General features: G+C 44.2%; 2 protein-coding genes and 1 long non-coding RNA gene across 5 annotated transcripts, besides 1 other annotated feature; 2 read left to right on the plus strand and 1 right to left on the minus strand.

Moving 5' to 3' along the window:
- The first annotated feature begins 37,375 nt into the window (after positions 1 to 37,375).
- On the plus strand, positions 37,376 to 46,531 carry Gm39725. Its single transcript, XR_865814.1, has 3 exons — positions 37,376 to 37,495; positions 37,679 to 37,795; positions 46,506 to 46,531. It is a non-coding gene; the product is annotated as a predicted gene, 39725 (long non-coding RNA).
- A 10,561-nt stretch (positions 46,532 to 57,092) lies between these two features.
- On the minus strand, positions 57,093 to 58,059 carry 1700056E22Rik (RIKEN cDNA 1700056E22 gene). The gene has a single exon (NM_028516.1). It carries the CDS (start codon positions 57,919 to 57,921, stop codon positions 57,217 to 57,219), a length of 705 nt encoding a protein of 234 aa, NP_082792.1. The 5' UTR covers positions 57,922 to 58,059; the 3' UTR covers positions 57,093 to 57,216.
- Positions 58,060 to 58,441: 382 nt separating this feature from the next.
- Positions 58,442 to 99,697, plus strand: Dusp10 (dual specificity phosphatase 10). Of its 3 annotated transcripts, none has more exons than NM_022019.6 (4): positions 58,442 to 58,630; positions 60,862 to 61,713; positions 92,913 to 93,284; positions 98,319 to 99,697. In NM_022019.6, exons 2-4 carry the CDS (start codon positions 60,900 to 60,902, stop codon positions 98,582 to 98,584), a joined length of 1,452 nt encoding a protein of 483 aa, NP_071302.2. In that variant the 5' UTR covers positions 58,442 to 58,630; positions 60,862 to 60,899; the 3' UTR covers positions 98,585 to 99,697. The 3 variants fall into 3 exon arrangements, with proteins under 3 accessions (NP_071302.2, XP_006497252.1, XP_006497251.1); XM_006497189.2 differs by lacking the exon at positions 58,442 to 58,630 and adding an exon at positions 58,686 to 58,826 and having other exon boundaries at positions 98,319 to 99,682; XM_006497188.2 differs by lacking the exon at positions 58,442 to 58,630 and adding an exon at positions 59,432 to 59,475 and having other exon boundaries at positions 98,319 to 99,682.
- Positions 65,331 to 66,823: an enhancer, noted in NCBI's record as "VISTA enhancer mm134". NCBI's record gives its function as "enhancer in: eye[5/10] | heart[8/10]" and the evidence as "EXISTENCE:transgenic organism evidence [ECO:0001131][PMID:17130149]".
- Positions 99,698 to 144,179: the final 44,482 nt, after the last annotated feature.

Raw genomic sequence — 144,179 nt, forward strand, 5'->3', positions numbered from 1 at the left:
GGAATGGATACAGAAAATGTGGTACATTTACACAATGAAGTAGTACTCAGCTATTAAAAAGAATGAATTTATGAAATTCCTAGGCAAATGGATGGACCTGGAGGGCATCATCCTGAGTGAGGTAACCCAATCACAAAGGAACTCGCACAATATGTACTCACTGATAAGTGGATATTAGCCCAGAAACTTAGGATACCCAAGATATAAGATACAATTTGCAAAACACATGAAACTCAAGAAGAACGAAGACCAAAGTGTGGACACTTTGCCCCTTCTTAGAAATGGGAACAAAACACCCATGGAAGGAGTTACAGAGACAAAATTTGGAGCTGTGATGAAAGGATGGACCATCTAGTGATTGCCATATCCAGAGATCCATCCCATAATCAGCTTCCAAACGCTGACACCATTGCATACACTAGCAAGATTTTGCTGAAAGGACCCAGATATAGCTGTCTCTTGTGAGACTATGCCGGGGCCTAGCAAACACAGAAGTGGATGCTCACAGTCAGTTATTGGATGGATCACAGGGCCCCCAATGGAGGAGCTAGAGAAAGTACCCAAGGAGCTAAAGGGATCTGCAACTCTATACGTGGAACAACAATATGATCTAACCAGTACCCCCTGGAGCTCGTGTCTCTAGCTGCATATGAATCAGAAGATGACCTAGTCGGCCATCAGTGGAAAGAGAGGCCCATTGGTCGTGCAAACTTTATATGCCTCAGTACAGGGGAATGACAGGGCCAAGAAGTGGGAGTGGGTGGGTGGGGGAGTGGGTGCGTGGGGGAGTGGGTGACTTTTGGGATAGCATTGGAAATGTAAATGAAATAAATACCCAATAAAATAAATTAAAAAAACGAAAATGTTTTTCTAAGGCCTAATTTTTAGTGATAGTTTGCTTTATAATGGAATTTACTCAATATTTTCTACTATAAATAATTCTGAAATCAATGTCTTATGTGTAGGCACACACATATATAAAACACATGTATACATATGATGTATTTCCCCCTTCATTACTGAAGTAAGATGCTGGATTGAAGGAGGAAATGGTATGAAGATTTTAGATACATTTTCCTAAATTGCTTTCCAGAGAATTGTACTGATTACTGCTCCCAGCAAAGCAGGAGGGGACTGAGCCTTTGATCTCTGTCTCTCTCAGGATGTGAAATTGAGGGTGGGAAACACTTGCTGATCTGAACATATCTTGGTAGAGAAGTTGTGGGATGAGGTGAAGGGGTGTCCAGCCCCTTCAGGGAGGTCACTGCACCCAGCTGGAAGACAGAAAGACAGAGGTACAGATGACAGTACTGCCTTTCATTTCTGACTCAACTTTCCTTCTCTGAGCCAATGAGGAATTGAATTTCCAATAGGAAATCAGTCAGGACAAAAGCCCAAGTCTCTACCGAGTGGGCTATACTGGGAGCAGGAAGCCAGAGGGTATGTGTGCTACATCTGGGTGCAGCAGTGAGCACAAGGTAGCCTTTGCCCAGGGAAGACGGTAGCCAGCAAACCCACACTCCATGAGGGACTGCTTTTGATTCTTTCTCCTCCAGTTAACATGAGCTGAGCACATGATGTATGTCTGGCACTGGAAAGGGGTAGGACCTTGTACTGGCTGGTTTTGTGTGTCAACTTGACACAAGCTGGAGTTATCACAGAAAGGAGCCTCCCTTGAGGAAAAGCCTCCATGAGATCCAGCTGTAAGGCATTTTCTCAATTAGTGATCAAGTGGGAGGGCCCATTATGGTTGGTGCCATTCCTGGGCTGGTAGTCCTGGGTCCTATTAAAAAAAGCAAGCTGAGCAAGCCAAGAGAAACAAACCAGTAGGTAACATCCCTCCATGGCCTCTGCATCAGCTCCTGCTTCCTGACCTGCTTGAGTTCCAGTCCTGACTTCCTTTAGTGATGAACAGCAATGTGGATGTGTAAGCTGAATCAACCCTTTCCTCCCCAACTTGCTTCTTGGTCATGATGTTTGTGCAGGAATAGAAACCCTGACTAAGACAGACATACCTAACCAAGGGTTTCCAGCATGGGATACTATCTTAGTCAGTGTTCTATTCCTCTGCAGGGATGTCATGACCATAGCAACATTTATAAAGCAAAGCAATCAATTGTGGCTTGCTTATAATTCAGAGGTTTAGTCCATTATCATCATGATGGAAAGCATGGTGGCACACAGGCAGATATGGTGCTAGAGAAGGCACCAAGAATTCTACATCTAGATTGGCAGGCAATAGGAAGAGAGAGACACTCGGTCTGGCTTGAGCATCTGAGACCTCAAACCCCACCCCCATGACACTTCCTCCAATAAGGGTACATCTCCTAATTGTGCTACTACCTATGAGCCTATGGAGATCATTTTCATTAAAATCCCACAGATGCCTTAAGTATATCAAGAGGACAGGAATCAATCCTGGATGTGTGGTTGGTTCTAACATGAGACTGTATCATTAGAGAGTACAGATTCTCCCAGCAGAAATTTAGGAAAGACTTCCCAACATTGTGGAGAATCTTGGTCCAAAGCATGTGCAGGTAATGAGTGCCTGTGCTCTGTAGCTGTAGTCATAGAGAACCTGCTAGTGGTAGGCACTATGTCACTGATTGGGGTAGGACCACAGTTCTGGGAAATAAGGCTATGTACGGGCTGCTTTTGTGTGTCAACTTGACACATGCTAGTGTTATCAGAGAGGAAGGAGCCTCAGTTGAGGAAATGCATCCATGAGATCCGGGTGAAAGGCATTTTCCCAATTAGTGATCAAGGAGGGAGGTGCCATCCCTGTGCTGGAGGTCCTGGGTTCTATAAGAGAGTAGGTTGAGCAAGCTATGACGAGCAAGTCATCATGACCCTCTCCATGGCCTCTGCATCACCTCCTACCTCCGCATTCCAGCCCTGTGTGAGTTCATGACCCGACTTCCTTTGGTGATGAACAGCAAAGTGGAAGTGGAAGTCAAATTAACCCTTTCCTCTCCAGATTGTTTTTTTGGTCATGGTGTTTCATCACAGCCATAAAAGCTCCAATGAGGACAGGCTGCAAAGTGAATCTAAGTTTGTATTTTGAAGTCTTAGTTTTCTACCTGAAAGGCTTTAGCCTTTGGTCTTGCGGCAGAAGGAAACCAGAGGCTATCTTAAGGCTTGGCTTGCTTGTGGCACTGCTTGTGTTATGGAAAGACTAAGGGTAAATGAGAAGGAGAAAGTCTGAGAGCGGAAGCAACTAAAGTCATGACATGAAGACACCTCTGTACATACACACTGTGATTACACACATTTTAAAACAGCCGGGGAGAAAGAATGGCTATGGTAGAAATATCCTGAGACTGGAGGTGAGCTCTGGGGAGTCATGAGAAAGCTTGAAGCTGAGATAGCTGTCACCACCAAGAAGGAAACACGGCCCCAAATGTCCCAAATATTAGTATAATGTCATTATTGTTCCCTTACCTGTGACAGCTGATGGGCCAGTATGATCTATGATCTTTCTGGGCCTTTTATTAAGTTTTCATCGTTGGGTTGTCTGTGCAGTCTACTGCCTCAGGGAATATTGGAGATTTGAATTTGAAAATGAGTTTCGCAAAATTAGATATTCTTCCTATTTTTTCCCCTTTCTCTAGCTCCAAAAATGACTTCAAACAAAGGGTTAGGAAGGGCAGAATCTTCGAGCTTTAGTCATAAAATAGCTCATTCTTGGTCCCCAAGCTTCTGCCTCCTCTGCTATCTCCCCACGTTTACCCTTGCTTTGAACCTCCTCCATCTCCATGGAAGGAGAAGCCTAAACCCGGGTTCTCATAAAGCTAAAAGAAGGAAGGAAAGCTCTGAGAGGCGTCCTCAGGCAGAGAAAGCAGCACAGTGAAATAACACAGGGAGCCGGTGCTATAGCAAGTTCAGCTAAGTAAGGAGCGCAGTCGCCTGGAGGAAGTTCCGTTGTTGGTTTGACAATGTGAAACCCAGAAGTGGCTTTCAGTTCACTAAATCTTGACTAGGAGTGGTCAGAAAGGAGACCCCAGGGAGAGGACAGCCGACTCAAGTCATCCTGAAAACGAGAAGTTCTAGTACTTTCTTTCCTATCACATGGTCTCTCTCGGGCTATTTCTCTGCCTCACTGGATAGCAGGAGGGAGAATAGCTTAATTAATGACTTCAACATCTTCTTTGGGTGGAGGTGTGGGGCAGTGTGAAGATGGTGTCCGCTTACCCAGACCGTGCTTCCCCTCAGTGTAGTTCCCTGTGGGGTCACGTGGTTTGGGTGCATGCTGCCTCTGTAACTCACTTGGTTCCCTGTTGTCTGATTTTGGCCAGCAATTGAAGGCATCGTGTCTTCCCTATCAATCACCCTGGCATCCAACCAGAAGCCAGACTAGTTCTCTCGTACCTCCATCCTCCCGGCTCCCGACAAGGCTAGGTCCCTGGTCATTTGCTGATCCAGAATAAGGTCTTTGCACACAACCCAACCCAGGCGCCACACTGCCCAGCAGGCATCTCGCTATGACCTCACTGGCTTGTGGGAGCCTGACACCAAGGTGGGGACATTTCTGACCCTCAGGACACCATGCAGGCTCCTATATTGACCCTTTTAAGCTATGAACATTTTAGGTCATTACATAACACATGTCCTCAGCTCAAGAAGAGAATCACACTGCTCCCAGATTTTTCATGGATAAATTGTGATGGGAAATGAAGAATATTCTGGAGACTTGGAGGGTCACAGAACAAGAGTTTCCCTACCAGCAGGACCACAGGGGTGAAGTTCAGTTGCCTTCCATCCAATACCCTACAGTCTCTTCTCAGCTGACAAGCCAACAGGAACACAGAGGGAACCTCCTGAAGAACCCAGGCATGAGGTAGCTTCTCAAAGCCAAAGAAAGTCATTTAATTTTGTCTCTGACACACTGTTTAAGTGATGGTGTGACAGCAGCAGGCTTTAAGAGATGTACACAAAGCATGTTCCACTTTGTTTCATTTGGATACCTCTGCTTCTTCTTCACCAGATCCTGGAGAACGTCAGAGCCCATACCCCAGGCATATAACCGATTCTTCCTAGGAAACACGACAGCAACCTTAAGGTTCCAAACAGTTCAGGCATTAGGATGCCTCCTGAGACATCTATCTGTTTATGCATACATAGGTTTCTGAGTGTGTGTGTGAGTGTGTGAGTGTGTGAGTGTGTGTGTGTGTGTGTGTGTGTGTGTGTGTGTGTGTGTGTGTGTGTAGAGGCATGAGGACAACCTCTGAAATGCTATCTGCATCCTTTGAGACACAGTCTTCCACATTGAGTAGACCAGGCTGGCTAGCCAGTGAGCCCCAGCAAGCCTACTGCCTCTGCCCCCCAAGCAGTAGGCATTCAAACTTGCATCACCACGCCTCACATTTTTTAAATACAGTCTGAGGATCAAACTCAGATTCTTCTTCCAAGGCAAGAGTCTTACTGATTGAGTTATTCCCTCTGCCATTCCCAGGCTTTATTTTCATGTGATCAGTTTTGTAGCTTTAAGCGGTTACCGTGGTCTGTTTCCAGAACTTTCTGTCTTCCCAAACTGAAACTTGGAATCCCTTATACAAGCTCACTGTTCCCTTTCTCTCCTCCCCAGCTCTGGACACCAGCATTTTATTCCTGTCCTGCTATGGGTCCCTCGGGTATGTGGAATCATAGTCTGTGCTTCTTCTATAGTCTACTATAGTCTGGGGCTTCTTAGCCAAGGTCCTTCAGATTTTGTCACATAGACTCAGAGTTGTTCTTGGTGGGGTGAGGGTTAGGAATTCCTTTTTGATAAGTTAGTTCACCATTAAGCTAGTAAGTTTTTATGAACGTTTTTACTGTACATTTAGAAGGGAGATAGGAAGGTGACGCAGAAAACAGAAAAATTTTAAAACAACATCATTGTCCCCAATGTTAAACTTCTAATTTTGAAGATCTGGAAACAAAATGAACACATCCAAAATAGTAAATATCATGCACACACATGTCAACACACACACACAAATACACGCAGACCTCTGACCTTATTGCTTTCTGCAGTCAGTGCGAAAAACTTTGGAACAGGTGGTACAAAATCAATCCTGAAAAATCTAATTCATCTGAGGCAAATCCGAGTGCATTTGGGGACACAGTATTTAGGGAATTGACTTTTGAGGAGTGGCTTAGGAGACATTTTCCTTTTTAAAAACATCTAAATAAATGTTAATTATCCGGGGAATTTTTTCCTGCATGGAAGCAGGAACTAGTTTACACATCTCCTCTCTTTCCACGTGCCTCCTCACTTGCCACAGTTCATTGAATCCTGCTAGATGCAGTCAGCTATTCGCCATCTGTACCGAACAGCTGCAGTTTCCTTCCTATGCAAGCAGAACATTCTATTATCGAGAAATTGGCATATTGTGCCCGACGCTTGCTCTCTTCGCATCTTCCTGCACAGTGAGGCTAATCAGGGGAGAGGGAGCAGTCACGTGTCCCAGCTCCTGGCTAGGTCAGGTAAACACAAGCGACATCATGGCCGTCTCCCTCGCCAAGTTAACTTCTCCAAGTGCTCAAAGCCCTTCGATGAGACATCTGTGCCCAATGATACTGATGAATAGAGAAAGATATATAAATAGCCACAGGACTTCCTGTTAAATGTATTGCATTCAGTGTAAATATTTATGTCCCTTCCTTCTGAAATATTCTGAAAATGAGGGTAGAAAATTGTAAATCAATAAGGAGATGAGGACGTGAAGGGTGACTTCACTAACAGGAAATGTTGACAGAGTCGGAATCTTGAAAGGGAAGGATAAGTGGGAATGAATTCTTCAGAGCCCAGAGAGGCTGCTGGGGAGACAGCTACAAGCAAGAAGTCAATAAGGACTGCAGAGCTCTGGAATGATGCTGGGAGTGGAGTCAGTAGGTATCCTGAGACTAAAGGAAGGAAGGAAGGGTTAGGTGAAAATCTGCTCAGTCAGTAAACGCTTGCTTCAAAATCGTAAGCACTGGAGTTCAAGGAAAGACCTTGCAGAAGAAAAGCAAAGGAGAAAGTAGTTAAGGAATACACTTGACCTCTACCTTTGGTGTCATGTATACACACACATGTACACACACATACACACAGAAAGGAACCTGTATACATGGAGACACACAAACACATGCACACACAAAGGAACATATACACATGCCCACATGTAAAAGACCATACACACATGTGTATATACAAAGGAACACATACACACACAGGCACTCACCCTCCAAAAGCATCTGTGTTAGCAGCAGGAAGAATTCTAATTTACTCCTCCTTTACCAGCTGATAAACTCTTCTCTACCTGGTCAGGAGACTGGAGTCTTTCTGTGAAGAATTTTACCCCATCTGACTCCCACCCATGGCAGTACCTAGGCACAGCCGAGGGTGGGGTGACAATGTCAGGCTTGAAACACGACCGACAAGTATGTGTTTAATCCTGGAGAGCCACTCAGACCAACAAGCTGCCCTTCGTATAAAGAAAGCTGGTAAACACTGGCCTGTGGGTTCCTGTGGAGTGGCAGATATCATCTGACCAGACTCTAAGAACGCTTATGGAGAGACAAGCAATACAAACATCCAATCCCTCGTCTCCAGTCCTGAATCCTATCCACTAGCTCCCCTTCTGTGATATCCCTAAGATTATTCCCTGGACTATAAAATCTATGATGGAAAAAGAAACTAAGTCCCCATATTTCTATCTTCTCTGAGTAATCTTGCTTATTTACATCATCTGGGCTTGTCCTGTTCTCCCGGATATCATAAATATTGTTCTAAATGGATGTCTGTTTTGAAAACATCCTTCTGTTTTACTGTTTTGAGTTGACAGTGGATCGTAACACCTTTCCCTGTCAGTGTCTAAATTGCAGTGACCTCATTTCTTATAGCTGATAGCATTCTCCATGTGGGTGTAACACGTTCTTCCGTTAGCACTTAACTCGGGGCATTCCATTGCATCCAATTTGTCTGAGTCTAAACAATTCCAGAATGAGGACCATTTCCTTAAAATTGCTGACTCAAAGTGAACATTCTTTTCAAAGTATTAATGCCTGTAGGTAATTTATGCTTTGGAAAATAAACAATTTATAATCCTATCTATCGGTAGCCTATGAGAGTAGCCTTTCTCTTCCTGGCAAATGCTTAGAATTATTCCTAAAGGAGCCAAGAACAGCAACATTCTGGCTTGATATTGGGACAGCATCTTAGTGTCGTTTGCATTGATATTTGGTTACAAGTTCAGCATGTGGAATATTGTTAGATGCTTATATTTTTTTAATTGGATATCTAACATAATCTTTATTATAATATTTGTCTTCTTGACCAGTTTGTGCCTTTTAGATGTATAAACATTGGCCCTTATCCTGTTACATGCAGCAAATATTTCGTCTGCCTTAGAATTTTCCCTTTAACTTGTTTCCATTTCTAATTTGGGTTTTAGTATTCTATTTTTAAACATGGAGAGGAAAAGGAGTCATCAGACACATTGAAAAATTATTCAGTTTTGAAGAGTTATCAAAATGAAACAAACATGGCTGAAAAAAAAGGAAGAAGGAAGAAACTAGAGGTTGAACAAACTGAAATGTGCATCTTCCTAATATTCATATAATGAAATCCCAGACCAACAGGGTGATGGTTTTATAAGGTGGGGCCTCTGGGGTGATTAGATCATTAACAGGGTCCAGAGTCCTCTGAGCAAGATGAGCAGTTCTAGAACAGAAACTCCAGAGAACTCTCTGGCCTTCCATCTGCCAGGTAAAGATAGAGAAAACTGGACTGTTTAGAGCCCAGAAAAGCATCACCAGCAGACAGTGGCCATGATGACAGTTGACTTAAGACTTCCAGCCTCCATAACTGTGAAAAGTAAACTTCAATTGTTCATAAGGCACAAAGTCTATGTTATGTTACAAAACAATAGCACCCTGAACTAAAAGAAAGCTAAGAAAATGAGGGAGAAAAATATTAGGGTAAGAAATTATGAGTCTCAGATAAGATAGTATATTTATGAAAAAGACATATTATAGAAAAAATACAGAGAGACTAGGAAGATGGCTTAGTTGGTAAAGTGCTTGCTTTAAACATATGACAACCTGAGTTTGTATTCTCAGCACCCATGTAAGAAGCCAGGCACATGGTGTAGGTCTGAAATCCCAGTACAAAGAAGGCTGTAATGTAAGGAGCCCTAGGCCTCAGTGACCAACTGATCTATCCAGTTGGTTTACTCTAAGTACAGTAAAAAACCTTGTCCTAAAAATAATACAGAAAAGTGATTGGGGAGGACAGTTGTAGTGGTTTGAATAAGAATAGCACCTTTTAGGCTAAAATATTTAAATGCTTAGTCACCAGGGAGTGGCACTATTTGGGAAGGATGAGGAGGTGTGGCCTGTTAAAGGAAATTGTCACTGGGGCTGAGTTTAAAGAAATCGAATGTCAGAAAGAGGCCAGAGAAAAATAACAGGAATAAATTATTAAAGAAAAAAAAAACACCCAGATTATGTGACATTGAAAGGTGCTGACAAGAACTCAGAGAAAAGAGTACCTTTCCGTGTGCCTCTGCTCCTCTTAAGTGGTTAACCTGAAGAGGACATGAATGTTCCTCAAGCCGAATGTGAAACTCTATGTCCGGGAACTGTGCATCTCAGGGTTGAAGAGAAGCCATTGTTCTTTATCCAATGACCTAGTCTATGTCACATCCTCCCTGTCTTCTCTCTCACTGGGCCTCACATTTGGGTACCTACTCTCACTCTAATGGATCCAGTCACCTCTGATGAACCAGTCAGTACAAAAGCTACATCCCACTCCATACCAGGTAAAGACAGTACAATTAAACAGAGAACATGGACTTACTCCTTTCCTTCACATTTGTGTGGTTTTATTGGTCTCTAGTAATGTAGAAAATGGCTATATTTTGAACTTCCAGACAAGCAATGTTCATGTAGTTTTTACCCTAATTATATAGAAAAGTAGGAAAGGAAGGGAATTGGCCAAGAGAAGGCAATCTCAGGCTAAATGGAATGCCCCTCAGCTATGCAGTATCCTCAAACTATGTCAAACTCTATTTCTGTAATGTAACTTTAATACAAAGCAAACAGCTTAACACAAAAATTATAAGGAGCCATCAGGACCACACGACATATTACTTTCTTGTCTACTGGCGATGATGCTTTGAGTTTTGCTGTAAGTTTTAAGCCTGCAAATGGGTTTGTTCAGGGGGATCTTATCTCCATGTCATTTCCTCTGCAGACACCCAGACTGAGACATATGAAGTCACCCCATCATTGTACAGTGCCTAATGATAGACGGACTCTAATTTGAAAGAAAGTCAATTCAATTATGGCAATTTTTCTAGAGCAAGAAGTAGAAAATCGATCACATAATGACATCTTACATGTCTAACAAGCAATAAAACATAGTCAATATTACAGACCTGTTTCCTTGGACCCAAAGTACTGGATGGTGTCATTGTTGCCTCTTTTGAATACACTGGTAGATCATAAAAACTTGTTGTGTGAACACTTGTTCTTTATAGTTTGAGATCAATAAATCTATCCCTTAAAAAGTTCTTTTCTCTTTCTCTATTTTTCTTTTTCTTTCTCTTTCATCTAAATTATAATTGAGCTTTTCATAAACCTTTTATGGAATACTTCACCTCAACACTAGAGGTTTCCAAGATGAGCAGACCCAGCCAATCACCATCCTCCTCACTACAGTGAGTGCTGGTTCTCATCCCTTATGCGTTCCCCTCTCCCAAGCCAGGATCTATAATATTTGAAAGATAAGTGGAAAATGCAGGAAAGTATCCACCAAAAAGGAGTGGGGAAGAAATATCTATGCACCTTGTGACCATGAATACAAATTACCCTAGTTAGTCATGGCTTCTGAGTCTTCCTTCTCTTCCTAGGAAGAGGCCCTTCCAGTACCAGGCCCTAGAACCTGAGTACGATTTTATAGCCAAACAGTTACTAACTGAGGTGGTGTTGGAACCTGTCACCTTAATTACAGGTGATTAAAAGTTGAAGTGCGCCCACCTGGAGAGATTAAGAGGCGCGTATGTTCACTGACTGATACATCTACTTTGATGCTTGACTGTTACCACTCAGGAACAATAGATTATAAAGGGAAATGGGTCTCATTCGCTTTCTGCCTGTCAACAGTTTCCCTCCTACGAGCATCTGCTGACCTCTGTCCTCAGTTCTTGCCCTCTGTGGGACCTGGTTTAAGAAGCTTAGATCACTGGACCTTGCGAGAATTCCTCAAAAGAACCAAGTCCCTAAACCAACTAAGAAAGAAAGAGAATGCCTGTTTTCTTCAGGTATTTGGATGGAGAAAAAGAGACCTTTCAGTTGCTTCAAATGTTCAAATATTTGGTCCTTGTGCAACTAGATGTCTCACTTTTATAGTATATTTAAACAAAGCAGCAACACTACACAACATGGTTGGAAATACAGGAAAAGAACAACTAAGCAACTACGTGATGCTATAGTTTGCATCTTCGATGTCTTCCAGCAGGCTCGTGGATTAAGTGATTGGTCCCAAATGAGCTACTGGAAGGTGATGGAAACTTGGAAAGATGGCCCTGTGAGAAGGTTTTCAAGTCGTCAGCGTGCCTCCAAAGGGGATAATACAACCTTGGTCTCTTTCTCTACAAGCCAATATAAGTTATCTCAGGTATTTATTATATTAAGGGAAACGGAATAATACAATGACTAGGAAACTTATTAATCTGAGTCTGCCTCACTGAAAAGTTGGCACACACAACACCAAACTTGGAGGCTTTGTAAATAACATGGCTTATGGGAGTCATAAAGACAAATTGCATGGATGTTCCCACGCATCACACCCAGAGAGTGAGGTGATGCGCCAGGAAGGCCGTATAACTGTGAGGTACTTTGCAGATGTTATTGCTGTTATCATGGCTATATCTGTTGCAGCTTAGCTGGGGTGGAGCTGCACACATGACATAGACATAAAAGAATTACCCAGTCCCCGGTTCAGCCCAGCTTACGTCACAAGGCAGCAAGACGCACTCCTGCACACAACACAGTGTCTTGATGATAACTGATCTTTGTGTAAACCGCAGAATATGTATTCCTTCTGCTTCTCAAATCTTGATTTTCACCCAACCTCCACTTTGGTCTCTCAGCTGTAGAAAGTCATCATGGCTCTGAGTCATGGCCCAGAAAGGTCAGCTGTAGAGCTATATGCCTTATGAAGAGTTTTCTTGAAGGTTTACATGTTTAATATATAACTCATGTTAAAAATCATTTGGAAGAACTAAATTATTATAATTTAAATATATTGTAAATTTATCTTGATAGGTAGGTAGGTAAGTAGATAGACAGATGATAGATAATAGAAAAGATAGTTGGAAATATGAGTAACAGCTGTCGTGAACTGAAGGAGGGAGTGGTGATTGGGAGAAGAATGAAATACTTTCATGGTTTACATTTCTGCTTTGTTTGAGTCATGTGCATCATGCATAAGTGATTTTTATTTGTGTAATAAGTGGCAGCAGTGAATTTTTAAATAAAAAATTTACTAGCTATCTAAAACCAAAAGAGCTGGATGCTATGCTATGTGCCTTTAATTCCAGAACCTGTGAGGCAGAAGCAGACAGTTCACTATGAGTTCAAAGCTAGCCTGGTCTACATAGCAAAATACCATATTATCCCAGGCTATATAATGAGACTCTACCTCAGCTATAAATTAATTAATTAATTAATTAATTCAAATACTACATAAAAAGTGCCATTTTTATTGTTAGGACAGGTAAAAAGTTTTCAGATGGACTGGGAGAAGTCATCAGAATGTAATATTTTTAAATATATGCGTATGAACTTCTCTCTAAACCAAAAAGGTCCACCAATGCCTACCTAACTGAATAAGCAAATAAATAGAAACTGTTGGCTCTCTGTCAGTGTGAGAAAACAAGCTCAGAAGGAAGGAAGAAAGGTCTATCCTGCTCATCAGTTCAGAGCCAAAGTTTCTACAGCCTCTCTAAACGACTGGAGACCACTGTTCAAAGCAGTTCCATGAACTGTGGAAGGTGTTTTACATTCAAGCAAGACAATGACAGGAAAAGCATGGAATTTGATTCTATAATTCTCTAATCCTCAGCCTTCTCTGTTTTCAACTCCTTAAATCTCTTCCTTGTGGCCTCTTGAAGAATATCAGACAATAGTTATGAGGCATTGCGAAAGATGTGCATTTTTGCCTTGTTGAGCACCCCTGTCTTACAGAAATATATACTTTGGGTATCATTTCCAGCCAATCACATCAAGCAAGGTGTGCTCAGCAGACCCTGCTGGGCTGTGACATTGGTACTGTGTGTTGTGGACATCCCCAACTTGTTCAAAGAAGTTCAGTCAGGCAAGTTTTCATTGTGTTTTGCTTTGTTGTTTAAATAACCAACTGTTTGTTTGTTTGTTTGTTTGTTTGTTTGTTTGTTTTTCGAGACAGGCTTTCTCTGTGTAGCCCTGGCTGTCCTGGAACTCACTCTGTAGACCAGGCTGGCCTCGAACTCAGAGATCCGCCTGCCTCTGCCTCCCAAGTGCTGGGATTAAAGGCATGTGCCACCACTGCCCGACTAATAATCAACTTTTAAAAATAAGTATTATTTATAAAAATTATTTCCTTTTTATTTACTAAAATATTTTACAGTTTAGATGTTTTCCATGTAGCTTATTTTGGTGAGATACTGTGTTAGCTTTCTATCACTGTGACCAACTCTCTGAGATTATCATTTTCCTAGGAAGAAAGGTTCATTTTGGGTGCTTCAAAGTTGTTAGTCTGTGGTCTTTCGGCCATGTTACTTTGAGTCTATGGCAGCACAGTACACTTTGTGGGGATTGTGTGGTAAAGGAGGTCTGCTCATCTCATGGTATCCTGGAAGAAGAAATGGGGGAAGAAGAGAAGGAAGAGGAACACAGAGAGATGAAGGGAAAGCCATACCCCAACCATGACCTAACTTCCTTCCTGCCATCTCTGAAAGGTTTTATTGTATTGTCATAGCACCAAAGAAAAACAACTAACCCTGTAGTAATTGAACCTTTGGGTGAAATTTAGGATGGATCCCGCAAAGGGTAAATATCAGGTTTTCATTTTGGAAACTGCTTTGGGTTTGGAAAAGAACATAAAACCATCAGACCGATGGGAAGGCATTTGACTTAGCCAATGGTTGAAAGGACCGTGAACAATGTACCACACTGAGGAGTTGTGTATGAATTAAAGCCAACTCACCCTGCTCTGCCGAGACACCAGCTGTAATGCTACATGTGTAAGAATAAAGGCATTATATCAGAGGAACTGAGTGTATACATGGCATGGCCTGCAATGGACTGGGGATAAGGAGCATGATCAGTGGCAAGGAATAGAGCAGTGAGAAGAAGAAGAGTCTAGGCCACCCTAATAAAACATTGAGAAGTCAGAGATGAGTTGATGAAAGAGAGAGAGAGAGAGAGAGAGAGAGAGAGTGTGTGTGTGTGTGTGTGTGTGTGTGTGTGTTATATCTGTGCACTCGTGTGTTCATGACATAGATGGGTGTTTGTGTGTATTTCAAGGACAGAGACCTGTGGCATGATGTGTGTCATTTGGTTTGAATATAGATTGCTTCCTCACTTCTCATAGTCAGAAGTGAGGTGTTCATACTATAGACATCTTGAATATATAAAAGACTGCCAGTGGAGGATTGTAGCATATGGGCCTGGGAATCCAGAGGCCTGGATGTGGTCCCAGAGTCGTACAGATCTGAGCATGAAATTGCCTATTTTCCTTTCCACAGAATCAGATTTTTTTTAAAAAAAAGAATTATTTATTTATGTATATGAATACACTGATGCTGACTTCAGGCACATCAGAAGAGGGCATTGGATCCCATTACAGATGGTTGTAAGCCACCATTTGGTTACTGGGAATTGAACTCAGGACCTCTGGAAGAGCAGTCAGTGAGTGTTCTTAACTGCTGAGCCATCTCTCCAGCCCCAGACCTTTTGTTTTAATCAGAGTATTTTTTTGTTTTGTTTTGTTTGCTTATTTGATATGCTTTGCTTTGCTTTGCTAGTTTGTTTCTAAGACTGAGTCTCATGTAGCCAAGGCTGACCTTGACATCACCACATGGCCAAGGCTGACCTTGAAGTCACCATGTGGTCAAGAATGCCCTTGAACCTCCTGCCATTACTTCCCAAGTCCTGAGATTATAGGTGTCCATCATCATGTGTCATTATAATGCAGGGATCAAATTTAGAGTTTCACAAACACTGACTGCTCACTGAGCTAGGTCCCCAGCCTCTCTCCCTTTGGTTTTAACCCTTCACCCACTATCTCTTCACCTTTTTACTTTTACTCATCAGCTTCTAGCAACTTCCTAGTGCAGTGTTACTGGAATAGGATCTTAGATCTGGTAGCACACATGAGTCTGGTCCTGTGCTGTAGCTCCGTGCTCTCCAGTTAAGGGCGTAAGCTCCAGAGGGTACTGTTTGCTTCTCTGTAATCTTTCAACCCTTTATGGAGTCAGGATTGACTCTGCATCAGGTACTGTGAGAAGTAAAAGCTGAATAGAATAGACATCAACCCTACCTTAGGTAAACTTTAATTGAGAAGTATGTATAACTTCCCTGTAAGGACAGAGTCTTTGTAAGTGCTGTAGTTATTCAGAGTATAGGGGCATCCTCTCTAACATGTTAGCCACAAAAGGTCTCAGGAGTAAGGTCAAAGATGAATGGGTCTGGAAGATTCAATAGGCAATAATATTCTGCCTTGCCATTGGATTACTATTTTTTTAAGTCACAGTGATAATTACAAGTAGTTACAGGGGCTATAGAGATGACTTGGCAGCTAAGAGTACTTGCTGCTCTTGTAGAGGACCCAAGTTGAGCTCCTAGCACATGGTGGCTTGTAAACATCTGTGCCTCTAGTCTCAAAGCATCTTATGCCATTTCTTGGCCTCTCCAGAGACCAGACACTCAACATACTGTACATAAATACATGCAGAAAACCACTTATATGTATAAAATAAATACATCTTGTTTAGAAAAGGAAAAATGCATGTGTGAGCACCTATGGCTTCCTCAACAAGTTTAAGCTGGTCAAAATTCCAGAATGAACGAGGGTCACAAAGGCCCATTGGCATAGGAGCCATCAGCTATGACCGTTGAGGAAGGAAGAGTCACTTGAATTTGGGGAAATGGTTGCTGGTGGCTTACCCTTGCCCCAGTGGATATCTCTATATCTGTGTGTGTACAAGTGGCACTAGCTGGATCTAGGGGATTATTAATAACAAATCAGGAGGACATGAAGATGGGAGGGTGGAGGTATTGGGAGGAGCTTGAGGGAGGTAATGGTGGATGTGTATTGTGTTAGCTAAGGTTTTGTTGTTGTTTGTATGTTTGTTTTTGACAAGTTGACACAAGCTATCAGAGAAGAGGGAACTGCAATAGAGAAGATGCCTTTATAAGATATGGTATAGGCGAGCGTGTAGGACGTTTCTTTGATCGATGATTGATATGGGAGGGCCTAGCTTATTGTGAGGAGTACCACCCTGGGTGTGTGGTACTGGAGTGTGTAGAAAACAAACTGAACTAGTCATGAGGAGCACACTAGTAAGCAACACCCCTCCACGACCTCTGCTTTAGTACCTGCCTCCAGGTTCCTGCCTTGTGTTCATGCCCTGACTCCCTCAATAACTGAATATGATCTGGGAATTATACACTGATACAAACCCTTTCCTTTTCAAGTTGCTTTCAGTGGTGCTATATCATCACAATAATACAAATCTTAATTAAAACAAACATAGCCAAATATATATATATTTTAAATGTATATATTTTAAAGAGTAAACAAAAATATCATTAATTTAAAATAATAAACAGAACAGTGTAGATGATGAATAGCTGATAGCCAGACAGACGTTCTGAAGATTAGCTCTCCTTGGGAGCATAATGGAACTTCTGACTACAAGGGGCCTGGGTTAAGACTGCCAAGAGCTATGAATGCCAGCAGCAAGATAAGCTGCCTCCTGTAGGTGCACTGGAAGGATATGTGATGATTTTCTTCCATAGCGCAATCAACCTATGCTTAGCAGGCAATTGGGGTTGGAAAGGGCACCCAGGAGAGGTGGAAAGTCTTTGGGAAGCTATGGTAACAGTCCAAGGTTGAAGTCATGGAAGCTGAATTGAGTGAAATAGAAAGAAAGCAGAGGGATCATTTCAAACGTCGCTGAGGATGAACCAACCGAATTTGCCAACCCGTTCACTTTGTTGAGGATAAGTTTGCATCATCCCTGCGAGGGCATCCATTAACTTCCCCAGCAAAAGTCCCTTCTCGCCTAGCCTGTTATTACAGACGGGGCCTCCAGTCCAGTCATCTTCTTCTCAGTGTAATTACATGCAATAAAAACTTGATGTCACCGGGTTAGCCCGCAGCGTATGGGTTATTCCCCTCCACCAGCATGGCGTCATAAGTCTCTGGATTTGCTTATGATAGCCTGAAACTTCCCATCGAGGAGATTCCATTAAACAACCTGAATCTTAACATTGTTCCATGGATCCTGGAGCCTACAGATCAATGTGGGTTGTCCAGGGACTTTAACATGTGGTATGTGTTCTTTCTCTAGCTGTCTGTGTCTAAGAGTATAAATGTCTTCCCCAAAGAAAGAAAGACTACCTTCCCTAGGGTAAGGGGTGTGTGTGTGTGTGTGTGTGTGTGTGTGTGTGTGCATGTTAATGATCATGTTGCAGATCCTGTTGTTTTCTTGCAGTTTCCACAATGATTCACACTAGGAAACAGCCTCTCAGTGCTTCTGAGCCTCTTGCCAGATCTTTTGTGGATTAACACTGAGCAAGTGATATTGAAAAGGAGGCCACAAAGACAGGAAGAAAAAAAGGAAAAGAGTCAGGACTAAGGAAGACGAGAATAAGGATAAATGGAGGTAAAGGAAGAAAGGAGGGGACATGGGGGCCCAAGCAGGAGCTGACTCTTGGCTGTGGTAGAGAGAAACTGATCCTTACCTGTTCAATCTTGGAATCTTCCTTCATCCACATGACTCCTCTCCCCAGCTGTGGGCTTCCTCAAGGGTCCACAGGATGCTGAGTCATGGCTGGTATAGCCTCAGTGTGAGTATAAGGCAGGGTGACAGGGAACCTGCATAGCAGGTCTCAAGCTCTGTTTCTGTGTTTCTCAAGGCTGGGACATGATATCCAGAAGCCCAGCACAGTTAAACTTTCCATTGCTCTTCTCACAGGGAGAAGTGCTTAACTGGAATTGCCAGAGTTCCTTTTGCCCTAGTTCCTTGACCTGGCACAAAGTAGGTGAATGTGTATTCCTAAAACAAAACAACAACAGCAGCAACAACAACAACAACAAAATGGTGTCTTTGGCAGACTGTCTGATGCTCTATGCTCGGAACATCCCCAGTTGACACTCCCCGGTCGAGTGTCAGCTCTGAATTGCTTTGCGTGTTTATCTCAAGGGCCTCTGAGCTATCTGTACCCATGTGATGACTTACTAGGAAACAAAGATATGCCTAAAGGGATTTTAACATAAAATTGTGTTTTGAAATCAATAGCTAACATCTCCTGAGCGCTTCTTCTTACGTTTAACCAGCTGACTAGGGCTGAATAACAAGCAAACCATGCCAACAGCCCTCCCTCTTCCTACAGCCCCTTTAGTTTCTAATCAAACAGCCTGGACAGAACTCAAATGCCTAAAGATGGCTGGAGACCCTAAAGAGGTGCCCCTAGAGATGTGCTTCTTCATAGCAAGAGAGATGTGACGCACGGAGTAAAATGTGGGCCCTAAAACAGTGAACTCTAAAGTTTCACTTTTCCCTAGGAATCTCACTCTTGGGAAAAGAAAGGCTATGGCCCTGGGATCACCAGAAAGGGACTTGTCAAGCAGAAACATGTCACATGGTTCTGACAGCCTATCAAATTAACTAAGTTGGCATATCTATATTTCCTGGTTTTTATTTTATCTTTTCTACACAATTTTAACACTGCTGCAGGAAGAGGGGAGAGAAACTAGGATCCCGTCTCTCCTTGGTTTCATCAAACTGTAAATACATTCATTTTCTTTAACCATTTTTTGTTTGTTTGTTTGTTTGCTTCCTAACTTCTTTTGAAGCACACAGAAGCTGAACTGATGAGTTTACAGACCTAAGTGCCTGGTGGCAAAGCACATTTAGAATCACTGGAGGCAGTGGATGCCTAAATCCCAGTCTACAGCCAGAGCATCCTGCAGTTGCTGCTTTAAGGTATTCCTGCAGTCTGCGATATACAGGTGTGTCTATGTGGATGAGACAGCCAGGAAGCCACGCTAAACTACCCCTGGCGTGAGAGTATCCAATTCACAGAGGGTCTTCAACAATCACTAGTGGAATCCAAAGATTCTCTTGCACAACTGGATAGGTGGAGATGTGAGCTTTCTGAAAAGATTTATGATACTCTATAGAGACACTGGTACCCTTCCATTGTTGAAACAATAGGTCTTAGGAAACTGGGATTTTCCCAGAAGTCTATGCTAGAAGAAGAAAAAGGTTAAACATCCCTATTGCCAGCCAGAGGGAGTTTGTTGCCTGGAAAGGGATTTCACACAGTTCTGACCACCTCTCAGGCCCCCAACAGGAGAGATCAGACCTAAGACTATGATGAAGGCAGGTGATCAGGACTGCTTAGCTAAGCAGGTTTTCTGTTCTCTGTTCAAATGTGGATCTCATGTCAGGACTTCAAAGATGGGCTTGCCAGGCTGTCAGCAGGTCAGTGTCACTCTTCCACATGCGACCGATTGAATAAGTCTTTTACAACTTTTCGATATTACCCGTTTCCTTGATTGTTCTATAGAGTTGGCCAAACCTTACTTGTTTGGGCTGCCAGGGTCTGGCTTCTAACCTTAACAACTCTGTATCAGGGACAGCACAAAGAAAGTCAGAAGGTTTTGTTAGTGTAGTTTTTTAGGAGAGAGTGTTGTGAGATGGGCTGAGCAGCAGGAGCTGGAAAGAGCAACCAGGGGGTGGAAGTTCAAGTGCACATTTGGGCCTGGGGAGACTTTTCACTTTCTCGACATGTAAATAATGCTTACATAGCTTATTTCACCACGACTGGTTGGGTTTTGACTTGTCAAATTTCTGGAGCTTTTTGCACAGAAAAGATTCCAAGTTTTAGACCCCATTCGTTAACAACAACAGAGAAGGGACCATTGCTGCTGTCCCCTTGGAGTGTGTGTCGCTTCCTGTAAATAAGCCTCAATTAACCATGGCTCCCAGTGACCTGAAGGAAGGCCTGGCTGATCTGAGTTCTGTTAATAAAGCCCTTGCTTGTGCTGGAAGTAATTAAATGGGCTGAATGCAATTGTCAGAGCTCCAAGGGCCAAAATACTATCTCTTGTCAGGCCAAGAGTAATGGCTGAGCCTTTCTATTGGAACATAATGAAAGAGACAGGTGGGGAGGAGGCCTATTGTCAGCAGCCCAGATAACTACTCTACCTGGGGATTGTTATAAATGTATTTTGATGGCTCATTATGTCCAGAAGAAGGCTTCCTTATCTGTAGGAGTACTCAGCAGAAGAGAGGAAATAATCCCAGTGTGACCTGTTATTTATCTAGATGTGGCTCCTTAACAGAGACCTGGGGGCAGGGAGGACTCATGCAGACCAGGAAGTTGAGCTTACAGTGTTCTTTATTAATCTTCTACTCTTACCTGAACAGCCTCTGTAGGTAGGGAGATGAGAACCGCTGACAGTGGACATCATACAGAAAGGAACATCTCAGGATAGTCACTAGAGATGCATCCTTTACAGCAGCCATTCTCAACTTGTGGGTCATGATCCTTTTGAGGTTTGAATGACCCTTTCCCAGGACTCACATATCAGATGCCCTGTGTATCAGACATTTACATTATGATTCATAACAGTAGCAAAATTACAGTTATGAAGTGGCAATGTAAATAATTTTATGGTTGGGGGTCACCATGCCAGGAGGAACTGTCTTAAGGAGGCACAGCATTAGGAAGGTTGGGAAGTACTGTATTCCAGGATCAGAAACGTTTATGTGGTATTGCACTCAAAATAGAACATGTTTGATTTGGGTTTGAGAAGAAATGGTAGGTAATGGAAGAGGAATCCTCACGATAAACAAGTCTGGGGAAGTCTGAGTGGGGGAAGGCTAAAAAGGGGGTGCTTGTTCCACACCAGCTCAGAGGCTCTGCTATGCTAGAATACGCCATAGCTCCACAATCTGCTGAGACGTGACCATCACACTTGCCTGACTACAGGTCTGTTGTAAGAGGGAACTGCCTGAAGAATTAATGTTCTAAGGAATACATTACAATAAATGATGTTCCTAAAGAAATTTATTTTACACACACACACACACACACACACACACACACACACACACACACCTGGCCTAGCAGTGAGCCAGAAAGATGGCTCAGCAGATAAAGGTGCTTGCTGACAAGACTTCACATAGTGAGATGAGAACCACAGGCCAAAGGTCTATTAGCTCAGTGACAGAGCATTTGCCTGGCGTGCAGAAAGCACCCCAGCTGGTCTGTAACCACTGCACCCTAGCTTGCCTGAAAGCAATGCACCCCGTCTGGCCAAGTTCTGTTCTATTCCAGAAGGGTAGGGGTTAACAGTTCTGAAACAGTTACCTATATATAGTGGAGCATCACATTCAACTAAAGAGAAGGTGAATGGAGGAAGCCAGGCTCTGCACTGTTAGACAAGGTTATAGATACGCAAGGGGAAAGGAGAGGGTGTCCCATGAGGTAATGAGTTACACTTGGAGACATTGGTATGGATTATATTTAGCTTAAAATGGAAATAGATGGCCAGAATAAAATACAAATATGTATGTTTATATTAGACATATATACTTATATTTCTATGTTAAATAAATTATGTACACACACAGGTTAGTATACACACCCATAATTCTTTTTTTATTCAGCTAAGACCTTATACATACATATGTGTATGTATTATATGTATATGTCTATGTATACAGAATTAATACATGCCTAGTTTTGTTACCAGCTAAGATTAAACAGACACACATGCAAACACACACATAGACACTCAGACACACACACACACACAGAGGGTGGGGGGATTGTTTGGTTTTTCAAAATGAGCTTATATGTGTGTAATAGAAATTAATATATGTCTAGCTTTTGGTTGCCAGCTAAGATTATATACATGCAATCACACACATGTATATCCACACACATAGGTTAATACACACACGTATAATTTTGTTTGTTATCTATGAATCTGCACGCATGTACACAGAAGTTGGTATAAATACTGATAATCCTTGCCTTTTTTCATCTGAGATCACCTAGAAACAATAACACCATAATAGCAATGACCATGCCAAGTATTCAGATATGGGTTTCTAAATCCACTCTCCATCAGGCCTCCTGGTTCAGGGCTGTAATTTCAGTTTCTCCAGAGGCAGAGATAGATGATAGCAAATTCAAGGCTGGCCTGGACTACAGAGTGAATTTAAAGTCAGTCGTAGTAACACAGCATTATCATGTCTCAAAATAAAATATATATAAAAAAAAAAGGAGTGGGGTACCTTGGGCTATAGTTCAGTGATAGAATGCTTGCCTTGAAAATGTGAGGCCCTGCCTTTAAAAAGCCACTTCTAGTAAACAGAACCAAAACTTCGAGGATAAACGATCGATGTAAAGGCTAGAGAATACGAAATGGACCTGGAGTATCTTGATATATTCAGGGTATGTTGTTTTTAATGTTACAGAGTTACGCCCAGGGGATGCAGGGGGAAATGACACTAGCTATTAGCTGAGATAACTTCAAGTCCTTCTCAGTTGGCCTCTCTTCTTCCAGTTGTCTAGACTAAGTTTCTTTTCTTTTTATTTAGTGGATGGGCGGTCTGTCTTTATATCCTGACTGTCCTGAAACTTACTTGGTATATCAGGCTGGCCTTGAATTCCCAGAGATCCCTGCCTCTGCTGCCTGAGTACTGAAGTTGAAGGAGTGCTCCACCACACCCAGCTAGAAAAAGTATCTCAAAGCAGGAAGGACCAATTCAAAAAACAGTCAGATTTGAACTCTTTCTGTCACATTTTATTTGTCAATCAAGTTAAAGGTCAACCCTGATTCCAAGGGAGCAGAAGTAGAGAGGACAATATGGTCAAAGATGAGATGTGATGCACATATTTAGAGTCTCGAATAAGCCAGAGACTAGCACAGCTAATTCACATTTACCTACATCTCCAAGTTTGCAAAAGCTACAATAAATAAATAAATAAATAAATAAATAAATAAATAAATACTTCAGAGGTTAGACACATAATGTGTCCTGGCCTTGGAGTATCTCCAAATGAAAAATGTGTTTGTGTGTATATGTGTGCATGTGTGTGTGTGTGTGTGTGTGTGTGTGTGTATGTACGTGTGCACAGTCATTCCTCTCCTTCCATTGTAGGTTCCATAAGTTGGACTCAGGCCATCTATCAGGCTTAGCCACCAAGTTTACCACTGAGTCATCACAGTGCCTTATTTCCCTTGTCTTACAGAATGAAAACTCAGCTCCCTGTTATTTAGGATAATTCCATAGTATCATATCCCAAAGCTTTGTTTTGCCAACAGAGAAAACAGCATCAAGAGTGGTGCTCAATATCATATTGCTATTTGACAGAATTACCCAAATACTCCACAGATGTTTGGAGTGGTACTACCCCCAGCTCAGGTTGGCTCTTGTGAGAAGACTAGGGGTGCTCTTAAATATGTCCTGGATTCTGAGGAGAATAAATATTACTAATATTACAAAGAGAAGTTTATTTTGTAAGGGCTGAGGACTATCCTTATTTGTGGGTCTGGGGACAAATATTTAGAAAGTAGTTGGGAATTATGCAGGTCTAGTGAAGTTTGTGGTTGAGAGTTCTCTGCTAATATTCATGACTTCACCAGTTCTAAGTAGTTGTCTAGGTTTCTAGTACCAGACATGGTATTCTCCTATTTGTTATGCATATTAGTTAGAGAGCTGTTGGTTACTTCCAGGGTATGTGTGCCACTACTGTATCCTCAGGGTTATCATGAAATGCTGGCCATTGTTGTGGTTCATAGTCATCATAGTTCTGTAGGACTTTGGTTGCTTTCCTCCTTTGGAAGCATCCATGGCACCATCTAGTACTATGAAAGCCAGTCCACAGGGATGGGGCTTTCAAGTCAGCCACTAGTCCTTACATCTGAAGTGCATGTTGTCTTCTACAATGCGGACTTACCTTCCATATCTGACTGAGGTGTGGAGAAACATTACAGAAAACAACAACCAAAATGTAGGGTTGTGGAACCCACTCCCAACAGGTATATCTATAAAATGATTTCTACACTTAAGGCTCAGTGATTATTGCAGAAGAGGGCTCAGAAAGACTGAAAGAGCCAGATGACCAAGGAGAGTGTGATGATATTGTGTCTCCTATTAGTGTTAGAAGCTACACCCATAAAGTCTTATCAACATGACTGCTTAAGTATGAGACATGCTAAAGTAGGCATAGGAAAGCCCAAGAGGCCTCAATCCTACATAAAGAACTACAAACAACTAAGAAATGGTGAGAAGTGGGGAAAGAGTCTTCCTTAGGGAAGGGCACACTAATTGGTTATCCAAACTGAGTGGCCACCTTGAAAACAAACAGATATATAAGCAACATTATATTGTCTGAGCAGATTGTATTTATGTATTTAGGAATACGTGTGTGTGTGTGTGTGTGTGTGTGTGTGTGTGTGTGTGTGTGTGTAAAATAATTATTGAAAAAAGAGGCCATTGAAGGAGAGAAAAGTGAGGTGTTTGGAAGGGATTGCAGGAGGAAAGAGAAGGGAAAGATGACATAATTATATTATGATTTCAACATTTAAAATGAATGATATTAAAAAGCTAAGAGTTTTTAAACCTGCTGCTTTAGTTACTTTTCTTTTGCTGTGATAAAACAACAGGAGCGAAGAACTTAGAAAGCAGTTGTTTGGGCTTATAGTTCCAAGGGCTAGACCCGGTGATGGCAGAGCAAAGGCAAGGCAGCAGGAACAGCTGAAAGCTCACATCTTAATTTACCACCGGGAGGTAGAGAGAAAACCAGGAACCTTTGAAACCTCCATGACCCACCCCTCCACCCAGTGACACACCTCCTCCATCAAGGCCACACCTCCTAATCCTTCTTAAACAATTCTACCAGCTGGGTACCAAGCAGTCTATCATAAGCTTTAGGAGCCATTATCCTTCAAACCACTGTACATGTTGTCCCCTCACTAGCTCAGATTCTGTTCCTAGAGCACTGAAAACTGGAAAGTGACAATCTGAGTAAAAGTATATTTTCTAATGTCAGCACAGCCCCCATTCCTTCAGTAAATCAAATTGCTCACAGTCAACCAACGCAGAAAGTCAGAGGTGTATCTAAGCATTCAGAAATCAAATCAGAATTCAGAAAGGACTCCATTCTGTTCTCCTTTGTACTGTGTACCAAGAAAAGTCACCCTGGTTATTGAAAAGGACATTCTGAGACGACACTGGGAAGAAAGCCACAGCTCTTAACTTGGGCCAGCTTGGGCTGGAGAGATGACTCAGTGCTCTTGCAGAGGACCTAGGTTTGATTCCTGCACCTGTGTGGTGGCTCACAACCATCTTCAACTCCAGTACTGGGGGCATCTATCCGATTCCCTCTTCCGGTCTTCTCAGACACCAGGTTTGCATATGGTACTCAGGCAGGCATACATTCAGGGAAAAAATGCATAGACATAAAAATAAATATATTTTTAATTTGAAAACAAAACCTTGGGCTAGAGGTTCAAGCACTAGTTGGCCTATTTCCTAAAGCTTTTAGGATAAATTAGGTGACAGCTGCTAAACTATTGGTTGATGGCCCAGAAGAAGTTCATGAGGAAGGGGACAGTAGTTAGTGACATTTTTTTTTTTTTTTTTTTTTTTTTTTTGGTTTTTTCGAGACAGGGTTTCTCTATATAGCTCTGGCTGTCCTGGAACTCACTTTGTAGACCAGGCTGGCCTCGAACTCAGAAATTCGCCTGCCTCTGTCTCCCAAGTGCTGGGATTAAAGGCGTGCGCCACCACGCCCAGCTGTGACTTTTTAAAATCACAGTTTAAACTCTGGAATTGTGCCTGTTCATGATGGTAATTTGTTTCCTTCCCATTGTATTCATATTCACTACTCTGAGACTTACAAAGATATCTGTGTTTAAATGTCTTTCTCTTTGAGTTTAGATATGAGTGAGCTCAAGAGAAGTTGCCAAGTGGAGGTGAAGTTGGGAGGAGAGACAGGTCACTCTGTCCAGGTGTTCATCTTCCCAAGTGTTTTCACTGAGGCAAGCTTGTACCTGGGCAAGAGCACGAAAGGTGAATGAGAATTATTATTTAGAAAAGAGAGAGAGACATGAAAGGGGTGACGAAGGCTAGAGATGGCTCTGTCCTTAGAGTGACTTACATTGTAACTGTGAGAACTTGACTTTGGTCCCCAGGACACATGTAAAGACATGTTGAGTATAGTGGCATATCCTTAGATTCCCAGTTTCCGGGGGGTAAAGACAGGAAGAATACACAAGCAGCTCTGTGGGTGGCCAGCCAACCTAGCTGAGCTGGTGAATTTTAAGCTAACATTGTGGACAGGAATAGAGGCATTCTGAACTTCTGAATGCTAAGCTCATGGATTGCCAAAGCTCCCTCGCAAATCAGAGTTTGGCTTCCACTTTTTCTGGCCAATTTAATCCAAACAGCTCCACTCATTTCTGCTTAATGACTTGGCTTGCAGGTTGCCAACTGTAGGGTTTGAATGCAGCTTTCAAGCTAAGCCCTTTTGCCATGATCAAGTGTTGGCAGAGCCTACAAGGAGGGTTGATTTGAACAGCCTTTGTCTCTGGGCTGAGTATCCATTACTACCTACCTGCTAGTAGACCGTTGAGGTTTGTGTGTTGCTATGCACTGTAATGCTAAATTCTACACCTGAAGGTCTAGGCTTACAAGTGCTTTATCGTGTTTACAAGCTTTTGCTGTGCAAACCTTATTCCTTGATTTAAAACAATTGGTTAAATAAAATTGGCTATGGCTAATGACTGGAGGGATTAGAAGTAGGTGGGTTTGGAGTGAACTGGTTGGGGGAGAGAGATGAGATGAGGGAGAGGGAAAGGAGGAAGCTGCCATGTCGGGGAGTGGACCATGAGCACATGGTCAGGAGAAAGAGCAAGTGTCTGGGGTTCACCTTGGAGGGAGGTAGCCAGGGCCTGCAGTTAGAAGAGGAGATTAGCTGTTACCCCCCAGTAATTGTCAAAGCCAAATAAAATAACCAGAGTCTGAGTCTCACTTGTTGGTGAGTTAGTTGGAAATGAGCTTGAATTGGTTGTACTACAGTGGACATGGGGACTTCTTAGGACTAAGTTTGATTCGGGATCCTGTCTCATGTAAAAATCCAGCTGTTATGTTGGTGATCAGTATAATCCTGTCTCACCTACAGGGAGGTTTTGTTTGGTTTATGTCACCTCACAGCCAAAGGAAAGACAAGTACTTGAACTCCTGGCTAAGAATCCCCAGGGAGCTCTGAGTTTTCACTGTTGATTAAAACAAAACCATTTTCCTTTTAGAATATTCCTAAATCACTTTTCTTTTTCAAAACCTGTGTGGCCAATTATTTTTTTTTATTACATTGACTCTGTTTAAGGTATTTAGTGTGGTTTCCTTTTTCTTGGTTGATCCCAGCTCCTCCAGATATCCTGGAAAGGTCTCTAGACAGCCTGTGGACTGCTGCTTAACTCTCTCCCTTTAGAATAACTCAATGCAGAAAATGCTTGGTAGACTCAGATGGTGACTCTGATCCATCCCAGAAGCCATGCCACCAGCGAAGCCAGGTAGAATTTAGGAAGGCCTAGGAATTATCTATCATGAGTCTATTTTTCATCCCAGATTGGGTCATTCATTCATGGATTCATCACTTCTTAATTCAAAACATTATAGAGACTGTCCATCTATGCAGAAAACATAGAGACGCAGGATATGGTCCATGACAAAGCATGGAAGCCTCTTTGGTGTCTACTCTCAACATGTCCTTTCCTATCTGCATAATGAGATGTGAAGCTTGCAGGGACTGGGTTTCTTAGGCAGTCCTTGAGGTTCCCTGGGCATACTTGACACACACATACTTAAACTCACAGCAGACACAAAAGGGTAACTGCTAGAAATGAGAGAGACATGTGAGCACTCGCCACAGTCTCTGCCATCTCTGCCTCTTCCCCAGGGACATTCACTGCAACCAATTGCTCTTGCTTGGCTCTTATTTAGCTATAGATTCAAGCCAGCTCAAGAAAACATTTTGTCAATGGGGAGAGAAAGAGCCTAGAAGAGAGGATATCAGTATGAAATCCATTATTTTTTTCAGCAATATGTTGGCTTTGGATGAAGCTTGCCTTTCAGGTTGACATTTTCCAGTGAATCTGTGATGGCCAGTCAGAGAGCTAATGATGACGTGGCATTTCTCAAATCCTTTCACCAGATGGCTATGAGGGTGATTAATCATGTTGATTGCCTCCGTCTTGGCAGCTGATGGTGGAGCTTGTGTTAACACTGCTCAATGTGGCACTGGTCTGGAGGCCTTTCTTGATCACTTTGCCCCTCCCACCCCTCCTCCTCCTATCCCTAGGGGCTGAGCTCTGAAACTGTGCAAGTGTGATAGGCAGGGCAGTGTGCAACTGGGCAGTGGCCAGGTGACACCATGCAGCTCCATTTCAGTGTTTCTCCACAGAAAACTGGGGCAAATGCATTGAGGCAAAAAGGCCATGGATGGCTCAATGCTAGGCTGTGCTGTTGAAGTCAGTCATAGACAAGACTGAGACACAATTTGGCTTCACTCAACCACACCCTCAATTTGCCTGTCATTCGTACCTCACTTACCGTTACATGCACAATGAGGGATCAATGAGACCCTCGGGATCTCTTATCCAAAATCCTTTCCAGTCCAAGTTCCTGAGTGAGAGAGTTCACGACCACAGTCGGGTTCCTCAGTTAGAGCTCTGAAGAGGCTGGCAGGTCACCAGGAATATATGTACCACTACAGCCCCTGCAGAGTATTTTCAAGTCACATGATTTGGGAGAAAATGGGGGTCCAGTGTTGTTTACTAAGATGTCTTGCCCACCATTCAGGAAGGGGTGAAAAGGGAGAACCCTCCCAGATCACCTTTTCTACTCATAGATATTGGGCATTGTGGCCTCCTTCTGGTTCAGTTGCCTGTGAAAATCATTTCATAAAGGGAATGTAGGAAGATTTAGCTCCTCAAGAAGCCTACTAGGACAAATGTATTGCCTTTTAGAAGTACTCAGCCACTCATCATGGAGATACAATGGAAAAAGCAAGCCCTCCAGGAGCCAGTCACCCACCCAAGTCCTTCCTACTGGAACTGAGATTTGAACCCAAACTCTGAAGTACACTTTTTCCTCACCACAGTGTTACTGTGCAGAAGGTTTCTAGTCTTCAGATGAGCTTCTCTTGGTAGACATGAAGTTATAGAAAGAAAACACTGTCTAGCCAGGTTTCTGCCAATGCTCAGGGCAGGAGACAGGTGTATGCCCCAGTGGTGTCAGCCATATAACACAAAGGCCCAATGGTTACTTAGGGTAGCAGCACCTTGGGGTGACCTGAGAATCAGTTTCCTGTGCTGTGGGCATGTTCAGAAGGCTAAATGGAAACATCTCTGTGTCTGGCCTCTCAGCCAGACTTAATAATTCGCTTGTATAACCTCTGGGTCTCCTCTTGGTGGCCCAAAGTGGTCAGATTTAAGAGCTTTATGGACGTCCTGCTATGTTTAGTCTCTCCCCGGGACTAACTATTTCTCTAATCCAGATGGTATGTTTACCACACACACATCCTGCAAGGCAGGGCATGGTGTTAGCAAGAACAGCTAGCAAACCACAACACTCGCTCACGTTACCAGAAGAGCCTGGGACAGGAAGCAGGTAGATCCCCTCCTCCCACGAGTCTGGTCTCACCTCCCTTCCTGGGCTTTGTGGTGATAGTGCTCCTTTCTGTCCCCTGGAAGCCAAATTGAGGCACCTCAGGGAACACACAGGCCACATATTCAGTCCCACAGCACTTCTGCTTCCTCCTCCTCCAATGTAGGAGGAATCATGATTTCTCTTCCTCTCTTCTCAGTCTTTCTTTCTACCTTGTTCTCCCTCACTTCCAAGATTTAGTCTTCCCCCAGGTCTCTCTTTCTGGGCTTATTTATGCCAGCCTATTCCAAGGTCCATGCTTAAGAGAACATATCAGGTTCTAGTTTTAAAGGAGTTAGGAAGAAACCCAAGGTGACCACATTGGTTTCCACTGAACTCAGAATCAAATGTCAAGTGCCTTGTGGCCCTGTTCACACTCCAGTGTACACTCCACCACAGCCTGCAACTGCACAGCTCCTGCTGAGCACATCAAAACTGGCAGGGGTGGGGGAGGGAAGGTAGCAGTGTTCCCTCTATTAAAGGGATCTTTATATTCCTCCTCCATTTCTTTGTCCCCCACTATGGCAAATTGCAATGAGCATGCCAACTTACCCTCCAATTGTATCTGTTGTTTTAAAAAAGCATTGCTTCAGAGGGTCCCAGGGGATGTCTTGGGAGGCTCTGGAGTGAGGCCCTCCATGTGGCTCTCCTTCCCAAAGCTTACTGCTCATAAGCTCAGAAGACACTGATAATTTCAAGGCCAACCAAACCATAGTGATATGTTCTCGACACGTGCTCTTGGCCATCATCCTGCTGAGATTTTGTGCAGAATTTTGAAGCAGGAATGATCTCTGAACGCCTCATTCAATGCTGCGAAGTCCCTATGGTAAAAATTCGTGGACATTTTGCAGGGGTGGCTGTGTGATGCTCAGTGGTCCGCCAGCATGTGCACACGGTATGGGTAAAGTGCTTAGACTGCTGCAGGCATCATTCCGCTGAGACTCCTCCCCAGACCCCTGTCTATAGATTTTGCCAATGAACAGCAAAACTCCTGCGCACAGTCCTTAACAGAAACGAAGCCTACCTGTACAGACTTGTTGAGGACATGCGAGGGAGGCAGCAGAGATAGCAGTGAGCCCACGCAGCAAGGAGCCTCTCACCGGTCTTCAGTTTGTGCTAACAATGAGTGACAAGATTTTGATGAGAAGGCGACTGAGCTCTGAACCCCAGGAACACACTGAATGTTGTACAAAAAAAAAAAAAAAAAGGGATACAAATTCCTGTTCTTCCCTGGATCTGGATGGTTGGGACTTACTGCTTTCTAAACCTTCTGAGTGTTTTGTTTTCTTTACCCATAATACAAATAATTACAGCTTCTTCATCAAAGGGATGAAACAGTCAGGAATATACTCAGCTCTTGAGAAGGGCTCCATGAGCTGCTGAGCATGCCTCCTTACCACTGCAGGGAGATACAGCCCATCCTGGCCAGGAACCTGGAGGCCAGCTTGTCACAGTGTATCAGCGGTAAGAAAGCAGAGAGCAGATAGGAAATGATGCCAAACCATGAAGCTGCAAGGCCCTAGCCCCTAGTTACCTACTGCCTCCCGTGAGGCTTCTCCCCCTAAGTGTTCCCCAGTCTTTCCAAAGAGCACTGCCAGTGGAGAACCAAGGGTTCAAACACAAGAGCCTGTTCGGGGGCAGGGAAGCATTTCACATTCAAACCTTAGCAGAGTATCCTATCTGTGCTCTGTAGATTCAATGCCTAAAGTTTGCCTAGGGTTCTTCCCTGAGTATTTAAATCGCAGTCCTGTTTCTTGCTGGCAAACTCAATGAACTGAAACAGGAGGCTAAAAAAATTGAATTAGCCAACCTCCTCTTGGCCTAATCGCTTCTCAACAGAGAAATCTGAACCTGGGGCTAGACTTCCCCCCCTTCCCAGAGGACAGCAACAACTTAACTCCAACTTAGGGGCGTCCCAAATAAATCAGCTGCCTATTTCCTGATCCCTCTGATTCCCATCCAAACAATAAAACACACAGAGCCACAATCTTGGTAGGAAAAATATATATTTTAAATATTTAAGCCGGGCGTGATGGCACACGCCTTTAATCCCAGCACTCGGGAGGCAGAGGCAGGCGGATTTCTGAGTTCGAGGCCAGCCTGGTCTACAAAGTGAGTTCCAGGACAGCCAGGGCTACACAGAGAAACCCTGTCTCAAAAAACTCAAAAAAAGAAAAAAAGATATTTAAAATGTGATTTTAAACATCACTGATAACCTCTGAGCCAGCAGAATCTTCACTGATAAAGGATAGTGATCATGAACGGGCTTTAAAAGAACATAAATAATCCTATCCAAAGCATATATATATATATTTTTTTCCCCAGGAGGTGAGACAAGTATGGCCTTATACAATATGCATGGATACATAGGTGCTAGGGAACTTATTTCCAAGGCTCATTTGGTGGATATAGGGTATAAGTCCACCATTGGGGTGATGTGATATTTAAAATTACTTCTGTGGTATTTGATAGTTGCAAAATGACTTGCAGTTATGTATTAGGTCATGATTCTACACTGAACAGACCTTTCCTGCAATAAAGGAGAGCAAGCAAGGAAGAATGGGCTATGGAAAAGCTCTGGAAAGTCTTTGTCATTGTCCTGGTTAGCTTTAACTGTTAACTTGACATGGCCGAGAGTCACCTGAGAGGAGAGCCTCAACTGAGGAACCGTCTAGATCAGACTGGCGTTATTATTTTGATTGTTAATTGGTATAGGAGGTCCAACCCACTGTGGGCAGCACCATTCCCTGGGCTGGTAGTCTTGGGACGTATAAAGAAACTAGCTGATCCAGCAAGTAGTGTTCCTCTGTGATTTCTGCTTTCTTCCTTGCCTTTAAGTCCTTTGGTCAGAAGTAATACTGTATAGAATAGCAAACAGATATGGCTTCAAGTTTATGCTTGAGCTCCTGTCCTGACTTCCCTCATTACCTGGAGGATATAATGAACCCTTCCTCCACAATGCTGCTTTAGATTATGGTACTTGTCCCAGTAATAGAAAGGAATCTCAGACAGCCATCTTTTGGTGTCTACTCTCAGAGAAGCCTACTCTTCTCTTTTCTGAAACACATCACTGTGTCAAGCCATTCATGCCATTGACATCTTGGGCCAAACACTCATGAGAAAAGGGCAGAGGCACATATATCTGTGAGAGAGGACGAATAAGACTGTATATGATAACATACCTGTGAGAGAGAACAGACAGGGCCACGTGTCCTTGGGGAGGTCAGCTATAGAAATGTTCCCATTGTATGGTTGTAATGGCTGTCTTTTTTTTTTTTTTTTTTTTTGCCATAGGCTGTGACCATTCCTCAAGTCCTTTCTTTCTCGTGTATTTTCTATCACTCTAAAAGTATTCTAAAATAAATGTATCAGTTAAAAGAATATTACATACTAGGGAAATAGTTAAGAAATTCTGGTGACTTATTTTTAGAAGACTAGAACAATGCTTTTGAAGTTATGAAAGGAGAGAGTCAGCTAGCCACCTTCTAATAGTATGGGGACAAACATCTTTCCACAGTGAATGTAAAATATCTTGCTTCTTAAACAAAGCTGAGAACTATATTTAACACACCATAGGAAATCATAAACAATACTTAAATTCTTCAACTAATCCCAAATCAAATTTTATAATTATAAAGTAACAGGGACAGAAATCATAGAAATAAATATGAAAATAAATAGTAAGATTGCAGATAAAACCCAACGCTATAAATAATTTTTAACAATAAATGGATTTAACAGTACAATTAAAAAGTTATCAGACTGAATAAAAAATGTAACACATAATTATATGCTACTTAAATAGGGAACAAATAAGTAGAAAGTAAAAGATGAAAAGAAGTATACAATATAAACAGTACTCTAGTTGTGTGTTTATATTGATATTTAAACAAAGGAAGCAATGATTATTAGCAACAAAGGGAGATACTACTAATAATAAGAGAAAACAATTAAGATGTAAAGGTCTAAATATGAGTGCCACAAATAATAAATGTTACGTGAAAACTAAGAGAAGAAATATAGATAGGACTGGGGCAATGACCACTGGCTGCTCTTGTAGAGGACCTGGGTTTGATTCCTAGCACCAACATGGCACAAGACTGTCTGCAACTCCAGTCCCAAGGGGCCATTTTCCTCTTCTGGTCTCGTGCATGCATAGGGTGCACAGACATATACACAGAGAAAACACCCATAAGCATAATATTTTCAAAAGATGTAAAGAGAAGACATAGGCAAATATATAACAATGAGGATTTTAATACCTACATCAGGCAGAAAAACATGAAACAGAAAATATATTATGCATGGTGTATTTATTTGTTGCATATAGTATATGATCCATATATTATCTATAACTATACTATAAGATTGTCTATATGTATACTTACACACACATACATATGTTTTATAATTATAGATAGATGATAGATAGATAGATAGATAGATAGATAGATAGATAGATAGATAGATGGATGGATGGATGGATGGATGGATGGATAGATAGATAGATAGATAGATAGATAGATAGATAGATAGATAGATAGATGATTCGTGATTTTAAGGACTCTGGCTCATATAACTATGGGGACTGGCAAGTCTGAAATGCATAGAGCAAGCCCATGGGGTAAAGTTTTGCTCTTGAGAACTTCCAACCGACTGGAAAAAGCCCACTCACACTAGAGGGTGAATCTTTTTTATTTATAATCTACCAGTTGTTTAACCATTTCCGAAACACTCCTTCCCAGCTGCACCTAGGTTAGTATTTATTTAAGGTGCTGGCTTCTTCAGCCACGCTGATAATCTCTCTCAGTAATTGCTAGAGCATGCCCATAGGAATTTGAATTTCAGGGCATTAGATCCTTTAATGACTTTGGGCTCTTGCAATAGAGGAAGCTGGGATAGAAGATCCACCAGCAAGCCCCTAAACAAGAGGAAATCGGTACATCTGAAGACTTACAGGGCAGGCAGGTCTCTGAGTTTAGAGGAGTGGATCTAAGGCAATGCTTTAGGACACTAATCCTATAGTTCCATCCACCTTACCTCGGCCAGTACCTGCTGGGAGTTCAGCAGCTTGGAGAAGCTATAGATAGAATGTAGGGCGTGGCCACAGCCCCTCTACAGTGGCAGCCTTTGGCATCTAACAGGCCTGCAGGAGGAAGGTGCTTAGAGGCAGCCCAGGTGGCTTGAGGCTGCCTTTACCTGAGTCTTAGCGATTCCATCTCCTCTCATCCCCATAGTTGTGCAAGCCAGCTCCTCTCAGCCCCGAGCTTTTCTTCCTTTCTATCTGAGACAAAGTCTCACTCACTCTGTAGCCCTGGCTGACCTGGAACTCTCTATGATCAGGCTGTTCTCAAACCCGCAGAGACCCACTTGCTGGGTTTATCATGCAACACCATATTCTAGTATTCTTCTCAATGAGATCCTTCCATGCATCTCTTCTCTGTTATTGTTGTTTTATTTTATTTTAGTATTATATGTGTGTGTGTGTTGCAGGCATGAATGTTTGCACCATCCTCATACTTGTCACCCTTGGAGGCTATTGGATCTACTGGAACACTTACAGCCAGTTGTGAGCCATCATGTGGGTGCTGGGACCCGAAGCCGGTCCTCTGCAAAAGCAACAAGTACCCTTAACTGCTGAGCTCTCTCTCCAGCCCCATGCCCATGCCACGCGTTGCTAATACAGTCAGATGGTTCTGTCACATGCCACAGTTCTTTCTAAATACTCTGGTTTTAAATATGCACATATTAAGCCTTATTCTGTGTTATGCAATACGTAAGACGATGGATCCACAATTACAAATTTTTAAATAAATAGCGATTGAAGGAAGTTTCAGATTTCCCCTCATTTAACAATGCCTGATACATATTAAAGACTATTATCTAAGTTGGGTAAATTCTCCTGAGGTTTTGTAAAGCCCTGTAGGATCGGAAGAACTTGAAACAGTACTATCTGGTACCATACATCTCAAACCTTGTCCCTTCTCCAGAATCCATTCATTTCTGACACTGTAGCCTTACTCCTTTGTGTCACAACAGCAAATGAGTTGTGAGGTCCACAGAGACAGGCAGTATTCCTAGAAACCTGTCTGGCTTTCAACCTATCTATAAGAGCCATGTCAAAGATCTCACTAGTTCTGACCAGTCATAGTTTAAATGTCTTAAAATATTTACACTTTCTTGAAACTCTGTGACAACGTAGAAACGTAGACACATTGCTAGGATTCTTCGCAAGGACTGGTTACAAAATTTAACTTATTGACATTGTGGGTTCTGACTGGGTTCCTCAATCAGATTCTACCTTTGCATTTTCAGTAACTACTCACTGAACTCTAAATAATGCGAAAACAGGTGCTCAGTGAAAAATGAACCACCCATTCCAAAAAAAAAAAAAAAGAGGAAAAAAAGAAAGAAAGAAAGAAAGAAGGAAGGAAGGAAGGAAGGAAGGAAGGAAGGAAGGAAGGAAGGAAGGAAGCCGGGCGTGGCGGCACATGCCTTTAATCCCAGCACTCGGGAGGCAGAGGCAGGTGGATTTCTGAGTTCGAGGCAAGCCTGGTCTACAGAGTGAGTTCCAGGACAGCCAGGGCTGCACAGAGAAACCCTGTCTCAAAAAACCAAAAATAAAAAAAAAAAAGAAAAGAAAAGAAAAGAAAAAAGGAAAACGCAGAGTTTCTACAAACAAGTTATTTCAGAATGCTATTTGTTACAATAAACATGAAATACATAAGATAAGAGAACACTCCTGTTTTTAAAAGGCCCTTAAGAAGGTAACACTAATGCTCACAGTTGCAGGAAGAAAGGAGCTGGCTGGGCAATGAGCTAGAAAACAGCCCTTGTTCTCAGAGGACCCAAGGCAGCTCAAATGAGATGGCACCAGGAGGAGGCTGGTCTCCTCCAGAAAGCGGCAGCTTGAAACTTAGTGAGTGAAGCAGAAAGGAGACAGGAGACTGAGCTAGAGGCCAGGAAGCTGACCCTTTGGGATCTCCCAGGACAGACAGATCTGTAATCAAAGGCAGAGAGATGGCAGTCATGATTCTATAGCAAGGGGGCAACGAATTACTTTTTTAAAACATTGTGTAAAACTTGTATCAGAAAGAAAGAAAGAAAGGAAGGAAGCAAGAAGCCCCACACCTGGGCTCCGTGGCCTTGGGTAAATGATTTGATCTCTTATAGCCTCGCCCTACTCTTACCCCTGATTCCTCTGCCCTGGTTTTAATTTATATAAAATATTTTGTTTGTTTTATTGTTTGCCCTGTATTATTTGAGGCAGGGTTTCACTGTGTAAATCAGCTTGATTGTGAGGTCACGATCCTGCCTCAGCCTTCGATGTTCTGAGTTACAAGAGTGCGTCACTAGGTCTGGCCTGGCAACCAGCGATTCTATACTTCTCAGGCTTACAATGAAGACTGAATGAGGTCATGGAAATGAAGTGTTTAACAACATGGCTGACCACTGAGGATGACAGGAAACCCTGAGCTCTTGCTACTGTTGCTAGTCTTTGTTACCTAATTATGTGCTAAGAGGTAAGGGGCCAGAGCTGCTGGGAAAGGGCAAGCAAGCAGAGGACAGAAGAGTGGAGAGTGAGAACCAGCTCTACTCTGTGAATGGCACAGAAGCATGGGGGGGGGGGGGCATGGACCTATGCTAATTTACTTAGGCTATCTGGTGATGTAACCTCATGATTGCTAACAATATCAATTTGACAGGATTTAAGGTCACCTAGGAGACAGACGTCTGGGCACGTCTGTGAGGAAGTTTCTAGACTGTTTTGACCAACCTTAACTGTGGGCAGCATCACGTCCGTGGCTGAGGTCCTGGAGAAGGTGAGTGGCACACCAGCGTTCATCTCGTTGCTTCTTGACTGAGAATGTAGCATGAGCAGCTGCCTCATGCTGCTGCTCTGACTTCCCCACCATGATGGACTGGACCCCCAAATCATAAAACAAGATAATCCCTTCTTTCATGGAGTTGCCTTTTGGCAGGTGTCTTGTCATAGACATGAGAAAAATATCTAATGTAAATCATTGGGACCATGGGAGCTGGTGAGATGGCTCAGCAGTTAAGAGCACTGACTGCTCTTCAGTAGGTCCTGAGTTCAAATCTCAACAACCACATGGTGGCTCACAACCATCTGTAACAAGATCTGATGCCCTCTTCTGGAGCTGTCTGAAGACAGCTACAGTGTACTTACAGATAATAAATAAATAAATCTTAAAAAAAGAAAAAAAAAGTCATCGGGACCAGCATCTTACTGCTACCAAGTAATCTTGCATGGTGTGTAAAAGACAAACAGCCATGGGAGGAAGGAACTTTCTCATTGTGGGCTGAGTGTTTGGAGTTCATCAGAAGGAGGTGGGCAAACCCCAGCTGCCTTGACCGACTGCCTTTGCCAGTCAAATCAGGAAGAGGTGGTTTGCAGCTATGCAGCTGTGTTCTCTTAGGCAAGAGAAGCATCTCTGTAGCCACCAAGTGTGGCAAAGATGAGCCACGGCCAGGAATTCCCTTCCTGAAATAACAATTAAGAACTTTTGCTTTGTTTTGTTTTGATTTTGTTTTGTTTTGTTTTGTTTTGTTGTGTTTTGTTTTGTTTTGTTTTGTTTTGTTTTTGAGATGGGTCTCACTATGAAGCCCTGGCAAGCTTAGAACTTTCAACGTGGATCAGGCTGGCCTGAAACTCATAGAGAGCTGCTGCCTCTTCCTCCTGAGTGCTGGGGTTAACAGTAGACAATCATGCCTAGCAAAAATCCAGTTTTATAGCCATCAGATACTTATAGTGCACCCCTTTGGTCCCAGACTCTCCCGTAAGTGTTGTATCAGGCCTTTGGGGTTGAAGACAATAGACAAACAGCCTTGCCCTTGTGGAAGTTTAAGGTGTGCAAAGTGAATCACTGAGCAAGCAAAAACAAGCCAGATGGTGCCACTCAGAGGGTAAGCCCAGGCAGAGTTCCCTTAAGAATTACTCATGAGGTCGACTGGAATATGCCTCCTTGCCTCACAGTATGAGATATTCATTCTGGGGTCCTTTAAAATACACACCATGGATCCTTGAGTGCATGCAGCTTGGGACCTCAATAATCAAGTGTCTGGTAGAGAGCAAGGTGTTCTACTGGCCTCGTTCTGTGACTGACAACTTCCACAGGCATTTTGATAGTGAGGTTATTTCAAATAGAAATCACACAGCAAGAAACAAAAGCCAGAAATTGGCATCTCTGGCATTAATGTGTAAATAGCCTTTCTCGTGCCCTTGCAAGGTATCTTACTTCCTTAAGTTTCCTTTGCCTTTCTTGGAAAAAGAGCAGGCCATCACTGTAGGCAATTTCCAAGTTCTCTTTCTCTTGACATAGTCATTCTGTTGGGTCTCAGGGAGAAACTACTAGGAGAGGTTGGGTTAGAGATTGGAAGGGGGTTAAGTGCATGACAGTTGCAGGGACAAAGCTGTTAAATCATTCAGGCTTCTTGGCTCTGCAGGGATAATCTCTATATACTGTGTGGAAGTATAACCTGTCAATAACATGCCTATGGCCTATAGGAGAGAGGAGACTAGAAAGCAGGACATCCAGCAAGGAGCAAAGAACTGTGGGAAAGAGTCTAGCATAGGCGATTCCCCACCCAGAGGAAGTTGGATGTACGAAACTCAGGAGAGGTAGCTAGCCATGCGGCAGGCAAAGAATAGTACAAACAGGTTAGTCGAAGTTAGGAGCTAGTTGGGGAGACAGCCTAGCTTATGCCTAGGAATTTAATAAACAATATAGCCTCCGAGTAGTTATTGGGGAACTGGGTCACGGGAGGAAAAACCTGTAGTTACACATCTCTCTCAGGGAGTCCAGACTCCGGCATCATTTATTTCCTGGAGAGCTCATTTGTCCAGTTGCCGTGATCTAGTGACATTAGTGGCCTCTCAACAAGCTGTGAATGAGGAGAAACCACACATACACACACACACACACACACACACACACACACACACGCGCGCGCGGCCTCTGGAAATTATGGTGCTCTTCACAATGGGATTTTCCCGAAGCCTCAGGTTTACATCTGTGAATATCAGCGTTTCAGTTTTTAACCTGTATTTCACCAGTGTCAACAGACGGGATACCTCTTCCCGTTCCTGTTCCTTTTATGCTGATCTACGGGACCCTATGCTCGCTCCCCTGTATATTCTTTGCTCTGTGACCCGCTCTCTCGTTCAGTAATGCTTTTTTTTTTTTTTTTTTTTTTTTTTTTTTTTTTACTCTGTGTAATCTTACACATCAATTCCTAATAAAAGTCTTGAAGACAACTCTATGACTTTGGCTTATATCACCTAAGCTTTGGGGGAGTTTGTTTCGTTTTTTTTTTTTTTTTTTTTAAATTGAAGTGGTAGGACTGGAAGGGTGAGCTTCATGTAGCTATCAGATTTGAAAACCTGAGTTTAGAATATCAAAAACTTCTAAACTGAGGCGTGGGCAGCTGCAGTTAACCCTCCATTTCCAAAAGGGAGGCCGTGGATAATGAGGGCTAGCTCTGAGGTTGAACTCAGATGTTGACAAACTAGGAGAGGTTCTTGTTCTGTGGAATGTGAAAGATCACCTTTTCCCTTGAACTTCCTGCTTTCTTATCTGCAGAATGCAGCTGGGAGAATACACCCAGGCATTGTTGTGAAGATCTAAAGGGCTTTAGTCAGAGTCATCTGTGAGTCTCTCATCTGCTAAACCCTAAGCCAGCTAAAGGCAGGAAATTCTATACCCTCGGATGATACCATATTATACAACTAGCAAGACATCCACCAATCAGACTGCACCTTGGCCTAATCAAAGTAAACACTCTGAAGAGCCAAAGTGGTCCCAGCAGACTATTCATGCCCACAGGCCTCTTCCAAAGGAACCAGTGGGCCTTCTCTCGCACGCACAGATACCTACAGTGAATTTAAAACACTGTTTGATGAACCAGGGAGATGCCTCACTGGGAAAAGTACAAACGGGAGGACCTAAGAACCTGTCTAAGGCTGGACAAAGCATCTGTAGTCTAGACTTTCCCACAGAGAGGTGGAAGATGGAGACAGGAGAACCTCTGGAAGTTCCTTGGCAAATTAGCTTGGCATGTGCTGATCAATGGTACACAACAAAGAGACTCTGTGTTAAGGTGGACCCCAAAGACTGACACTTGGGGGTTTTTTTGGTTTTTTTTTTGTTTTTGTTTTTGTTTTTTGGTTTTTCAAGACAGGGGGTTTCTCTGTGTAGCTCTGGCTGTCCTGGAACTCACTCTGTAGACCAGGCTGGCCTCGAACTCAGAAATCCGCCTGCCTCTGCCTCCAGAGTGCTGGGATTAAAGGCGTGTGCCACCACGCCCGGCTTTGTTTTGTTTTTTGTTTTCTGATTACACACACACACACACACACACACACACACACACACACTCTCTCTCTCACTCATATATCTGCTTTGTAAAGTTTTACTTCATCCACATTTTCAATTACAGAAGCAGTCCCACTGTAGAGTAAGTGTTATCTCCTTTCCCTAAGTTTTCTTGGGGCCATGTGATCCAACCTTGCCCTACTTGACTCCATAGCCAAATACCTTTTATTTTTCAGAGCTCAGTCCCACGTGCTGGTCCCAGAACACTCACAGCCTCTTTTATTTTATTTATTTATTTTTTTTGCCTGAGTTACAGATTCATTAACCCAGACTTTTTAAAAAATGTTATTATTAGAACTTTAATCACCCATGTCCTCCTTTCAAGTTCTTGCTAAAATTAATTTCTGGCAATAATAATTATGTCAGTCAGGGGCCAGCCAAATATACCCGTGGCCCCTGGGCCAAATCAAGATGGGAGTTTCCAGCCATAATCTATTTTTTGGCTCATAATGGTTGTGCCACTTTGCCCACCTGCTCCCTTCTCTCTGTCCCGCAGCAGGTGAAGTATTAGATGGGCCAACTCATCTGCTGTGGCTAGACTCTGTAAATTATATCTTAGTGAACTCAGAGACAACAATGAGATAGTAAATAAATCAGGTCTAAGTCAAGGGCAGACATCAAAATGGCAATGGTTTGGCAGGCATGAGGGGTGCTAATGGTAAAGCTGGAAGAGAGAGAAACCAGGGAAACTTTACAAGGAGCTGACAAGAGTCTATGGAGAATGGGTAGGACTCTTATTTTGAAAGATGTTCTCAGCCACTATTGTTTTCAATGTACTCTAGGAGAGGATTGGAGAACACACAAAATCTGGTTAAAGAAAGGTGAGTCCTTGACAGTATGGCCTGTCTATCATCTTCCTGGCTCCACAATCTCCCCCTATATTCCTGAAGTATACCTCTGTCTATACATTACAGCACAGAACTTAGGATGTAAGACCACCCTGGTGGTTTGAATATGTTTGGCCTAGGGTGGCACTCTTGGGGGCGGGGGGGTGGCCTTGTTGGAGGAAGTGTGTCACTCTGGAGGTGGGCTTGGAGGCCTTCCTCATAGCCACATGGGAGCCAGTCTTCTGTCTGCTTTCAGAAGAAAACCGAACTCTCAACTCCTCCTGAGCCACACCTGCTTAGATGCTACCATACTCCCACATTGATGATAATGGACTAAACCTCTTAACCTGTAAGCCAGCCCCAGTTAAATGTTTCCCTTTATAAGAGTTGCCTTGGTCATGGTGTCTCTTCACAGCAGTGAGACCCTAACTAAGACTACCTTGACTATAGTCAGGCATGACATCAGACAGACTCACTCTTTCTGCCTTAATGTTGTTTATTCAGCCAACAAAAATAATGGCTGTCTACTTTCAAACCATTGTGCTGGGTTAGGGTTATAACTATCCTAAATTTTTAAAAGACTGATTTATTTTTATTGTTTGTGAATAAGTGAGTTTCTGCATGTATGTAGGTGTGCATGTATGCCTCTTGCCCTCAGAGGCCAGAACAGGGGGCTCAGATCCCCTTACAGGTGGGCTGTAAGCTACTGGGGTGGTGCTGGGAACTGAACCTGGTCTTCTGTAAGAATGGCAAAAATAACTGCTGAGCCATCCCTCCAGCCTCACAGTGTTTAGTCCAAGGAGTAAGGAATCAAGGTGACTCACAACACTGGCAATCACCTGTGAAAGGAGCAACACCCTGAAAACTCAGAGATTAAAGAAAGGGCCAGTGGCTTTATAGATGATAGGCAGGGGCTTATGAGTTGCTCCAGATATTTATGTAGAGTATTAAGTGAACGAAAAATGAAAGAAAGAAAGAAAAAGGAATGGCAAGGCGGAGAAGTATAAAAAGGAGAGCATAAGCAGAGGCAGACACGTCTGGGAGACTTCAGCGTAAACATGACCCTGAGCTATGAGCAGAGAAGGCAAGGAGGTAGGGAGAGAGGAGATACTGACCAAGAGCCACACCCTGGGCCTGGAGACTGACCAAAAGAGGGTCAGTCTTAGCTAAATAGCTGGATTATATAAGGAAGGGTAGCTGGGGGAAGGGCAGCCCAGACCCTGGGCTGGAGAAGTTTAGTGTGGGGGCAGGGTATACCAGCCTTACCCTGTAACAGATAGGGACAGAGAGATGCTGGGAGAACCTGGTGGCCTGGTCTGCTTTGCTTTGATATGTTAAATAGGCACCTCTGGCTATTTGCTCCAGGGTTTGAGATTTAGTGGTGGGAGCCCCCTAAGGGAGCCTGGGGTGGGGGAGGGGGCGGAAATAGAGTGCTGAGATTTGTGTATACAGCCCTCTGGGGCAGAAGTGTTAAGAGGGTGTGTCTGTGGCAGACCCTACAGTGGCCAGACTGAACTGATGACGTTGTGGATGAAAAAAAAAAAAAGTTCACAGTCCCAGGAGCTAAATACAAGAGGTCAGGAGCCTGGCTGAGTGTTCAGGTGAGGTCAAGGAGAAGAGGGCAGACTCTCTCTCTGTATTCCTGCCCTGGTGCCCTGGTGGAAAGGGACAGCAAAGCCACCCACAGAGGATCGAGGAAGGCAGGCAAGTCTGAGGCTGGACTGGCATTGACGTCATATCTCCTGAGTATTGTAGTGCATGTGACAGTAGTTGAATGTGTGGATAGGAGTCCCCCCAAGAGCACACTATGGTAGCGCATACAGAGCCCCCGGCTGGAGGGTGGGGTAATGCTCTGAGTCTGAGAGGGATTGCATTCCTTCCTTCACTTATCTCTGTGACATGAAGGTGCTTGGGGGAGGATGACAGTTTTGTGACAGGCTCCATCGCGGCATGTTTCACAGGTGAGCCATACAGTGAGAACCAAGTATTCAGACACAAGTTCCTCCTCTGTGGTCTCACCCGAGGAAGCCTGGGTCCAGGCTGGGAGACAAGAGAGCCGTCAGTATGGGGCCTCTACCTGCCGCTATCCAGATGATCTTGGCTTCTTTATATTTTAACTGCCATTTTCCCCTTAACATTTGACATTTCCCCACCTTCTCACTAAACACTGTCCCTCCCTTTGAAAGGCTAACCGCCCCCCCCCGCCCCCGGGTCCGATCCACCCACTCTCTCTCTCTCTCTTTTTTTTGGTTTTTCGAGACAGGGTTTCTCTTTTTAGCCCTGGCTGTCCTTGAACTCACTTTGTACACCAGGCTGGCCTCGAACTCAGAAATCCGCCTGCCTCTGCCTCCTGAGTGCTGGGATTAAAGGCGTGCACCACCACGCCTGGCTCCACCCACTCTCTTGTCTCTTGCTTCCGTGTAGTACTTGGTACTGATAATCACCTCCTCCTCGATTCTCTTGAATCTCTCAACAACACACTCCTCATCCCATCCTTCAGCAGACTGAAGTCCTCTGTCTGAAAGAAGACAGAATAAAGGTCCTGCCAGGACTCCTGTGCCTCAGAGGAGCCCTTTAGTGATCTCTCTCTCTCACCAGAGTTTGTTGAATAAGAGTCCTTGCTGCTTTTCCTCTTCATGTAGCTACTTCCCTGCCACTCTCTAGCTGCTCTCTGCAGACTCCCACCCCTTGTACACGCGCTTCTTAGCAGCCCTTTACCAAGGACATCAGTGCCTCCCTCTTCCTGTTTGGGTGTCTGTGCTTATGTGTATGTGGACACATTCATGGAGACCAAAGGCTGGTGACAGGTATCTCTTTAAATCATTCCTCCACTTTATTATTTAAGAATTATTAAGCATAAGTTAAGGATAGACAATATTGGGCTGCATGTATTTTCATATACATACACTGAAGCGCTCTAGTAGGTGTGAGCATGGAAAACATTGCCCTTTCCCCTAAAGCCAGCCACCAAGGTCTATTCCCATATTTGGATACTTTCTAATGTCACATTTATTCCTGAGGCTGATCACCAAGGTACAGCTATCAAAGTATTGAAGTCCAGCAATCAAAAGCCCCCCCCCTTTGACTATCCTAATTCATATACTCAGTCAAGAGTACCACCATATCCTAGCCCATTCCAATACCAACCGTCCCCTTTTTCCCTCTTAAAAATTATACCTGCAAGGTCATTTTCTGCCTGTGTTAGAAATCAGAAATTAACTTTTCTTTCCCACTTAGTAATGGCTCTCTGTGAAAATGGGTGCTTGGTTGGGTACCATTTGTGCCTAATCTGGGGTCCGGGAGGAAGCACACCACTGTGTCTGTTTTTTTGTGACAAGCTCTCTCACTAAACAGTAGCTCACTGTTAGGCCAGGCTGGTTGCCCGGGATTCAAATCCAGGCCCTCATGCTGTATTTACTAGCTGAGCATCTTACTGCCTCCTCCCCATCTTCTTTAAGGTCTCCTTCCCAATTCTCCATACACTTCTTCCTACAGTCTCCCCTTCCACAAATGCCTGGAAGACATGACCAATGTGTTCTTTTCCAGAACTGTTAGTAAAAGTGTGTTGTTCCTGGGTAAGTGATTTCAGTTTCAGTCTCTCTCTCTCTCTCTCTCTCTCTCTCTCTCTCTCTCTCTCTCTCTCTCTCTCTTTTTCTTTTTTTGGTTTTTTCGAGACAGAGTTTCTCTGTGTAGCCCTGGCTGGCCTCGAACTCAGAAATCCGCCTGCCTCTGCCTCCCAAGTACTGGGATTAAAGGCATGCGCCACCACCGCCCAGCATGATTTCTGTCTTATCAAAGAAACCGTTACTGCATGCTTTGTACACGCAGGTATGGAACAGGTGTGGAAAAGGCACTCAAGAGGTGCAACCTCTATCAGGAGCCAACCAGACAGTAAACCAACCAATTACTGTCAACACTGTGTAGAGTGGGGCAGTATTTAGTTATAATGGCTATTCCTGATTGTCAGCTTGACTATATCTAGAATGAACGACAATCCAGAATTAGAAGGCTCACCTGTAATCCAGATCTTGAGGCTGGAAGACACAAGTTTCTGACTTGGATCTTGACATGGAGATCTTGAGGGATAGTGGCTATGAAAAGCTTAGGCCCAGGCAAGATAGTACATGCTTTTAATCCCAGGAGACTAAGGCCAGGGATCTCTGAGTTCAAGGTCAGCCCAGGACAAAACAAGTCCCAGATCCAAGCATGGTGGCGCACACCTTTAATTTGGGCCACACCTTCTGCTGGAGATCTTCATAAGGACATTGGAAGAAGGAAAACTCACTCTTTGCCTGCTTGCACTTACTTGCCAGCACATCTGTTGGAACCTACTTCTACAGAAGACCAGCTGAAACAACTAGCTTCGTGGGACTGAGCAACTACTAGATCCTTGGACTTCCCATTCCCTCTGACCAATGCTGGGGAGTTGGGCTACAGACTGTAAGTCATCCTAATAAGTTCCCTCAATTTAGACAGTCATTCTCTGTGACTCTAGAGAACCCTGACTAATACAATAATTAAGCAAATAAATATGATGAGGTGCTTTTTCATTGTGACATCCAACAGACATATTTTATACCTTATTAGCTCTTAATTAGGGCTGGCTATAGTTTGAGTGGTTAGCCACATATGGCTACTGGCTTCCTATCCAACAGCATGGATTTAGATATAACTAGTCTGGTATGTGGACCAGCAACATCAAGGTCACCATCAAGGGGTCCGGGGGAGCATTTCAACAGTGAGGTGCTTGAGTATCATGTGCAAGGCCCTAGGTTTGATTCCTATTACTGGGGAAAAAAATTAAATCAGTATAACTTTGGTCTGGAAATGTAGACTCTCCTGACCTGTATTGAGTCCCCAGTGATCTGGGTGTTAGAGAGACACTGGCCCAGATAATGGGCCAATAGTTTCCAGTGTACCAGAACCCAGGTAGGATGGGGACAAATACTGTATTCATAGCCACACACACTACATATCCCCAAGAGACAGCTGGTGAAACAGGGAGATCAAGAGGCTTTGAAAATAGAAGGATTTCTGCTTTGCAGAAATTTTTGTGAACCTTGGTCCCAGCTAGCGGAAGCCAGTCTGTGGGCCCCTGTGCTGAGATTACCCAAAGATTCCCCAGCATGCTAATTAACTTGGGGGAAGCAGAAGTAAAGAGAACAAACAAAAATAAGATGTCAACAATGATACTGGGATTTAAAGTGGCATTCTTTAATATATGCTATAAAATTCGGAAAGCAATCTGTACTTAACACTGGGAACTCCTGACGTGTTCAAAATTCAGAATGCTTAGGTAATGCTTAGATTTGCACTTGAGGAAAGGAAACTATCTCTGGCTTCCTTCCCTCGGGCAGAAGGGGCACACAGATCAGAGGCTCAGAAACTTATTTGTGCTTCTATGTCTGATCTTCAGATGGCCTCGGAATCCCGATAGCTCAGCTGGACTTTCTCCTTTCTCCTAGGAAATGGTAGAGAGAAGTGTGCCTTCTGTATCAGTCCCAAGCTTAGTAAATGTATCTTCATCATCTTTCAAGGCAGTTTTAAACTCCTAGAAATAAAAATGGTAGTGAACTTGAGTATCTTTTTAATAGGGTAAGGGAGGAATGAAGGCGCAATACAGTCTCATCTCTCAGGCCGTGTTGAGTCACCAAGAGAAAAAGGATAGTTGAGTGAGAATCAATCTCTCCCCTCCTCTCTCTCTCTCTCTCTCTCTCCCTCTCCTTCCCTCTCAGAGGAAGAGAGGAAAAGTTTCTTGGATTGGATCATGCCATAAGATGGCAAAACTCAAAAGAATCTGTAGGGTTGGGTGGTCAGGCAGCAGGGAGGAGATCCTGGGAAGCCAGTGGTAGGTGGAAATCTAGTGGCAGAATCCCCCCTTGTTGAGAGAGATCAGTTCTTTGTCTCAAGCAGACCTTTGGCTTACTGGATTAGGCTTGTCCACACACTTGAGAGTGGTGGTCTCTTCATTCAAAGTCTGTCAATTCAAATGTTAATCTCATCCCCAAACATCCACACACAGAAGCAAGCTGAGTCACATCTGCTCACACATCTGCCCCTGGCGGGCCTGTTAACACCGTCTGGGGGGAAGATGGCACTGGCTTCAACTGAAGGAAGAGAAATCTGCATCCTTGTAAGCAGGCTGCAGTGTTTGATTTTGGACTTCTAGGTTGGGGATAGAGTGTCTCTGATGAGCATGTCTCTAAACATCTGTCAGCATTGATACCCTCAATTTCCCTAGAGGTTTCTGGCCGTTTTTGTCTCAGAAGCCCTAAGGTCTGGGTGGATAAGTGATGACTGTCATTTGAATCAGGACACTTGCCCTAAAAACCCACCTTCCTGAGTGTCTGTTGAGTACCATCGCACTGAGTGTCAGATACAAGAATGCGTAACCACCAAGGACTCAATAGACCGGTCCATCCTTCTCCAGGCCCCGTGATAGTCAGTTTGACTCAAGACAGATCTGAGTTGGATAACATATCTTCCACTTGTATCGACTCCTTGCCTTCTGCATTCTCACATATATCCTTTCTAAGCCAGGTATTAAGAAATTAAAAACTCAAAAAACAAGTCCAGTGCTAGTCAGCTTTCCTTTGTTCCTGTGACTTGATGCCTGAGAGAAACAGGCTAAAAGAGAAAGGCTTGTTTGGCAGGTGGTTTGACTCTACCTTGTTCCTGGGCCTGCGGTTACCTCAGAAGGCGCTCACCTCTTTGTGGCCAGGAAACAAAAAAGAGAAGACAAAAGGAACTGTCACAAAACACTTCTTTTAATGGCCCACTCCTAGTAACCTACACACTCCAACTAGACTCCACACCAACAAGTTTCTCCCACCTTCAGGCAATACCTTAAACTTCTAAGGAATAAGAGAGTTAATCTGGATAAGAGGTCAGGACCCCTACAATCCAATCACCTCCTCAAAGCTCTTGGCCCTCCAAGATCAGAAAACAAAAGAAAAGTAGACAATTTTTATAGAGTCAATTTAAGGAACCCTGTAGGCTGAGAGCTAAGGACAACATCCACAAAATCACACAGAGGATGAACTACACAGCACAGGATGCTCGCGGGCAGTTGGTCTTATCTCGGGGTCACTTGCTGGTTCTGCTGTTTTCTGGCTGAATGCGCTTGGGTAGAACACTTTGTCTTTGCCGATCCCACATCAGTCTTCAGAAGAGAGCTACTTGATCTCTGATGCTAAGGTGGAGATTTAAATGTCTTTGTTTGTAAAACAATCACATGCTGCTCTCAGCCCAGAGAAAGGAGGAAGTCCCATCAAACTTCTTCTCCACACCCTAGATCTTTAGAATCAGGTAGTGTCTTAGTCAGGGTTTCTATTCCTGCACAAACATCATGACCAAGAAGCAAGTTGGGGAGGAAAGGGTTTATTCGGCTTACACTTCCATACTGCTGTTCATCACCAAGGAAGTCAGGACTGGAACTCAAGCAGGTCAGAAAGCAGGAGCCGATGCAGAGGCCATGGAGGGATGTTCTTTACTGGCTTGCCTCCTCTGGCTTGCTCAGCCTGCTCTCTTATAGAACCCAAGACTACCAGCCCAGAGATGGTCCCACCCATAAGGGGCCTTTCCCCCTTGATCACTAATTGAGAAAATGCCTTAGAGTTGGATCTCATGGAGGCATTTCCTCAACTGAAGCTCCTTTCTCTGTGATAACCCCAGCTGTGTCAAGTTGACACAGAACTAGCCAGTACAGGTAGGTTGATAACTTGCTTGTAAAGACAACAGAGCACATTGAGGCATACTGGGACATCCTAAGAGTCTGCTATATCTGCATCCAAGCAAGAGTTGCTAAGATTACATTTGCAAATTTGGAGAAGGCTAGATATCCCAAACTCAAAGTACCTGAGAGCAGAGGTTTCAGGTTTTCTTTTTTAGGGTTGTAGAATAATTATATACAAATAATGAACTATTATGAGGGTAGAGCCTGAGACGGTTTGAATGAAATATGTTCCTCATAGGCTCAGACATTTGAATGTTTGGTTCTTAGTTGGCAACTCTGGAGAGGTTTTGGGGACGTACAGCCTTGACTGAGGAAGTGGGTCACTGGGGTAGGCTTTGAGAACTTTTGTTGTTGTTGTTGTTTACTTATTGATTTATTCACTTTATAACCAATATCAACCCTTCTTCTCCTCCCAGTACTCCCTCATACAAGTCCTCCATTCATTCTTGAAAGAGAAGGGGAACCCTCTCTGGGTGTCACCTTTGCCTCTAACACTCAAAACCCCACCTCCTACCCCACCCCCACCCCTAGTACACATCAAGTCCCTTCAGACAAGATGCATCCTCCCCCACTGAGGTCAGACAAAGCAGTCCATTTAGGAGCACAGGATCCATAGGCAGGCTGGCTGGTAGGCAGGCAACAGACTAAGAGACAACCTCTACTGTTTTTGGGGAACCAGCATGAAGACCAAGACCATCTGCTACATATGTGCAGAGGGCCTAGGTCAAGTCAGTGGTCACACTCTGATTGGTGATCAGTCTCTGGGAGCTCGTAAGGGTCCATGTTAGTTGACTCTGTTGGTCTTCCTGTAGAGTCCCTGTCCTTTTCAGGTCTCTCGGTTCTTCCCCCAACTTCCCCCAAGCTCCATCTATTGTTTGGCTGTGGGTCTCTACATCTCTTTCATCTCTTTTTGGCTGCTAGGTAGATCCTCTCAGAGGACAGTTATGCCAGGTTCCTATCTGCAAGCATAACTGAGTATCATTAGTAGTGTCAGGGACTGGTTCTTACCCATGGCCTGGATCTCAATTTGAGACAGTCATTGGTTGGGTATTCCTTCAGTCTCTGCTCTATCTTTGTCACTGCATATCTTGTAGACAGGACACATTTTGGGTCAAAGGTTTTGTGGGTGGGTTGCTGTCCTTCTCCCTCCACTGAGAGTCTTGTCTAGCTACAGGAAGTGGCCACTTTAGGATCCATGTTCCCCACTGCTAGGAGTTTCAGTTAGAGTCAGCCCCATAGACCTTCTGGAGCCTCTCCCCATCCCAGGTCTCTGGTATGTCCTAGAGATTGTGTCCCCCTCCCCCCACCCTTCCTTCTCCCTCTCCTTTGCTCCACTTCCTGTTCGCTCATTTGTGTATTTATGGTTAACTATGTGAGCTCTCCACTTTCTGTTCCTGCTAAGCCTGTGGCTTGCTTCCATGCCTCTCTGTTCACCACGGTGGACTTTTATCCCTTTGGAACTATAAACCCAAATGAACTCCACTCTTCTGTAAGTTCCCTCCGTCATGCTGTTGGATCATAGCAGAACCAAGAGGGCTACATTTCTTTCTTTACTGTGTGTGTACACATGTTCACATATGGGTATACTCATTCCTGAGGGATGTGTGGAGGTCAGGAGTGAACACTTGGGTTATTATTATTTTTAAAATATGTGTATGGGTGGTGTGTGTGTGTGTCTGTGTGTGTGTGTGTATGTATGTATGTATGTATGGCATGCCTGGAAACAATGAAGCCCAGAGGAGGGCAGTGGATTCCCCTGGGACTGAAGTTAGGATGGTTGTAAGCCACACTGTGGGTCCTGGGAATCAAATCCAGGTTCTCTGGAAGAGCAGCCAGAGTTCTTCCTCTTTGGTCTCTGGGATGCCATCTTAAATCCTTTCTCTACCTTACTTTTTGGGGTAGGGTCTCTCACTATCTCTCCAGCTCACTGCTTCAGTTAGACACACTAGGAAGTAAGCCTCTGGATTGGCCAGTGTTCCTCCTTCAGCTTACACAGTAAGTGCTTTCACCCACTGAGCCATTTCCTCAGCTCTCAATTACGATTCTTAATTTTTTTTTTTAAAAAGAATATGTGTGTCTTTGTGGGAGTATGCGCATGTGAGTAAAGGTGGTCTTGGAGGTCAGAAGAAGGTACCTCAGCATCTGGAACTGCCACTAAATTTGGTCATGAGCTAATGAAAGTAAATAAAACTTGAGACATGTGATTCATGTAATTTATGTCAAATAGCCCAAAGAGTTGTTTGTGAGCTTTAAAACCTGGGGCTGAAAACATAGCAGAACAGGCCAGGACATGCCCGGGCAGGCCCGTTGTTACATGTCCTGACTGGCCTAGTGCCTCCCTATCTCCTGCCCTTCTGACAGTCTGTTGATGTTTAAATGGACCAATCATGTGAAACCGAGCCAATTCCTCCCCCAGCCCCACCCCTTTTCTATAAAATCCCCTAGCTTCCAAGGCTCGTGGTCGAAACCACTGTCTCCTGCGTGAGATACGTTTCGAGCCAGAGCTCCGCCATTATGGCTCCACCATGTGGTCGACACCTCTGTCTCCTGCGGGAGATATGTGTCAGCCCGGAGCTCCGTCATTAAACTACCTCATGCTTTTACATCAAGATGGTCGTCTGTTCGTGATTCTTGGGTGCATGCCGAACGGAAATTGAGTGGGGGTTTCCCCACTAGGTTCTTTCACTACCACGTGTAGGTGCTAGGGACAGAACTCAGGCCCTCTGCAAGAACAGCAAGCATACTGTAGCAACTGAGCCATTGCTTCAGTTCCCTCATCTATGTTTTATGTAAACCTTATACATATAACCTTAAAGATTTATTTATATATGAGTACATTCTTCCTGTCTTCAGACACACCAGAAGAGGGAATCAGATTCCATTACAGATGGTTGTGAGCCAACATGTAGTTGCTGGGAATTGAACTCAGGACCTCTGGAAGAGCAGTCAGTGAGTGCTTTTAACCGCCAAGCCATCTCTATTTTTTTAATACTTTTTATTAGATATTTTCCTCATTTACATTTCCAATGCTATCTCAAAAGTCCCCCATACCCTCCTTCCCACTCCTCTACCCACCCACTCCCACTTTTTGGCCCTGGCGTTCCCCTGTACTGGGGCATATAAAGTTTGCAAGTCCAATGGGCCTCTCTTTCCAGTGATGGCCGACTGGGCCATCTTTTGATACATGTGCAGCTAGAGTCAAGGGCTCCGGGGTACTGGTTAGTTCATGATGTTGTTCTACCTATAGGGTTGCAGATTCCTTTAGCTCCTTGGGTACTTTCTCTAGCTCCTCCATTGGGGGCCCTGTGATCCATCCAATAGCTGACTGTGAGCATCCACTTCTGTGTTTGCTAGGCCCTGGCCTAGTCTCACAAGAGAGAGCTCTATCTGGGTCCTTTCAGCAAAATCTTGCTAGTATATGACATGGTGTCAGCGTTTGGAAGCTGATTATGGGATGGAACCCTGGATATGGCAGGCTCTAGATGGTCCATCCTTTCGTCACAGCTCCAAACTTTGCCTCTGTAACTCCTTCTATGGGTGTTTTGTTCCCAATTCTAAGGAGGGGCAAAGTGGTCTTTGTTCTTCTTGAGTTTCATGCGTTTAGCAAATTGTATCTTATATCTTGGGTATCCTAAGTTTCTGGGCTAATATCCACTTATCAGTGAGTACATATCACGTGAGTTCTTTTGTGATTGGGTTACCTCACTCAGGATGATACCCTCCAGGTCCATCCATTTGCCTAGGAATTTCATAAACTCATTGTTTTTAATAGCTGAGTAGTACTCCATTGTGTAAATGTACCACATTTTCTGTATCCATTCCTCTGTTGAGGGGCATCTGGGTTCTTTCCAGCTTCTGGCTATTATAAATAAGGCTACTATGAACATAGTGGAGCATGTGTCCTTCTTACCGGTTAGAACATCTTCTGGATATATGCCCAGGAGCCATCTCTATTTTTAACATACCTGCATTTAGAGATTTCCATTGGTAACATGATATTGGTGCTCAAAATGCGTTGAATTTGGAAGCATTTTGCATTTCCAGATTGAGAATGTTCAACGCCTGTTTAGACCTGAAGTCCTGGGATGGTTAGCAATGTCACACAGTGCTTGTTTCCCTTCCAGTACCCTACCTCAGTAAGATCACCTGCAGCTCCGAGCCAGACCTTGGCAGTGACTTCTAAGGTTGAAACTCAGTGGTTCGGCTTGTTGGGGGGGCAGGAGGAATGTGGACAGCGTTTAGTGTGGCAACACATCGTACTCATTAGAAGCCATCAGTTCACTATGAACTGGCTCATACGTTAGGCATTATCAAGACCGTTGGGCCTACCAGAATGCTCTTCTGACAAAGAGCAGCAGATATTTGTGACATCACAAGGCAGTGGCAGTCCACGGGGCAGGAGCAAAGACAGCTTCAGAGAAAGGGTCTTGCTGCCTAAGTGAAGACAAGGGGACTGGGCCTCACCTGTCCAGCCAGTCACCTCTGTGCGGCCAATGGAGGTCAGGCTTGAGTTTTGAAGAGATGTCTGGGCCAAGTCCTGTATCAAACATGGTTTGGGCTTATGCTATCTTTATCTCTGGGCCTCTAATTGATCTCAAAGATACACAGACAATACAGATGGAGCTGTCAGGCTCTCTCTCTTATGACAAAAGATGGCTTTGTGGTCTCTTGAGTAAAACATGCCCCTGGCCCCCATCTGTAGATCTATATACCTGTGAGGGAGTAAGGGTGTGGTCATATACAGCTGGTCTCCACTCCCAGTCACAAGGCCCCACTTCCTTCTAGTTCATCTTGTCAGATAGCCTAGAGGGCCTCTGAAATCCTAGTAGAGTGGTTATCTTCAACATCCAAGTGGCTTCAGATGAAAGCAGCCGTGGCAGGTTCCAGAATGGTGTCATCCAGCAAAAATGGAGTAAATAAATCATCTTAGGCGCTCTCCTAGTCACATGTGAACTAAAAGATGAGTGAAATTGATTTTAATGACATGCTATGAAACCTAGTATATCAAAAAACATAAGCAACACAGACATAATATCCTTTATGTGTTTCACAGGTTTTCAAAATCCAATGTGTGTTCTAGACTTGATGTGTCTTGGTTCCAACCAATCACATTTCAGGTGTTCAAAGTCACATGTAAATGGCCACCATTCTACACTACAAATGTTTGCTCCTTACAGGTAGTAGTGAAGATAAACACTCCTGCCTCTAGGGCTACAACTTACTCCTAATGACAGAGTGCAAGATCTGACGACTAATTCAGTCTCAGCAGTTAAAAACAGAACTTCACTTCCCAGAGTTCTTGAGTCTGAGGAGACAGATTAAGGCCTCTGGTGAGGGCCTAGCCTCTGCTTCCAAGATGCACTGTCACCGTGTAACTGGGAAGAAATGAACACGACATATACACAGGGCAGAGAGGACACAATAATTCCCTTCCCAGTTCCATCTGCAAAGGCCCTGCCCTCATGGCATTACCACCTCAGACAAGTGTCTATCCCTTAATACTATCACACTGAGGACTGAAGTTCAACATGCGAGTGGACCTTCGTGGCCTCTTTCTCCAGGGGCTGCTCCTAGCCCAGGTCTAGGCTGGCGAGGGTTGTGAAGTATTTCCCAGGCGTACTCCTGGGACTTCATCTCCTACTTCCTCCTTTCTATTCCCCAGTGCCTTCCCTATTTGCTGATTGAATGCCACCTTACCTGGGGATTTAACTTTGCCAAACTCCCTTTCCCTAACCGAATCCGGGAATCTATCTTGGCCTTCAGGGCTATTGAAGACCTCACCATTCTGCCACCAAGCACCTGACTTAACCTCTTGAACATGCCCTGTATCAGTCTGTTTTCTGTCTCTGATCTTGGCCACAATTAGCTTTGTCCTTCAGCTCTAACACACAGCACAAGGATCTGGTAGAAACTCTATGCTCCTTTCAGTAGCAACAAAGTCACAGACCAGCATAAGTGCACTACGTGGCCCAAGGGCAGTAAAGAGGCTTTACTCTTTCTCTGGGACAAAAACTAAACAGCAAGGTGTTCCTGGGTATCCGATTGTGTTCATGGCCCTTTGCTGACTGACTGATCCCATACATTTAAACTTAAGGGCTAAGTTTTAGAAAGTATTTTTACATTATGACTCCAAATTAGTAATTGAAATCACCTCCCTTGGCACAAAAGCATCCTGGAGTAGTGAGTGGAAAAACCTACCTGGAATCTGACTTCTTTGAGTATAGCTACTCAAACTGCTGCCTAATTTAAAAAGCCTCCGGATCTTTAGCATATGTTAATGGCTGGTAATTACCATGCATATGTTAATGACATGGAAATTACTCAATGCTTCGGGTTTGATTGATGAGTAATTTTGTCAGTTTTCCCAATTTTTCAGCCTGGATGACAGACTTTTAGTTAACAGAATTACTATAACTTATTAGTCTGAAACTATAATAATCATCTCATTAAATGAGTTACATTTCTTTCTCACATTGCCGGCATCAGGCTTTGTGAATCACAATTTACAGGTTGTCAGTACCTTTAGACAGAGGCTCCTCCAGCCTAAAGCAAACACAACCTTCCCAAAGCCTTCGGTCAATAGAGAACCTCGCTCTACTATACCCCAACCACTTCCACAAGCATCTTTTCATCTTTTTCGGAGCAAGGACGGGAGTTTGCTGTTTACAAATGTACACAGTGATGAACACAGCAAATGTGGCTGGACAGACAAGCATCAGACCTAATACCTAGAACTCAAACCGTAAATGGGAACCCCAGCAGTAAATATTCAGGGATATAGATAACCTACAAAAGTGCTCTGGGAAATTCTTTTCTGGGTTCCACGGAAAATGCGCACAGCCTACCTCCTCCACTAGCCTGATCCTGCTAATCCTCAAAGATCTAAGGACCAAAGGGTGCGACCTGGACACTCGTGTGCAGACATTCGGGTGTGGGTGCTGTGTATTTGGGTGTGTAGACAGAATGGGGCTAAAGAAAATCCTTTTCCAACCCCAGTGTGCACTTGTGTAGAAGTGCTCAACTCAAGGGAGATCATGCTGAATCGACAGAGCTAGTCAGCGAAGGTGATGATGGTTGGACACCTTATGATCCTAGATCAACAGCAATGGTGAATGTCTGGGGCCTAAAGCAAACGCCTCCCATCATTAAGGACATCTGAACCTGCCACGGAGCTGATAATGTTTTATTCCACTTCAATTACTTCACATTTTGGTCTTCCTCTCTGAGGGGGTAGGGAGGTATAAAAAGCTCTATTGCTTTAGGATTCTTTAACGCAACTTCATCACAGTTCATCTGGGCTTTTCCACTCCTTTGAATTCCAGGGTCATTCTTCTGTACCTTCCCTGATATTTTTCTGGCAAGGCGCTAGCAGGCTTGCTCAGCTTCCCACTTCTCTTCACCGGTGACATACCCCGACCAGTAGTGACCCCTCTGATGGACAAAGTTCGGGGAATCGGGAGAGCTGGCGTGGGCCCTTCCATGCTCCTCAAGCGCCGCTCATTCTGGCTGTTCAACCCGAGCTCTGGCTCCTTCCCGCCGGCGCTTGCTGTTCCAGGCTGGCGCTCCTTGGCTCGCCGAGGGCCCTGCGCCACTGAGGGCCGGGGGCGGCCCAGCACCGGGGGGCGGATGGACTGCGGGCTCCAAAACATCGCACAGGGGGAGGTGGCCGCGGGAGAAGCGGGGACCGCGTTGGGAGGAGGTCGGTGCCTGGGCTGCGGGGCTTGTGGGGCGTTCGGAGGGCCCGGCCACGCCCAGCTCTGCGGGACGGCGCCCACGCTGCCCTTCAACACCGGCCCCCAGTGGCTGCTCTCACAGAGCCAGGCGTCCTCCTCCGAGTAGCTCTCCGGAGTGCCGCCTTCGGGATCGGAGTCGGGCTCCTGAGAACAGGTTGGGGACGGCGGAGGAGTGACAGGGTCACGGAAGTAGGGGAACAAGAGCACGGCGCGCAGCCGCCGCGCGGGAGAGCAGTAGGGCAGCCGGAGGGGCAGCGACATCTGCGGGCCGGGCCAAGCGGGGCTGCGGGGAGGCCGGCCCTGTGCACGCTCACGTCCCGCGCGGCGCAGCCACAGCCATGGAGGGACCCGGCTTCGAGTCGTCTCCGGCCTGGGGAAAGTTGGATGGACACTCCACCTGGAGTCAAAAGGCGGAATGGAGACCCCGCGAGGCTGATGTCCTCAACAGGGGGCGGGGGAGGGTCAGAAGAACCAGTTTCAGCCGGAGCGACCAGAGCAAGCCATTGACACTTCAGTCCCAGGAAGGGTTAACCGCGTCCTGCTGCCTAGGTTTACATGTAAATAGAGAGCCGCTGCTCCAAGCGGGCCCGGGCTAGCACTTTTAAGTTTTTGATTGGTTGCCAATGACATCACCACCCGCGCGTTCTAACACACCAAACCCACTAGCGGGTCCGAGCCGGCCTCCCTCCCAAGGCGAGGCCTCGCCCCTTTCTCCGCCCTCCTCGGCTTCTTATTGGTCAGAGACCACTGTGATGTAGCGGGCGGCAGCCTCTGGGTCTTCATTGGCGTATCGCGCCGTCGCTCGGAGGCAACCCCGCCCCCTCCAAAGCTTACATTTACGCTGTAGCAAAAGAGAAAGTAACTCTGTGTTGCTGCTGGGGATCAATGAAGCTGAGTGAATGGGGGCGCACTGCGCGAGCGCATAGCTGGAGCGGGCGCCAGATGGTAGAGGGCTACGCTTATTGATGAAGTAAGTGGAAGACATCACGGGTCACTCAGAGCCGGAGGGTGGAGGGTTCCGTGTGTGTGTGTGTGTGTATGTGTGTGTGTGTGTGTGTGTGTGTGTGTGTGTGTGTGTGAGTGAGAGAGAGAGAGACAGAGACAGAGAGACAGAGAGAGAGAGAGACAGAGACAGTGTCAGAGAGACAGAGACGGACCTACGTCAGGTAAGGAAGATCCTAAGGTTTAGTCTTTTGGCTCTGCTTGCCCTGGGATGAAGAGGGGAAATGAGTTTTGGTTTGGTTAAGATGCTTTATGGCAGTTTTCAAAGCCCAAGGCTTTGCTCATGATGCTCAGTGGTGGCACGGAATAGGGATGCTACGTGCCCCAGGAGTGGGGAAGGAGCATTCTTTAAGCACTTGGTTTTTCTTCAGTCCCTGTTAGTGGTGGAAGGAAGATTAGCGAGAAAGGGGGTAGGGGGTTCGTGCTATTTTTGTGGGAGGTTTCCCGGGCCAGACTGGCTTTGGAGCTATCTGCTGCAAGGATGCAGATCTCAGTGCGCTCTGTGCCCGTGTGTGAGCAGCAGCACAGTGAAGAGGTACCGGTCCCAGCCTGTGTCTCTGGAAAGTCGTTCCCGGGTTCTCCTCCTAGGGAATAGGCTACTAATCCTGGATGTCCCCTTACCAGGTAGCAAAATAGCAAAGACTTTGACTGCATTCATGTTCCAGCTGGGACACAGTTAACAGTTTTTGGAATAGTACTCGCTCTGAAAAAAAAAATACTACGCAAGGGAGAGGGAAGGAGGGAGGGAGGGGAGGGGAGGGGAGGGAGGGAGGGAGGCAGGCAGAAGGTTTGATCCTTTGCTCCCAACCAAAGGTGGGTGAGAGAAACCCGAGTCAGTGGGGATATGCCTACACGGGTGGGGACGTGCTCCTGGGTGCGCGTGTGTGGATTTTGCTGGTGACACTTTGGCTCGGTCTCAGAGAACAGTTACGGTCATGAATAGACCGATGATCCTTGATGTTTTTCCAGTCAGCTCTTAAAGTTCGTTTAGATGAGTGGCTCTTGCTTGGGGTTTGATTTCTCTAGTAGAGGAGTCAGAATTGCTATGTTATAGGGTGGCCTTGTGCCTACCGGGAGGAGGAAAGTGATCCATTGCAGGCACCCTTGGAGGAGGCAAAGGCAGCCCCCGTGGGCTCTAGGTCTGAGCTTCCCAATTAGCCTAACTGTGGTAAAGGGACGAGTGAGGTTGCCCTCTTGGAATCCACACTGTTTCCAAGAAGAATATCAGTATAGGGTTGAAACATTTTTTACAAAGTTGCCACTCCAGTGGAGATGCAAAGTCTGTCTGTATGACCAGATGAAACACATGCTCTTTTTTGCTTAGGGGCACAGCATAGAGAAGTGTAAGGATGAGTGGGGTCACAGAGGAACGGGCCATGGGTCAGCCTGGGGTGGGGTTCCTAGATCTGACTCCTTGGAAACTTGGTTTCTGGATAGTTATTCGTAGTGTAAGTGTGTGTGTGTGTGTGTGTGTGTGTGTGTGTGTGTGGTAATGGCTTGATTTGATTTGGAAGAGTCTAATGTGAGCTCTGAATAGGATGACGTTGAGCTTTTCAAAGGACCCACCAGAATGGAAAGGAAGATTAGCTCCTAGCCATGGAGGCTGACTTAGGGAGACACATTCCTTCTGATATGCAGAAGGTTAACATCCAGCCCCCATGTAAATATAGCTAGCTGCCAAGCATCTCCGTGCATCTCTGTGAGCTCCAACAGTGCTCTTGCTTGTCTCTTTGCCTTGGCTCTGGGGAAAGAAATGAAATACAGTACATGCCAGGGTGGACAGATGCATCCATCACAGGTGAAATAGACTTCTCTGCACAGGAGAGGAGGCTCAGAATAAATCTAAGAGCCTCCCTGTCTGCCTTCACTGTTTTTCAGGCCTCTGTGCCTTTACCTCCACTAAGGCTGAACTTGGATGCATGTCTCTAACATTATGTGACAGGAGGTCTCTTACCGTTTCTAATGTCAAGTCTAATTTTAACCTTTGACTTAGCATCAGAATGGATGGGGCCCCTCAGGTATGCATCCTCTCTGAACAGATCAAAGTGAATTTTAGCCTTTGATAGTATCACAACCTAGGGCACCTAGAAGGACTTTGACTTTGCTCAGAGATATGCAGAGGTCTTCCCCCGGGGATTGGATGAGACTGGCTTTGTTTTCATGTGACTTTATTTTTTTCTTTCTTCCCCTTCTTTCCAGACTCTTGACTTCTTGAATTGCCAGTTTTCAGCCTCCTCATGCCTCCATCTCCTTTAGACGACAGGGTAGTAGTGGCACTATCTAGGCCTGTCCGACCTCAGGATCTCAACCTTTGTTTAGACTCAAGCTACCTTGGCTCTGCCAGCCCAGGTAGTGGTAGCCACGCTCCTGTCCTTGCCACCGCCGTTGTGACCCTCAAGGCTGCGAATCTGACGTATATGCCCTCATCCAGCGGCTCTGCCCGCTCCCTGAATTGCGGATGCAGCAGCACTAGCTGCTGCACTGTGGCAACCTACGACAAGGATCATCAGGCCCAGACTCAAGCCATTGCTGCAGGCACTGCCACCACCGCCATAGGAACCTCGACCACCTGCCCTGCTAACCAGATGGTCAACAACAATGAAAACACAGGCTCTGTGTTAAGTCCATCGGGTGGGGTGGGCAGCCCTGTGTCAGGGACTCCCAAGCAGCTAGCCAGCATCAAGATCATCTACCCCAATGACCTGGCAAAGAAGATGACCAAATGCAGCAAGAGTCACCTGCCCAGCCAGGGTCCCGTCATCATCGATTGCAGGCCTTTCATGGAGTACAACAAGAGTCACATCCAAGGAGCTGTCCACATTAACTGTGCCGATAAGATCAGCCGGCGAAGGCTGCAGCAGGGCAAGATCACTGTCTTAGACTTGATTTCCTGTAGGGAAGGCAAAGACTCTTTCAAGAGGATCTTTTCCAAAGAAATTATAGTTTATGATGAGAATACCAATGAGCCGAGCCGTGTGACACCATCCCAGCCACTTCACATAGTCCTCGAGTCCCTGAAGAGAGAAGGCAAAGAACCCCTGGTATTGAAAGGTAATGACTCTCCCTTCCCTCCCCACCCCCACCCCCCACATTCCTTCCTCAAATAATGTCCTGATCAGCTAGGTTTCCCTATGAGATTCTCTTACAAGTGGCAGCCTTCTTCTAACCCCAAGGCACCATGAACCAAAATAAAATAGCCTGTCTTCTTGTCTCTACTTCGAACTTTTTCTTACTCTCTTGGTACATTAAGAAAGTCCAAGTAGCAATGAATTGATATAAGATCTGAGTCCCAGCTTTGATCTGGCTGCCACTTTGGGTTGCCTATGACATTTTACTTGAGATGGTTTGCAAAAGGCACTTTGTACAACCAAGATGGTATCTCAAGCCATGCCTTCTCTGGTAGCTCTGTTTCAGTCCTCGAGTGGGTTGGAACTTTTTTGATCTCTCAAGGCCTGACAAATGTCGATGGATCAGAGGAAGCTGCGTCTACAGGTGCCAGTACTTTGTGGGAGAAACTCTTGCTGTTTCTCACCTGATTGTCTTGATGTTCTTATTGCTTCTAGTCATCTTCAACAAAGGCATGCATCTTTATCTTAAAGCCTCATTGAAAGTGTGAATTCTCCAAATGCATCCATTCCTCTGAGGAAGCTGCAGGGGATAGAGATGTGAACCGCCTACAACCATCCTTCCTGGTATCACCTGACAAGAGTTAGCTTCTGTCTCTTCCCTAGAAGGAGTCATACATCATTTTCCCCTAGTGTAGAATAACTGATGACTGGACACCCCCCCCCCCCCAAAAAAAGGAATAGATGACCCAGTCTTCTCTGAGCTTCTAACATACAGTGTTGTCCTGACCATGGGCACAGTCCACTTGCTCATCTTTGTCCTTTTGGGCTTTGAGCATTACTCTTCTGATAATATCTACCTAGTCATGATGGAGAGTGATAACTATCTTCGTTTCGAATTTTGAGCCATTGTGTGCATGGTGGGTGGGGTGGGGTGGGGTGGGGTGGGGTGGGGTGGGAGGGGGTGGGGTGTCCCAACCCCAGCACTAAAGAGTGGTTGATTATCAGTGGTGCTGAGTTCCTTTGAACACTTTTCCCATTTAACGGGACCGACTGCTTAGGGAAGCAATCTAGGATTTGTCTTGGTGGGATAGCTCTAAACATCGTCCTTGCTCTTAGCAATGTGGCTCAGCCATCCTTTGCTGTGTAATGCCTCTTCCCATGCTAATCCTTTGCTGTCTTTGTGGACAACTGTGGAGGCTGCTCTCTTTGGGGCATGCGGGCTCACAGTTCTAGAAGCTCTGGGCACTGTCCTAGGCAGTGGCAGTAAGTTTTCTCGGAGTCACAAATATGTCAGGGTTCTGTTGTGTAGCTGTGTTCTTCTGAATTTTTGTTTGGTTGACTTTTAGAAACCCCCCTCTCCCCCTTACTCCCCCCCCCCATCTGATGTGGCTTTAGCCTGTTGCACTTCCCTTGGTCCCATCTTGTCTTTCTTTTCACAGCTGAGAAAACACCATCTACAAATCCCCACACCTGTAACCAATAGCTTTGTAGGCATCTTTTCTGCCTCCTGAAGATAGGATAGGTTTGGTAAAAATCAACCCCTTTTGTCTGTGTCATCTAAGAAGAGTAAGCAGACAACGTAGTTTATGATGGCTCTAAACTCGAACACAGGGCTGATTACGATGCATAGATCCTATCCTAGCTCTTGCTGTGGAGCTTGGTGGGTAGAGGGATGGCCCATCAGTTGCTGAGAAATGTCTCTCTTGGGCAGTGCTGAGGAAGAAGAAGGGATTCCTGTACTCTTCTCCCATAGGTACATCTGAGGATCCCTGCAGCCTGGGTTTGCTCATGGGAGTCAGTGTAAAGACTGCCTCAGTGGGGCGGGGCTGCTGACCTCACCACCAGGCGCCCTGGGCAGCTGCGCTGAGGGCTCATCATTTCGGATTGGTTCGACCCTGGCGGCCGGCTGGGAAGACGCTCTGGTGGTAGAGGTTGGGTTATTTGTAGTTTTCGGGGGGGTTGTTCCTTCAACTATCTTGGAATTTGGTTGAAAATACATAGTTCAGGAGTAAAAGGTCTGGTCGTCTACTTTGTTGTCATTATTAAGTGGTACCTTTGTGAGGAATGGCCTAAAATCAGGATCAAGTTAGGGAAGAGCTAAAGGAGATGGGACATGGAGTCCCCTGTTAGCCTCTTCTCTGCTCAGACCAGAGGTTAATGTCAGAGCGCCCTTGAGGTAGAGATGAGAGGTGCTTTTCTCTCAACAAGTATGGTGTGCAGCTTCTCCTAGGTTCTTGAGTGGATCAAGCACACCATCCTGGGCTGGCTTCTCTTCTGAGGTTTATTTTAGGATTCACCTTGTTGGTGAGCTGAGATTGTATTTCAGCTAGTGGGGGAGTGGTACCATTTTGGAGTGAGTGAATTTTGTAGGGAGCCTGTGTCTGCTGGGGTGGGGTGGGGGTAGATGGTTTGACTATATGGTTGTAAGTCCCCAGGCCTTCTTGGTTTATTTTCAGAGATTTTTTTTTTTTTTCCCAAAAGATGCCTGATCCGTCTGAGGTTCTGGTTCATGTTTGTAAACACCGGTTGCTACCCTCCCGTTCCAACTTTTATGTCCCTCAGTTTCAATGCCACGGTCTCCATTTTTGGAGCTGCCTGTCGGGCCCGGTGGCGGCTGGGTTGCCATTTTAGTTAAGCAGTGTCAGGTTGGGACGAAACTGATCGGAGGCACAGAAGCCCCTGGGATTAAGTTACTGTTCTAATTTATAGTCCCCGCCCCGCTGTGACCTAGGTCTGAGACGGTGTAGTCTCTGGCTTGTTCTTACCCACTGAAGGATATAGAGCACCAGGCCCTTGTTTCTGGTCAACCTCCTCTGAGTGAGCCACATGAATAGCTCTTTAGAGACTCAGTCTTTGAAAGGATTGTAACCTTTCCCAACCAGTGTTGATTGTTGTGATCATCTGTAACTTGCTCTCCAACCTCAAGGCTCGACAGTCCTTGACCTTCTAAGACGAGAGGTGCTGTTCTGTTGTCACATCTGTCCTTTTTCACATCACTGGGGTCAGGGAACTTATTTGTCCTTTATATATGTGGGAAGGGCATGTTTTCTACAACTCTTTCTTGGTAGCCGTGGCCTTTAAACCGTTATGATCACAATTTTCAAAGTGAACCCCTTTATTCCCAACCAGATTAAGTATATGCTTCACCTATTGGCCTTCCCTTCCTTGTTTTTGAAATATTTTATGTCTTATGCTATAGTCTACTGTTTAGAGTTAGTGTTATATATTTAATTGAGCTGGGAGTATTTTACAGAGTGGTGTAGACATTTTTTTGTTTTTTTGCCCCCAAGTTAAACATGTAGTGTCATATACCTGCCCAGGAGTGTTCTCCAAATGTGGAATGCCACTGTTAGTGACTGGGTCTTGAGTCTCAGGAGAGGCCTCCCTCCCCTTCCTGGAGACCCTGTTTCAGGGCCTGTCTCTGCCTGTGCAATTGTTATGTCAGAGTCCAGGCCTGTACTTGCTGCATGCTCTCACATGCAATGGTAGACTGTCTGCTCTGGGTTTCCAGAGTTCTGCTCTATACCAGAGGCTTTTTGAAGGGGTTGTGGGGGTAGGGGTAAGGATGAAAAAGACGGTCAGGGAAGTAGCTTTGAAAGGTTGATGCAGAGGGGAGAAGTCAGGCAAAGGAGTGAGATTTACACTAAAAACTTCCCCCTGATCTCCACTGTGCATTTTCGTATTAGAAATACTTTCTATTAAAATATGCAAACATAGTTGAACTATTTTCACTGTAAAGACGGCATGAAAGTAAAAATATGTAAGTTCATGTTATATACCCACCCGGAGCTCCCAAACCTTCCTCTTAATTCCCGAATAAAGAGCAAATGTGGTCTAACAGTTTCTCTTAATTAAAATAGATTCTGAAATATTCATTAGAAAGCAATACCGACTCTCACGACAGCGAATGGCTACGCCAGGAAACTAGAGACCCTGGGAAAGTCTCCTTTGTCTGCTTTCTTCTGGGGGAGTAATATATCCGTCTTTGCTTTGTCTGCTCTTGTAAGACACATCTACACTGCAAACTTATTTTATTCTTGTAACTGTAATTCCAAATAGATCTGTAAGAAAAAGCAGAGAAATGTAGGGAGAACTGCAGATCAGCAGGCCTGAGGACACTGGGTCCCTCCATTCAGTGTCCTTGGGCAGGCTGCCTAAGTTTGCCTAAGCCTTTAGTTCTCTGGCTTCCTCACTGGTCACAAGAAGGCGCAGCACTGGTGTTGCACTTGGGATGTTCACTCAGGAATTCAATAAGCGGAGGCTTGCAGAGTGTTCGGCAGAGCACCCTCTCCACCGAGCTCAGCAATATTTCTGTGCATTGAAATGTGTCAGTCAAAAGGTAGTTTGTCCTCTTTGCTCCCAGGGGTACAACAACCTCGGTCTAGCTGTGTGCCTGCCTCTGTGTGTGTGTGTGTGTTGCTAGGGCCTAAAAATAACTTGATGACTGTTACCTAATTTAAGTAGCATACAGTTGTGCCAAGTAATTGCAAAAACATGTTAGGTCAAGGGGCTGAGTAATTTGGGCATACCCTAGAATTATTCATTTGTAGGGGAGCTTAGGAAAATGGGATGATAAATCTGTCCAGCTAATGTCCTGGATAGGATAACAAAAGTCTAAAACTTTTCAACTTTGTCTTCTCTGGCCTCGCTTCGGATTTATTTTTGGAAGGAGGATTGTAGTCTGACTATAAAAGGGTAGGTGGAAGGAGGAGGGGTGTGGGCTGCTGCAACCCTGAGTGCCAGAGAGGAGCTGGAGTGTGAGGGAAGAAGAGGAGCTGATGCTTGCTCATTTGAGTGGGTCCTGAATGCTCCCCCCGAAGGACTACAGGCTTGCCTGCCCTCCTTCCTTCATTGCAATCCAAGTGAAAGACAAAGGGACTTGAGCCCGCCCCTTTCCCATCCCTATTCTTACCCCTCTGCTCCTCATAGGTAGCTTTTCCATGACACTACAGTGCATATAGCCCCTATGGCTTTGAGATGCTTCGCTGCTTAAACAGAGGGGAAGGGCAAATTGGTCTGAACCCAGGACTCTGGATCATTACCAGGTCAGATCTATGAGCCAAACTGGGTTGAAATGAACTGGGATCAGCCAGCTGGGTTGTCAAAGATGAGTTCAGGAAACTCTTGACAGTGTGGTGGGTAGTAGTCACGGATTGCAAACCGAGAAACTGACAGGAAAGCAGTCCTCCTCGTTACATTTCTAAAGCACATTTCTCCAGGAGGCATGAGTCGGGAGAAGGGTGACTGGGTGTTTCCCCGCTTAGTCTGTTTGTGCCAACCCATCAGGTGGTCTGATGAGATCACGAGGGCAGAAGAGGTTCCTGGGCGGAGGCCTCTGTAGCAGGCCGTGTTTCTCTATATCTTGTTGGCTGTGATCAGCAGTTATCTCCATTCTCCAAGATTCCTGGAGAGCAGTTTGAGTGTAAATTAGGGCCACACGACAGTGCTTAGGCAACTTTATCCACTTTGGTACCAAATAACTAACTACACACTTAACGATATTCTGTTTGTTTTGAGATGGGGGTGACTGTGGAGTTCAGGCCAGCCTGGAACTTGTAACGGTCATCTTTCCTCTGCTGCCAAATTATGGCCAAGTGCTACTACGTCCAGCTTAAGGATAGAAATTCTGATCCTCAGAGCGGTCTTCTAATCAATTCTGGAAGGCTGTTGATTCTATGCTGTCACTAGTGGATGATTGACACTCTCTGGTGCCCAGGTTCCTTCCCCTGCCCCGCCCCCCCCCCACCCCCCCACCAAAAGATTTTGATTCATTTGGTCTAAGGTACAACCTGCACACATGCCAAGATTTTGAAAAGCTCCCCAAATGATTCTCCTGCACAGTGAAATTGGAAAACCATTGATCTAGTTCGAGCTCGTTATGCAGTTATGGAAATGAGGCCTGGAGAGGTTTATGACTAATCCAAGGTCACACGCGTGATTAATTTCAGAGCCTTGGTCCTTTGTGCTAAAATAGGTCTTGTTAGGGCTATAGACTGATGTATGTGTGGTACATTATTACCTCAGAGCCTCCCATGTATAGTGTAAGACATGAAATAAAATAATACACGTAGTCATTTTGAATACTAGTACCTTTTTGGTTTTCAGGTTTCTATTCAGAACAACAACAATAAAATAGACTTAAGTCAAAGGATTTTGGAAAGCCGTCCCTGATGGTCGAGATTTTACCTAGGTCCTGGAATATGGGCCAACTATTAGCATCGATTTAATCCCATTTTCTTAGGAACCTAATATTTTAAGGGAGAGCTAAAAAGTAATGCCAAGGTACATCCAAATAAAGGGTTGGGGAAGGGCTATCTACATGGAAAGTACTTGCTCTGCAGGTGCAAGAGCCTGGGCTTGATCCCCAGAGCCACGAGCTAAAAAAAAAAGACAGTTCAGCATCTCAGATGCTAACAGCTCGTTGGCAGGTAGCATCATGGAGTACAAACTGGTGGGTAGAGAGGTTAGACCATAGGTCGCATCACTGCTAATAGTCCCGTCTGTGTGTGGTGTGTGAAGCACTGTGTGAGTCTGGAGACTGTGTTCTGTCAGTGTTTGGTGAGCTTGTGCTTTCTTCATCCCCCACCCCCACCCCCACCCCCACCCCCAGCTTGTTTAGAGAATGGCTTATCTTCAGGAGATGTTATTCTGCTAAGTATCTTTGTGCCATTTTTCTCTGCTTTCTTTTTCAAGAATGTTTCTAGTTTTCTCGACGTTCACTAAGGGCCTACAGAATTTCTTTCCAGGGCTGCAGTAGGCAAAGGAACGATGTATCATTTTGAATGGAAAGGGAAATATCACATGTTCTTTCTGCTTCTGCAGTTGTGGCAGACAGGGCCCCCCTGTGTAGCAGAGTGGAACTTTGTCATTTGAGCCTCAACTGTTTGGACATCTTTCTGATAGGAACAAGACCTGTGTTTAATTTCACCTCGTGTCCCTTGTGAGGAAATGGGCAAAATGGGCACACGAAGTAAACAGACCACTCAAACGGTGCTTCAGAGACTAGGTTTGGGCCTGTTTTGTTTTATCTTTTAATTTTTTAAAAAAAATTTATATTTTAAGGACCATTCTGAGGTATGAGGCTAGGATGAAAACAGTTCTCATTGGTTCCAAAGCCTTTGCTCTTTCCCCTATAGGATGAAATTTCTCTGTATGAGTTTCTTTGTGCTGTTGCTGTGAGAAGATGCTCCAGCCAGAAGCCAGGAAGGGTTTCTTGGTACTCACAGTTTAAAGGGAAGATGTGGTGGCCAGTGCGTGAGGCAGCGGGTTCCATGGTGTCTGCAGCCAGGAAGCAGAGAGAGATGCTTGCTTTCTCGCTTTTCTCCTGGGGCCCAGCCCCACAGGAACGGCGATACCCACATTGCATCTTTTCAACTTAACCGAGTCAAGTAATCCTTCACTCGCATGCCTGGACACTTTTATTTCCTTTTGATTTTAGGTCCCTTCATAACCCCTCTTTGGTAAATTTCCATTGGCTACATTTACCATATACCATATGTGCTATGTGATCTTACTAATTGAGAAAAATTAAAGAGGTGAACAAACAATGAATGGCCATTTATTTTCAAAGCCTCTTGTTGATGGCTGAGCCCCTGCCTTAAAACAAACTTTTATTGTAAAGTAAATGAAGGCACATTTTGCATTCAGCTTGCTAGTGCTTTCTAATCATGAAGGGTTTTTGTTTTTGTTTTCTGTAGATGTTTTCATCCAGAACTCAAGAACAAAATCTCCATGTTATGTTTGTTTTCGGAATATATCTATGTCAGATATCATTACTTAACAGTTAGCAAATCTGTATTCCCCTTTCACCGGCAAGACCCGTATTTTATGTAGCTTAAAGAAAAGGAAGGGTGATTTGTCCTTGCATAGGAAATCCGCTGTGCCTGCTTGAAACTTACACAGGAGAGAAAGGCAGTGCCCTCTCAAGTCTTTGCTACCCTTCCCACTGCTGTGCTGAAATTCCCAGTGGAAAGCAGGCTAAGGGAAGAAGGTTTTATTCTGGCTTAGGGTTTGATGGGGAAAGCCCATCATGTTGAGCAAGGCCATGAGGATGCTTACTCTTGTCTGGGCTCACCAGACTTTCTCCCTCTTTAACTTGGAGTGGACCTCCAGCCTAGGAGGCAGGACCCTTACAACTTTTTGCAGCATTCTTATAGACACATCAGAGGTATGACTCCTACTGAGTTTCAATCCAGTCAAGTTGACCAGATGAGAGACCCTACCATAGGTCTGTCTCTTGTCAGCTGGGCATCCAAACACATCCCTAGCAAACCATCAGTCCATGTTCTGCCCTGGTAAAGTAAAAGTGCCTTTACAAAGAGAAAGTTGGTGTAGATTCAATACATTATCTGACTTCTTTAATGTTTTATTTTTGACAAAAGCCGCCTCACAGCCCCACCCCAGTCTTGAATTTCATGGAAAAACAAACCGAGTCCAGCTGTTCTTTGTGTTTCCAGAAAGGCTTTGCTTCTTGTCTTACCCAGGGAGTAGAATCCCACTGGGTATCTGCTGCCCACTCCTAATATCAAGTATGTAGAAGAAACACACCTGATCCAGGGATGGTGTCAGGCCCATGTGACTTTACCTTGTGTCTGAAGTAAGCACTGTGAGGGGTAGGACACTGCTGCCCAGATCAATACCTTCTATTTTATTCATTCCATGGAAGGAATCATTTCACACCCTTTGAATCATGGCCCTGAGCTCCACTACCAACCACTGCACTAAATAGTACCAGATGTTGCTACTGGAAAGAGAGAAGAAGAAAAAAAAAATCAGATGGGAGGAGGGGCCAGGAGGTGTGGGGGCGAGGGGGGTGGCAGGAGGGAGGCAGCAGGAGGAGCGCAGTCGTAACCTGGGGATCAGGTGACAGCTGCAGACTCCACCCTCAGGCAAGGGTTCAGTTCCAGACTGCTTTCACTGGTTCCCTCTTGAAACCGAGAGCAGACTTCATGGAGGACAGTGACTGAAGAAAAACGGACCATTTTCTTGGGTTTTGTACTTCCATGCTTATAAAGAAATCACTTTTTTTTTAATGCTAAGATTTTGAAAAGAGTGAGTCATACGATTCTCTCAATGTGATATTTTAATGCACCATTCCAGTCGTTGACTTCAGGAAAAAAAAAAAAAAAAAAAAGAGCAGGAAAGCCCAGGGGTGGGATGTGTGCTTGTTGAAGGAGCACCTGGCCCAGTAGCGGAGGACCCAGAAGATGGGCAGACATAAAAACTGATCTTTTGATTTCAAGTCTAAGCACCTTTCAGGCTGATCACATTGCTATTTAAAGATGGGCCTTGGGTCTCCTTGATGAGTGCATTGTCCTGGAGGTGCATCCCATTAAATACAACTTCCCTTCCCCCAAGTCCTTGGCTGTCTTCAAGTGAAAATTCCATTGGTTTTTAAGAAGAGTGTCCTGCTCTGTCCTTAAAGCTGACTTTGCAAGTGATCTTAACCCCGGGTTGTGTCTCAGACTCTGGAAACTTTAACGTATGTATAATGTGTCAGAAGTTTTGGGTTTTCTGACTGTTTTGTTTTTAGTTTAATTCAATTAGAGAAACCTTTGAAAATGGTGATGTTATTTCTGGTATTTAGGAAGCATTTCCGTACTGTCAGTGTCTTGTGTCATCAGAATACCGGTGGCTTAGAATCAGAGATTCAGGCCTTTGGCCTGGTACACGGTGAACCCGGGCATCTTATGATGGAGCTTGTTGTTAGTATATATTTAAATGTCTGGAACCTTAATAGTAGAGAGGTAGAGGTGTTATGTATTAATCTATCCCACTCTCCGTAGTGGGAGCTAGATGCAGGAGAAGAAAGGCAGGTGTAAATCTAGGAAGAGTGAGTCAGCAGAAGATGTGCTTGGTCCCGGTGACTCCATCCATGAGTGCTCACATCTCTGGCTTTTGCAGTCTAGTTAGTGGGGATTGGGATGTTAATTACACATTTCCCATCCTTCCTGGCTGTCTCGTAGGCCTTCGTTTTGCTTTGAGAAATGGAATCCTCTGAGACAAGCCCACAGACCCACCATCGGTCTGTTGCCTGGTTGCTGGGTTTTGACCTCTCCTTTCCTGTTCTGTCTGGCCTGAGATACTGCGAGGGGTTGGAGGGGGTAGGTAGTTAAGTGACCTCAGGAGCCTGTTATAGGGAGTAGCATGCTCTTAGGCAGGATCAGGTACCCAGTTTCACCTATTGGAAATTCGGAAACTCAAAAGCCTAAGGTATCGCCTCACCCCAAACATCTCAGGTCCCTCTCCTCCCTTCTCTCCCCTTCACTCTCCCTCCCCCACTCCAAGTCTTCTTTTTTCCATTCTCTGTCTTTTTGACAGGGTTTCATGTGGCCCAGGCTGGCCTTGAATTCAGTTACTGAGGATGTCCTTGTGTTTCGACGACGTCCTGTCTACCGAGGCCCCAGTCATGCACCACCACACCACACCCTCCTGGGCTGTTTGGTGAATCTGTGATTCTGCCTTGCCTTATAACATACTCGTCCTTCCTATTATAAATAGACTTTTTCTCTTAGAGGAAGTGGACGTTGGTCACTCGGAGACAAGATTCCAGGGCGGATTGATGACTTGGAATTTTGATCTTGTCATTTCAACACTTGGACAAGGGAACTTTGCTGTGCCTCAGTTCCCCCAGCTGTGAGAATGGAGATAATGACGATGTTCACGTGGGGTGGGGGCAAGGGATGGGGCCAAGGGAAGATAAATTAAATAGTTGCTTATTTAAGTACTATAAATGATGTCTGGCCTGTAAAGAGTGATATTGATTAAAAACTCAACATAATTATAATACAAAATAATTATAGTAATAAGCCATCTACTTCTTCTTCTTTTTTTTTTTTTTAATGAGGATTGTTAAGTAGCATTGTTCCATACAGTGATCTGACATCAGTACTAAAGCAATAGGAAAATCTTCGCTGCTTCCAGGATCTTCTTGTTTCAATGTTTAGAAAAGAGTCAGTATTTCAGTGAGGTGGACAGATGACTACCCAGGTCCTTTATTTTTTCTGGATTGGTGCTATGTTGGAAAAAAAAATACATGCAATTCCTCTCAAAGAAAACTGCAGAAAATTGAGTGCTAGTAAAAGCTGTTAATATACACTTACTGTTAGAACATGAAGAACATTTCACAATGGAAAAAAAAAAAAGATGTACGAGCCCTGCCCTGCCCACCCTGGTTTCACTTTTACATAACCTCTCCATCCCTTACCCATATATGTGCATGCTTTGCAGAGTCTCATATAGAAACTTGAGCTGATTTTCACTTTGTGCTGCAGGGTCGGTCCCTTGCTTCCTGCATGGTTATTACAGATTTTCTTCTTCAATGCTGTCATTTGTCTAGTGGCCACATTCTGCTCAACCGACGACCTCCTAATGGACATTACACTTGCACCCAGGATCTTAAACCCGAGCAAGGTGTGGGGGGGTCCCTGCTTCAGAAACCACTCAGTCTTCCTCTGACCCCCTTTAGAAGAATGAATGCTGGCTGTCAGCCCGTTGGGAGTTATCTTTTCTGTTGTCCTAATTCACTTTCACTTTTTAGATCCTGCTGCCAATCAAAGTCCTCAGAGTTAAGGGAAGTCCCTGTCCTTGACCCACTGCGCCTTGGCTCTGACCTGTGTGTGTGCGTGCTATATATGTCATTCGATACATGGGCTGTGATCCTGGGTTTGTTCTTTGGTTGGGGCACGATGAGGCAGTTTGGAAACTCCAAGCAGCCAGATATTCTATGGAACTAGAAGATTAGCCAGGGCTACAAACAATCCACTCTCTGAATCACTCACAGTATTACATTGTTGATAAAAATATATTATTACCTTTGGGGCGTGTGTGTGTGTGATGTGTATGTGATATATATATAATATATAACAGCACCAGTGTGGAGGTCAGAATTCAACCTGTGAGACCCTGTTCTCACTTTCCACCATGTGGCTCTCAGGATCTCACGTTGCTGAGCTTGGCAGCAAATAACCTTTGCCTTCTGTGATATCTCACTGGCCTTGATAAAACACACTAAAACATCAGTACCAACAGAAAAAAGCTAGACCCTGTAAGATGCTAAGTATATACATTTATTTCCCCCATGTCCCATTTTTAGGTCCACTAAGGTCCCCAAAATCTTTAAGCAAACTCAGAAACACAGGGCCATGATATAATCAGAATGGGAAGAACTCCCACCAGTCCTTTCCTGCAAAGGTAAAACACCCTTTAAATAGGAGTTAATTCTCTAGCAGATAACTAGCTTGTCTTCCTTGATAAAGTACATATTGGGTTGAAATTATTATAATTAATTTTGCATGTCATATAAAAGTCCACTATGCCTGCGCTTATTCCATGGATCTCTTTATTCTTAGCCAAGGGAGAGCTAGACGCCCAGTCCACTGTGGTGAGCTTTCGTGGAACTAGGGAGATGCCCAGATGATGATGCCTGGCAGGCTCCCCACAAGTAGGGGATGTGACTGTGAAGTACCACCATCAACGGGCATTGAGCTTTCAGATTGATGAGGGTGTGTGTGTGTGTGTGTGTGTGTGTGTGTGTGTGTGTGTGTGTGTATAAAGACCAAAAGCCAACATTGCATGTCTATCTGTACTCTCCTATAGTTTTATACATGTAAGTATGTGTGTCTGTCTGTGTGTGTGTGCACGTGCGAGCATGAATGTTTGCGCACTCTATCTGTGAAGGTCAGATGATAACTTTTTCAGTCCCTATCTTCAGGGTCCAGGAATCAAACTCAGGCACTCACACATGTGTAGCATGCCCTTCCCTGCTGAGCCGTCTCACTTGACTTCTGACTTACGCTTGAGGCTTGCTCTTTCACTGAACCCTAGGCTACATTGAACACTTGGGCTACATTGCTTGGACCGTGAGATCCCTTCTAAGATTTTGTCTCCCCAGCCAACCCCTGAGGTGTGTACCTATACCTGGCTTTCACGTGGTTGCCAAGGAGTGCAAACTCACGTCCTCATGCCTCTTCTGCTTGCATTTGACTACTGGGCGGTCTCCCCAGCCCACCTTCCACATCTTCTATAAAACGTTTGGAAAACGTTCTGAGGCCTGAGAACCAGATGCTCCAAAGTTGTCCAAATCATGACCTTGACATTCATCTCCGAGGGACCTCTGCTTTCCTGGTTCTCAGTGAACAGCTTTTCCACACTGTGGAGTGGGATTCCTGGCTGGCTGGGACTGACTGGTGGTGGCTGGTGGCTCTGACATTAACCCTTGAGGTCCATGGACATCATTTTGTGACTCAGCAGGTCCCAGCTCCTTCCTTCCTTCAGCTTTTCTTCCTTACCTTCCCAGAGCTCTTCAGAGCTCTCAAATCTTTCAGATCTGGCCACATGGTGTCTTCCAGGGGTCTTTGCCCATCAAAAGCCATTATCCGTGGTGGCTTTGTTTTGTTAAGGATTGCAGTGTGTGCTGATGTGATGTACAAACTTGGGAACAGAACTCTTGTCAGATAATGGGGTGGAGTGTTCTTTTCTGGAGAAAAGTGGCTATTTCATCTATGGGGAGACAGCTCACTTTCTGGTGCAATGCAGCTTGTAGAACCATCATTTTCTGTTACTGGTTGCTAACTCTGTCCATGTGAACACATGCTTGCACATACAAACACATGCTCCTTTCTGTTAACATGGCCAGATAGTAATGACTTTGGCACTCAGCAGGGACTCCTTGAATGGGGACATCACCTTTACCTGAGCTGTTGTCTCCTGGTAGCTATGCCCTGCCTGATTCTGGTCGCTAGAGCTAGTTGAAGCAGCTCTGAATCATACTTATCAGATTTCAGAAACCCTTCTTGGGTTGCAGTGTGAAAGACTCAGCTGCATGTTGAAACCATAATTTGGTCAAATATGTTATTAGTGTTAATTTTGGCCTGTTTCCCTTTACATTTCAGGGTAGTGACTAGAAAAAATAGTCTTGCCATGTAGTATCCTGCTGACATTTCTATCCAGTGAGGCCAATCTTTGTATAATGATAAGTTATCATTTCTTTCTAAGATGAGAAAATAGAGGCTGAGAGTGGTTCACAGAATCACTTGGAGTCACACCGAAGTCGCCTGAAGTCTAGGCTGACTCCCAGGTCCACAACATTTATGGCTATGGACTTGTAAATTGATTTTTTTTTCTGCCCTCTGTCCCTGAGTTGTGGGAGATGATCTCTCACCCTCTGGAATCTACAGAGAGATAAGAGTGCCTGAGCTGCTCCTGCAGAGCCCCTTGGCTCACACCTGAGTTTATGTTAATGAGATGACTCAGGGGACAAGCTGGTCATCTATCAGAAGGGCCAGCCCTGTGACTGGCCCGGAAGCTTGGAATGTAGCCAGCCTCCGCAGAAGAGGCAAGCTGGACTGAGGATTAAGTTCAGACACGGGGCTGATGATGAATCAAGTCCAGTTGCACCTAGTGAAACATGATCCTGAAGAACACAGAAGCCTGGCCCTCGAAGCTCAGGCAGGCATCCTCCTTGCACACAGGGACATGCCAGCAGGGTAAATAGAGTGTCTTCATTTCACACGACTGAACAGAGAAGTGCACGGTGTGGAATACTAGGGCCTACGTTGTGCAGCTTTCATTTTGCTGGCCCTGGCTTGCATCCTTTATAGTGAAGCCATTAATTAGCACAAACAAAAGTGCTTTCCTGAGTTCAGCGAATCATCCTAGTGGATTCTTGAACCCCGGGTATTATGGGGAAGCAAAGAACTAGTGACAATTTAGTCAGAGGTGTCAGAGGCCTGAGAGACACCACACTTACAACTGGCAGTGAGGCCAACGCTGTTGGGGATTGTGGTGGCTTTCTGTAAGAGTCAATCTTGGAGTCGCTGTCAGAGCTGTGTCAGAGCTGCATTGCAGTATTCTGAGATGAAAGCACCCAGTGTCTGCTTGAAGGCCCTGGTGGTGAGAGAACACCGTAGCACTTGGTAAGATAGCAAGACTTGTTTCCCTAACCCCATTTCCTTGGAGACAAGAGGCAGCCTTCACTCTAGTCTTACAAAATGATGTGGTCTTGGGAAGACTGCTTTAGACTGCAAGGCTTCCAGGTCAGCAGGAAGACCTGTGATATTTCTAGGCCCAAGACCTTCCCACCTTTGGAGGCCCCCTCTATTTCAACTCCTAGGTGTCACCTGAGGGGTGTGGTGGCCCAGCATGCTGGCCTCTTTCTTACAAGAAATTCTTGAATATTGATGTTGAGATTTTGTTCCAGTAAGGAAAGCACTGTGTGGGAAAACCCTAAGTAAGGGATTTGCATTACTTGGTCATTTGCATTGTTAGGATTCATACTTGTGGCGTGTCTCACTTTGTTTCAAAAATATGGTGTCATATCCAACAGCGCCTTTTCTGTGGACACCCCTGTTTGGATATTTTAGCCATGGTCTTGTATGGTTATTTTTGGTCTATTTTGTTTTGCTTTCTCCTTCCTGGCTTAAAATAGACAAGGTCCCCCCACCCCCACCCCCACCTCCAAGGCCATTAGTTTTTAGCTTTGCTCAGACTAGTCCAGTCCAGCAAAGCCTTCTTAGGTCACCAAGCTCCTAGAAAGTTTGACTCCTCAAGGCACGTGATAGGGCCACCCTGGAAAATGGGTTTCTAAGAAAAGAAAACTGTCATTACTTGGTGGGAGGGGTTCTACAAGAAACGGGAATGAAGCAAAGAGTATGAAGAGTTGTGAAATCTCCTGAAATCTGTTTAACCTGGTCTGGCCCTGGGCTCTCTGCACTCTGTCACCAACGCAGGCTTGCTTATTAGAAGTTTAATGGTGGCGATAGTCCAGCCAAATAACTGACAGTAGCTTTCACTGAGGGTGTCAAGCAGCTCCCTGCCCCCTCAGTAAGGGTGAGGATGGAATGTCAGCCTCAGTTTCTAAAAGAGATAGAACAGATGCTTAGAACTGACTGCCCTAGAGTTGGGTGCTCCCTTCCCCTGAGGTACTTCCAAATGTTTGCCTGTGGACTACAGGGTTCAGAGTACACCTTTCAAGACATAAGTATGTGCTACAGCCCTGTGAGAGAGCGAAGGATGTAAGAATCCCCTTCAGGAGAGAGGAAACTCTCGCCATTTAAGTCAAAACTATTAGGGGATAATCCCGGTGTCTTATTTACTTTTATTTTTGTGTGTATGTGTGTGTCTATATATGTCCACTTGTACATGCCTGCTCTTGGCTGTGTGTGTGTGTGTGTGTGTGTGTGTGTGTGTGTGTTCCTGTGCTTACCTGGTATATATCCAGCGAGCCCCTTGGATTCTCCTGTTTCTGCCTCCCAAGGATGGCTGGATTCTTCTGTGGGCATTGGATCTGAACTCACACTCTCATACTTACCCACTGAGTAAGCATTTTACCCATTGAGCTGTCTCTCCACTTCTTTGATAATGTGAGTTTAAGTGACCTGAAATGTAAATAACTAGCCTGCCAGTTCAGAGTTAATAAGACAAATAAGAGGGACTCGAGAATGCCTGATTGTAGAGCTGGTATTGTGGGAGAAACAGAGCCACTGGGTCAGTGAAGACCCTGTCCAAAGTATCTGTGATTGTTGATCCTATTTAGATGGAAGGGCTGCTGCCAGGTCTAAGGGCCAAACCAGACCTTTCTTAGGCATATGCCTGGGACAGAGCTCTCTATCCCACTGTGAGCACTTCTTGAATGCATGCTGACCTGAATTCAGGCAGGGCCTGTTTCCAGACCTCTCTCCGCCTGGGTGTCCCTCTTGACCATTTTTCCTCACAACTCTTTTTCATTCACTTCTGTCAACATTGCTCATAAGGGAAGTACAGAGATGGGAGCATGTGAGAGGAGGGACAGGCTAGAGGCCGCCAAATGTGACAGATCTTATTCTCAACCTCACCTATGGGCCTATTTGTCACATGTAAGGTCCAGCAACTGTTCTTTGCCTCTTCCTCAGCCTGGTACCAGCAGAGTTCATCTTCCCTGCACCAGCTTCCATGAGCTGTGACCCGTGGTGTCATCCAGGCGAGTCTCCCAGTGTTCTCAGAACATTCTGGCATTGATACTTCGCTACAGTTTTTTCTAATGTTTCCTCGTCCTCATCCCTTCTTTTTCTCTCCAATTAGATTTATCTTTGGGGACTATTTTTAATCTCCCAAATCCCTACCATAATGCGGAACAACACATAATTAATGGCTCTTTCTGGCTCATTCTGATGTTCATCTCATCTAAAAATATTTAACGAGCACTTGCTATTCAGAGCAGACGGTACAGCCTGAATGAATACAATTTCTCTGAATAACTCATTTAGTAGTGGTTCATTTAATTATTGTATCAACTCTGCTGCCCATTGATGCTCTACTTTACCCAGAAGTAAACTAGGATCTAAAGATGCCAAACAACCTTCCGGAGCCTGTACCGCAGAGGCGCAGGGCAGCCTGCCACCATTTCCCTGAGCAGACATGCCTTGCCACCTAATAGCACCTTTGCTTTCCTGGGCTCCACTTTTTTTTTTTTTTAATATTTTTTATTAGGTGTTTTCCTCATTTACATTTCCAATGCTATCCCCAAAATCCCCCATACCCTCCCCCCCCTCCCTTAACCACCCACTCCCACTTTTTGACCCTGGCGTTCCCCTGTCCTGGGGCATATAAAGTTTGCAAGTCCAATGGGCCTCTCTTTCCAGTGATGGCCGACTAGGCCATCTTTTGATACATATGCAGCTAGAGTCAAGAGCTCTGGGGTACTGGGTAGTTCATAATGTTGTTCCACCTATAGGGTTGCAGATCCCTTTAGCTCCTTGGGTACTTTCTCTAGCTCCATTGGGGGCCCTGTGATCCATCCAATAGCTGACTGTGAGCATCCACTTCTGTGTTTGCTAGGCCCCGGCATAGTCTCACAAGAGTCAGCTATATCTAGGTCCTTTCAGCAAAATCTTGCTAGTGTATGCAATGGTGTCAGCGTTTGGAAGCTGATTATGGAATGGATCCCTGGATATGGTCCATCCTTTTGTCACAGCTCCATACTTTGTCTCTGTAACTCCTTCCATGGGTGTTTTGTTCCCATTTCTAAGGAGGGGCAAAGTGGTCTTCGTTCTTCTTGAGTTTCATGCGTTTAGCAAATTGTATCTTATATCTTGGGTATCCTAAGTTTCTGGGCTAATATCCACTTATCAGTGAGTACATATTGTGTGAGTTCCTTTGTGATTGGGTTACCTCACTCAGGATGATGCCCTCCAGGTCCATCCATTTGGCTAGGAATTTCATAAATTCATTCTTTTTAATAGCTGAGTAGTACTCCATTGTGTAAATGTACCACATCTTCTGTATCCATTCCTCTGTTGAGGGGCATCTGGGTTCTTTCCAGCTTCTGGCTATTATAAATAAGGCTGCTATGAACATAGTGGAGCATGTGTCCTTCTTACTGGTTGGAACATCTTCTGGATATATGCCCAGAAGAGGTATTGCGGGATCCTCTGGTAGTACTATGTCCAATTTTCTGAGGAACCGTCAGACTGATTTCCAGAGTGGTTGTACAAGCTTGCAATCCCACCAACAATGGAGGAGTGTTCCTCTTTTTCCACATCCTCTGGACTCCATTTTTTAGCAATAATAAAAAACTAAGGATGACATTGATGATTTCGGATAGTGGCAGATGTTCTGATATGTGGTCAAGGAGTTAGCTGAGAGAATACTCATAATATCAGGAAGAGCCCTTCTGGGAGACCACAGTCACTGAGCCCTGCGTGCTGTCTGCTCTGCAATGGTTAGGATAGGATGGAATGTGGCCCTCAAGTGTCTATGTTTTGGAAACGATGTTTTCCCGACATGGTGATACTGCAAAGTTTGATACCTCATAGGAGGTCAACTTGTCACTGTCCCTGGTAGAGCATGAGACTGGTTTTGTGGAAACCTGACAGCAGAGTTGTTATTTAAAAAAAAAATGATGAGAAAAGAAGTGGGTAGTCCAGCCCAGCTGTTACCCTGGTTTTCTGTCCCCCCTATTTCCCATCCCAGCTGTGATGCCACCTGTCATGATGTGACACAGCCAAGGTGACCTTCACCAAAGTTAGCACCATACTGTAAGAGCTTTAGTCTCTGAAACTAGGAAGTAAACAAATCTGTCTTTGTATCCCGCCTCAATTACTTTGTAATGGGAACGGAAACAGATTCCTGCACCCTCCCCATATAGAATAATCCTGTGGAGGTTTCTTCTACTCCTTGAATAGTTCCTCAGCTGACAGCAGCAGCATGTCCTAACATTTCACTTGGAAATCATGTAAGATTCTCCCAGGCCAAAGGCTCAAATGCAGCAGAACTCCCAACTCCTGGTACTGGTTGCAAGTCCCAGGGTGTCACTGCACTTCTGACCAACTAGCTGGCAATAAAAGTTCTAGAACTCATTCTCTAGATTTGATTAATTTGCCATGACAGCTCACAGAAATTGGAGAAACATTTAGTGAATTTGCTTAATATAAAGGATATTATAAAGCGTGCACATGAACAGGCAGACAGCAGAGCCATGTAAGACGATGTGCAGGTCTTGTGTCATATGTAGGCATGCTATCCCTCCAGTCACTTCCACATGGCCCAGCCATCTGGAAACTCACCAAACCTTGTTCTTTTGAGTTTCTATGGTGTTTTCATTAAGTCTGAATGATTGATGACATTTTTGGCCATAGGTGAGCAATTCACTTTCATCTTCTCTAGATCAAGATTGAGGGCTAGAGCCGAAATTCCCTAGCCTCTAACCCTGCTTTCTACTTTCTGGTATCACTTCCATCTGGAAGGTGTTAAGGGCTCCCAGACTGCCACTCACCTTGTTGGCATACAAACAGTCACTCTTATCTCTTTGGAGATTGCCAGGGTCATCTGGGTGTGCGTTGCTTAGTATCACAGTATCACACTGAGGGAATGACTTGAAAGAGTGGTTAAACACAGAGAGCCTTGGAATAGATCATTGATGTCTCACACCTTACCAACGGACTGTTCTTGCTGTGACTCACCTCTGTCTGCTTTGTGTTGTAGTAGGGCTTTGTTGAGCTTAAGGAGTGCTCGAGGGGTGGGGTCAGGAGGGAAGAATGAAAGAATTAACCAATGAGCTTGCATCCAAGAGGTTGGCAATAAATGTCATAAGCAAGAAGCCGAGTCCCTTTAGTGTGGAAAGAAGAGCTACTCTGTGATTCCCTGCCCTCAGGAGGTCTTCCCCCCGCTGTACCATGTTGGATATGGCCTTCAGGGAATGTGCCTAGGAAGTCCGACGGTGCCAGAGGTGGAGTGCAAACAGGGTCAGGTTTCTGTTCTTCCCTCCTGGGCTGCAGGGATGGTTACTGGGATGGTTCTCCAGTAACCTTGAGCTTATGTTTATAATCTATGATCCCACTCCAGACCAGCAGGCTGTATTGGTTGGACCATAATGTGGTCTACCAGATGGGGACACCTCAGCTTTTGACCCGTTACTATATCCTGGCACTACAACAACCACCTCCAGAGGTTTCCAGACCCTTTCTCCTATCTCTTCGTGGGAATGGAGACCATGCCTGGTTTCAGTTTGACCTTGCAGAGCTCAGCCATTGCGGGTGATTTGACTTTGGCATGTGGCTGCAGAGGCAGCTCCTGCCTTCCCTTCCAGGCAGTTGATGGTTAATATACTTATCGTTGCTAACTATTCTTGCCAAATATAGACTTATAGCTCTGACTTACAGAAGTCAGAAGTAGAAGCTGTTGCGATATATTTTTTGCGGACTGAAAACATTGGCTAAAGAAAGCATTCCAAATTGTGATAGGAGCAGTGGCGCTTCTCCCATCTCGCTTCCTGAATTCCCCAGGCCAAAGCCCTTTGACCTGCAGATCATTACAAAATCCATGGCTGTAAACGCTGTTGTTTGAGTGTGGGGTTTCCTTCAAAACAAGTTGAGTGGCTTACGGATTTGACTGGCCAGTTCTGTTCATCACCATTAGGCATGGGTCCCAACCCCAGTCTCCATTGTAACCCTCGTCTTTTCCTCCCCTCTCCTGACCATAGATGACTTTTTTGTTTGTTTGTTTGTTTTTTTGTTTTTTTTTTTTTTGTTTTTGAGACAGGGTTTTTCTGTATAGCCCTGGCTGTCCTGGAACTCACTTTGTAGACCAGACTGGCCTCGAACTCAGAAATCCGACTGCCTCTGCCTTCCAAGTGCTGGGATTAAAGGTGTCACCACCGCCCGGCCCATAGATGACTTCTGATGACTTTCTCTGAATATAATTTCCAGTGGGAATGCTTCATGGTAGAAGAATGTAGTCTTTTGAAGCTTGCCCTTGATGTTTCTAGAGATTTATTGGATTTTACTTAAATCCCATTGGGAAACATATTTTCGCTGTGAAGTTGTGATGTGTTTAATTTGGGGTATAAGATAAATATGGTCCTGGGGTGGAGGGATACATGGATAGTGAAGTAAGTTTTTCTTTTGTGCCATGCGCTGGTTTAATGAGTAGCTTTATCTGTTTGCTTAGCTATGTTTGATTATTTAGGCTTCTTCTGCCTGAAAAGTAAAGAATATTTGCCCTGCCTTCAGAGAATTAAATGAGCAGCATAGAGTATGTGGCTCACTCTTGGGAAAAATATGACTTTGTTTAATAGCACTACACTATTAACATTCTTCCTCTTCAGCTTTGCAGTGCCATCTCAGTGTGTCCCCCCATCCCTTCCCCTCTTGATTAACCAGAGAATGTAGGGTTTCCCAAACACACAAAAGGTCTCCAAGGAAAACAGTTCTTGGCTCAGAAAGATACCTCAGGGTGAGCTTGAGCCAGGTCTTGTCCATAATGAGGTTGAGGGATTCTTCTGAGAAAGGATAACTTTTGTGAGTGCTGCCGGCGAAGAGAAGGTTCTACATGCTTGCTTCTTATGGCTTGCCTGGTGGGTTAGGCAGCCTCCCACCCCCACTACCATCTCAACCTTGGACCATATCTGGCTTGACTATAAGGTAATGATATCCTTAGGTTGGCTCTCAGGAGCCTTGTCTTAGGTAGCCCACAAGTTCTGGCATGACTCTTGAATAGCAGATATTCTAATATACAGACACTTATATGGAGAGAGTTAAACTGAGAAATAAAATGTAAAGTGGCTCTATATTAGCTTGCTTGGGTTACGTATTAGTCAGTTTTCTGTTGTGATAACAAAAGTCAGTGCTGGATACTTTATAAAGAAAATATTGGTTGCTTTCGTGGTTTTAGAAGTCAGGAGTGTGAGATCCAGTGCCTCTCTCTGTTGGGCCTCTGGTGAGGGCTTTGCCATGGATTACGTGGATAATATTTCAGCTGTGGAAGTATGTGCCAAAGAGATCAGATGTCAAGAGTGGAATCCAGAGACACTCAGGGCCTAGACCTGCTCTCATTGGTACTCACATGGGTCATATAAGAAATGTGTTCACCCCTTCCAAGCCCAGCACCTGTTGACCTTACGATCTCCCACTATGCCCCACCTGTTAAAGGTTCTAACATCTGTCAACATCACCACCCTACAAGGCTCTTAGTATTTGAACTTTTGATTCCTTGCTCAAAGAACATCCAAACCACAGCACGTTGCTATAACAAAACACCCCAGGCTGGGTAACTTAAGCAACAGGAACTAGCTCTCCCACAGCTAAAGGGCCCAAACTGTAAGACTTGTAAGATTGGAGTAGCCAGAACGTAACTGTCCTTTTACCTTCTCTCACCCGCTCCTTCACCCAACCTATTTCTTGTTGTTTGTGCGGATGGCAGGCACGCACATGTCACAATATAATGTCCATGTCAGAATAGGGGAAAGGGGTGAAGCAGGAGGCAGAAGCCAGCTGCAGGTGCATGGGAAGGAGCCCGGGGCTGCTCCCCCTTGGAATCACACTGATTTGTGCAAAGCCTAAGCCGGTTCCTGGCACGGGACTCAAAGATCTTACAGTTTGAATCCGGTTCACATAAAAGTCATAAGCACGAGAAAGCAGGCCCAGAGCGCTTTAATTGTCATCGTTGTGGAAAGTTACATGACTGTCATCAGCTGTTGCTTCTGGCAGTGCTTTCTGGACTAATGTAAATAAATGAGCTAACAGGTTTAAAGAAGCAGCCTGTATTTACATACTTGTGAAGTAGCCTCAAACAATCAGTCTGTGCTATTCAAACACACACACAAACACACACACACACACACACACACGCACGCACACACACGCACACACACACACACACACACACACACACACACACACACACACACGAAATGTGTGGCTTCCTCAATGCAGGCTCCTCATGAAGGCCTGAAGTCTGAAGGTTATGATGAGTAGTGTGAGTAGTGGAAGCCCTGCTTTTCCCCTTCATGGGGTTTTGACCTGAGTCTGCCTTTTTGATGAGAACAGGCTCTCCTCAGCAGGCTGAAGTTTAATCTTCAGCCATTTCTATAGCACTTCTTTAAGGCATGGACTTGGGAGAGCCCCGGACTGCTTCAGAGGAGGGGAGAGTGAAGTGGCAGGGGCAGAAAGGAATCCCACACCCTCTGATAAAACACTCCAGAGTCACCATGTCTTGGAAGTCTTCCAAAGGAAGCTAGATTTTCATTTTTTTTAAAAAAATCATAAGGTCCTTTTGACTCAGTTTGACATTTTGTAGATAAATATTTAGGCAAGCATATTTTGGGTGTGTGTGTATATGTAGCTCTGTATGTGTGTGTGTGTGAAGGTCAAAGGTTGACATTTTGAACATTTTGTGTCTGATTCAATTACTCCACATTACTGAGACAGGGTCTCTTGCTGAACCTGACGCTCACCAACTTAGCTCTCTGTTTGCTAGCCAGGGAACTCTGGGGACCCTCCTGTCTCTGTCTGCCCAGTGCTGGGACTTGGGGCATCCAGCCATGTTTCTTACATGGGTCCTAGGGAATCCAAACTCAGGCCCTCATGCTTGCAGAGTAAGGACTGTGTAGTGACCAAGCCATCACTCAACACCCCAGGCATGATTGTTTAAAAGCACATTCCTCTGGAGGGTACTAATGATGCTATCAAAGGAAACAGCTGAAGAATCATGAACAAAACATAAGCAACTGGCCCTCTAACTGCTCGTGGATGAGTCCATTGCACCACAGATTTAGAAAGAAGCCTCTTACTAAGGGCACAAGGAAATCAGGAGGGAGCAGTTACTGGTTTGGAGTCTCTCAGTGCCTTCATAGTCTGGGATAGCTTCTTTCCAGAAGGCTAGGTTTTGTTTGTTTTTCAACACACAGCATGATTCAGGCAGAGGAGTGGTAGGCACCAGGAGGGAAGCAGAAATACCCATGCTTAGAAGATTGTGCAGAGGTGTCTACTTCCTGTAAGCATCTATGGCCTGTCATATTCTTTTGTCCAACACAAGAATCCAAAAAAAAGATTCAATGAGTTCCAAATTCAAGCAAATTCTGGTATAGGTTTACCAGATTTTTCTCCCTTTACCTCTCTAAATGTTATGAAATCCAACTGAGTCAGATTCATGAACACAAAGAAGAGAAATGACCTTTAGACCGAGGTCCAAAGATAGTTTGTGATGGGTTTTGTTTTTCTTTCTGAAATAGGATTTCATGTAGCTTAGGCTGGCCTAGACCTTTCTATATAACTGAGGCTGGCTTTGAAGTCTTGATCCTCCTACCTCCAGGCTCCCCATTGTGAGGGCAAATATTAGGTAAACATGCCTGGCCATACATGGCATTTTTGAAGTGGCCTCTACCTAGGATTTGTCACTAAAGTAGACAGGGAGAGAGAGGTTTACTTTATGTTTTAGTGTTCACAAATGGTTTTCATAAACTCAAACCATAGTTCCCTACTTCTTCTGTGGCTCCTGTGGTACCATCTCACCAGGTTCCATGCCCCCTGTGGGAGACCCATGTGCAAGGGGACTTAAGAGTCCCTCTCCCCAAGAACAGATCTTCCACCAAAGCTATTAACCTGGAAATATAAACATGAAGTGATAAATTCAAAACTAGAATATTCTAGCATTGTTTTAGTTCAAAGTTACACACAGGCATGCATCTGGTTGCTAAAACTTTTACAGAGTAGTTCTGAGAAAAATTGGTAGTCATCATCAACTATTGAGGCATATACTACATAATAAATACTTTGTATATGTAAATAGTGTATTTTTGTTTACCCTTTCTATAGATTACCATTTCCTTAATGAACTGAATTTATCACAGAAGTTTTTAATTGTTGGTGTGTGTGTGTCTGTGTCTGTGAAGTTCCGTTTCCTAATTTCCTGTGTTTGTTTGTGACAGAGTCTTATGTGGCTCAGGCAGAACTTGAACTCACTCTGTAGCAAAGAATAGCTTCGAACTTCTGATCTTCCTGCTTCCACCTTTCAAGTATTGGGATTGTAAGTATATGCCACTATACCCAGTTTATGTGCTGTCGGGTATTGAACCCAGGGCAGTGTGAGTTCTAGGTAAGCCCTCTAGCACCTGAGCCATCTCCCTACCCCATCATAATCTTATTTCTGGAATTTCTAAGACTATATATCATATCCTTACATATCATTTCTACAAATACACACATACTTCTTTCATATAGTCTGAGCAAGTTTGTCAGGATTGCACTTTTTTTGTTGCTTGCCAATCTGAGCTGTCTTCCCCTTTCCTTGGTTTCTCGGAAACAAACAGTCAGACAGAAAGGGCTAGCTGGTGAGAGAGGGAGGGAGGGAGGGAGGGAGAGAGGGAGGGAGGGAGGAGAGAGAGAGATGAGAGGAGAGGAGAGGGGAGGGGAGGGGAGGAAGAGGGAAGGGGGAGAAAGAGGGGGAGGGGGAGGGGAGGGGGAGGGGAGGGAGAGGAAGAGGGGGAGGAAATGGGAGAGGAAGAGGGAGAGGAAGAGGGGGGAGGGAATGGGAGAGGGAGAGGGAGAGGGGAGAAGAGGAAGAGAAGAGGAGAAAAGAGGGAGAAGAGATTTTCCAGGAAGATGTACCCTTTCTGCTTTGCATTCAAACTGGTTTTCAAGTCTGACCCCTTCTTCACCATGTCTTTTCATACACCGGGCATTTCAGTGAAGGCAGTCCACATTGGTTTGAAGAAGCCATCAGATGGTGTATGTGCTAGAATATTCTTTACCTAGTACTCACAAAACCACTGGACTCAGCCCCTTGCCCCTCCTTTCCTTTGCCTTGGCCTTTCCTCCATCCCTTATGTGCTAGAAGACAGCACCTTCGTCCCTCTTCTCTCTTGCCAATATAGCTTCCCACAGGGCTGGATCCTAAGATAATTTAATCCATGCCTCCTTGTACTAAACTTGAAGTCACTTGTACTGTCAAATGGCCACTCTCATCTATGGGGTATGTGGATAAGTTCATAGGAAATGAAATGTAGAAGCCCCCTTTGATGGCTGTAGCGGCTGTTCCATGTACTTCTCATATTAAGGTGCTCTGTCCCCATCTCCGGACATTTTGGCCTTAGACACTTGACATCAGCTAGGTCTTATTCTTTCGCCTTATCTTTGTGCCTACAGAACCTCAGGATACTGCTTGATATAGTATCATTTCCACTGGGGGAGCTATAAAATAATATTTATTATATGCCAATAATTCTGTCGTTTGTGAGCTATATTATATAGAACTGTGTCTGTGTGGAAGTCTGTGGATGAATATGTCCAAGTTACTGATATGGGAACTGAGATGCGGGTATACTAAATAACCCACTGGAGGTGATGCAGATGGTGAGGGCTAGGACCAGACCGCGTTTTACTACAGACTTGCTCCATCCAGTCCCTATATTCACTGCTGCCAATGCCCTGCCTGCCTAGTAACCCAGGAGGAAAGCAAGGCTGTCACTAGTCGTCATCAGCATTCTTGCAGCAAGCAGTAAGAGTGCCCTTTTAGAGTAGGCAACACCCCCACCCTCCTGTAGATACTAATTCTATCTGCTGACAGTGTTCTCCTTACACTTCTAAGGCCACTTCTGAGCTTAGCATGAAGCCTGTGTCTGCAAGGTTCCTCTGTAAAACACCGGCGTTTCCTGCTTATGGGTTAGGCATGTGAATGTTCGTTCTTTAGCCCCACGGCCAGAGAATCAGATCCCAGAAGGCACTGCGGCAGCTAGCAAGGACTGGGGCGGAAGTGTGGCTACAGACAGGGGTTTCTCCTGAGAAAGTCTGGCACTTCCAGAGGTTGCCATTGAACTCATTTGGTCTCTGCAGATGGCTATTAAACTGTGAAAATTCTAGAATGTTCACTTGCCAAAGTTTTTGTATGTCTAAGGCTTTTCTTTTCTGGTTACTAATAAAGCGTTCATCATGTACCCCATATGGTTTCAGCAAACTTTATGTTTGTTAACTTATTTTGTTCTTAGAATAGTATTGCATAGGCACTATTTTCTCTCATCGGTAAGGGGAAACCAAGGAAGAGACGCATGAGAAGCCTGCTTAGGATCTCATGGCAAGGGTTTATCAGGGCCGGCTCAGCCTCCAGCAGCTTCTCCATTACTGAATGGAGTGTAGGTGGGGTCATGGTGCTGATGAGGAGTATAATGGGGTGGGATGTATGGGATGCCATGTGATGTATCTGTAAACCTTCATGTAGGTGTCCTCTACCCCAGCCCTGTGCATAGGGTGTATTATGAATGATTATGTATTATGTAAGACAGTAAACGGAGCTTTCCTAAGGGAGAGGGATTCAACAAGTTCCTCGGAGGCTGAGATCTCACTGGAGGCTGGGCCCATGTGTCTCCACCCATCATTCCTCTTCCTCTACTCCAACCACGCCAACAATGTGTTAATGATGCTTTTATTGGGGTGTGTGTGTGTGTGTGTGTGTGTGTGTGTGTTTTGTTTATTTGGCTACTCTGGCTGGCCAGTGCGGTACCAGGAATCTCCCCATCTCTTCCTCCCCAGTGCACATATCACAGACATATACTATTGTCCCTTGCTTTCTCAGGGACACTGGGGATTCAAACCCTGATCCTCATGCTTGTGAAGTGGGCCCTTTACTGACTAAGCCATCTTCCCAGTTCCCACCCCCGTGTAGTATTCTTCTGTTATCAGGCCAAACAAAATTACCCCCTCCCCTCATTAGGTAATCATTTGATATGGTCTGCAGGGCCAAAAATGACCTCATGAGCTCTACTCTTACCTTCTGCTGCTCCCAATCCCATACTCACCCCTAAGAGGTACAAACAACCCCTACGCAGATCCCTCTGAAATATCCCTGTCAGATACTGCTATTTCACGCAGCCTCCGACTCCACCCAGGAGAGTCTCCGTTTCATCGTGACACTGTACAGCACTCTTGTGTGAGGACGGACGCCTGACATGAGCAGACAGAGCTGGATGCTGTCTCTTCTGACCCTCAGTGAGAACTTCCTTGTCCAGCTGAGATTTCAGTCACATGCGGCCTTTCTCTTTCCCTCCCTACAGATAGTAGTCCACAAGGGTCTTTCCCACATGGCTCAGACATATAATAACACACATCATTTCACATAGATAGGCACACAGCACCCCATGGTAGAAGCGTTCGGTGTGTCAGTCTCGGACTCTCTCTGATCCACCCTTCCCCCATGTTTTTTCCCCCCACTAGGCAAATGGAAGGCCCCTTGCCACCTGTTAGCATTACGTCATTGGCTCCCCAGAACACAGTTGTACCCAAGGCCTTAAACAAAGTAGTTCTTCTTGTATTGTTTGCATTCAAAGAGCTGATATCATGCCAGCTGATGTCATTGTGTGTCTTTGTGTGAGTGCTATGGCAACTGGGCAGGTGGGGAGCCTCCGGCTGATGTCATTGGGGAAGGAGGGGCAGAGACTGAATTTTAAAAAGCTCTCTGCTGAGTTGTTTTGTGTCTGGGGGTGGGAGGGTGTTTTGGTATGCCTTTATTTTTTATTTTTTCAAACTAGCTGCTTTAAGACAAATTACAGCTCGAACACACTAAATAAGAACAGAGACGCCTCTTCCCCCTTCCAGCCTCTTTTGAGTTTAGCTTCCCAGTCCTTCCTCCCATCTTACATGGAAAAAAAAAGGTTGCAAGTGCCTTTTTCCTTCAGAAAGAAGGGAATTCGGTTCCCCTGGCAGGATCAGCATGGGGCTGTTTACTGGGGGCTTTGTGGAGCCCAGGAGATTGCCACACAGCTCCTCCCTGTGTCCTCTGTGGAGTTTGCCACAGTGGCAGTGGGTAGTTTTGCACTCTAGTTGTTAAGTGTTCACTGGTGACGTGGTTTTCCTCGTGTCTTGCATTTTTCTTTGTAGTTGGAAGGCTTCCTTTGGGCTAGCCACCCGGCTATAATGATTTCACCACAGAAGACAACAGCAAGGGCAGAGTGTAATTACAGAAATGAATTCAAATGAAGTCAAAGCTCTGACATGCTCTCCTAAAGACATGTTTGTCCCTTCCCGTATCTCCTTTTTGACTGGTAGACTAGACACAGGATGGCCCTCCCTACCAAGTGGACTGTGAATTGTTGCTATTCCCTTCTGAAAATATGATCTGTGCTCTGTTATACAGCTGGCTGTGTGCATCGGTTCGGGGACACACTGTGTTCAGGTCACCTGCTCTAGTGGTCAAAAATGAGACTCGTGGTTTGAAAGGATGTGGTTTCAGTTCAGAAGCTGGTGGACAAGTGAACTTCCTGTCCTGGTAGCAGAGCCTCACTCACTCTGTTCAGGCTTTGTGCTTTTAGCCTTAGGCTTTGGGACACTCAAGACCTCTGTTACTGGGAAGACATCGCTTCTAGGAACTTCCCAGGGTCTCACCCTTTTCTAGAAGACCCCACGTGTCCCACACTCCTTTGGTGACCCCTTCCCAGGTTTCCTAATGTCTCTCTCATATACGTAGTAGAATTTGAGCTCCACAATCCTTCAGGTTTGTTTGTGTATAAATATGTGTAGCATAAGTAACAAACTCTGACCCGTGCATTCCCTTAACCGTTCTTTTTTGTATGGCTAGGCATTTTTTTTCCAGAAAGTTTTAAATTAGCTCTTTTTCCTTTAGCATTAAATAGAATCATTTTCTTTGATTTTATAGTTATTCCTTTAGTGGGTACATAACATCCCATGGATGTATTTAATAGTTTTATTTTTGGTATTTACTCAGCCTTTTCTTTCTTTTTAAAAAACTTACTGTTGTTGAGTGTTTGTTTGAGGTGATTGTGTTTGTGTATGTGTGTGAGTGTGGAAGCCAGAGGCTAGCTTTGTGGAGCCAGCTCTCAGCTTCCACCATTAGACAGATGGAGTTGCGCGAACACCCCACGTAGCTGACTGCACAGCTGTGCTTGTGCGAGTTCCTTGAGTGACTCTGTACTTATACAAGGCCATGTCTGCATGCTAAATGTGGGAAAACTGGTGCGGCTTTAACCTCAAACCTTTAAGAGTTCCAAACTCAAGCCTTGAAGTTAGAGCGGAGCCTTGAGCTCGGAGTGTGCCTTGTTAGATCCATCAAAGGTCACTGTTAATGGGTTAGTGTACCCACAATCCTCTAAAAGCTAAGTACAGGAAAATGGGCCACTCTCAGATGCCACTCTCTTGGAAGTCAAGATCTACAAATGTCAAGGACATGTATGGAAGAAGTGAAAATGTAGATCCTGAGTCACTCTTCCAACCCTACGCTACATTAGCCAAGCCGCCCTCTGCGTTTTCTACCTTTGGGCAGTCGCAGAAATAAGATGAATAGAAATAGCTTGTTCTTGCATAGTGGCCATGCAAGGCTGGGGGTTGGGAATATACTAAACACTTTATCTGTGTTTATCTCCATCTCGGACTCACACTCAGAGAGACATGCTTGTGCAACTCAGGTCAGTAGTGCAAGCCGAACACTAGCCTGTGTAACCTGGCTTTTCCACAAGCCCTGCTAGTAACCGCTCTGCTACTGAGTCGACTTGTCCTTCTGTAAAGTGAGTCATAGAGGGGACATGACATGTGTGCACAGTGCCAGGAGACAAACGGAAGTCCTCTGCAGGGCGATATCATCCCTGATTTTCTCAGCTCCCAAAGTACGAGTTCTATATAGGCCAGGGACCATATGTCTGTTAGAGGCAAATCAGATTTTCAGTTGATGAAATTACGGGGTGCTGTGTGGAACTTGTTCCCAGGCACCTTGGCCCAGTTTTGCAATAGGGGTCACAGTGTCCTCTGAAGCTGGCTCTGGGTATCCAAACAGGCTTCTGGCTCTTGTGTTTTATTTTAGAAATGTTAAAGTACGCACATAGCCATAGTGACACCCATTTCCATGGGAAAGCCGACATTTTTTAGCCCTTCCCCTCTCCTCCCCGACTGTGGGCTTCACTCATATGTGATTTCTGTGTTTTCCTTCTAGGGGGACTCAGTAGTTTTAAACAGAACCATGGAAACCTCTGTGACAACTCCCTCCAGCTCCAAGAGTGCCGGGAGGTGGGGGGTGGTGCATCTGCGGCCTCGAGCATGCTACCTCAGTCTGTCCCCACCACCCCTGACATCGAGAACGCAGAGCTAACGCCCATCCTGCCCTTCCTGTTCCTCGGCAATGAGCAGGATGCTCAGGACCTAGACACCATGCAGAGGCTCAACATCGGCTATGTCATCAACGTCACCACGCACCTTCCTCTGTACCATTATGAGAAAGGCCTCTTCAACTACAAGAGGCTGCCAGCCACAGACAGCAACAAACAGAACCTGCGGCAGTACTTTGAAGAGGCCTTCGAGTTCATCGGTAACTATCTCTCACAGCAGGGCGGGCGGAGAGCTTCCTCTTGGCTCTCTCTTCCCTCTACTTCTGGTTTTGATATAAGGTCTGAAGTGTATTCCTATGTTAGGGAAAACAACAACAACAATAACAACAACAACAACAAAACCTACCTAATGCATAGTCCTTCCTGTTAGTCTCAGAACTACCTGGATGGGCATAATTGAGATAATAAGCTTTCTGTTGCCATCATTGAAACACCTGAAAGGTTGTCTTAAACGGAGGAATTATCTTGACTTATGATCTTGGAGGTTTCATGTCTTGGTGCTTTGATTCTTGGCCTGAGGTGAGACAGAACATGGAAGGGAAGGAGTCAAGGTCAGCTGGAAAGTTCCTATACTCAGCTTCTCATCAGAGATGCCAACTGTCATCAGTGAGGCCTGTAGAGTACTGGTCTACCTCATGGCCCTCGGCAGCAGTGTTTCACTCCTCACTTCCACATACCCTGACCCTCCATGGCCATCATCTGGAAGGCACGGTTCCCAAGTAGCTCAGAATAGAGAGCACCAGAAAGTGTTGAGTTTCATATTAAAAGCTTTGGATGCCTGTGAGCACTGGACAACAGTTTTTGTGACATTTCTAGATTAAAACACATCCCCCAGGAAGTGTCCCCAGAGGAATGCAGGTCAATGATAAGGTAGAGGAGAAGGGAGTAAAGAGACTTGTCCCTTAGCTTTAATCACCCACACTGGCTGCTTCCCAGTAGACAAAGAAACAAACAGGATGTAACTATCTCTCTCACCAGTCTGTAGACAAGCTTGCTTTGAGAGACCCAAGAGTAATGCTTCAGGAAAGTCTCCCTTTGTGAACACTAAATGACCTCCCACACCAAGGCCGTAGGACATGGTGGATAAGAATGAGTGAGGTGCCCACTGCCATGTTCTGTGTCACCCCATGAAGGCTACTGACTTTTTGGCAAATAGGAAGGGAGGGACCGGGACAGCATTTAGCCTTGAGTGGCACAGTGTCTGACCTACTTCCTCAGGCAAGCCTCTACCTTCTAACATTTTAGAAACCTTTGGAAACAGTACCACCAGCTGGGGATGAAGCATTTGACACATGAGTCCGTGGGACCATTTCACATTCATATTAAAGCAATAATCATCCTCTTTGTCCAACATCTGTCAACTGGAAGTCCCTATCCTCCATCCTCCCGTTAACAAAGACGCCATGGCGGAGGTTGGCACTTAGACACTGTATGACCAGAAGATTAAAAGGGAGAGTGCAGAACTGCTCAGAGCTATTCCTGCTGCCTAGTCTATGTCCTCCAAGCCCTGAAGGAAGCACCAAGTAGAGACGTGATGTCACCTTAATTATTCCTAAACCTTCACATAGCAAATTGGTCAGCTTTATTCACCCAGCATAGGGGAAGAGATTTCCATTGGGCACAGTGAGTTATAGTGAGTCACAGTGTATGGCTTATTCACTTGAGGTTGAGGCAAAGGCAGCATCGAGAAAGGGCTGGCTCTGAAGAAACTTCTTCAGAAGCAGGCCATGCTGTGGTAAGTTTCTCCGTTCACTTTATCCTTGCAGAGGAAGAATGGAAGGATGGTGTGAATTGTCTGTCATCTTCCACCCAAGTGATCTCAGTTCTTAAACACTGAGTGACAAGGACTGATGTTAGTGCCCATGAGAAGAAGGTATATGTTTCCTTTGCCAGTTTGTCTCCTGCTGAGAGAAGCAGGAAAGATCAACCCCCCCCCCATAGGGCCCATGAAGGAAAATTCTTGCCAAGTAGGCTCTAACCTCAGAAGGAAGCAATCACCAGCTCAATGCTGAAGTTAGCCTTTGTAGCCTTTGTGGCACTGTGGCTAGACTCAGGATAACTAAGACAAGAAGAGCAGGTGGCAGATGTTCAACATCATTTCCAACAAACTCCAGCCTTTATCAGCACAAAGAGGTAGCCCAATGCTCTACACATTAGCACCTCAAGTTGTCACAGGTCTCTGTCTCAGGAAGAAAGCATCCATGGTTGTTGCTCGTTTTGCCAGAAAAAAAATGTCACAAGTTTAGCAGCCACCAGGGTGATGGGACTTTTTTTTGGCAAGTTGGCAGCTCTGAACTGCCTGTGTTCCTTTCCAGCTTGTCCTTCATAGCTCGGCCATCCCATGGACTCTCTGGCAGGACAGCCAGAGCGGTCTCTGAACTCAGAAGTAAAGTAACCTTTCCATGTCAGAAATTCTAGTGTCAGGAAGGAACTGGGGACTGGGAGGAGACACAATGGGGAAACTGTTTGCTGCTTAAGACTGAAGACCTGAGTTTGAATCCCATAGAATCCATGGAAAGTCAGATGCAAGAGTACACATCTGTAATGCCTTCTCTTCCGTAACAAGACAGGAGGCAGAGCACCCCTAGACACTCACAGGACAGCTAGCTTGGCAATCTACAGCAGCACAGGAAATCCCATCTCAAAGGAGGTAGTAGGCAAGGCCCCACATTGACCTCCACGTGTGTGTCACGGCATGCCTATACCTGTGAAAACAGAGGACCTAGTGTTCTTGACTTCTGGCCATGACTCTTTCCCGTGTTTACCATGCGTGCCCCACTGATTAGTTCCTAACACTGGGTACAAAGATGCCCTGGGTTCTTTATTCATAAAATCTGAGCCAAGCCTTGTGTCCTGAGCAAGAAATGCCCGTCACCAGGGCGATGAAGTTCCTAGTTACTTGAGGCTGTTATAAAGAAGAGTCCCACCTGCTTAATTTCAGGTGGAGGAAGTTGGGAATTTGTTTTCCATTTAGCAAGTGGCATGGGATAGGCTTGTTCTAAGAGATTACAGCCACAGTGCTTACATTCCTTCTGGATTATTCAGGCTTACCTCCTCTTTTAGAAGAAAAACAAAACTAATGACAAGCAACATTTATTTAGCCTGCAGAACAACTCAGGATCACGTGGGTGGGCATGGTTTTGTTCTCTGATTGGATAAACTGAAATTTTATAGTGTGGCTTTCAGGGGGCACACAACAAGGTTCACAGCATAATAACATTCACCTGAGTTTAATATAAACTAAGCAATGTTCAGGTTTAGAGTTTAACAATGCCAGTTTAACCCCAGAATCAAATGACTTCATCTCCAAAGATCCAGAGGCTGGCTAGCTAGTGTCCTTTGCATTATCCGAGCAGGAAGACTGAAGTTCTGGGGGGGTCAAAGGACTCACAAGGTCACTCAGCTAGTGTGTTAGTGGCACAGATGGTCACACTCAGGGTGCACCTCACTCATTCTCACCCACCATGTCCTACGGCCTTGGTGTGGGAGGTCATTTAGTGTTCACAAAGGGAGACTTTCCTGAAGCATTACTCTTGGGTCTCTCAAAGCAAGCTTGTCTACAGACTGGTGAGAGAGATAGTTACATCCTGTTTGTTTCTTTGTCTACTGGGAAGCAGCCAGTGTGGGTGATTAAAGCTAAGGAACAAGTCTCTTTACTCCCTTCTCCTCTACCTTATCATTGACCTGCATTCCTCTGGGGACACTTCCTGGGGGATGTGTTTTAATCTAGAAATGTCACAAAAACTGTTGTCCAGTGCTCACAGGCATCCAAAGCTTTTAATATGAAACTCAACACTTTCTGGTGCTCTCTATTCTGAGCTACTTGGGAACCGTGCCTTCCAGATGATGGCCATGGAGGGTCAGGGTATGTGGAAGTGAGGAGTGAAACACTGCTGCCGAGGGCCATGAGGTAGACCAGTACTCTACAGGCCTCACTGATGACAGTTGGCATCTCTGATGAGAAGCTGAGTATAGGAACTTTCCAGCTGACCTTTAACCCTTCCCTTCTATGAAGTTTTAGTAAAACGCCATGCATTAAATGCTAACTCTTATAGAGAACAATCTGTAGGATAAAGGTGTGTGTGTGTGTGTGTGTGTGTGTGTGTGTGTGTCTAGCATGTGGAAGATATTGCTAATAGCACTGCATGTATCATGTAGTCATATAGCCTGGAAAGTGGTATGAACATTGTTAATCAGAAGACCTTTTTCACATGCCCATTTCTGTGCATGGCATAATCTCCATTCCTTCTCTCCTCCTTTCCCTACTTTTTCTTCCCTTTATGCCAGTGTTAAGAAAATAGAAAAGGAACAAGGTTGTCCAGAAAGAGGTCCGATAACTATGGGGTGCACAGTAGCTTGCTTCTCCTGAGTGTGTCCTGTTGTAGGTATAGCTTCTGCCTTCCCCATCTCCTGTGACATGTGCTTTTCCCACCCATGACTTCCTTGCTCTATCTTTCTAAATGTAGAGCTGTAGGGGACTGGGCAGATGGTTCAACAGTGAAGCACTCATGACACAAGCGTGAGAATCGGGGCTAGGATCCCCACAACTCACGTAAAAGCCACATAGCTATAGCAGCTTGCCTGGAATCCCATGGCACAAGAGACTGAGATGGGGTGCCCCAGAGCAAGCTGGCTATCCTGACCAGCAGAAATAATGAGCTCCAGATCCAGCAAGAGATGCTCTGTCGTGTAACATGGAGGGTGATCAAGTAGACACATGATACGGAACATGGTCTTCCACAGACACACGTGAACATGCATCAGCACTTATGCAAACATGCATCCATACCCACATGTACATTATACACACACATATACATACACACACATACCCTTCCCCCCTCAAAACAGTAAAGGGCCAATGAGATGGCTCAGTGAATAAAATAAGGTACTTGCTGCCAAGACTGACACCCTGCATCCAGTTTCTACTAATTCATATTGTGGAAAAACAGAACTGACCCTTACCAGTTGTCTGCTGACCTCTCTATGCACACAGTGGCATGTGGACCAACCCTGATTTTTCTTTTTTTAATAATTTAAGAAAATGTAGACCAACAGCTCCAATTTCTGATTGTGGCCCAACTCTATAGCTCGAGATTTGAACATGTAGAATCCATCATGCTTTGGAACCATTGAAATCCATTCTCTCTATGCAAAAGGAACCACTGTTGACTCAGGCAGAAGTTAAGCTTCCTCTGTCCCCCTTTCTTACCACTTGTCTCTCTGTCCCACAGAGGAAGCTCACCAGTGTGGGAAGGGCCTTCTCATCCACTGCCAGGCCGGCGTGTCCCGATCCGCCACCATCGTCATCGCCTACTTGATGAAGCACACACGGATGACCATGACTGACGCTTACAAATTCGTCAAAGGCAAACGACCAATTATTTCCCCGAACCTCAACTTCATGGGGCAGTTGCTGGAATTTGAGGAAGACCTAAACAACGGCGTGACGCCAAGAATCCTTACACCAAAGCTCATGGGCATGGAGACAGTTGTGTGACAACGGGCAGGACGGAAAGGGCTGTGCTCTCTCAGGAGACGAAAAGGAGGGAAGGTGGATTCTAGCTTGTCGCTCTTCTTTCCTTTCCTTTTCTTTTCTCTTCTCTTCTTTTCTTTTCTTTTCTTTTTCTTCTTTTCTTTCTCTTTCTTTCTCTCTTTTTTTTTAAGGTTGGGAGTGTTTGTGAAAGTAAACAAACTTGTCTAAAGACTCTATTTTTAATAAGTGTAAGAAGACTGTAACTTTTGATGCGAATGAGACCCACTTCTCTTAAACTGGTATTGCAGTTAGGTTAAAGAGGTCTTTTTTGTTTTGTTTTGTTTTTTTAAGCCAACAAATAAAAATATTATAAAACTTGTTTCTTCCCAGTTTCCCTTGTAAGCTTATTGTAGAGTTTTGAGTAAATAGTCTGTGCGGGCTCATAGACCGAAGATACCACCCTTCAATTACAAAGAACCAAAAGGAAATGGAAAAGACTCCAGACCTGGAACTGACTGCACAACCATGTCAAAAGCAAACCCTGCCAAACCGTGCCCAGTTGTGCTCACTGGTGTGAAGAAAGGGCCGGCAAGCTCAGTGGACTCGGCTCGCCTCACACCTTCTCTGGGGAGACAGGCTAGTGTCGGTTTTGTGTGTTCTATGCTCCGGATATCTTTTCCCCTTCTGTGGGTCTGAGAGAACTTTTTGTTTGTTTGTTTGTTTGTTTGTTTGGCAGAAGGAAACTGACCATTCTACCATGTGCCTTTGCTGGCACTCGTGCAATAAAAATGGTGTTTGGAGTGTGCAGCTGAGGGAGAGCTGGCAGCTGAGTGAGGAGTGGCGTTGGAGACAGGCATTCAACAGTACCAGTGGCTTCCCCTCCCTCCTTTCTCCTTCTCCCCCCCCCCTTTCTTCCTCATCCCCTTTTATTTGTCTTTCTTTTGATTTGATTCTGGTTACAGTGCCATACACCTTGTTACATATGTATATCAGAATGTAAAAAAACAAAACAAAAAAAAAAACAAAAATTTATTTAAAAAATATTTTTCGCAAAAAAAAAATATCCTTGGTGTGTTTTTGTTGATGGTGTAAGAATTTATTTTCATTATATAAATGAACCTCGTTTGGGGATGTGTCATTCTTTGTACGTGCCTGTCTTCTCTGGTTAGGCTCATACCTCTCAGCACGGGTTTGTATAAAGAGATGGGGATGAGAGTGTAAAGCGGGAGGGACCGCTCACGGAGGGAGGCTAAGGATCCCAGCACTGATGCGGTCCTCTGCTTCCTCCCCATCCTCTTTCTATGAGACAGCAGACTCATGATTGAGCAGCTTCCGCCAGACCTGATAACCAAATCACAGCCAAGCCGAGGATTTAGAATATACAGTTGTCTCCCTGGTAACTACATGTAAATATCAGTGACAATCTGCCTTGTATGGTTTTCACAGTCCCGTCTCAATTGACACTAGCTCACATGACACTTTTTAGGGACATTCACCCTATAGTAACAATAGTACAAGCTGCAAAAGATGTACTCTTCCAGTGTTTTTCCCAGTCAGTAGAAATCAGCTCTGTGTGCACACGGACTTTGACAGTGCTGGCTATTCAGCCCACAGACAGTTGGAAGTGGTGTGGGAAGGATATATAATCCTACGGTTTTGTACGTTTTATTAGAGAATATGTATCTAGAGGGACTTAGCCACTGGGAAGATTTGTAGTGCCCCAAAGTTTGCCTGGTGCGAGTAAGCGCTGAAGAATTCTGGCATGTCTGGCTCCCAGTGACTACATTTGACATAAATATTTTTGTGAACATTTGCTTACAAATGTTACACCAGAAATATTTTGACATTGATTTCTTTATTCAAATAGCTTGCCTGCCAAGAGTCATTTAAATTTTTCTTTCATTAGAAAAGTGGAAATTGAACATAATAGGAACTGAGAGCTAGCTGGAATTACGTTAGTCTGATATAGAATATGAAGTAGTCAAAAAGTAAATCTCTTTTTTTGGCATTTCCGTACTGTCAACAGTCTTTTTGTTTTGTTTTGTTTCTGTCAACTAGAGCAAACTGAAAGAGTCTGATACACAGTGACTTGGGATGCCTGGCAGGCTTGTCATTTTCTAAGTCTAAAAGTTGGAGTCCTGGTGGGGTATAAAATTCTCTCTCTCTCTCTCCCCTCCCTCCTCTTCTTTCTCTTTGCTTTTTTATCATGTCTTCTGCAAACGAAGGGAAGGACTCAATAGCTACATGGACATGATTTGTGTGTTTGGAAGTTTATGAGCTTAGAGGAGAAGGTCTGCCTTGGGGCAACAGGAATCCTGCCAACCAGCATACCAAGAATTCTGAGAGGGACTCCAGTCTTTTCTCCTAATCTGCTCTGAGTCACTTCACCTTCGTTTCTTCTTGAGGAATGTTAATCACTTCATGAACCCACTGGATCAGCAGAGCCAAGGCTCTGGAAAGCAGAGTCCCCAGCATTCTGAGCCTCTCACTAGCTGCCTGCAACCTTCAGGATGGGGTTGGGAAGTGACTGTGTCTTCTGAGAATGCACAGTCTATCCACCTCAAGAGTCATCCCCAGGGCCTGTGCTGAAGGAATGCAGTGAGCTGGTGGAATGAATCCAGAGTCTATCTAATGCCCAGTAGAGTAGGCGTCACTGCCTTGGTCTGAACAGAACAACAACTCCAGATTGTCCACATTTATTTCAATAGCTGATAGTTGCTTTTCCAGTGTCAATGAGTCTAGACAGCTTAGTTCACAGATGAGCTCCTGCTGGTGACATTTGGACCAAGGTAGATGGAGTGGAGAGCGAGGACGGAAGCTGACAAGAACGTGTATGCAAAATAATAGAGGAAACATTCTTAGGCTGCAGCCATCACTGATTTCTACTGACTGGGAAAAACACTGGAAGAGTACATCTTTTGCAGCTTGGACTATTGTTACTATAGTGTGAATGTCCCTAAAAAGTGTCATGTGAGCTAGTGTCAATTGAGACGGGACTGTGTGGGCAACAAATGAGAGATGACCCAGAAAAGCTAAAGAGAATAAACAGGGGGAAATGGGAAAGTAGAGTAACGAGAGAATGAGTACTCGTGTTGAATTGGGATCCAAATCATCTGAAAACTGAGACATAGAGAAGCAGTGTTGATCTCTTTGGGTCTTCTGAGGGGTAAGCATGGTGAGCCAAACAAAGATCAGACTGTCTTAACTTTCACCTTATTTGAAACCTGTCTCTTGGACATGAACTATAGAGATACATGTGGAATTATTTCTAACCTCAAATCTCAGCTGTTCTGGGGCAGGGCACAGTAGAAGATATCGAAGCTCTGGTACTCCAAAGAATGAGGAATAGCATATTCTAGAACTATAGTGGTGCCAGTTTTACCCACCTGCCCTTTGGAGGCAGCAGGGACTGACAGCCATATTGTCAGTTGTTCCTGATTTCTGTCTCTGGTTACCTTCATCAATGGTGTGAAATAACCAGGCTTTGGAAACATTGGAAGACTCACTGGCAGAGTATTGCTTCTGTGTGACATGGCCTGAAAACTCTGTGTCAATAAGGCCATGGGAGAGAAAAGCTGCACATGAAATAGAGGGGTGTAAAGATGAAATTACAAAGGTGCTGATCATGTGACTGGACGGTTGAGGAGGAGAACAGGGGAGAGCGTAAGAGCTGAGCTCATGGCTCCTGCTAAGTCAAGGTAAGTCACAGGGTCAAGGCAAAAGCATGCTCACTATAATTCTCCCCATTGCCCTTCTAAAATGGGATGGCTGCTATTTGTCTTTGTTTGTTTGTTTCCCCCACAACTTGATGCAAATTTCCTCTCAGACTTAGTAACCCAATGTGAAACAGGCAAGGGAAATGTGGGAAAGGCAGTTCATGTCTAGGATGATTTTGTCATCGACGTCATCGCGTTTGGAACCTCCCTTTCTCACTGTTCATGCTGTTCCTTTGTCCTCAGTAAGCACATCCTTCATCATGGTTCTTTGCCTTCTGAATGGCCCAGACCTTGACAACTGGGCTTGTATTAGATTGTTTTCCACTCATTTTATTATAGTAACAAAGGCAACTACAAAGCACAGCAATCTAAGCGACACTAGCATTCCAAATGGACTTTTCCTTAACCCAGTACCAGCCCAGGTTACTCGTGACAATCACAACCATGTCAGTCAGTATAGTAAAATATATTTTTGCTTGTTTTTGAAAAGGTTTATTTCCGTTTTAATGTGTGTGTGTGTGTGTGTGTGTGTGTGTGTGTGTAGTATGTGTATGTGAGTTCAGGTACCTTCAGAAGCTAGAAGAATGTGTTCGATGCCATGAAGCTGGAGTAACAGGCAGTTATGAGCTGGCTAATATGGGTGCTGGGAACCAAACTCCAAGAGCGGGATATGCTTGAACAGAGGAGCAATGTCACTAGCCTATGTCTGATTCTTAGTGTAAGGCACCCAAGGAAGTTTTAAGTGTCAACTTCTAGCACAATGGATCCATATAGCATCCCCCAGTAGAGGTGTCTTTACCTTAGGAACTAAAACTTCTACATTCCAGGGTAGAAAGAACAAGCTGTGTAAGTGGATCATTAATGACATTTGTAAGAGACGTTTGTCCTGTTTCTGTCCCTTGATTCCTGCATTTAAGTATTCTTAGATAAGTGTTGGGGGTTGGTCTGGTGCTGCTATGTATTCAAATGATAAATACTGGCCCCAAGATCTGGTTTATACCCCCCAGCTGATCCTAACATCAAATGATGCTATGAAAACCTTGCTCCCCAATTTAAAATATTGGTTCAGTAAAAATGGCTACAGTCAGTTACTGAGGAGAATAGAAAGAGGCAGCGTTTCCATTTACTGGGGCTGGGGGGTAGCAGGTAGGAGGGAAAATGAGTAAGAAAATGAAGATGGAGAAGACAGAAGGTCTCCATTAGATGTGATGGACCAGGAGCAGGTGCCTGAGTGAATAGTCCCCCTCCCCCGCAAAGGACAGATTGCTGGAGCAGAAGTAACTCAGGAGAGACTCAAACAGGAAGTATTTGGGGAGAGGTGATGGGGAAGTAGCCAGTCTAGCATTTGAAAAATAGATTAGGGGTAATCCCCCACTAATTGCGCAAGAGCTGATTAAATAAATCCATAGGACTCTGCCTCAGTTACTGGCAGGCTGAGTGGGTCATATTAATAACTAATAGAGTTTATTAAACTCCATTGACAAGGAGAAACAACAACATATACTGACTGATGACTCTGACTTTATTGCTTCTTAGGGGACATTACTCTAGCCCTGTAACATATTTCCATTCGTCCAGCATAGCAGTAGACTTGTTAGAACTCTCTGCCTTTCTACTGCTTGAAAGTGATAGATAACATGGTAGGACTAATGAACATGAATCTGTTTCCATACACAATTCACCACAAAGGAGGTTCCTTAAAGGCATAGTGTGGTATGTCGTGGTGGTGTATAAGAAGTACTCTCTGAGTGGCCAATTGCTGGGTTTGGCAAGGTGTTTAGTAGGAAAGACAAACCCATATGAAAAGTCAGTTTCTATGAAATGAGAAGAAACTTGCCCTCCAAGATAGAAGTGGTTTTGTCATCAGATAGCTGAGTAATTCCCCCAGAGGGTGGTTTGCTAGTCCAGGAAATGAGTGCTGCCTCATTTGGAGTTGGTTGGACATGTATTAGTTGCTATAACCCAACTAGACTTTGATGAGTAGACAATCATGTGCCTAATTGCAACCCCATGTTGACCAGCATGGGGACTTTGATCAGAAGATCATTGATCAATAGAGAAGGGAGGCTGACAGAATGGCTAAGCTTATCTAGTCTTAAGATACTTCTATCCTAAATCCGTGTCTTGGTGGGCAGGCAACAATCCATCCCACTAGGAGAAACTGATTCCTTGCATTCGTTTCAAAACTTTCCAATCTGATTTACTCTGCCATGTTTCTTTAAAGTCTTTAATAAGCAATGAAAACTGTCACTGCTGCCCATAAAGCAATGTAGGTTCATATTGTTGCTCCTCTCTGTGTTTAGAAAAAAAAAATCAACAATGAGATGCAAAGTTCTGCCTACTGGAATGTCTTTCCTTTACCTCTTTTTCTGGATCATCACAGAGTAGAGATACAATGATGTAGCCTTTCACTCTGGATGACAAGCTAGTATGCAAAGCTTTCTTTAAACAGGGTTAATTTGTTTTTCAATGACTAGTCCCCAAGAAGTTCCCATGACTCTAGAGGTATAGGTTCTAAGACATATTGGAGCAGACAATGGGTCTGTGGGTCAGTGCTTATTGATTGGCTTGGGCTTGAGAGAGTGTATTCCATGCCCATTGATAATGAAATGATACTGTTCATGCTCTATGTAGATACATGCTGGGCTCAATAATGCTTAGCTCATAATGGGAAATTTGGGTTATATTGTAACTTTATGGTTCCAGATCAAGCTTCCAGTATCAAATGATATCTAAAGAAAGGATAGATTTTCTGAAAAAACAAAACAAACCAACCAAACAAAACTACTGCCATAGTATTGCTCCTGAATTCTAAATATCTATTCTGGCATCTATTTTGTGATTTGCTTACAGGGAAATGGCTCCATGCAGTATTGCTGTCACACAGAGAGACCTTTAGTGCCACCAGATTTACTGGATCCGGGTGTTAAAACATCTAACATGGTAACCTTGAGCCGCAATAGAGACTCCATAGTTCTGGATTTTACTCAAAAAAATGATAACCTTTTATCACAGTAAATGAATTAATTTTCCTAAATCTAAAAGGGCCCTTATGTTTTCTTCTCTGTGGTAGGAAGTACCACAGATGGTAGAAATTTGTTACTTTGTCCTTAAAGAAGATGTATTAGCATACTTATTTTAAAAAGATGTATTTATTATATTTATTTATTTTTTTAAAATTTATTTATTTATTATATGTAAGTACACTGTAGCTGTCTTCAGACACTCCAGAAGAGGGCGTCAGATCTTGTTACAGATGGTTGTGAGCCACCATGTGGTTGCTGGGATTTGAACTCCGGACCTTCGGAAGAGCAGTCGGGTGCTCTTACCCACTGAGCCATCTCACCAGCCCCTTGTTATATTTATATGAGTACACTGTAACTGTTTTCAGACACACCAGAAGAGGGCATCAGATCCTATTATAGATGGTTGTGAGCCACCATGTGATTGCTGGGAATTGAACTCAGGACCCCTGGAAGAGCACTCAGTGCTTTTAGCCATCTCTCTAGCTCCCTACTAGCATTCTTAAAACCACTAGACGTCTATACATTCACTGGTGATAAGCCCCTGAGTGTTTCAGAATGTGTTTCTCAACCTTTTCATTACTAAGTAGAAGATAGATAGGTTAAGAGCCAAGCTAAGCTCATTGAGAAAGAGATGACTCAGGTACCCATGGTCTCTGACAAATCCCTGTGTTATCTCAGCAGCATATCTACATCAGTTATTTCATTGTGCTCATCAGGCACAGTGAGTGCTATCATCCATGCATGGTGTCTGAGGGGATGGATACACACCTACGATCCCTGTGTACTCAATTATGATACAGGGATATCAAGTTGAAATGGACCTAAGGTAGGATAGTGATGGTTACAATATTATTCATTCTGAAGGCAAACTGCTTCTAATGGCCTTAACTTGTGCTTCAGAAACATTTTATGTAAGGGAATAATAAGTAATGTAGGATTAGAAGGTGATATAGGCTGGCTAGCGAGGCTACTCTAGAGTTGGAGTACAATTACAGTCATAGACAATATGTAGAGGAATGGGAGTAACTATATACTGTAAATACAGCCATCTGGATTTCGTCCATGCTCTATAAATAGCTAGTTCCTGGTCTTTTTAAACAGGTATACAACAGCCATAGAGAGCTAAACATTTGCTTTACCAATAGGTACTTATGGGTTACCAGAGCCATGTTGAGTGGCTCCATTAATCAAACCATGTCTGGTATAACATCTGTAACAGAAACCAACAACTGAAAGACATCTTTAAAACCTACTGTTCCTTAAATTCATCTCTTTTTTTGTGTAGGACAAATTATTGCAATAAAGGAGGAACATGTAAGGAATGCCATCTTTGCGTTTTGTCTCAGTTCCTGTCGCTGTCACTAATCTGTTCCATTCTTTAAGAGATCAGCATTGCTCTTGTGTTTGCTACCTTAGTAACTTGTAGCTTCATAACAAACTATATCAAAACCTAGTGGCATAAAAGAATTCAAATTGTTGGGTTTGTTAATGAATTTGTTTCAAGTGTGTTCAACAGACAGGTCACTTGAACTATAAACTCAGAACCAGAAGTGAGGCAGCTTGTTGGGGCTGGAGAATGTGTTTCCAAGGCCTTGCAAGTGCTTTTCTAACTGACTGGGAATTCAGCCAGGGTTGTCCACTAAATACCTTGGATCCTCTCCTCGAGGATGCTTGGGCTTTCTCATGGTAGCTGCTTTCCAAGTGACTGAGATGAAAGTTGCAAAGCTTCTAAAATCGTATAAACACGGATGTCTCAGATCACTTCTGCAAAATCCTGTTACTAAATAATTTACAAGCTCAAGTTCAAATTCAAGGAGAAAGCAATTGGATTCTACCTCTTAATAGCAAGAATAGCCAAGGATCTGCAAACATTCTTATCACACTGTAGCCCCCTTTGCACAACCAAATCAGTATGTGAAAAATAGTTTACAGGAGGCAGGGCTGTTGGAATGACAGTAAGTCAGGCAATGACATCAGCTTCCTCCAAATATTGCTTCAAATAGTGTTGTAATTCAAAGCTAAAGTTGAACTGTTTTTTTTTTTTTCTCCTCCCAAACCAAGCCCTGAGGATAAGGATAAAGATCACAAGGGGAAGGTCGCATCAGCTGATGACTGCCGCCCTCCTGCTTCTGATGGTATGCCAGCTCTCAAGGCCACACGACTCACAGTCTTGTCTCATCCAAATTGTATTTGGACAGTATACTACATTTTTAAAGTTACTGATCTAAGAGGCATGCGATACTCCATAATTCGTGCCCAAATCCCTGGGCATCGTTGTGACCTTTAGCTTGCTATATTTCAACGAGAAACATGAATGCACCCAAAGACAGACAGACAGACAGACAAACAAATAAGGAACATTATGTGGATCTGTCCTGTCTCTACATATCATGTGATGCCTAAGGATTTGGGAACCAAAATATAGGTCTGCCATTGGCTTTTGGATTGATCCCTTGCCGTCACTGGGAGATAACTGTCAGATGTGTCTTCTGGCGGGGGGGAGGGTGTCTCAATTTTTTTTTATTAACCCATTGTGTGACAGTTGAATTAAGCTTTAATTTCTCTTTGTCTTGTTTTGTTTTTTGTTTTTGTTTTTCTGAAGCAGATCTCAAGGTAGGGGTTTTAAAAGAAGCAGCTGATGAAATGATCCAATAAAACTGGCAAGGGAGAGTAGAACTGAGGCCAAGATGGAGGGAAAGGGATGGATAAACAAATTGGAAAGTAAGATCTTGTTTCCAATGTAGAAAGTGAAAGAATTATCCTAGTGAGGGTGGGAGCTGTTGCATTTGTTCATCAAGGTTCCTTAAGTAGACAGATGATGGATGCCAGTCCCAGTACTTCCAGTCTTCTTAGAGGGAAGCCACAGAGGCCAGAGGAAGTCCTCAGGGAATCAGAACCACCCACACTTCGTCCTAGGAATCATAAGTGATACAAAAATGAACTGAACATGAGTGTCTGGGCTATAGGCCTTACAGCAAGTAGAGTTCCTCTGAGCCCTTCACTTCTGACCACTTTCCCAGTCCCATTGAAAAGGATAAGGAGAGGACTTGTGGGAGGATAAGGATGGGTTGTGTAGGAAACAGATCTTGTCTGCTTCTTTCCTTTCTTCTTGAACTCAAAGACATGATTTCTTACCAGCTGGACTCTGAACCCTTTATTCTTTCATGTCCTGTCTTTTTCACCCTCTCACTTTTCTTTTTTATTGAAAGAGTTAAACTTGCTGAAAACCCAGTGGGCTTCTGAAGAGTCTCTAGTCTCTAGTGTTGCCTTCCTACGTTCCCACCCTAGGCCTCAGATTCTTCAGTTTCTCACTCATCCCACACCCATTCCCTTCGTCTGGCCGGTGTGCTTTCGGTAACTTAGATGTCTGTTTGGCAATATTGAAAGAGGGTAAATGGGGAAATGGGCTGAAAAAGAATTCATCAGAAAAAAACACTCTAGGTTTGGTACTAAACTCAGACCGAAGTCTTGCTCATCAGGCTGCTGAGCACTCCACAGGCATGCATATCAGATTGATGATTACTTTAAGAAATGATTAAATTATAATTATTTCCTCATGACTCAAGTGTGGATGAATGTGAAGTTTAAAGAGAAGCATGAAAACCCCAGTCAATGATCTTTTCTTCATTATCACGTTCATCCTGCGATAGGCAGGGCTTTGCCTCTGGGTAAGTGCCCTCTGAAGCATGCTGGAAGATTAAATACCACACTTTTTTCTTATGAGTTTCTCTTGAATAATAGAAACTCAAGTCATGAATGCCATGTATCATTTACTAAGTCATCTCGCTCTTCTCTGAGTCTTATTTGCCTACATCACATTTTTAGAGGATGAAGTGAGCTAATGAGCTCATATGAGCAAAGTATGTAGCAAGTGACTAATACAGAACTAGGAGTCGGACAAATGTCACTCCTCCAAGTTGAAACTCAATGAGACACTCATCCAACCTCATAGATACTTCTGACTCATGGGCGGGCCACTGGGCAGAAGTTCAAGTGACTGGTCATCAACAAAGAGACCAAGACAAAGGCTCAAAGAAAAGAACATGAGGCTTCATCCATAAGTGAACCAAAGTTTAATATATATATGTATATATATATATATATATACATATATATATATACATATATATATATTTCATATATATATGAAAATCTTCAGCAACACATTGTTTTTCTTAGTCTGGAGGTGACTGCTTCAAGTTCTCATGGGAGTGATTTTTCCCAATGCTTCAGCATTTATCCGCTCAACAACACTTACTTCATTTTTATATTGTTGTAGCCCAATGTATAGCCAGGCTGATCACACTCTTGAGAGGGCCCCCACAGAGTACCAAACAGTGTGTTAGAGTACATAATTCCAAAGGATGTGCTCTGCCTCATCAGCTCCTTGATGGTCATATTGCTCATCATTTTATTACTATCCAGTAAAAAGAGAGCATCTTTCCCCCATTAGTGAACCTCATCTAAAACAGTTGTCAGCTTACAAAATTCTGGAATATTTAACTGTTAGCTCAGTGGAGCTCTGTCAGCTTTCATGGGCCAATGTATTTATGTGTGATTGAATGAAATAGCTATTGTAAGTTTTCTGAGGCTATGGGAGCAGACAGAACTTTGTCTTTAAGTTGTTTCTGTCCTTTCCTGTTCTGCAAGGGAGGGTTGGAAGTAAGATGAAGGAAAGTATTAGAACTGAAGCAAAATAATTAAGTTGGGATCGTAAGCTCTGTATTTTAATGGCTTTTTATTAAAAAAAAACAAGTTTATAACACTTTTATAAATACCTCCTTTAAATTCAGAAGGATTTGTGACGAAAAAAGAGCAACTACATTAGAATTTTATTCATAAAAATTGTACATTAGAAATTTACTCGTGAGTATAATTTAGTACATGTGAGGTAAATTTATTGGAAATGGAAGTGCTAAAAGACTCAGGAATATTTTAATGACGTATTTTTGACAAAGGATGTCCAAGGGCATGGGTCTTCAAGGGAGCACTAAAAATAGGTGTTAATGGAGTTTCACATAATGGCTAGGGACACAGGGGACAAAGTCATCAGGGATCAGGCTAATGGAAATCACCAGCTCCTCATTCTAGTCCAACACCCTTTTAAGATGTATTTTAAATGACATGGTTCTGGGACTCCAATAAAAGACAAAATCTCCTGTTATGACATCTAGTAAGATGGCAGTTAGGGAGTGAGGCTCATCCCCTCCGATCCAGAGACAGGATGTCCATGGCCAAGTAAGGGGAAGACCAGCAGCATGGGAAGCTATAAACACAGGGGCCCTTCCCCTGAAGGTTTTGAATCACAGAGATTACAATACAGCTTCAGGGTTGCATTGAGCCCCCAAACCCATGAGCAATTCTGCACATGTGTTTTAGCGTGTTCATCACTGTTGTGGATAGCCCTGGGGCTAATTGCATTTGATTCCTGTAAACCTTCTTCCCACCTTAATTTGTAAATAAAGGCTAGAGCCAGTGATTGGGCAAAAAAAGAGGGGAAGATGCAGCTGAAGTTTCTGGGAGAGAAATAGAAGGGGAGAGAGGATGATGGAGGACAGAGGAGGAGGTGGAAGGAAAGCAGAGCAGAAGCACCTGGCCTGGAGAAACCGCAGGTTCTAAGGGGTCTCATAGAGGTGGAAGATGGTAGTGTAGCGGTAGATCTGTCCAATCTAGGCGCACAGCATGTAATCATATGAACTGTGTTGTGTTTTCACTGCCCGGGCTTATTTGGGTTGGGGATTTACTGCAACACATCACAGTAATGGTATCTTCACCTCTCATCAAATTTCCCAATGTCCTCTGAACCAAATGGGTAAGGAAATGCTTGCCCAGAGAGATGCTTTGAGAGAGGAATTTGGTGCTATTCCTGAAAACATAGCCCAAATCTCATTTATCCCTGGCATGTTTGGTGTTTTCCTTCTCTTCCAGTTTCAACAAGAGTAGCAGAAAGTATATACAGCCAACTTTGGGGAAAGACCTGGGTTCAGATCTGTTGCCTCTACTTTGCAGTAGGGCGCTTGGGTACAAGTTGCTGATTTTCTCTACTCTTCTGTTGCTCAGGTTCCCCATGCCTCAAATGATGATAACAGCAGTGAGTGGTGCATCCTTGGTCTAGAGGCACACAGAGCCTCACCAAACTCATCTCCCTCCACATCATCCACCATGCCTTTTCTTTCCCCCAAGTCTTTGCTCAGGCTAGTGTAATAGCAGCTTTTATTCACCTGAAGTAATTGTCATCTCCAAGGCTTAATACCTTCGCCTAACCTAGGCCTAGTCCTGGAAGCTTCTCACCTTCATACAGTCTTATTAGGCATAGAATGTTTTCAATCTCTGAGACTTACTGCTAAATAAGCTCACCTCTTCCTAGTTCTTTCTGATCTCTGTCTGGTGGGTTCAACTCAGCTGTTCTGGTTGAAAACTCCTCTGCAACATGACTGATTCAATCTCACTTCTCTGGGTTTCTCCTGGGTTGCTCTGCTTGGCCTCAAATTAATTTTGGCAATATATTTTAATCTTCTGGTTCCTTCTCATTCTCTGACTTGTTCTGTCTTCATCTACATCTAGCATATTATCTCTCTTCAATTTGTCTCTGTACCACTGTCCCAATAAAAATTGCCTCCTCTCTCTGCACTGCTCTCCTAAGCAGCCTCTCTTTCCTCTCTGATCTCGTGAGTTAGGCATAGTCCATTCTGTCAAATCTTTCTCTGATTCACCACTTTGTCTGCCACCCAATTAGACATTACTTTCAAACATTGATGCTTCTTTCTACAAACTAACTTTACCTTCATTGTTTGGGATTAAAGGTGTGTACTAAGGGTATGTCTGTATTCCAGCCATGGGGAATTACAGGGCGAAGGAATGAGACACACCACAATGAGAAATGGGTATTTTCAGTAAATAACACAATCTAGAGTTCACCTTATGATCAAATAGCCTGCAACAGGCTAGTCTCTTGCCTGGAAAGAATCCTATATTTGATCCTTCCCTTGACAACAATAGAGCTTTATCCAGCAAGCTCAGTTCAGATTCTCCACACCACTGATACTCCAGAAGCCATAAATCTGTATCTGTTTTATCTGACCCAGTGACGTGCTGAAGTTGGCTCAAAGTGACTAAAGAGAGCTGATTGCCAAATATTCTAGAATTTCTTGAGCTAGCAACTGCTGATAACTACTAGTTATACTCAAAATATTTACACTGTGGAAATTGGAAGATGCTACTAATTGGTACTTTTTTTTTTGAAAAGTGGTTTAACAAGAATCACTGCTTCCACGGGCTGGCGAGATGGCTCAGTGGTTAAGAGCACCGACTGCTCTTCCGAAGGTCTGGAGTTCAAATCCCAGCAACCACATGGTGGCTCACAACCATCCATAACGAAATCTGATGACCTCTTCTGGAGTGTCTGAAGACAGTTACAGTGTACTTACATATAATAAATAAATAAATCTTTAACAAACAAACAAAACCCCCAAAAAACAACAACAAAAAAAGAATCACTGCTTCCTATGCACTTCTTTTGTTGTGTGCATCACAATGTTAACCATGCAATCCTTCCATTACTTATGTTAGGTTTGCCTCTGCCTCCCTTATTAGCGTGGGGGTGGGGAGGCACAGGAAAGTTTTAAGTACTATTCCACTTGAGGTTAACAGTCAGTGAAATTGCCCTTCAAATGGTGTCACCAGTGTCTGCTACCTCTAGGCACTTTGCAGCTGAGAGCTTGTCACCTGGATGACTGTGGTTGCCTACCCTCGTGATTTCGTAAAATATAAAGAATTTGAATAATACAGCCCACATGACCACTCTGAAATGAAATAACTGAGCCGGCTCACCAGATGGGCCTCAGAGGTCTGAGCTCCAACACTTATCCTAGCCCTCAGAGTGACCGTCATGACCAGCAGGTCCCCCAAGTACCCAGAAAATGAGTGACTTCCTTTCCTTTTTCAGTGGGAGCCATTTTGCACCAATAATCCACTCCTGACACGAATGGCTCCTATCACTGAACAGAGGTCTGGCAAAACCAAGGGAAGTAGCATGCCTAGGAGCTTGGGTCCTCAGGGGGACCAGGTATATGGCTCTGGGAACACACTGAGCCATGTCCCCATCTCAAGCATCAGTCACTGACCTGTGATAAGTGGAGGACCACCCTCTAGAACAACATTAACCATAAAGGCAACTGAATCTTATAAGCTGGTCAGGGGAGAGGGAGGACCTGGTACTTTATTTTTTAAAGTACAATCTAAATATGGACAGTATCTGGCCACAATCCTCATCCAAGGATACAAAGGGCACATATGGAGGATAGGATCCAGAGGTGAAGTTACAGACAACTGAGGCCCTTCCATAATGGACACCATTTCTCCCTTTATCCTGGGAGTGCTAAGCTTCTCCATCCATCAGGATGAAATCAAAATAGCCTCATACTGGCCCAGCTGCACACCATCACCTCTCCTCAGCTTCACACTGGCTAATCTTAATAACACTGAAGTCTGCTCCCAGGAACCCAGCAATGCCTCCTGCCGGGCACGCTTTAAACTTTGGATGCTTCTATAGATCACAGGAGAACATTGTTAAAGGGCAGGCTCTAAGCAGTAGACCTGAGACCATGCCACATTTCTGCCACATTCTCAGGTAGTGTTTGAATTGTTCACAGTTTGAGTAGTGGGGCTCAGAGAACATACTCACAAAGAGGTATGTGTCGTAGAGACAAGTCAGAGGAACTCCTGATGTCTCCCTGGCACGTAGGCTCTGGCTATGTACCTAATTTTACCTACCACCTCCTAATTTCTAGAAAGGAAAAAAAAAGACACTAGGAGAATCTAAAATACATAGCTGACACTTCTCAGTCCCCAGCCCCTCTGGCAATACAAGGAGACAGCTTAAGGATGACATGGATTGTCACATCCAGAGCAATGCGATCTGCTTAATTGGGAGTATTTTGTCATAGGACAGAAAATGCTTCCTAATCACCTAAAGTTCCCATAATTGTGCGGACTCAAAGGCTGCTCTGACCATCACACATTCCAGTCCTCCTCCTAGCCCACTCCATTCTCTTCTTGTTTTCCTTTAAGCTGTTCTTGCTCAAATATAAGAGATGCAGACACCCAGTATTCCCACCATGGCCTTAGTGAAAACCGGATCATCCTTTTGATGATTCCGTAGTTGTCAGATCTGCGGCTCGGCTAATCTAGGTCCATGAATACCAGGATGCTTTCCTAGGACTGATCGACTCTCACTCCTAAATCCCACCTGGCATTCAAGCCTGTGTTGGGCTAAAAGGCCAGGGCGCTCTTGGCTCTGGTTCTGCAGGTTGACGTGAAATCCCCTTGTTCTTTCTCTCAGGGTGCCAGCCGAGGGTGACAACGCAGATGGGGCTGCTAACCATCAAGTCTCCTATATTTAACAGGGCCCTAATTACCCACAGGTCTCTGAGTGAGGAGGGCTGATGAGCAGTTCAAGCTCCCTGCATAGAAATAGCCTCAGAATAGTTGTGGTGTTGTTTCTAATTGCAATGGGTGAGCAGACTGGCTCATTAATCCTCCTCTAGCAGGCGTGCAAAACGGCTGCCCCAGAATAGCCCTGAGCTCAGCCAGCCCACAGCCAGCATTGGGGCTGGTGCTTTTGTACATATTTGGAGAAGGAAAGATGTCCCCAGGGATGAGAAATGTGTTGGTGGGGCGAGTGGGGAGCAGTCTATGGATGCTGGACTCTTAGGTAAACACAAAAACACTGTGGAAAAGTGCAGGGAAGCACCTGACATCTAGACAGGAGTGATTCCCATAAGTTATGGCAGGACAGAAACATGTCCCTCAAATGTCCCCAGCCTGCTCAGGTTTCTCTTCCTTTTCTGTGTGAATATTTCACTTTTTTTCATTGCTTGGATTGAGGATCTAATATCAGTCCTTCACACCACAGCGAGAGCACATCTGTTACAGGTTTCCATAAGAGTGGAGCTCTGCAAGTGACAGAGATCCTTTTCTGTCAGACCCCTCAGTGACTTTGTGAGTGAGCAAGGGTAGCTGCAATTCCCCTTCTATGAGGTAAATGTGGTACAGCAGGTGACAGGCTGTGTGCTTGGTTAACAATATCAGATCTTAGATAAGAGACAAGATCTTTTCTTGGGTTAAGAGAAGTACAACACCTTAGCTATGGTCTGGCTGATGCAGTTGAGGGAAAAGACTTTGGGCTGTCAAACTCTGTCTTCAGTCAGGCTGCTTAGATATCTCAGAGACCCAAGGAGGTCATGATGAGATGAAGTGACTCACAGCAAGTATGAAAGAGGAAAACCCTTTGACAGAGTTCTCAAACTACCTTCTACCTTCCTTTGGGAAGGAGTCTTTCATAGATCATAAGGTGACAGATGGACTAGGTTTTCCTTCACTTCCTCCTCCTCCTCCCCCTCCTACTCCCCCTCTCCATGCTTTCCTTCACCACATGTTCATGAAGATGACCTAGGAACATGCCAGGCTCTATGGGAGATTTACAATGATATAGAAGTAAAATTTCCCAGAATTCCTAGCTCTAGCAGCTATTCAACTGTTTTGTCTATCCTACTGCTTCTATACTAGAGATACAGTGAAGAAAGTTAAACCCGTTGTGACAAGCTGACAATAGTCACTGCACAAGACATATCCCCATATCCCACTGCTGGAAAGTAGGCACTATCATACCTTTTGGGGGGTGATACACTGAGGCTCTCTCAAGTCCATTTCCTCACTGTTGGTGCCATGTGGATAGGAATAGGACACAGAATGGGAAGCTGGGTCTAACTCACCCAAAGCCCTGGCTCCTGGATCACACGCAGTGTTGAACTTTGTCTTCTGTAAAACACCTTCTCTTCCCTTGCTGCTAGGACAGCTGGATGAATAGGTGAGTGAAGGCAGAAGTGAGGAGCTGAGGACAGCAATAGCTATGCCTACGAAAATGCCTATCATTTACCATCCAGTTCTTCTAATCTCCATGCTTACTACCCCATGGTCCATCAGTTGTGGAGGGTGTTGATAGCCCAAGGTAGCAGAAGTACTTGCCCAGAAGGCTTGAAGCATGGGTCATGTCACTGTAGTACTATCTGGAAATTGGCCTTGTCTAGGTCCCAGCATAGGAGCAGATGTTCTGTTGTGCTCCATCAGGATGTTCTTTTGGGCTAGCTCTAGGTTCTGTGTGCAGATCCACTGGTGGCCATTCAATTCCTCCATACACCAACTCCAAAGAGGTTTAAGGAGTGTGTTACCTTACTGTCTTAGTCAGGGTTTCTATTCCTGCACAAACATCATGACCAAGAAGCAAGTTGGGGAGGAAAGGGTTTATTCTGCTTACACTTCCATACTGCTGTTCATCACCAAAGGAAGTCAGGACTGGAACTCAAGCAGGTCAGAAAGCAGGAGCTAATGCAGAAGCCATGGAGGGATGTTCTTTACTGGCTTGCTTCCACTGGCTTGCTCAGCCAAGTGGAAGACTTGTAGAACCCAAGACTACCAGCCCAGAGATGGTCCCACCCCAAGGGGCCTTTCCCCCTTGATCAGTAATTGAAGAAATGCCTTACAGTTGGATATCATGGAGGCATTTCCTCAACTCCAGCTGTGTCAAGTTGACACAAAACTAGCCAGTACACTTACTGTGTACCATACACAGACAGGAGCTTATTCTTTCAGAGAGGATAAGGGTCCTGCATCAACAGTTTAAGGAGACTGCATAGTCTTCTGAATCCCTGGCCATGAGGGCTGTGTTCTCTTCTTTTACCACTTCTATAGACTGCTGGAGTTCTTTAGAAGTCCTTGGTCTTTGGCCACATTGTTGCTCTGTCTTCTTATCAACTTTACCTCTGACATGTCTAGTTCTCTTCTGCCTGTTCTGTGTAATTACCTTGTGATGTCCTTACTGGACCTGCCATAGTCCACAGTAAGCTGCTCGAGAGCCTTCACTGAATCTGGCCTGCATGCTCTAACCCAGAAGGAAGCATTCACTGGCTCTAGGATCTCAGGTCTGTCTCTTGAGATGCAAAGTGTGAGCACCATCCAGCTCGCTCTAGGGAGCTGTGAAGAGAGACACCATCACAGTTTCTCTTCCAGAGGCTCAGTCTCTAGGTAATTTAGAAAGATGGAGAGCCCATTGCACTGCAAACCAAAACCTATGCATACAAAGATCTGAGAGTACGAAATATGGCAGACACTGAGGAGATTTAAGAAAGCCTTGGCCAAGTTTCATGGCCTGGGTATCTCCAGAAAAGGGGTCTGGGAGTGGGAGATAGTCAGATAGTCGCCATCTGAAGACACTAAGAAGAAGGGGAGGAGACTAAAAACAGGTGTGAGGCTGGAGGAGGGTGAAGAGCAAAATCAATTTGGTTTGATCAATGCAATCACGTCAAAATTCAAATCACCTGTGACAGTATTTGCTAGATAGGCCAGTGCTGTCTCACATGGACTCATGAACTCACGGTGGCTGGGCTCTCATGCACAAGGCCAAGGTCAAACCAGGTAAAGTCCAAGCGTGGGTTGGGGAGGGGCTAGTGGGGTTCCACCCCTAGCCGAGGAGCTATTGGCCTTTCATGGCCTCTGGAAGGGAGACTCATCCTTTATGGATGCAGCTCCTAAGAGGCTACCCATGTCCCTGGAGATGCTCTCCCACGCATTATGTACAGGCAGCTCTCAGGGGACTCTGTGGGCTTAAAAAGGAGCACAGGAAGTTGGGAGGGGAAACTAGGGGCAAGCCACAAGAGTGTCCAGAGGGGAGTGAAAGGAGGCGTGGGTCTGACCACCCACTCCATGCCTTTCTTCAAGTGACTTGACTTCTCTGAGTCCTTCAAGCCCTAAGTGCGTGGGAATGTGGGAGCGTCTACCTCAGGAGGAGCCTGCAGAGATGAAGGTGATGCACAGAGGGTGGTGCGCGGATGCATAGTCATGATAAGCAGACAGCACCATGTGCATTTCTCAGTCTTTATGAGTCTATTTTTTCCATTTTACATGTGCATGCGTAGTTTGTATGTGTGTGTGCGTACATGTGGGTTTTTTGCATGTGTGAGGGTGCATGTGTGTGTCTGTCTTTCTGTACATGTGTGCCAATAGGTGAAGGCTTGCTCTTCCACCTTATTCATTGAGGCAGGGTCCCTCAATCTAACCTAGAGTCTCCAATAGGGCTACTCTACCTCTTCTGTCTCCAGCAGGCACTACACACACGTGAAGCACATATAAAAAAGCTGTCATGCAAACAAGATAGCACACACATATACATATACACAAACTGGTACAGACATATACACAAACTGGCATACATGCATATACTTACACACAAAAAGTAGCACATACGCATATACATACTCACAAACTGGCACATACATACAAGCTGGCACACAAATATACACATAAATATTTTTGTTTGTTGGTTTGTTTTTCAAGACAGGGTTTCTCTGTATAGCCCTGGCTGTCCTAGAACTCACTTTGTAGACCAGGCTGGTCTTGAACTTAGAAATCCACCTGCCTCTGCCTCCCGAGTGCTGGGATTAAAGGGTAAATATTTTCTAAAAAGAAAAAGAGTTAACAATATCATCCTTAACCCAATGGAAGTGTCCCTGAGGGCGTTTCTGGTGGTAAAAGCTGCAAGAGCTTGTCACCCTCTCTCACCTGACCTCCCAGGGCCATGTTTGAGAATGATGAACTTGTTATATTTCACGACTGAGCAAAAGAGTTCCAGGGTTGGTGTGTGTGTGTGTGTGTGTGTGTGTGTGTGTGTGTGTGTGTGTGTGTGTGTATTGTATGTACTTGCTAGTGCAGCTGTGTGCATGCATATGCTTTTCTTTATTTCTCTCCAGCTTTGTTCTTTGATTCAGGGTCTCTCACCAAGCCTGGAGCTCATGGATGGCTAATGAGCCTCATTAGCATGCTGCCTGTCTCTGCCCCAGCACTCACGTTACAGCCATTCATCGCCACACTCAGGTTTTTATGTGGATATTGGGATTATGCACGCTGGTTCTCATGTTTGTACAGCTGACATACTAATTGAGGCATCCCCAGCCTGTTCCAGATAAACTCAGGGTCACACATTGTATAATTGAGTGTTCTCTGTAGGAGGAGGAGGATATTATTAATGTTAACACTGGTATTTGTACTATTGAAAACATCCATCGTAAACCAGTCTAGGTCTGGATATCACTAAGAGTCATGTGGTTAAAATGATGCTCTCTACCTTGTCATATAGCCCCTCCTACAGCTGATATATTTCATTATGAAATATTTGAAAGTGACATTTGGTCACATCATCACAGATCCTATCAGGAAAAAAAAAAACTTTAAATAGTGGGAATTTGTCGAGCTAAGTGTCATGGCAAACAAAACAAAAACAAACAAAAAAAAACCTAATTTCAAGATAAAAATGTTCCAAAATACAAATTACTACACAAAATCTCAGGTGTTTACCATTAATATTAAATACTCTTGAGTTACATTCCTTTGGTAATAGGTTATGTTTATTCCTGAGAAAATAGCCAAACAGCAGCAAAGCCTGGAAATCTATAGTGTGTTGGTTAGTAATTCTTTCAGCTAAACACTAACAACCTCAAAGCACATTCTTGGAACCGCAAGAGTATTGTGGTATGCCCCGGGGTTGCTTAGTTCTTACGTGGTGTTTTGTTGCATTGACACAGAGGAGATTTACTCAGGGGTTGACATTGAGGTCATCAATAGCTTTAACTGGTTCATCACGAACAGTCTTGTTTGAAGGATGTTTGGCTTCCTTAGCTGGGAAGGTGAATATGTGCCATTGGGATGATAATAAATACTACTATGATTTAGTGTCAGTACCTTGGTTTGTGCTCAGCCCCAGTCACTTTATTCATTATTAATTTTGTGTCATTTGTGCAATGAAATGTTAATAATGTGTTGGTATTATTGATAATGTTTTGGTATTATTATGAAGGAAATATATAGCTAATGGCTCCTTTAGAGGGTCTTGAGGACGATTGGTCTACTTGGGTCTTTTTAAGAACATCTGTCTAATGGCGACTCTGCTGTTAAAAGTCTGTTCTGCCCTTGCACCCACACGAGCTATTCATCACATCTGAAACTCAAGTTTAAGGGGATCATATGGGCATCTTCCAGCCTCTCTGGGAACTTGCACTGACATGAGCATGTGTGCACGCATACACACACACACACACACACACACACACACACAGAGACACACACACGCACAACTAAAAATAAAAAGAATATCTTGTCTTTAGTAGTACTATTTAAAGGCTTAAGAGTTATATCCAAAGGCAATTACATAAAGCTTCTCTTACAGAACCAGTGGTAAAATTTGAATTTTATTGTCCCGAGGAGAGAGAGGAGAGTCAGAGAACAACAGACTTCAAAACCATCAAGTGTCCTTCTATAAGACACAAAATCTACTGAACCATTTGCCAATGATGACCTGGAAAAGAGCCATGGTATCCCACTAATATTCCTTTACAACGCCTTTCAGAAATTAGAGCTGGTAATTAATGAATTATAAATTGGTCCAGAGGAGTGATTCTTGTAACACTACTATAAAACAAGGAGAAAGGTTACCTTCTGAAACATGCAAACTTGAATAATATCGAGACTCTGTCAGCATGGACATGCACACAGACAAGTGGCATTGCACAGTGCATGTAGAAAGGAGGGATGAACCCACATCTATTCCTCTATGGAACCAAACACGAGAAGCATCACATATATCTTCTAACACCCATTAATCACAGGCTATGGCGGTAAAGAAAGCTGCCTAGAGTCGTTGGAGTCTCCTGTTACTGGGTTATCTCTACATGCCAATATGACACAAAGAAGATAAAATTCCTTTGGAATGTCAAATGGTCTAACAACACACGCATGTCAATGTCTGCTGCATGAAATATACCAGAGGTTGTTGGCAGAATTGTAAGATGGCATAAGGAAGAAGAGAATAAGCAGGACTCAAATGGAGGGCTGTGTTCTGTGAGAACGGGCTGGTCGTCTGCTGAGTACCAGTGGCTTAAGAACAGCAACACAAAGCACAGGGGCCACCCGTGAGCAGCCTCCACAGACACACCGTTGCCTTGATAGAGCTGTGCGGCCCTTAGGGAAGAAGTGCTATTTGCTGGACATGGTCTAGTTTTGCTTAACCTCCTTGGCACCGTCTTTTCCCCAGGCTCTGCTCTGCTCCTACCAGGTGCTACATTAGCATTTGTGTGGGCTTGGAGAGTTGGCTAAATTTTCCAACAACCCTGGTTTACTTGGCAACTTAGCAGAATTTCTCTAGCTCTTTGGGGACTAACAAAGTCTTGTCTGTCATGTGCCATTATAACAAAAAAAACAAAAAAAACAAAAAAACAAAAAAACAAAAAAACAAAAACAAAAAAAAAAAAACTTAAGGCTGGATAACGCTACAGAAAAGAAAAGGTTATCTTAGCTCATAATTTTGGAGACGTGAATATGGCTCTGCCTTCGGTTTTTAGTAAAAGTGTACATGTAAGAGAAATGTTACATGCAGATATAAGAAGGACCTGGCCTTGTTCCTTTAAAACGCTGTTTCTTGGACACTAATCACCTAGAGACTGATCTACTTAGAGGACCCAGGATGAGTTCATTCATCTGGCTGGACTCTTAGTGACCTAACTACCTTCCACTGGGCTCAATGTTTTCCAAAATTTCTCCACCTCAACATTGCCAAATTGGGACCAATCTTCTAGCACAAGAAACGTTGGGGGGGGGGGTATGTTCAAGCATACCCAACTCATAGAAAGTAGAGTGGGAGGTGGTTTTCACACCCTTGAACCTTGCCTGGTGACCTAGGAAACTGAAGTCTTTACTCAACCAACTTGATAGAGGTTTCTCTGTCCAGAAGAATACACAATAGAAGCATTTACAACTTATTCATGATGTGGAAATAAAAGAGAAGGGACCTGGTTGGTGTCTTGGAAGTAGCTAAGCTCTCAGGTGAACATTATGGGAGACTGGATGACCAAGAAGGACATTCCCACATTCTCACCCTTTCTCTAGGCCACTGGCTCTCAACCTTCCTAATGCTGCAGCCCTTTAATACAGTTCCTCAGGCTGTACTGACCTCAACCGTAAAACCGATTGTGTTGCTACTTCATAACTGTAATTTTGCTCCTGTTACAAATCATAGAGTAAATATCTGATAGGCAGGCTGTCTGATATGTGATCCCTAAGGGGGTCATGGCCCACAGGCTGAGAACCACTCCTCTAGGATAATAAATGGCATGTGAACATCAACTACCCCCTCTGTCTGTTTCTTTCTCAGATTTCTACTTCATTGTTCAGTTTTCTCTCCCAGGATGTTAAAGTTAAAATGGCTGGCCTTCCTGGTGATTGATTATTTGAGAATCTCCTTTATTCCCATAACAAAGTTTTGTTTAGTGCCCCTGTGCTCCTGACACTGCCCCAGGACTAAGAAATGACAGAAATAGATCACACTGACACTTGGTGTGATTTATTTATTTAACCCCTACTTTTGTACTATCTGACTTATTTTTATTTTTTAAAATCAGGTGCATATATGTGTGAGCGAGTGTGTGAGTGTGTTTGAGTGCACGAGTGCAGTGCCTTCCTCTGGAACTGGGGCTTCAGGGGATTGTGAGCAGCCCCACATGGATGCTAGAAACTGAACTTGGGTTCTGGAGAGAGCAGTATGTGCTCCAAACCACTGAGCTATCTCTCTAGCCTCATGGTTTTGATTCTAATTTCCTTGCTTGCTCCACCCCCTCCCTCATCACTTACAAGGAAAACAAGAACACATGTGGCACAGCACCCAGGATCTCACATGACTTGTAAACTAGTAACCCCAGTTCTGCAGAAAGTTAGGGGTCCCCACAGTAGCTTCTTGTGGATTCTGTACAGGCTGTAGATGAGTTAAAAGAGTTTCACCCATGCTCCCTAGAACAATTACAGCCCAGTGTCCTAAAAGGGATTTTTATACCCATCGGCAAAAGTTAGAAGTAATAAAGCCATCGTGAAGAAAAATATAAAGTTGCTTGTGTCCCTGGAGGGACATTGACTTGAATCATAGCCAGCATTGAATTAGTTCCTGGGTTTCTTTTACAAATCTTAGGTGTTCTTGAGAGAGAGAGAGAGAGAGAGAGAGAGAGAGAGAGAGAGAGAGAATAACTATATTTGTGTCCTTCAGAGTCCTGTGATCAGACTCAATGGATAACACTAACATTTTAATATCATAAAAGGTGACTACCATGTGGGTGTTAGGAACATAACCCATGACCTATAAAAGAGCAGCAGGTAGTGGTCCTAACCACCGAGCCATCTTTCTAGACCCCACACTTGACTCTTAAATGTCTTGTAATAATACAGGGTAACAGAAGCAAACTGCTTTTGAGTAAACATAGCATCATTGATATACATGGGAGTGAATAGGCTCACCCTTGAAAAGGCAGTGATCTTTTTCTGGGGATGGGTTGAGTAATGGCTATATATAGGGCACAGCTGTTTAACATGCAGCGTCTCTCAGATGTTCCCAGCTGGAAAAGAGGCAGAATGTGACCGACATCTATTAGGGTCCCAGTCTAGGATGCACATCCCAGTGATAAAGTTTTGAATGCACAACTCTCTTTGCCAAAGACTGAGATTGAATGTTGGGAGAGGAATTTCAAAGGCCATTTGGGCATTTCCAAGGAACATGGTGGCACTTGTTTTTCTCTTGGATTTCATTGTTTGTGTCTACGGGAGCAGGAAGCAATGTAGAAAGATAGGAAAATGAAGATCTTAGAAATCGAAGTGGGTGGTTTGCCTACTGTCTTTGGGTTCTGGAGTATCCAAAGACATATACTGGACTATATTTGCCTATTTCCCAACTGGCAGCATTCTTTTCTCATATAAGGAGAAAATAGATGCAAATTAGAAAGTTTGTATAACTGTGATGGAGTACATGACTAAGCAAGGAAGAATATATTTTTGCATACTCTTTCAGAAAGCTCGGCTCATGATTGCCAGGGCAGTGTAACGGAGGAACATCTTCACTTCCTGATGGAGAGAAAATAGAGTTAGGGATGGACTGGAGACGAGACGAGGTGTGACCAGGCATAAGCACTCAGAATCTGAGCCTGCAGGGGAACCTTTCAGATTCAAATCTCAGCAATTACCAACATTAGACTCAACAGCCATCGTTCACACACGACAACAGCGATGTGAGTGCCGCGGTAGACTGCTAATCTATCTTCAGATGTTGGGTACTCATGTTTCTTGGGATTACAAACAATATTCGGAGCCCCTTTCCAAGGTTTATCTTAGCTCCACGCTTTCATAATAGTTTCCACTTCCCCCTATCTGGTATGCCATACGCCTCTCATATTTACACAGGACACATCCAGGCTTCCAAAGAGAAACTGGACTCTCATCTCTTGCTTAATTCCAGACTTCTGGAGACCTGGCTTTGAGCAGTGCAGCTGGTTCCGTTCTCTAGTCAGTGGACAGTGACCTGAGTTATCTCAGGGTAGAAGTTCAGAGTACAAATTTTAGTCAGCTTCTGGGCTCACAGTGTGGTTACCGTGCAGTTTTAGGGTAAAGAGAGCTCCTGGAAGAAAAATCTTTATGTGTTGTGAGGGGTAAACTGTCTGAACAGATGTCCACAGGCCACCACCTGGCCTACAGTGTTAGTCTTCCATTTGATGTGAGTCTCATTAACATAGCAATGAGTCAGGCAGTCGCCTATCAGTTCTTCCTCCTCTGGACAATATGATCTCCACTGTAGGTAGCTGTCAGAGGAAGCCACATGGACCACTTATCTGTCCATGTCAGTACCCTCCCAGTACTGCTTATAGGGGCAATGGAAGACTGTATTTAAAATTAATAAGAATGCACAATGGTATGGAAATAGCGGGTAGACAGTAAAAATGAAAGTCGAATCTTTAGAGGCTGCCCCCAGACAGTCTTTAGCTTCCGCCCCGATAAATGAACAATTCTGGCAACAGCTTGGCTCTTACTATGAGGTCTCAGTTAACCTCCTCCAGTCTGACTGCCAACACTCAGTTCTTCCACTGCCTAAAATCTAGAACCATATTTGTGAGCCTTGTAGTTTACTCCACAGATAACTCCAGAGTGGCTCCATTCAACAAATAGTCTGAGAGATCCCAGCTTGGCGTTAACTCGGTTGCATCTGGCTAAGCAGCATATGATCTGCAGCCAGCTCTCTTGGGAAACTGTCTTGATGTCCCAGGACACCGAGGTTTCCTTGATTTTATCAGGGGTGCACCTGCAAGATGCCAGCCCTGCAAAGGTCATTTAAGAAGTACTTGCAAGTAGCTACTCCTCACACTGGGGCTACACATGCAAAGTTAAGAGTTAATTTTGAAGACATGAAGGGGATCTCCACCGAGGCTGTGGTTAGGGACCCTTCCTTTCTCTCTCTCTTTCCACCCCTTTTGCCTACCCCGTATTAAGATTTCTATCTTTGGGCTTCTTTTGAAGCCCAGGTATAAGTACAGATGTTTTAACATACTTCCTATAACAGAAAGAGGAGGCCTCAAACTGGCAAAAGTCTGAGTCTGCCCTCATTGTGCAGAAACATGAAAGACTGGGAACTCGCTACATCTGTCACCTACACTCCCTGCTTTGGGCTAGAGTGACAGGCAGTTTCAGTGTGAAGATGCCCCACTCGGGCTTCTGTGTTGAATTCTTGGTCCCCAGCGAGTAGCACTATTTTGAGGGTTGTGGGAACTTTAGACCATGAGACCCAGTTGAAATAAGTAGGTCTCTGGGCCACCTGCTTCCCACTCAGTGGTGAAGGGAGCTGTCATGATGTCTTCACACAGGGCACGGATATAAATGACTGGTTGAAACCTTTACCAGCTACAATTTGAAAGAATTCCTTTCTTCTTTCCAGTGGTCTATGTCAGGTATTTCTGTGACAGCAGTACGATAGTCACCAATGTGGCAATCATTCCTAAGAGTTAAATCTCAAGTTTAGAGATAGTGGGTTGAAGAAGAGTCAGATGAATTTTATCTACTATACTAATGGAACATTAGACCCCGAGACAGGTCTCTGCGCAGAAGTGAGTTTTCAGATGCTTCAGTTGGTCCGCACTACTGCTGGCTCGACTCTGCCCATCTCAATGTACTCTGGCAGCTGCATGGTGGAGTTGTTTTGAATGAGTCCCTGGTCTCCCAGAAGTCTGTGGAAACATAGGTTTTGTTTCCTATCCTGCAAGAGAAGGGTAGTATGGGAAACTTCTCAAGCCTTAGGAAGACAAAGAATTTGATTGCAAACATAATATATGCCCACAAAACATGATATTTAAAGTAGAAAACAGAAAAATATAACCCATTTCTCTTTTTGTCCAGTGTCATGGTTCATTCCCCAATGTGTTTTCTGAGCTCTTCTTAGATCCAACTGTGGCCATTTTGTTTACATACTTTTGTAATTTTGCTTAACATAAGATCAAAAGTATTTCTGGAGTTAGAAGTTTTGCTGACCACTTGAAATGATTTGAAATGAAGCAGCCTGTTAATATATATTCTGTTTACTAATGTGATATATTGTTAGAAATTAAGGAATTTTGCTTGTGCTTCATAAGTTTGAACATTCCCAGGATGTCTTTACTGAAAGCATGGCATGGGCCTCTCACATGGCACCTGGATGCCCTTCTCTTTGGCTGCACAGCTTTGTTGGCCTTCTCTTCCAACCCATTTCTATTGCTTCTTTCAAGTCCCATTTCCACTGTTGGCTCTTCATCTTTACATACAGTTTGTCTATTTCTTGTTGGCTGTATATGCCCCTGAGTTCCTATGCACAGAGTAGATATTCTGTGGCTTTGGGTGGCTTCATCTGCTAGTCCATGATGTTCTACCTACCAAAGGACTTACCATATCATTGAGGCCATATTTAGCATCAGTACTTACTTTCTTGCAGAAGGAGGAAGAGTGAAATAGCTTTGCCTTTTCTTTTTAATATTTATTTTTACTTATGTGCTCTCTCTCTCTCTCTCTCTCTCTCTCTCTCTCTCTCTCTCTCTCTCTCTGTGTGTGTGTGTGTGTGTGTGTGTGTGTGTGTATGTGCTTGTGTGTATGCCACCTGTGTGCCAATACCCATGGAGAGCAGAAGAGGGCAGCTGCTTCTCTGGAACTGGAGTTATAGATAGTTGTGAGCCACCCAACATGGGTACTGGAAACTGAACACAGGTTGACAAGAAGGGTGTCAGGCACCCTTACCCACTGAAACTTCTCTCCAGCCCCATTTGTTTGATTTACTTTTTTGAGACACAATCTTACTAGTCTGGGCCCAAATCTACTTGGTGCCCTCCTGCCACAGCCTCATGAAGGTTGGAATTAGACACATACAACTCAAAACTTGGCTATTGCTGTTTTCTTTTTCCTTTTCTTTCTTTCTATTTATTTATTTATTTATTTATTTATTTATTTATTTATTTATTTCTGGTGCTGAGACCTAGGGCCTTGTTCATCCTAGGCAAGCACTCTGCCGTTGGTTTGTTTGTTTGTTTTCCATTTTTATTAGGTATTTACTTCATTTACATTTCCAATGCTATCCCAAAAGTCCCCCACACGCTCCCCCACCCACTCCCCCACCCACCCACTCCCACTTCTTGGCCCTGGTGTTTCCCCTGTACTGGGGCATATAAAGTTTGCAAGACCAATGGGCCTCTCTTCCCAATGATGGCCGACTAAGCCATCTTCTGCTACAAATGCAGCTAGGGACACGAGTTCTGGGGGTACTGGTTAGTTCATGTTGTTGTTCCACCTATAGACCCTTTCAGCTCCTTGGGTACTTTCTCTAGCTCCTCCATTGGGGGCCCTGTGTTCCATCCAATAGCTGACTGTGAGCATCCACTTCTGTGTTTGCCAGGCACTGGCATAGCCTCACAAGAGACAGCTATATCAGGGTCCTTTCAGCAAAATCTTGCTGGCATATGCAATAGTGTCTGCGTTTTTGGCTGATTATGGGATGGAACCCCTGATGGGGCAGTCTCTGGATGGTCCATCCTTTCGTCTCAGCTCCAAACTTTGTCTCTGTAACTCTTTCCATGGGTGTTTTGTTCCCAATTCTAAGAAGGGACAAAGTGTCCACACTTTGGTCTTCGTTCTTCTTGAGTTTCATGTGTTTTGCAAATTGTATCTTGGGTATTCTTTTTTTTTTTTCCATTTTTTATTAGGTATTTAGCTCATTTACATTTCCAATGCTATACCAAAAGTCCCCCATACCCACCCACCCCACTCCCCTACCCACCCACTCCCCCTTTTTGGCCCTGGCGTTCCCCTGTACTGGGGCATACAAAGTTTGCGTGTCCAATGGGCCTCTCTTTCCAGTGATGGCCGATTAGGCCATCTTTTGATACATATGCAGCTAGAGTCAAGAGCTCCGGGGTACTGGTTAGTTCATAATGTTGTTCCACCTATAGGGTTGCAGATCCCTTTAGCTCCTTGGGTTCTTTCTCTAGCTCCTCCATTGGGAGCCCTGTGATCCATCCATTAGCTGACTGTGAGCATCCACTTCTGTGTTTGCTAGGCCCCGGCATAGTCTCACAAGAGATAGCTACATCTAGTGTGGACACTATGCCCCTCCTTAGAATTGGGAACAAAACACCCATGGAAGGAGTTACAGAGACAAAGTTTGGAGCTGAGATGAAAGGATGGACCATGTAGAGACTGCCATATCCAGGGATCTACCCCATAATCAGCATCCAAACGCTGACACCATTGCATATACTAGCAAGATTTTATTGAAAGGACCCTGTATCTTGGGTATTCTAAGTTTCTCAGCTAATATCCACTTATCAGTGAGTGCATATCATGTGAGTTCTTTTGTGATTGGGTTACCACACTCAGGATGATACCCTCCAGATCCATCCATTTGCCTAGGAATTTCATAAATTCATTCTTTTTAATAGCTGAGTAGTACTCCATTGTATAAATGTACCACATTTTCTGTATCCATTCCTCTGTTGAGGGACATCTGGGTTCTTTCCAGCTTCTGGCTATTATAAATAAGCCTGCTATGAACATAATGGAGCATGTGTTCTTATTACCAGTTAGGACATCTTCTGGATATATGCCCAGGTGAGGTATTGCTGGATCCTCCGGTAGTACTATGTCCAATTTTCTGAGGAACCGCCAGACTGACTTCCAGAGTGGTTGTACAAGCTTGCAATCCCACCAACAATGGAGGAGTGTACTTCTTTCTCCACATCCTTGCCAACATCTGCTGTCACTTGAATTTTTAATCTTAGCCATTCTGACTGGTGTGAGGTGGAATCTCAGGGTTGTTTTGATTTGCATTTCTCTGATGATTAAGGATGCTGAACATTTTTTTCAGGTGCTTCTCAGCCATTCGGTATTCCTCAGTTGAGAGTTCTTTGTTTAGCTCTGTGCCCCATTTTTTAATGGGGTTATTTGGTTTTCTGGAGTCCACCTTCTTGAGCTCTTTGTATATATTGGATATTAGTCCCCTATATATTGGATTTAGTCCCCTTTCTGATTTAGGATTGGTAAAGATCCTTTCCCAATCTGTTGGTGGCCTTTTTGTCTTATTGACGGTGTCTTTTGCCTTGCAGAAGCTTTGCAACTTTATGAGGTCCTATTTATTTATTTATTTATTTATTTACTTACTTATTTCTGGTGCTGAGACTTAGGGCCTTTGTTCATCCTAGGCAAGCACTCTGCTGTTGTTTTTAAAACAACAAAAATCCCAAGTGTTTGATTTTATCAAATGAAGATTCAAGAGCCAGACACTGGGGTGAAAGCCTGCGAGCTCAGAAAGGCAGAGAAAGCACCCAGCTGACCTGTCTACTCCACTGACATCCCAGATGGAAAAGCTCCTGCTCCTTCTCCATGCTCTTAAACACACTTCAATTCATAGGTTTCCCCCTTTCTCTTTCCTGGGTTATCTTATGTTCCATCCCTGTCAACTGGCTGCTTGCTCTGCCTCTTGACCTACAATTGACTTTATTCAATCTTGCTTACTATAAACAGAAAGTTCTTGGATCAAAGGTGTGTGCTAGGGATGGAGCCACACCACAACAAGAAATGGGTTTTTCTAGTACACAGTCTCATAATGTGATCAACTATTCTACAGCACTCTTGGATTAAAGGTACATGCTAAGGCTGAGCATGCCCCAATGAGAGACAGGTTCTTTTCAGCATACAATCTTAGGGCTCACAGTATGATCAGATATCCTGCAACACCACCGAACTCAGATTCTATCACTATTCGTCAATTCTTCACTAAACTAACCACAGTGTGTGACAGCAGGTCCCTAGTGGGGCAAGGTACCCTTTCTTCCTTTTCCTATCATGACCTCTGGTGCCCTGCAGTGGATGGCTTCCTGTCTCAATATCTGCAGTTGAGACATACATGTTCCTGAGACAGCACACCACAAAATTGTCCAGATGCAATGCTTTAATGAAGGATCCCAGAATGGGTATTTCACCCCTCTCTTTCTCCAAGAACAAGTAATTCAGTTCACATGTCTTCACCCTGACACTCTGAGATGCTCTATTAATTCCTGAAAATAAGATTTTCCTTTGAGCATTTCTTACTTGTTTGAGTGTTTGTGCCTACTATAAAAAAAATGGTCACCAGATGCTGGCGAGCGGACCTCTGAAATCTTGAGAAATTGGTTGCATTTCTAAAGGCAACATCACTAAATCTAATTACCAGAAGCAGAGGCTCAGGACAGGCTTCTGCCCAATTAAAGGATAATCCTCCTGGCAGTGCTGTTGCAGGGCCAGTTTTCAAGTCTTAAGGTGGGGAAGGACGGGTGAGGAGGAATAGAGCTACTGTTTGTGGTTCTTCTTGGTGACAGGAGTTCCTCTGTTCCCATCTGCTCCCTTCCTTCAGGTCTCAGTGACTCACCCAAACACAGGCAGCCAGGGCCCAGCAAAGCACATACACTCACACATTTCACCAAAGCTCATTTTTCACAACTGAAATGAATTTTCATTTATTACTATTTACACATGTACGTATGATAGGTATGTGTGTGAATGCCAGTACATGCATGTCATGGGATTATAGGCATGCTCCATTCTAAAATTTACTCCCTAAACCTTTTTTTTTCTTCACATTTTATCCTTATCTTTAAAAGGTGTCTCTTTTTCAGAAATACAGTAAAATAAGGCTGGTGATGGCTCCATTTGCAGGAAATATCCAGAGAAGGCAAATCCCATAAGGCACAAAGCACAGGAATGCTTTCCAGGATGGGGGAGGGGAGCTGTAAAGATGAGGTAATGGGGCAGTGACTTCAGGGATACTACTCGATTATTCATCTAAAACCAAATTTTATTGGATATGAGTTATTTATTCATTTTTGTTTATTATACATGTGTTTGTTTATAACACCCGTGTGCAGGCCACAGAACAATTTGACCAAACAATTCTCTCCTTTCATCGTGCGGGTGCCAAGGAATCAAACTCAGGTCATCAGGCTTATTGGCAAATGCTCTTTGGCAGCTGACCCATCTCACCAACCCTTGACTTTACTTTGATTTTTTAAACCTAATAAGTACATATAAATTATGCATAGTAATGTGTTTCATTTGACATTTACTTATGTGTGTGCTTAAGAGATTTTGATGATATTTCCCCTCCTCTCTCTTTCTTCTGCTCTTTCTTTCTTTCTTTTTTAAAAGTTAGGGTCTTGCATATTCTAGGACAGCTTGGAGCTATATGTATACTATATAACTGAGGATGGTCTTGACGTTCTGATGTTTCTGTCTCTACATTGTAAGAGTTGTGATCACAAGCATGAGGCACCTGGTAGAACTGGGAATCCAACTCTAGTCCTTGTGCAGGCCAGGAGAACGCTCTTCTGCTCTGCTCTGTGTCACCTGTGCCTCGCCACAGGGACAAGGAAGGAGTGGAGGATTCACTCAGCACACTGCCATTTGAACTTGGAAAGGACACAGAAAGACTCACAATAAATTGCCTCTGGGGTATGACCTCCCAAAGCAGCCCGAACAAATGCCCTGTGGTATGGAGGGGAGGCTGGGGTCCTGCCGCCCTGCCCACTTCTGACAATATATCCATGGCTTATGAGGACGTTCACCCACTGAGCTCTTTATTTTTTTATTAGTACTTTGAGAATTTCATACAGTTTTGATCATATTCATCTTCTCTCCCCAACTGTCTCAGGCAGATCTCCTATTGCTTCAAGGGTATGTGTGCTTGTAAGAAATTTGTTCCTTTTAGGCACGATCATTGTGCTGTCTGTTATCTTTTGTACCCTGGCCAGGCCTATCTGTTTATAATCAGTTATTGCAAACAGAGGATGAAAGTTGAGAGGTGCCTTTCTCTGAGGGTAAATGATAAATCATTAGGAGTTTGTTCAATGCTGTGCCCATTTAAAGAATCTTAGTAATAAGTTCTCTGCCAAGGCCCATGGTATTCCCAGACATAGGTTTTACTTTTGTTTTCTCTCAATAATGGTGTCAGGTATATGTTTCATCTTATGGAGCAGGCCTCAAATCCAATTAGAAAGGGATTGATCACTCCCATAATGTCCATGCCACTACTATCCAGGTGAGCATGTTTTTCTAGGTCAGTTCCTATTGTAGTTCACTAGGTTCCTATCTGGACACAATTAAGGATGACTTCTCTCTTCCAGTAGTAGGCACAGTACCTTCCAGCACTATAAAAGCTAGCCAGAAGGAATGAAGTTTCCAGGTCCACACCAGCTTGATTTCTTCATGTATTTATGATTAAATATGGATGTCTTCAGCAATAGGGTTTTAGCTATCCTGAAAGGTAATAAGGAGCCATAGTAAAGGTCTGTAAGCTTCCTGATCCATCTGTACACATGCATTAAAGAGTTACGATGGAGTTGCCCTATAATGGGGCAACAATAATCTGACAAGCCACCAGAAGCTAGCAAGCACAAAGCCATCCCAGGAATGTGTTCCTTCTTTTGAAATTGTTGGCCAGTGAGATCCCAAAGACCCTCAAACTTGCTGAACCCTCAATCACTCAGGTTTGAAGTGGGTGGAGCCTAAGGCCCTGAATTTCTTGTAAGCTCTCTAAGGACAGGTGCTGGTATTCCAGGAAAAGTGCTCTGAGCTGTAAAAGCCACAGGGAACCCGAAGCAGACATTCTAACTACGAAAACCCTGAAGTGGGGTGTAGGCCAGGTCTCGAAGAACAGACACGTGGCTTACCAGAGCAAGTAATGACACTCCTGGTGGGCGAAAGGGGTGATTGTAAAATGGAACTAAGAAGGACAGGTACAAGGATTGAGAAGTTGACTGACTCAGAGGAGGTGAGACAGGGCAACTGGAAGAAATAAACAGTACACCAGTGAGCTTTGGTCGTCTTTCCACAGCATCTGGATGCACCGGACTTAGCCCGTGTCATGAGGCTGGACCCACTAGAGCAGTGCTGGCCTGTGAGTGCTTCACAGCAACTGCCTGGATGGGGATACAGATTAGGGGATACAGATCCTCTGGCCTAGATGCCTTCATTTAATGGGGAAAAATAGGGACTAAGAATCAGTGTTTGCACCAAGTTCCTGGGGCTACTGGAAGGCACAGGACCTGCTCTTGACCTTTGCCTGACCTTCACCCCTTGCTCTAAGCTCTCAGGAGCTGAGATGTCTGGGCTTTCCTGGCTCAGAGTCCAATGCCCATAAGGTCATAAATTCTTCATAGATGGCCACTTCCACTAGTGATAGGTTTCATTAGCATGTGGTAGGTATATAGTAGCGGCCTATGGCTGTCTGTGAAGCTGCAAATCAGCATCTAGCTTACAGGGAATACAAATTGTGAAACTCCCACAGGCTATCACCCAAAAGCACATCAATAGTCTGTAATAAATATCCAAGAGATGAACGGAGCTCACAATTTGGAGGAGTGGCAGAGTCTCCCTTTTGCAGACAGCACATGATTACTTGAGTTCATTTAGAAAGGCACTTTGATTCAATGGCTGGGAGTGGTTTGTCAAGAATCATAGACGCCTGTGAGACTGTGCTGACCACATAGCATCCTCACAAGGAGCCTCCCTTTGCCAGGGGCTTGATTTTATTTGTGTATTGTAGTTCTTAAACTAATTCGATTATCTTCCCTTTTATTTTGACTTTTTGAAGTATGATTTTCTTAGACTAGAAGATGTCAGTGAATGTAGCTAATGTATCCAGCCTTACCGTCATCCCCGTCTTGGTACCGGTTATTTCTATAATTCCCCAAAGTACCTCTGAACTTCACAACCAGCTCCTCCCCTTAGATTGTTCCACTGACCTCCTGTCATACAAATAGAACATAGCATTTGTGTTTATGTATATGGAAGTGTATTTCACATTTTATTAGTAAATAGTAGGATGGTCATACCACAGTTTCATCTTTTATGTGGAAGTCCATCTACCTGTTGACAGATGTTTGGTTGAATTTTACTTCCAAGCACATATAGACCAGGTTGTCAGACAATTACTCACAGGTCTTTGTGTGAGTTTATTTTTTGCATTTGTTTTACATAAGCAATTGGATGTGTAGGTGCTAGGATTCATGGTTGGAGTTACTTGAATTCTAGCAACTTATGTTAAGTTTCTCCAGAGGAGTAGAATTGATATGTTGAATATATATTAAAAGGGGAATTGATTAGGCTTCTATAAGTGTGGGTAACTCAACATGGCTCTCTTCATTCTAGGCAGACCCAGAATTCAGTGGTTGTTCATCCATGAGGTTGGGCATCTCAGAATTCCACACTGAGGCTGAAGGTCTTGGAGGATTCCATCTAGGTTGGAAGTCTGAGGAAGCTGGTTCTCATATCAGTGAAGGACGCAGCAGTAGTAGCATCAGGGTGAATGAACTTGCCAGCAGAGAGAAGCAACCAGGAAAGAGTATCCGCTTTCTTTTTTATCTACTTTTATGTGGATTGCTACCAGAAGGTACCTCGTACATTTATGGTGGGTCTTCCCATTTCAAAGAATCTAATGAAGAAAAACCCTCAGCTTGCCTTTTAGCTGATCCACTTAAGTTGACAACTGTGATCAACTATCACATAACTCAAAATTGTTTTCCAAAGTTATTATTACAGTGTTTGATATTCCCATCAGCAACAGCTGTGGGCTCCAGGTGTTAAACAACTATGCTAACATGTTTCAGTCCCCCACGTTTCACCTATTTTGAATAATGTGAGATGGTATCTCATTGTGATATTAAAGCATACTTCTTCACTGACTAGGGACTTGAAACAATGTTGGCTAATTCCTCAAAGCTTATGAAAATGAACTAAAAGTGAATTCTGGGTGTGAACATAAAAGGAACCATGAAACCTCCAGATGGTGATGAGCAAACAGAGGTGAATCCACACTGGGGATGGGAGCATCTTTCTTATATAGCTCATAAAAAGCAATTAAACATGAACACGTACACAGATGCACACAAATAAAAATAAATGCATCTTTAAAAAGGTGGTCTTCACTTTCCCCTTGTTTGCTTCATTTTTCTTTCATTCCTCTAAGTCTCTTGGTATGGTTCCCATCAATAGTCCCTCCCTGGAGGACTCATAGCTAGCCACCTCAGACAATTTCTCTCCTAAGAAAGTCATATGATGTCAAACACACACATATACACACACACGTACATACAAACAAACATATGCACACACAGGCACACACACAAACATACACATACATGCACACACTTTAACAAAATGGGAACGTATTATATTTACTCTTCTGCTTTTTGTTTTTGTCCTCAAATCCTCATTATTGATGCCGATCAGTGCCAACTCTCATACCTTGAATTTTCCCACATTGCAGCAGTATACTCTAATGTGTGTATATTTAACATAAATTACTCATTTCCCTCTGCTCTCTCCACTTGGACAGTGGGTAAGTGTGCACCTGCGAGTGTGTCCTGACTTTGTTATTTTTATTTCTAGGCCTACACTCCCTGGCAGGTTTCCTTTGGTATACAGATTGTTCCCCTCCCTTCCCCATACCTTAGGCACAGAAACCTGGGTTTCTTCTGTGCCTAAGGTATGGGGAAGGCACCAGCCGACCTGGGTTCCAGTTCTGACTCTGCCACTGGCTGACTAAGTAACCCTGAGCCTTGGGGGAAAGCCTGAAAATGGAGCTAACAGCCCTCACCTTGCTTGAATGAGTTCCTGGCTGCTGAGAACACGGAATGCAACAGAACTGGGAGCTGTATCCATTGTTCACTTCTCAAATGTTGAATAAGAAACTCATTCCCTCACTACAACTTACTTTACATTCCAGTAATGTAGCATCGAAAACCAATAAAAAGCTCTCTCTTTCCACAGAACTTTCATTCCGGTAGAAAATATGCTGCACCATTTACAGTTTTAAAATGTTGGCTGTTTTTATAAAGTGTGAACTCAATTTTGCTTCTGATGCCTTTTCCTGACTGGGAGTGTATTTGGTCTTTAACTGGCATACTGGCAGCTATGATCTTTCTTGTGGGTTATCTACGTATGCATTTCAAGGTAATTTTAACCCATCCCTTAAATTTTTAAAGATTTTGTTTAATGTGCAGATTGAGGCTTTTCTGCACCTTTCTGCTTCTTCTTGCTCAAATCTCTGTTATCTCTATTGAGTTTGGGTATGGCATTTTTAACCCTGTGTACAGTTTCAGGATATCATATTGAACACCTTAACACAATAAAATGTCAATATTTTTTAAATGGTTAATATTTTCCATTGTCTACCACATTTTAGAGGAGAAGATTGGGTTAGATTTCATCATGTTTATACTTTCTGAGATGGTTTCCAAAAGAAAATTACCACTTAATTGTTTCACATTAAAACACTCATCTCAGTGTAGTGATTCATGACTTTAAGCCCAGCACCCAAGAGGCAGATGTAAAGCTCTGTGAATTTGGGGCCAGTTTGATTTACATATTGAGTTCCAGGCCAGTCAGAGCTGTGTTTCATCTAAGTTGCATAATCATCTATGGTGGTTGGAATAGATTTGTCCCCCTTAAATTCATGTGTTAGAATGCTTGGTCCTCAGGGAGTAGTACTATTAGAGGGTGTGGCCTTTTTGGAGTAGGTGTGGCCATGTTGTGGGTCACTGTAGGGGTAGGCTTTGAGGTTTTCTATGCTTAGGCCCCACCCAATGCTGAGGAAAGACCTTCCTCCTGGCTGCCTTCATATTAAGATGTAGAAGTAGAACTCTCTGCTCCTGTAGCACCATGTCTGCCTGCATGCCACCATGCTTCCTGCCATGATGATAATGGACTGAACCTCTGAAACTGTAAGCCAGCCCCAAAGGAATGTTTTCTACTATAAGAGTTGCATCAGTCATGGTCATGGTGTCTCTTACAGCAATAAAACCCTAAGACGGCATCATTTCTCCTGGATGATGTTCCCACCAAGGTATTACTGTCCTCACAAGGACCACACCAAACGGATGTTAGGAGCATGAACTCTGGAGCAAGTGTTGTTCACACACAAGCTATTTGGCCTTCTAATATGATCCATTCTTCTTCCAACCTATTTTCCCTATCCAAGTCTCCCCTTATCTGACCAATATACCCCACCCTCCAACTTCAAATCTTTGTTTTTTGTTGTTGTTGTTTTGTTTTGTTTGTTTTGTTTAATTTATTTTTAGATGTCCTGATCTTACTGGTTAGAGCTACTGCCCATGTGTGCGGCCCAATACCCATTCATTGGAATATTGGAAATTTAGCTGAGTCCATGTTTTTAAAATTTGACTCTTCCTCCTCTGACAATTACACTAGCAATAGCTTTTCAGTAAAGGGTGAGGCCTGAGATCTTTTATTCCATCTGTACTGAACTCTGCCTGGCTTGCTCTGGGTAGGTAATCATACACACTGAGTGTACAATAGGACAAGAGCTATGCCATGTCCTGAAGACAGTACTTTTCAGTACTCTGCCCCATACTTTGGCTCTGACTATATTTTCTCCTTCTCTTCCATGATGTTCTGAGCCTCGGTCCTGATGATGGTGGAGAGGTTAATATAGTTGTCCCATGTAGAGCTGAGCACTCAGTCTCTTGTTCTCAGTGTTTTGGCCAATTAAGCATCTCACCATTGACTACTGTTCACTGCAAGAGGAAGCTTCTCTGACTACAGTTGGGAGCAGCTCAAGTCTGCAGAAATAAGCATGGACATTTAGAAGGCAATTTAATAGTATGGCCATTCAGCAGCTTCTACCTAGAGCCTATGAAGTCCTAGGCATGGGCTTTAGACCAGAGTTAGGGCAACTGTTCCTGACTTGTCTTATTTGGCTACTTACACCTTTCTAATCATCCCATATGAAGCCATGATAGGATTTTAATACAATTTGTTATTAAGCTGATAATCTAGTCAATTCAGCTGGTTGTTCTGTTGGAACAATAAAGCAGCTAGATTATTTGCCTATTTTATTGTCTATAATTGGCAGGTCTTGATGGTTATAATTTTCACATCCCATATCTTATGTTTATATGATCTGGATTTGGTCTTCTTTACAAGCCCTTGTCATCATTGCATAATATGTAGACTTTAAAGTTTAAGGGTAGATGTCAGTAATAACTTGGACATACTAGGATTTTAAAAAATGGAAAATAATAGAAAATAAGGTAAAGATAATTGAAGTTTGTGATGGCACACCCCATTTCTGATACACATAAATAGAGTTCCCTTATAAGGGAACTCTCTTATTTGTATGCATTTGTGAACAACATTATGGTATAGAATGAGAGAAGACAGTGATTACCACAGAGACTACAAGACTCTGAACTTTCACCCCTGGATGGGACATCCATGTCACAGCCTCTCCTCCCCAGGAACAGAGATCATTGCAGACGAGGAGGTGGAAAGACTGAATACTTAGAGGCAATGAATAGCTAAAAGGAAATAGTGCTTCCTGGACAGAGCAGGCCAGGTCACACATGAACTCCCAGCAGTTGTGACGGTATGCCTAACATTTATGTGATCAATCCCAAGGCAGACAAAATCCTGGTATGGACAGGGAGGTAGGCATGAAGTTTCACCCTGAGCTTAGGTGGTATTGCCAAGGAAGCTGCTAGGAGAGGGAGAATCAGCTGCTTTAAGGATGTGAGCCCTAATAGGTTAACCCGACTCCAATGGAAGATCACACATCCAAGAGTATATGCGTAGCATAAGTTGTATTTTGCAGGAATGATGGGACCACCTCTGTATGTAAATGCTGGGGGCCTCACAGTCACAAAAACACCTCCTACAAGAGTACCTAACTGAGGACTGCTTGAGAGAACAAGGATTGCTGGTACAGTCAATGCCAGCCCACTGAGAACTGCTATTTACAAGAGATACTTTCTTGGGACCAATGGGGCATGGGTGGAGGGTATTAATGGAATTTACAACAATGTTCAGAGAGCTTTCTTTCTTCCTTCCTTCCCCCCCTCTCTCTTTCAAGATTTATTTATTTATTTTATGTCTATGAGTACACTGTAGCTGTCCTGATGGTTGTGAGCCATCATGTGGTTGCTGGGAATTTGAATTCAGAACCTCTGCTCACTCTAGTTGGCCAGCTCACTCCAGATTTATTTATTATTATATCTAAGTGCACTGTAGCTGTCTTCAGATACACCATAGGAGGGTGTCAGATCTCATTACAGATGTGAGTCACCATGTGGTTGCTGGGATTTGAACTCAGGACCTTCAGAAGAGCAGTCAGTGCTCTTAACCACTGAGCCATCTCTCCAGCCCTCAGAGAGCTTTCTACAGCCATTTCTCACCTGCTGCTGGAGTCTGTGTCATTAACTCTGTGCTACCTCACCTCCAACCCCCAAGTGCAGGTAGGTTTGGGCAGTAAGTAGTCCAGAGTACTGGCAACAGTATCTTGTGGGTTAAAAAAAAAAAAAAAGACAAAGCTAGCACAATAAAAGTAGAGGATGCAAAGTTGGGTGGGTAGGGAAGGGGGTGTGGATGTGGCAGAAGTTAGGGGGCAAGGGTAAGCATGATCAAAACACACTTCATGAGATTCTCAAAGAACTAATAAAAATGGGAGAAAAGAAAAGAATAGCAATAGTCTTCATTCATCAAGTAGCCGCCACGTGACAGGTACATTTCTACACGTATTTCACCTAATGTCCCATCACATCTGCAGGGCGAGATTCTTAACTGTCCAGGACATTGAGACTCAGAGAGGCCCAGTTTCTTCCTCAAGATTTCCCAGCTGGTCATTATCCAAGCTGGGATTCACACTTCCATCTGCCTCTCCCTGAAGTCCCTCTGCCAATTTGCCTCTTCCAGGGCACCATGGCTCATCTTTACAGAGAAAGAAACCAAGCGTGGATGACTGGAAAACAAGCAACTCCTGGGCTATAAAATGGTGTTATAATTTAGAATAGTGTCCAGTAAAGCTATTAGTAATTGCTGCTTGGTAAACCTGCAAGATAAGTGGGCAGGATGCAGTGGTTACACAGACTCTGAATTTGAAAATGCTGCTGTTTTCACTCATAAGACAATCTAAATGGTAGACACTGGGCTTTTAGTTTCTGCGGGAAGCTCTTAGAACCACCAGAAGGGAAATCTAATTGTGTTAAGTGTCTTTTGGATGCTCACTCCAACTATCCTGGCTGTCTTCTTGATGGACTGTGTGCCACTTTGGCACTGGGCTTTGGGGAGGCATCTCCTGGCTAGCTCAGCGCCTGCTCCAGACTAACTCTTTACCTCTTCATCCACTCTCCCTCAAGGCCTGAAATCTCCACTTGTTTGTGGTGTGCCCAGCCTCCCCTCAACAATCCGAGCAAGTTTCTTTTCGTACATAAACATTGCTGAAAATTAACCACTAAAAATCCACGGTGAATTTCTCTTTCCCAAACTGTCATGTGATACTCTTTATATCTTTAATATGAATCTTGGCTTTCTTGTGAGAGTTATAGGGCCCTAATGGTAAGCAATCTTTAAAGCCACACTAAACTTTAAGAAAAAATGTTATTCAGGGATGATGTTACATGCATGTAACCCCCTCGCAAGGGTGGCTGAGGCAGGGGACTATCCACCTACAGAATAACAGAACAATCTCTTGGCTCAAAACAGCAGCAGCAGCAGCAGCAGCAGCAGCAGCAGCAGCAGCAGCAACAACAACAACGACAACAAAACATTCAAAACCCCAAGACAACACAAGGCTATCCCAATGGTTCTGATCTCCTGCCTATTCAGAGAGAAAGTGGGAGCTGGGCTGCTCAGAGAATGGCTGTAGAGGTTTGAGGAATTTGTGCCTTCTTAGCTGAAATGTGATGGAGAGTTACAACCAAAGCACCACACTGTGGCTATGCTCTTAGTTCTGTCTGGAAACTACCCAGCATTCCATATAGACCAGCAACTTCTAACCACACGATGTGTGGCTTCTCTGCCTTTGGCTCTGGTGCAGTGTGTTCTGTCCTCTGCATAACCGGAATCCGATGGATGGCTGCTTGCTGGTCTGCATGAGAGCCTTCTCCATTCATGGAAGGGCCAGAATGCTTCCAAGATTGGAAAGGGATGTGATCTCTGAAAAAAAAATTAAAAGTACAGCAGCTGCATTCTCAGGGGGCTGTGCCTACGAAGCATTGCTGGGCCTGCCAGGAGCAGATGTGTTCTCCACCTTTAAACTTGGAAGAAAGCATGGCTATAGCAAGTCTGGCAGGAGGCTGTCACTTTCCAGCTTCTAGAGCAAGCCTCCCTCATCTCCTCATGGAACTGGAAGCATGGCAGCCGTCTCTGGCCAAAGGCCGGCTGTCTTGAATTCCAGGGAGCAGCTTGCTGTGATTAGGCATCATTGCACGGAGAGCTGTGCAGATCGCAGTGTGTCGCTTTGGAGTTCACAATAAAATGCCCTGGAAGCTTACGGAGGCATTTTATGTACATATAATGATTTAGTGGGCATGCCTCTCTGTATTTTAAATTTCATCAGTGGCCCTCCTTGTCTATAAAGGAAGCTGATGAGAAACTCCTTCAGCCCTTCTGAGCTGCAGTGCATTCGCTCATGAGCTGGCTCTTCAGTTTGCCAGATGCACACAGCTGGCCAGAAAGTCTTGTTGTGGGTATGCTGTGGTTTCTACACGGATGTGGTATACTGTCAATAACAGGTAACTTCTCCCCTCCAAGAGTTAAGTTTTGAAGCTGTGGAAAGTTTCAATTAGTAATGTGCTTGCTTGACAAGCAAGAAGATCCTAACTCATACCTCAGCATGTAAAAAGTGGGGTGCAGTGGAGTGTATCTGTAACTCTGATCCTGAAGAAACAGAAGCAGGTGAACCCCTGGGATTGCCATGCAGCTGGTCTAACCAAATAGGTAAACTTCAGGGTCAGTGGTTGTGCTGGCTAGTTTTATGTCAACATGACATAAGCTAAAATCGTCTGAGAGGAGGGAATCCCAAGAAAAATGCCCCCCATATGATATGCTGCAGGCAAGCCTGTAGGGGACTTTCTTAATTAGTGATTGATGGGAGAGGGCCCAGTCCATTCTGGGTACCATCTTGGGGATAGTGGTCCTGGTTCTATAAGGAAGCAGGCTGAGCAAGCTAGGAGGAGCAAGTAACTTAGCATCCCTCCATGGCCTCTGCATCCATCAGCTCCTGCCTCTAGGTTCCTGTCCTGACTTGTGTTGATGATGAGCTGTGAAGCGAAAGCATAAGCCAAATAGTCCTTCCTCACCTTGCTTTTGGTTACAGTTTTTCATCATAGCAATAGTCATTCTAACATAGTGAGTAAACCTGTCTCAAAAAGTTGGCATGAAGGGTGACAGAGGAGAACACCTGATCACCTGATGTTGACCTCCACATGTGTGTGCACAGGTCTGTGAACCCCTTTATCTCTCTCTCTCTCTCACACACACACACACACACACACACACACACACACACACACACAGAGAGAGAGAGAGAGAGAGAGAGAGAGAGAGAGAGAGAGAGTATTGAAAAGTGCTTGTCACAGACTTTGGTGATGTTGTCTGGCTCTACAGAAGATTATGGACTGTGTATAGCTGGGGCACAAACAGAACCCTGGGCATCCTGTGGTCATGGTGACCCTCCCAGTGGGGGTACTGGGAACAAGGTTGTTGAGAAGTTTTCTTGACTCTCATTCAGGCAGCAAGTCCTGGATCCATTTCCAACCCACTTCAATCACAGAGACAGGCTGGGAAGGGACAAATGGAATGACATAATCAAATCTATCCCCTGGCCAATGGAGGAGGCCATCCAAAATGCAAGAACAAATAAAGTAAAAACCTCCTGGCAGAGCTAAGAGAGGGACTGCAACTCCAAAGGGAACTGGGATTCCTTTTAATAGATTTTTGTAGAGCTGCCGAGACCTCAATCTCTCATCTGCGCATTATTTATTGATTGGGCTAGAGGCCTTGCTAAGTCTCCAGTGTGCTACAGAGTCACACAGGCACCACGCTGCAGATTGCAGCCCAGGGTAGACAGTGCTTACTTCAGATTATTTCTATGGCCATGGGGTTTTGTTGTTTTGTCAGGTTTTTTTTTTCTTCTTCTTAGTGTGTGTGTTTCCTCACCCGAGAAAGGGGAAGAATCACCTACTGTCTTTTTCTCAGGCAGCCATGTTAATTAAAACTTTTAATCTCTTAGGTTTAAGTATTAATTCCTCAAGACAAAATCTACCTTCATATACTTTTCTTGTAGTTAATAAATTTGAGAATCTGTCCGAAGAGGAGGGGGTCCCAGGCATTCCTGGGGATTACCACCATCGGCCTGTAGTCCAATGGGCAAGAAGTATATCTTTGGTAATGGTCAAGTGATTTATAAAAATGTCTCTGGAAGAGGGCTGTAAAATGTCAGAACTCAGGTGCTAGTTTTGGCATCCTTAGCAGTGTGTTAGGTTTGGAGTTAGACAATGTCCTTAGATATTTTTCTCCTCTGCGAAGTGAAGGGATTTGGCTATAGGTATGTCTTAATGCCTGTGTGAGCTCTTACGGTCTGTGACCTAACAGCTTTGAAATTTAAGAAGCATGAAATATTGGCTTTAG

This window comes from Mus musculus, chromosome 1 (genome assembly GCF_000001635.26).
Source record: "Mus musculus strain C57BL/6J chromosome 1, GRCm38.p6 C57BL/6J".
NCBI lineage: Eukaryota > Metazoa > Chordata > Mammalia > Rodentia > Muridae > Mus > Mus musculus.

Excerpts from the sequence above, each read along its gene's own strand:
- 1700056E22Rik (NM_028516.1), bottom strand. The coding sequence starts at position 57,921 with ATGTCGCTGCCCCTCCGGCTGCCCTACTGCTCTCCCGCGCGGCGGCTG.
- Dusp10 (NM_022019.6), top strand. The coding sequence starts at position 60,900 with ATGCCTCCATCTCCTTTAGACGACAGGGTAGTAGTGGCACTATCTAGG. Across the intron at positions 61,714-92,912 it reads AGAACCCCTGGTATTGAAAG|GGGGACTCAGTAGTTTTAAA; the intron begins GTAATGACTCTC and ends TTTTCCTTCTAG. Across the intron at positions 93,285-98,318 it reads AGAGGCCTTCGAGTTCATCG|AGGAAGCTCACCAGTGTGGG; the intron begins GTAACTATCTCT and ends TCTGTCCCACAG.